This window comes from Phocoena phocoena, chromosome 20, assembly GCF_963924675.1.
Source record: "Phocoena phocoena chromosome 20, mPhoPho1.1, whole genome shotgun sequence".
Classification (NCBI taxonomy): Eukaryota; Metazoa; Chordata; class Mammalia; order Artiodactyla; family Phocoenidae; genus Phocoena; species Phocoena phocoena.
The window spans coordinates 1142631-1263073 of record NC_089238.1 but is presented as its reverse complement, the minus strand read 5'-3'; the positions used below and the strand labels follow the sequence as shown (position 1 = coordinate 1263073).

The 120443-nt window shown below is 43.6% G+C and overlaps 2 protein-coding genes, 1 non-coding gene and 1 pseudogene across 4 annotated transcripts; 2 read left to right on the top strand and 2 right to left on the bottom strand.

Annotated features, from left to right (window-relative positions):
* The first annotated feature begins 8222 nt into the window (after nucleotides 1-8222).
* Nucleotides 8223-61359, top strand: LOC136140868 (zinc finger protein 814-like; annotated as a pseudogene).
* On the bottom strand, nucleotides 25974-26080 carry LOC136141590 (U6 spliceosomal RNA). The gene has a single exon (XR_010657763.1). It is a non-coding gene; the product is annotated as a U6 spliceosomal RNA (small nuclear RNA).
* On the bottom strand, nucleotides 55962-56346 carry LOC136141319 (cytochrome c oxidase subunit NDUFA4-like). The gene is made up of 2 exons (XM_065899511.1): nucleotides 56179-56346; nucleotides 55962-56066 (listed from the first exon to the last, which is right to left on the bottom strand). Exons 1-2 carry the CDS (start codon nucleotides 56344-56346, stop codon nucleotides 55962-55964), a joined length of 273 nt encoding a protein of 90 aa, XP_065755583.1.
* Nucleotides 61360-67293: 5934 nt separating the features above from the next.
* On the top strand, nucleotides 67294-105457 carry LOC136141314 (zinc finger protein 551-like). Of its 2 annotated transcripts, XM_065899506.1 has the most exons (6): nucleotides 67300-67341; nucleotides 70754-70877; nucleotides 72270-72949; nucleotides 73034-74068; nucleotide 75103; nucleotides 104688-105457. In XM_065899506.1, the coding sequence occupies exons 1-6, from the start codon at nucleotides 67300-67302 to the stop codon at nucleotides 105455-105457; spliced, it is 2652 nt and encodes an 883-aa protein (XP_065755578.1). The 2 variants fall into 2 exon arrangements, with proteins under 2 accessions (XP_065755579.1, XP_065755578.1); XM_065899507.1 differs by lacking the exons at nucleotide 75103; nucleotides 104688-105457 and having other exon boundaries at nucleotides 67294-67335; nucleotides 73034-74176.
* Nucleotides 105458-120443: the final 14986 nt, after the last annotated feature.

Below are 120443 nucleotides of genomic sequence, written 5' to 3'. Positions count from 1 at the left end.
CGACTCTACCCACACTTTGTTCCCTGCAGAAGCAACACGGACCCCAGTTTTCCCCAATCCTCCCGGCTCAATCCGACCTCCCAGCCTTTGCACCTGCCGGTGCCTCCACCTGTGACCCTCTGCCACGCGCCATCACACCGTCTGTCAGAAACAGGGCCCCACACACGGCCACCTCACCATCCTGGACACCGGGGCCTGGGCTGCGGGCACGAGAGCAGGCGCCCCGCACTCGGGGCTTTAGTGTCTGGTGGGGTGAGGGCGGTGAGGGCCCGCAGGACAAGCGTTTACCTGAGGCGGGTCCCTCGGCGGCGCCGCCGCCGCCACCTGAGCCACAAGCCGGAGCAGAGAGGGGACAGCCGAGCGTCCCGAACGGACCGGGCACCAACGTCTCCAGACCGGCCCCGCAAGCGGCGATGTGCCCGACTATAAAACCGCCTCTAGTCACTGTGGACAAAGCCTCTTCCCGCGCCTCCTCTGTCTGTCTCCTCAATGCAGACTCCGCGCTCTCCGCCTTCTGACCCCGAGGACTGCCAAAATGACCGCCACAAAATACAGGAAGTCTCGCCTTCGCCCAGTGCGCCCTCCCGGAAATGCCGAAAGTCTGGATGTTCATTGGGTGTTCTTCGCTGCCGCTCAGCGCATAGCTTTCTGGGTAATGGAGTTCCCGCCGGCACACAGGCCCGCAGGAGCGGCGCCTTTGCTGGAATCTCCCAGGGAAAGGGCCAAGCAATGCCACGGGGCTGCTCAGAGCTGAAGGCCTTGTTCTTCTAGGTCGGAGAGAAGCTTCGCTTCCTCTCAAAGGGGCGAAGGCCAATTTCTGGGGAGTCCGAAGTGCATTTAGAAATCCTTCAATGCTATTGATCTCTGAAGTGTTTAGAAATTCGGATTCCATGCGAACATTGTCTGGTAGATGTGAACATTGTCTGGTAGATGCAGGTGATTATACATTATCCTATTGTCCTGTAAATGCACGCAGACTGAGGCATTAAAGTCATTTTTGTGAGCTTTAGTACGTTTTGTCTGGGAATTTAAAGAAAAGAAAAAAATCACCTGGGCCACAGTAGACAAGATAGAGGAGGCATATTGGACAGCTCTGACGAAGCCGGATGTGGTGGGATCCGGGCCTCTCCTTCCTGGTAGTCAATGATTAATGATTATGCCCAACTCAGTGAGAAACACCGTCTTATCCATAAACCATTAAATCATTTTACCTAAAAAACATAAATCTGTTTAACACATGCACATTCCTTTTTGTACTACACAGCTGACAGTTTCTCTTGTATGAAATATAACATTGGCTATTGTTTATTAAGGAGGACTACTCTCTGTACATTTATAAAATAGAAAGTTGTTGATAAACAAAGTTTAACTGACTACATGTTAAAGATCTAAACGGGAGCTTCCCTGTTGGTGCAGTGGTTAAGGATCTGCCTGCCAATTCAGGGGACACGGGTTCGAGCCCTGGTCCGGGACGATCCCACATGCTGCGGAGCAACTAAGTCCCTGCGCCACAACTACTGAGCCTGTGCTCTAGAGCCCATGAGCCACAACTACTGAAGCCCGCACACCTAGAGCCTGTGCTCGGCAACAAGAGAAGCCACCGCAATGTGAAACCTGTGCACTGCAACAAAGAGCAGCCTCTGCTCCTGGCAACTAGAGAAAACCAGCGCGCAGCAACCAGGACCCAACGCAGCCAAAAATAAATAAACTAATTACTTTTTAAAAAGAAAGAAAATAGTTTTCAAAAAAATTAAAAGTATATAATCATGAATGTATCTCTTAAACATGGAATTCATTCGTGAGCAGAACATGTATGTGCATTTCACACCTACAAAAATAACAGTGACATCAAACACATGGTCAGAGTTTACGCATAACAAATTTCCTCCCCCCCAAAAATTTCCTTTTTAGATCATTTGAATCACGATCCAGTCATTTTGTCTTTTAGACCAGTTGTAATTAATATTTCTCTCTCCTTCAAAACTTTTTTTCGTGGAAAAGAAAATGGATCATTTGTACAAAATCATTTCCATCATTCTACTATCTAATTGCAGCTGTTTTATATTGTCTAACACCTTCTTCCAAATGGCCAATAAATGCATAATTTGCTCCAAAGGGTGGTCTAATGTTGGTTCAGATTTTTGTCAAGGATACTTCCCAGGTGGTACAATGTCCTTCTCATTGCCTACAATGGAGAGCCATTATGACAGGCTGTATTTAGCCCTTTCTGTGACATGAGGATTGATCATGAGGATTGATCAGCACAACAATGTGCCCCAATATCAATTTCCCACAGCCTGTCATCGGTTGGTTGCAGCTGTCACTGATGATCATTCTGTAGATCCACTACTATACTAGAGGAAGCAGAATGTTAATATTCTATTACCATTTTTGTATTTTAACTTAGAATCCCTCTACAAAAAACTTTTCTGCATCCTCTATTTGATTACCTTGAAATAGTCTGTACTGGAAAGACAGTAGAAATCATTCATATTTCCCTTTATTTTTATGTTTCCAGAATAAATAGCCAATTCCTTAACTTTCTGAAAGGCTTCTGACTCTGGCTTTGTAGCATTACGAGCATGTGGTTACTTAAAGTACTTGATGCATTTAAAACATGTCCAGGTAATTTTCTTTGAGATTAAATTTGTACCATAACTGTGGAGGGGGATGCTTTTCAAGTTGAATCCTGTGGCATCCTCATTCTCACGTGACCCCAGTTGTGTGGTAGACTGTCCTTGTGTCCTGGATTGAATAGATGTTCCATCTTGAACATTTCCTGCACTAGATCTGGAATTGGCAAATTTTTTAAAGATGCTATTTTCTTTCATGAGAAAGTGCATTTGGAGAACACAGCCTGAGTAATTTGGATGGTAATTACTCAGAACAGGGCTATCATCTGTAGATCCCTTTAATGAGAGGAGATACAATATACATATATGGTTTAAACATGGTTTAAACAAATACAGATCAAGTTTAAGTTCATTCTTCCAAACAAGTTTAAAATGATATAATTTTTCCTTAAATTGTTTCCTTTCAATTTTTCTAACTTTTGATCAAACTGTGATGAATCTCTTGTATAATGTACTTATTAATTTTAAATATAAATATTTTCTTGAAATATAAACATGAGTAAATTTTTTAAATCTCCGTAGGGATTTTCCATAGATATGTTTCAGTACAAATGTACAGTCAAAACTCTTATTAAAAATGTACTTGAGGGCTTCCCTGGTGGCGCAGTGGTTGAGAGTCCGCCTCCGATGCAGAGGGCGCTGGTTCGTGTCCCGGTCCGGAAGGATCCCGCATGCCGCGGAGCGGCTGGGCCCGTGAGCCGTGGCCGCTGAGCCTGCGCGTCCGGAGCCTGTGCTCCGCAGCGGGAGAGGCCACGGCAGTGAGAGGCCCGCGTACCGCCTAGAAAAAAAAAAAAAAAAAAAAAAAATGTACTTGAGGAATTCCCTGGCGGTCCTGTGGTCAGGACTCTGTGCTTCCACTGCCAGGGGCCCAGGTTGGATCCCTGGTCGGGGAACTAAGATCCTGAAAGCAGTGCAGTGCGGCCAAAAATAAAAAAAGTACTTTAAGTATTACTATTTTGTATGGATAGACTACAACTTTATTACACAAAGAGATTTATATATTTGTTTTACTTTTGTCATTAAATTTCATTGATTGTTTTAATTTCATTTTGATATAATATAGTTTAATAAATAAGTAAAATATTTATATTTACCCCAAAGTCAAAATTATAATTGAGGTAAATTAATTCAGATATATCTAGTTTCTATTCGTCCCTCCACATTGTTTAATCTCTGCCCATCTATATCATTACTTATTGAAGGTTATAGTTCATTCTTTAATTGTTTTTAATGTAATTGTATAGATAGATAGGTAGAGAGAAAATGTGTATTTATCTACATTATTTATATTCTTATTCCTTCACAATCATAAGAATAATTGTAGAATACTAAACATCTCTTAACCCACTTGCCTTTTCTCACTTAAGAATATATCCTGAAGGTAATTTCATACATGGAGGAAAATGATCTTCATTCAGTTCATGGCTGTAGGAAAATATGTTCTGTGAATGGTGCATCCTTTATTCAAATACCCCCTCATATGAACACTTGTATGAATTCCACCTCAAGACCTTTGTTAATAACCACTGCACCCATAAGTATGTACTCCTATAATCCAGTTAAATTAAGAAAACGTGTTACCAAAAGAGAGGAAATCATGTGCTATGTTTAGCAGTAGATACAGCTGAGCAGAAGGTGACACATTTATGTTCATTTATCTTTCTAGCATTTATTCATTTATTTCTATCTCAAATTAAAATCAATATCTCCTAGATATGAAAGTGAAGGGTTGGACTTCCCTGGTGGCGCAGTAGTTAAGAATCCACCTGCCAATGCAGGGGACACAAGTTCAAGCCCTAGTCCGGGAAGATCCCACATGCCGTGGAGCAACTAAGCCCGTGTGCCACACTACTGAGCCTGCGTACCACAACTACTGAAGCCCGCACGCCTAGAGCCCATGCTTTGCAACAAGAGAAGTCTCTGCAATGAGAAGCCCGCACGTCACAGCAGAGTAGCTCCCGCTCACTACAACTAGAGAAAGCCCACCGAAGACCCAACGCAGCCAAACATAAATTTAAAAAAAAAAGAAGAAAGTTAAAGGCATGCCAACCTGGAAATGGAAATCATCTTCCTCACTCAGACTGGAGTTGGGATCCTGGGAAACTCCTCCCTCCTTTGTCTTTTAAACTTCACTTTGTTGACTGGATAGAAGTTGAGATCCACAGATCAGATTATCAACCACTGGCCTTAGCCAACAATTTGTCTCTCTTCTCCATAGGGATCCCACAGAAAATGGCAGCTTGATTGAAATATTTCCTGGATGATGCTGGATGTAAACTTGTCTTCTATTTACACAAACTGGCCAGAGGGGTTTCTCTCAGCACTACCAGTCTTCTGAGTGGTTTCCAGGCCATTAAGTTTTGCCCCAGAACCTCTTTATGGGTGGACTTCAGAATTCGATCCACAAAGTGTATTGGTTTCTGTAGTTTTCTTTTCTGGATGCTACAACTCTTGGTAAATGTCTGCAGTCCTATTAGAGTAATTGGCCCCAGAAGTAGCAAAAATATAAGTGTAAAAACAAATTATGGATACTGTTCCCCACTCATGCCTGATAAATTTATCAGCTTATTACGTGTAATTATATTATCTTAAATGGATGTTATATGTTTGGGCTTCATGATCTGGACTAGTGGGTACTTGGTCCTTTTCCTGCACAGGCACAAGCAACAAGTCCAACACATTCACAGCAACAGACTCTCCCCCAGACCTTCCCATGAGGCTACAGACACGCACACCACCCTGATTCTAGTGAGCTCCTTTGTCTACTTTTATTATCTCTCTTCCATTTTAAGTCTTTGCATTACTCTTATTGTGAATCCAAAGCAGTGGCTAATGGACACGTCTGTGCTAATAGCATCACTTTCCCTGCTTTCCTTTGTGTTCATCAGCAGTGACACCCATGTCTCTAAGTTCTTCCGTGATTTCTGAACCAGGAGAAAAAGTTTCCTAATCTAGCTCGAATAGCTATAAGTCTTCTGATTTCTCCAGTTGGATCAATATTAATTTGTATTTTTAATTGTTTAAATTACATGATTCTCGGTCCAAATTATTCTGCTAGAATTGGTGATATAATAGTAAATAAGAACAACCCTTGCTAAATAAGCAAACAACAGATCTATACACAAATTTTGAATTCCCTTTTACTAAACAAACAAAAAAACGGAATATATATATATATAGATAGATAGATAGATATATGAATACACAGGCAAACACAGAGAGATGCATTCATGTGCAGACAGAATTCATAAAAGTTACCATGGGGCTTCCCTGGTGGCGCAGTGGTTGAGAGTCTGCCTGCAGATGCAGGGGACACGGGTTCGTGCCCCGGTCCGGGAAGACCCCACATGCTGCCGAGCGGCTGGGCCCATGAGTAATGGCCGCTGAGCCTGCGCGTCCGGAGCCTGTGCTCCGCAGCAGGAGAGGCCACAACAGTGAGAGGCCCGCATACCGCAAAAAAAAAAAAAAAGTTACCATGGCATAAATATTGCTTTTCTCCACAAGATAGAATTATCAGACTTTTCACTTTGCTAAACCAGAAACAACAGCCTCTAAGTGGAGTCACTCATGCTAACACCAAGACTTAATACTTAACATAGCTGCAGTTATAACCTTCCCCAGAAATGTAATCAGAAGCAGTAAGTGTGGAATTGTGAGGTCGGTACCAGTTGGACCATCTGTCACATGGGCCCTCTCCATTTCTCAAAGGAAGATGAGGTAACCCACCTCAAAAGAACTTTTTTCTCCAAAGGGAGATGACCTTATGTGAAATAATCCTTTTTTGTGTTTATGACTTCCCTGTGTTGCCTTTAAAAATCTTTCTCTTTCCGTGGAGCTTTGAAGTTCCTCTCTACTTGCTACATATGATGCTGCCAGATTCATGAATCATTCAATACACACATTTAGATCTTTAACACGTAGTCAGTTAAACTTTGTTTATCAACAACTTTCTATTTTATAAATGTACAGAGAGTAGTCCTCCTTAATAAACAATAGCCAATGTTATATTTCATACAAGAGAAACTGTCAGCTGTGTAGTACAAAAAGGAATGTGCATGTGTTAAACAGATTTATGTTTTTTAGGTAAAATGATTTAATGGTTTATGGATAAGACGGTGTTTCTCACTGAGTTGGGCATAATCATTAATCATTGACTACCAGGAAGGAGAGGCCCGGATCCCACCACATCCGGCTTCGTCAGAGCTGTCCAATATGCCTCCTCTATCTTGTCTACTGTGGCCCAGGTGATTTTTTTCTTTTCTTTAAATTCCCAGACAAAACGTACTAAAGCTCACAAAAATGACTTTAATGCCTCAGTCTGCGTGCATTTACAGGACAATAGGATAATGTATAATCACCTGCATCTACCAGACAATGTTCACATCTACCAGACAATGTTCGCATGGAATCCGAATTTCTAAACACTTCAGAGATCAATAGCATTGAAGGATTTCTAAATGCACTTCGGACTCCCCAGAAATTGGCCTTCGCCCCTTTGAGAGGAAGCGAAGCTTCTCTCCGACCTAGAAGAACAAGGCCTTCAGCTCTGAGCAGCCCCGTGGCATTGCTTGGCCCTTTCCCTGGGAGATTCCAGCAAAGGCGCCGCTCCTGCGGGCCTGTGTGCCGGCGGGAACTCCATTACCCAGAAAGCTATGCGCTGAGCGGCAGCGAAGAACACCCAATGAACATCCAGACTTTCGGCATTTCCGGGAGGGCGCACTGGGCGAAGGCGAGACTTCCTGTATTTTGTGGCGGTCATTTTGGCAGTCCTCGGGGTCAGAAGGCGGAGAGCGCGGAGTCTGCATTGAGGAGACAGACAGAGGAGGCGCGGGAAGAGGCTTTGTCCACAGTGACTAGAGGCGGTTTTATAGTCGGGCACATCGCCGCTTGCGGGGCCGGTCTGGAGACGTTGGTGCCCGGTCCGTTCGGGACGCTCGGCTGTCCCCTCTCTGCTCCGGCTTGTGGCTCAGGTGGCGGCGGCGGCGCCGCCGAGGGACCCGCCTCAGGTAAACGCTTGTCCTGCGGGCCCTCACCGCCCTCACCCCACCAGACACTAAAGCCCCGAGTGCGGGGCGCCTGCTCTCGTGCCCACAGCCCAGGCCCCGGTGTCCAGGACGGTGAGGTGGCCGTGTGTGGGGCCCTGTTTCTGACAGACGGTGTGATGGCGCGTGGCAGAGGGTCACAGGTGGAGGCACCGGCAGGTGCAAAGGCTGGGAGGTCGGATTGAGCCGGGAGGATTGGGGAAAACTGGGGTCCGTGTTGCTTCTGCAGGGAACAAAGTGTGGGTAGAGTCGCACCTGCAGTGACAGGCTGAGGAGTTGTACCTTCCTTCTTGGGGCTCTTGGAGCCATGGAAATTTTTGCGTAAAAGGGACATGATCTAAGTTAAGTTTGAAAAAATCCCCAGAGTCTGTTCAGTAGAAGCACAAATTGTAGGGCTGCTGAGGACGTTGCGGCAGAGGGTGTTTGGGGTTATTTCCCCAAGGACACAAAACTGCTGAGAGTCAATACAGAGGTTAGATGGTCGGTCCGAGATTACCTGGCTCTGGTGACTCCCAGGGGTGCAGGGAAGGCCTGAGCCCCTGGTAGGATGCCGTGCTCACATCCCCCTAAGACCTGCCTCTTCCCACAGGTTTCCATGGCTGCGGAAGTGCTTTTGGAACCTAATCAGGTAAGTGGCGGTTTCGTCCTCCCTCACTGGTCCCAACCCCTATTTTCTCCAAATTTGTGGTGTCATGAGACTTGTCACCTGCCATTTTCCCAACCTTTGGGTGTGGGGACCTTAGAGAATACTAGCTCAGGGTCCTGAGTTGAGTCCAGGGGTTTGATGGAAGGGTTCCCATTTCAGGCCACCAATGGAAAGAGATGTAGAAGCTTGTCACTAAAACGGGAAGTGCTTGGAGGTGAGGCTAAGCTGGTTTAGGGAATTGCAGGTCTCCTTCCTTTCTGGTGAGAACAAACTGGGTGTGGGGAGTAAGAGTCAGACTTGGAATGACTGCCAGTGAGGTTAGGCATCTGTTCTGCAGGCAGTGGGAGGTCTGGATCAGATGAGGGAGGTGTTCGCATCTAGGTCTTAACAGGCCCCATGTGGTTGCAGAGTGGACAGCAGAGTGAACACAGTGCTGGGAGTATGAGAAGACAGCAGACACCAATGGCACCGGGATCTGGGATCTCCTCTGCGATCTTAGGAGGAGGATGGACATGGGGTAGATGTGTGAGGAGATAGATTGTGGGTCTTCAGGAGTGAGGCTGTTGATGATTTCATCTGTCTCTGTCCTGGCAGGGAAGTGTGACCTTTGAGGATGTGGCCCTGTATTTCTCCTGGGAGGAATGGGCCCTCCTTGATGAGGCTCAGAGATGCCTGTACCACGATGTGATGCTGGAGAATTTTGCACTTACATCTTCATTGGGTAAGCCCTTACACCTGCCCCTATGCCCTGGGCAAGGCTTGGCCTTTCTCTTTTCTCCAGGGTCAAGTATGTCTCCATCTAAACCATGGGTACTGCTTCCTTTCCCAGTTGCCTGGGTATGTGCTGTGGTTCAAGGGGTGAGCTGAGTGCATGTCTACTTCTCATCCTTATCACTCCAGCACCTCCTGCCCCGAAGCTTCACAGGGAAGGATTAGGTATCGCTGTTCTTTAGGTCAGCCTAATGGATCCCACCTGTCATGCCCTCTCTCTCGCTGGGTGACTGTCTAGTTCCATGGCACCCTAGTATTGCTCCCTTCCTGTACCTCATATTTATTTGTTCCTGACTGTGCCTGGAAGTGTAGTCACTTATATAGTCACTGCTTACACAGATGATCTTGAGAGGTCCTTTGCTTAAGTTCGTTTTCCTTTATTTTTTAAAGGTTTATGTTTCTTCCTCTTTTTTTAAATATTTAATTAATTAATTAATTTATCTTGTATTTTCTTTTGGCTACACCTGGTCTTTGCTGTGTCATGCGGGATCTTCATTGCAGTGCACGGGCTCTTTGTTGTGGCACGTGGGCTTCTCTCTAGTTGTGGCTTGCAGATTTTCTCTCACTAGTTGTGGCAACCGGGCTCCAGAGCACGTGGGCTCTGCAGTTGTGGCGGGTGGACTCCAGAGCATGTGGGCTCTGTAGTTGAGATGCACGGGCTTAGTTGCCCCGCAGCATGTGGGATCTTAGTTCCCCAACCAGGGATCCAACCCATGTCCCCTGCATTGTAAGGCAGATTCTTTACCACTGGACCACCAGGGAAGTCTCTTTACTTTATTTTAGTTGTGGCAAAATATACAAAACAAAATATTTACATTTCTAAGTGGCATTTAGTACACTCTCATTGTGCAACGATCAGTCATGCATCCACAGAACTTTTTCATCTTCAGACAAACTCTGTTCCCCATAATCAGTAACTTCTCTCATCTACTGACAACCACCATTCTACTTTCTGTAAATATGAATTTTCCTATTATGAGTATCCCATGTGTGTGGAATCAGACAGTAGTTCTCCTTTGATGGCCGGCCTACTTTACTTAGCATAGTATGTTAAAGGTTCATCTATGTTGTAGTATGTGTCAGAATTTGCTTCCTTTTTATGACTGAATAACATTGTATATACCACGTTTTGTTTACCCATTATTCTATCAGTAGACAGTTGGGTGATTTTGCCTTTGGCTCTTGTGAATTATGATGTTATGAACATGGGTGTGCAGATATCTTTTAGTGTCCCTGGTTCAGTTCTTTTTGAGTATATACCCAGAATCAGAATTGCTGCATTTTATGATAATTCTTTTTTAAATTTTTTGAAGTATCACCATACTGTTTTCCATAGCAGCTTCACAAACGTTCCAATTTCTCCCATGCTTGCCTACACTACTTTTCTGTTTTTTTTTGAGTAATAACCATCCTAACTAATGTGAAGTGGTATCTCATTGTGTTTTGATTTGCATTTCCCTGACAGCCTAGTGATGTTGAGCATCTTTTCATGCACTTATTGCCCATTTGTATATCTTCTTTGGAGAAATGTCTGTTCAAGTCTTTTGCCAATTTTTGAATCAAGTTGCTTGGATTTTTTGTTCTTGAGTTTCAGGAATTCTCTATATATTCTGAATGTTAACCCTTCATCTGATAGGTGATTTGCAGGTATTTTCTCCTATTCTGTGAGTTGCCATTTATTATGTTCATACTATCCTTTGATGTACTAAAGGTTTTCATTTTGATGAAATCCAGTTTGTATTTCTTTCGTTCCTTGTGAATTTGTCGTATCCAAGGAATCATTGCCAAATGTGGTGTCATGAAGCTTTTCCACTATGTTTTCTTAAAGAGTTTTATAGTTGTAGCTCTTAAGATCTTTGATGCATTTTTAGTTAATTTATGTACCCGGTATCCATCCAACCTCCTTCTTATGCATGTGTATATTCAGTTTTCCCAGCATCATGTGTTAAAATGTCTGTCCTTCCCCATTGAATGTTCTTGGCCTCCTTGTTGCAAATCATTTGACTGCATATGCGAGAGTTTATTTCTGAGCTCTTTATTCTATCCCATTGGTCTATATGTCTGCCTTGATTCCAGTATCACACTGTTTTGATTACTGTAGGTTTTCAGTGATATTTGAAATTTAGAATTGTGACTCCTCCAGCTTTGTTGTTCTTTTTCAATATTGTTTTGGCAATTTGGTGTCCCTTGAGATTCCATATGAATTTTAGGATGAATTTTTCTATTACTGCAGAAAACATCATTGGAATTTTGATAGGAATTGCATTGAATATGTAGATGGCTTGGATAGTATTGACATCTTCACAGTGTTAAGTCTTCCAACCTATGAGTATAGAAATCTTTCCATTTATTGTCTGTAATTTTTTTTAGCTGTATTTTGTACTTTTTACTGTACAAATCTTCCGTGGTTAAGTTTATTTCTAATTATTTTATACTTTTGACACGTACTTTTTTTTTTTTTTTGGTTGTGCCAAATCTTAGTTGCGGCTGGTGGGCTCCTTAGATATGGCGTGCGAACTCTTAGTTGCAGCATGCACATGGGATCTAGTTCCCTGACCAGGGATTCAACCCAAGTCCCCTGCATTGGGAGGTGAATTCTGAACCACTGCACCATCAGGGAAGTCCCTTGACAGGTACTTTTATATGTGGAATTGTTTTCTTAGTTCCCCGTTCAGATTTTTCATTGTTAGTGTATCGAAATATAACTGATTTTTTTCATTTTGTATTTATATCTTCTTCCTTTGCAAACTTCAATTATTCTAACAGTTTTATAGTGGAATCTTTAAGATGTCATGAGCTGTAGTGAGTTTTACTTCTTCCTTTCTCTTTTGGATGCCTATTTGTCTTGCCTAATTGCTCTGTCTAGAATTTCTAATACTGTGTTGAATGGTAGTGGTGAAAGCTGGCATTCTTTTCTTGTTAGTGATCTTGGAGGAATAGTTTTCAGTCTTTTACCGTTGAGTTTAATGTTTGCTGTGGGTTTTAATTTTTTTGATTCTATTATGTTAAGCTAGTTTCCTTCTATATATAGTTTGTTTAGTATTTTCATCATAAAAGGGTGATAAATTTTGTCAGATGGTTTTTGTACATTGATTGAGGTGATAATAAGTTTTTTTCTTACTGTTAAAATGACATATTACCCTGATTAATTTTGTATGTTGAACCATCCTGGCATTCTAGAAATAAATCCCAGGTGTTTATGGTGTATAATCTTTTTACTATACTGCTGAATACAGTTTGCTAGTATTTTGTTGATTAATTTTGCACCAATAATCATCAAATATATTGCCCTGTAGGTTTCTTGTAGTGTCTTTGCCTGTTTTTTTTATATCAGGGTAATAGTAACAGCTGCAGTTGACCTAAATTAAAGCAGTTTTGCATTGCAAAGTAGTTACATCAGATTGATACTACCATTGTAGTTTCTGTCCAGGTGGGAAAATACCTGGTTTTACTACTCTGCCACCTTCCCTTTAGCTGTGCCCATGGGTACTTCTTGTAATATTTGAAATATCTTTCCTGTGATCTGTTGTGTCTGAGTTGTCTGGGACAGTATTGGCTACTGACTTCTCCTGTCCTTCCCTTAGGATTTGTATCATCCATCTCTCATGCAGTAGCTCAGCTGGGGTTAGAGGAAGAGTCCTCTGTGCTTCCCAGGATGGATATGATCCCATTCTCCACAATATGGGCCCAGATGGGGCCTGACCCAGATAAATGGCAGTTGGGGGAGGACATGACTTCAGGGCTTGGTTCATATCAATCATATCAAGAACCTGTCCTGTTTTAATTTTGTTTTGGTGATGCCATCACCAGTGGCCACACTTCACCTCCATCTTTCCATCTCCATTCTTAACACTTTGCTAACTTGTCATGTCTAATACTAGTCATTTGTATTCTGACTCCAGCTGAGACTATTCCCCACCTCTCTGGACTGTTTACCTCACTGATTCCTCACACTCTTCCCTCCTCAGTGCTTTACCACTTTGTAGTGTCCTAAAGAGTGCACGTGTCTAATAATCCTTAAACACCTGTTACCTTTTTTCAGTCAGATATTTTTGGGCCTGAACAAGACTTCTGAACAGCATCACATGTCATCAGCAGATATAATCCTGCTAAAAGCCATTGACAGGACTTCCCTGGCAGTGCAGTGGCTAAGACTCCACGCTTCCACTGCAGTGGTCACGGGTTTGATCCCTGGTTGGGGAACTAGCATCCTGCATGCTGCATGGCACGGCCAAAAAAAGAAAAGCTGTTGACAGAAGAATAAGCTGTAGAACATGCCTTTCTCCTGGGCCACACCCTTTACTCATGTCCTGTGCCTAGTGAGGCCTGTACCATCCTGTGACCTTAGGGACCCAGTAGGGCACAGCAGTTGTTTCCTCAAGCTGACCCCAACTTCCTTTTCCTGAAAACAGTTTCATGGACTGATTCTTTGATGTGTCAATTTACATTTGTGATGATTTTGCCCCCTCTCAATAAGGTTAACATGTACTTCATCATCACTTCTTTACTTTCAGGCTGTTGGCATGGAGTAGAAGATAAGGAAGCACCTTCTCAACAGAGCATTTCTGTAGATGGAGTGTCACAGATCAGGACTCTCAAGGCAGGTTCATCTCCCCAGAAGGCCCAGCCCTTTGAGATGTGTGGCCCAATCTTGGGAGATACTTTGCACTTGCCTGATCACCAGGGAACACATCTTGGGCAGAAACCATACACTTGTGGGAATCGATTCTATTTCTTTGCCAACCTTCAACAGTATCAAGGGCAGCACATTGGAGAGATACCCATCAGAAGTTCTGTGGACAGAGCCTTGTTTATAAAGAGCCACACAACCTATGTGTCAGGGAAATCCTTTTCCTGTAGGGAGATAGGGAAAGACTCCTTAGCCAGCACGAGATTTTTCCATCGACCAGTCACTCACACTGAAAAGAATCCAAATAACGATAATGAGTGTGAGGCTGTCTTTCACAGTGGAAAAATGCATCACAACTGGGGAGAAGGCAGGAAAGCCTTTAGCTGCATAGACACACTTGTTGAGGACCAAGGAGTCCACACTAGAGAAGGGCTTTATAATTGCAGCAAATGTGGAAAAGCCTGTACCCGAAGATGGAACCTCATTGAGCACCAGAAAGTCCACACTAGAGAAAGGCCTTATAAATGCCATGAATATGGGAAGTCCTTTACCCAAAGCTACAGCCTCAATAGCCATAGGAAAGCTCACACTGGAGAAAAACTTTATGAATACAGGGAATATGGAAAATCTTTTAGTCAAAGATCCAACCTCATTCAGCATCAGAGAGATCACCCTGGAGAACGGCTTCATCAGTGTGATGAATGTGGAAAATCCTTTAGCCGAAGCTCCACTCTCATTCACCACAGGAGACTTCATACTGGAGAAAGACCTTATGAGTGCAGTAAATGTGGGAAATCCTTTAAGCAAAGCTCCAGCCTCAGTTCACATAGGAAAGTCCACACAGGAGAAAGGCCTTACGAGTGTCAGGAGTGTGGAAAATCATTTAGCTGCAAATCTAACCTCATTATCCACCTGAGAGTTCACACTGGAGAAAAGCCTTATGAGTGTCAGGAATGTGGAAAATCCTTTAGCTGCAAATCTAACCTCATTAACCACCTGAGAGTTCACACTGGAGAAAGGCCTTATGATTGTGGAGAGTGTGGAAAATCCTTTAGTCAAAGATCCATCCTCATTCAACATCAGAGAATTCATACTGGAGAAAGGCCTTATGAATGCCATGAATGTGGGAAATCGTTTAGCCGAAAGTTTAGTCTCATTTACCACCAGAGAGTTCACACTGGAGAACGACCTCATCAGTGAAGAGAATGTGGAAAATCTTTTAGCTGCAAATCTAACCTCGTTGAACATGCCATAAATGGCATTTGAACATGCCCCAACTGCCATTTATCTGAGAATTCACACTGGAGAAAGGCCTTGTGAGTGTGGAGACTGTGGAAAATCCTTTAGCCAAAGTTCCAGCCTCATTCAACATTAGAGAGTTCACAGTGGAAGATGTCTTACGAGTGCAGTGAATGCAGGTAGTCTGTTAGCTGCTAATCTGATCTCATTCAATACCAGAGCCTTCAGACTAGTGAAAAGCTGTAGATATGCTGGGATGTACAGTTCTAGTATAATTACACTGGAGGAGAGAAGTTGGGAGGGAGCCATCTGCCTGAATTAAAGCCCATATATCTGAAAGTCTGCAGTGGGGAGATTTCCCTAAAGTCCCAGGTATGTGATAATCTTTAAGGAACTGTGTTATAATTTCTTGCCTGCCCAGGACCCTTGCCAGCTTTATGTCAGTGCCATCTATGGGAGAATTCATTCATTTCATCTCTATCACCTGGGAGGTCCACAGTGTGCAAAAGTTACCTCTCAACATACTCAGGGAAGCTGACCTCTGTCCCATCCCCATTTGCGGGGGAAGCAATGAGTAGTCTTAGCTCTTATGGGGTCCTCATTCCCTTCTCATTTCCAAAGTAGGGCCTGGACCCGACCTAGTCTGGGCCCAGTGGACCCTGTCTGAGTTCTATTGGTGACTTGTCAGGGAGCACTGCATTTTCAGGGACACGTTAGTTTCTGGTGACACTTCTCTTGGATTTTCCCAGCCTCTGAGTCACAAAGCTGGGAACTGCATGCCTCCTATTGCTCTGCATTTTTTAATAATAAAGGCATTAATGTTTAAGCCACCTTTGGTCTTGGGGTTCTATTCACTGTGTGAGGTGATCTGAAAACAACTGGGCTCTACCAGCATTAAGGACTGCACAGCTCTCATGGAGGTCCCATGCTTTGTGTGCCTCACATGTCAGTATGATTAAGAATATAGCTCTCAGTCTTCCCTGGTGACGCAGTGGTTGGGAGTCCGCTTTCCAATGCAGGGGACGTGGGTTCATGCCCCGGTCCGGGAGGATCCCACATGCTGCAGAGCGGCTGGGCCTGTGAGCCTTGGCCGCTGAGTCTGCGCGTCTGGAGCCTGTGCTCTGCAACGGGAGAGGCCGCAGCAGTGAGAGGCCCACGTACCGCAAAAAAAAAAAAAGAAAGAAAATATAGCTCTCTTTCTGGTTTTGGCCTAATGTACATTGTTACCCAGGGTCTCCTAGGAAAGACTGCAGGGTTTCAGCGTCCTAATTTGTGGACTGGGTATCAGGGTTTTTTGTGGGCTCAGAAAACACCCTGAGGAGCCAGGACGTTATGACAGCCTTCAGTGCTTCTGATAACAACACAAATTGTTTTTCTTATTCACAGTAAATATCACATAATGCTCAGCAGTTATCCTGCAAAAGAACCACATGCCGTGATCCCCAGAGTTCACTAGATAATGCCACTGTAAGACTAGGGCCAGGGGGAACCATCTTGGTAAAGAAACCCTGGAGCGGAGGACAGTGCAGTTGAGTAGATGGAGTGTGCCCCTTCTAAAATTGCATCAACAAATTGACTGTGACTGTGCAATATCAGTGAGCACAGATGCCCAGAAATTCTCAGAACCTCCAGGCAAGTGTATCTTTTTTAGCTGAGGTCATTGTGAAAGAAAATAAGCTATTGGTTTTCTGGATTCCTATAGCCTCTCTTGGATATTCAGCTAAAGGCCATTGCTACACAAAGAAACAAGCATAGAGCGAAATGAGATCCCTTGGTCCAGGGTCCCCAACCCACTGGCCTCGGACCGGCACCGATCCTCGGCCTACTAGGAAGTGGGCTGCACAGCAGGAGCTGAGTGGTGGGTGAGTGAGTGAAGCTTCATCTTCTGCTCCCCATTGCTCACGTTACCTCCTGAACCATCACACACCCCACCTCACCCCCCAAACCCCCTCCCCTGTCTGCTGAAAAATTGTCTTCCAGGAAACCTGTCCCTGGTGCCAAAATGGTTGGGGACTGCTGCCTTAGTCCACAGTGTGGCTCTGTGACCAGCCAGCATTCCTGTTAACTCAGGTGGGAAGGAATCTATTACTCATCAGTATTTGCTACCACTAAGGCAAGGCTGCTCCTCCAAGGTCATTAGAAAGAGAGGCAATATAGGATTGCCAGGCCTGATTTTCTGAAAAGCGTGGGATATCTGTATTTTTCTTTTGAACCATTTTGTAAATTTTTATTCAGGTATAGTCAACATGCAATATACTGTATCTATTTGAAGTATACAATTTAAATTTTACATACATATAAACCCATGAAACCTCATCGTAATCACAATAATGAACATGTCTCTCACCCCCAGTTTACCTCAGGCCCTTCTCCCCAGGTCCTCAAGCCATCATTTATTTACCTTTATTTATAATAGATTATTTTGTATTTTCTAGAATTTTATATGGTTTTATTCATAAAATGTTTACGTTTTTTTTTTCTGGTTTCGTTCATGGTTCATAATTATTTTCAGATTCTTCAATGATCCATAGTAGTTCATTCTTTTTATTGCTGAGTAGTATCTTTTCTATACTTATACCATTTGTTTATTCATTTGTCTGGTTAAGAGAATTTGGGTTACTTCCAGTTTTGGCTATTGTGAGTAAAGGTGCTAGAACATTTGTGTGTAATTCTATGTGTATGTATGTATTTTCACTTGTGTTAGTAACTCAAAGTATAATGCCTGAGTCATAGAATAGGTGAGTGTTTAACTTACAAAACTGCCAAATGGTGACCTAAAATTATGGTTTGCTTTTGTATACCCACCAGGTTAATGTAAAATGCTTCCACATTCTTGCCAATTCTTGGTATTGTCAGTCTTTTGAATTTACACTTTTAGTAAGGAAGCAGTAGTTTTAGTTACATCTCCCTAAGGATTCATGGTGTTGAGCATTTTTTTCATGTGTTTATTTGTCATCTGTTTGCCTTCTTGGTAAAATATCTGTTTATATCTTAAGCTTATTTTACTTTTTTATGTTGTGACTATTTCCCTTTTCATTAACAAGTAATATGCTCACTTTTGTTCCTCAATTTTTGTGCATTCTGTACAATGTAATTACCACATACATCATATACTTACAATTTTAATCTGCATTGTTCCTATATTCTTAAGTCTAGGCTTTCAATAATACAGTTAAGTCCTGGTTTGTAGTGTTTTCCAATTTCCCTGATATAAATACTCCCACCATGGCCAATTTCAAACTGCCAACATGATGTCACTGAACATGGAGTTGGGAAAAGTTGTCAGAGGTCCATCATTCTAACTCCGCCATACTATACCAGTAGCTACAATAACCTGTAGGACACAGATGATAATAAAACATAATAAAATTATTAGGAAGTGACAGGTTTTGAATATTTGTTTCATGAAGGTATAATTGACGGAACATATAAACTGCATGTATTTAAGGTGTACATTTTGATGTTTTGATACATTCTTACACCCTGAAACCAAAATTTTCATTGGAAACAAAAGACAGTCTATTGATATAATAATGGCACTTATTCAGTTAAATTATTCAATTCACTACTTCAATTATGCAAGAAACAAAAGTAGAGCAGGCAAGATATTTCAAGTACAGGTAGTTCTTGAGGGAAAAAACCCCCCCAAACTTTGAAAATGTTTTTCTCACAAAGGATCAGAAGGAATGCATATTAGGGAATTCTCTGGCGGTCCAGTGGTTAGGGCTCCACACTTCCGCTTCAGGGGGTGTGGGTTCTATCCCTGGTCTGGGAACTAAGATCCTGCATGCTACTCAGTATGGCCAAAAAAAAAAACAAAAAAACGTATAAATTAAAAGTTGAGATGCAGTTTTCCAGCATTTTATTTTGGAGTCAAAACCATACTGTTTTCAGTATGAATCCTCTAATATTTTGTGTCTTTGTTCTTGTTGACAGAAAAGCCATAAGTAATCCAACATAATTCATAATAATTGGGGTTCTGTAAAGTGATTGGGGAATTTCAGTACATTTTAGAACAATCAGAGGGAGCACAGTTATAATTTAAAGTGCTATTAGCTCTAGACATTCTCAATATTATCACCCATATTTAACAGAGGAGCAGATTTTAGGTCCTAATTTCTAAAGTTATCCAGTGCATATAAACTAGGATTTGTTGAAAACTCTTTCTATCTTTTTGTCTTTGTCACATACCAATTGTCCATATTTGGTGCATACTGTAATAATAAATATAATTAGCACTAATGTTTTGGGAAGAAAATAGTTGCCTATTGTCCACAGTTTTGGGGCAGGATCTTGAAGGGCATATCTCACGAGCTACAATCGTGCAGCTGTATACAGGCATCTGGCAGGGGCTAAAAGAGCACTATGGGAATGAATCAGTCAGGAGGTCATATCGGGAGAATGAGAACAGATGCTACTGTATGTAAGCAAATCCAAATGTTACGGAAAGGATCCTCAACCATAATTGATTCGTTTTATACGTATACAGGTGGGGAGGAAAGTGTGTGTGTTAAATTTATCCTCGTGTATTTACACGAACTTTTCCAAGTAAATTTAAACACGAAATAAAAAAAGGAATTAATAGACAAAAATAACACATTAAATGAGAAAATAAAATGACCAGAAATCATGTTGAAGACATATCAAAAGAATATCTTTGACATACAGATCAGGTTCATTAACTTAAAGTGAGAAGTAACCAATTTTGTTTAGATCTGAGACACCACCATAGATGTTAATTGTCCTAGGAGGAATGGCATCTCATGGTGAATTACAGCTACATTGATCCCATCCATTGAGGCCCCTATACCTCACATAATTCAAGTGAATGTGCCGTTCAATCTTCACAGGCCAATACTTTGCTCTTACATGTATTCTAGCCAGTGCCTATTTTAACAGCCTCTCCTTCGCTTGCGTAGGAACTCAGTACTATACACCTTTACTTAGTTGCCCATGGGATACCGCAACGGTTCAGCCATCACATACAACCTCAACTGACAAGAAATTAATTGGATCCAGCTGTCCCCACACACCCAAGTATGGCGCTACATTGATGACATCCCCTCGTGAGGGGATTTGCTAGACACTTGTGCAAGGCATACATTCATCGTTGTGCTTACAGAGAACAGATGGGCTACTGCCCCACACGTTTCAGCTTCATGCCACCCCACTGGATTTCTTATCTTCATCCAGTGTGCCTAAAGGCTGCTCTTGCTTATGTAGTTAAAGGGCAAATTTCCCTGGCCTTCCCTTTAAAATACCAACTCAAGGGACTTCCCTGGCGGTCCAGTGGTTTTTTAATTAAAAAAAAAAAATACTCCAGCCATTCAGGATGGTCACTATAAGGTCCTGACCAAAATTCCTGTTGGCAATATATTAATTCTTGGTTACTCATGTCAAATGCTGTTTTCAAGATTTTAGCCCTCAAGGTCTATTGGTTTTATTTCCCTAAATACTTCTCACTTCAGGCATATCCTCCTCCATATCAGACTTCCCTCTCTTTATGTGACTTGTAGTATCTGCATTTGGGGGCCACATATAACCTTTTGGCCTCCTGCCAAAAAAAATTCTGTATCTTGATTGTGGTTGTGCCTACCTGATTCTACACGTGATAAAACTGCATAGGGGCTTCCCTGGTGGCGCAGTGGTTGAGAGTCCACCTGCCGATGCAGGGGACGCAGGTTCGTGCCCTGGTCCGGGAAGATCCCACATGCCGCAGAGCGGCTGGGCCCGTGAGCCATGGCCACTGAGCTGGAGCATCCGCAGCCTCTGCTCTGCAACGGGAGAGAGCACGACAGCGGGAGGCCCACGTACCGCAAAACAAACAAACAAACAAAACAACAAAAAACTGCATAGAACTACACACATGCACACACACACGTAAAAACGGTGAACTGTGAAAAAGATACGAGGATTTAACCAATGTCAAATTCCTTGTTTTGATATTAAGGTTACATACGCTGCTACCACAGAGGAAACTAAGTGAAAGATACTCTGTACTATACCTGCAACTTCCTGTGAATATACAGTTATTTCGGAATAAGACATTGAAAAAAACAAAACAACAGATCATGTGTCTTGTCATGCTAAATCCCCACAACTTCCCAGAGTAGTAAGAATACAATCCAAATTTCTCATCATAGACTCCAACATACATGCAGCAGCCCTTGCCCCGCTCATCTCACTACCTACCAGTCTCCCACTCCAGCCCTGCAGTCTTTCACTCTCTATACCAACAAGCCAAGTTCTCACTAACCTTGGGGTGTTAATACATGCTTTTCTCTTTGCAGGGAATTTTTCTTCACTTTCACACCTGGTTGGGGTCTTCATTGCACTGCGTAGCTGTACAGTTCAATGTCCCATTTTCCCACATTTACAGATATGAATCCTGAGTACTGAGGAGAATGGACATGACCAAGGTCAGCCAGTTGGTAAATGGCACAGCTCAGACGAATTAGAAAAACAGTGTGTCTCTAGAGTCCAAGCACTTAGCTACTAGCCCACACTCCTTGCTTCACATGTGAATTGAGAAAAGAATATACAAGGCCAAGCAATCGAGTTCCAAGCTTCATCTTTTTTATTATGAAGACAATAATATGTTCTCTTTAAAAAAATAACAAAATATATATGGAAATGCAAAAGGCTTATAATAGTCAAAGCACTTTCTATTTTCTTAAATAGAACAAATTTGGACTTTAAAGACCTGATTTCAAAACTTATTATGAAAAAAAAAAAACAACACTATGAAGCTATAGTAATGAGACCATGTGGTATTGGTGAAAGGATAGACAATGGAGCAATGGAAGAGTCCAGAAATAGAGCCACATGCATATAATTAACTTATTTTCAACAAAGTTGCCAAATTAAAAATGAAAGGATAATATTTTCAACAAATTATTCTGAAAAACTGTGATATCCTCATGCATAAAAGTAAAGAACCTCAACCCTTCCCTCAAAATATTCACAAGTGAACTCAAAATGGGCCATAAACCTTAATATGAGATAGAAATATATACCATCTTAAATATAACAGGAAGAGTGCTCTTTGTTCTTGCTTTAGGCCAAGATTTCTTACATAGGAAAAAAACACAAACCATAAAAGAAAAATATGATAAACTAGACTTTAATAAAATTAAAATTTCTTACAGTTCAAAAGGTACTGATAAGGAAATGAAAAATAATCTATCTATGGCCTAAGAAAAAATATTTTAAAAACCTATATCTGACAAAAGGCAGGTATACAGAACATGTAATAAGGTAAACAACACTACTAAAAGAATAGGCAAAACATCTGAACACATTTCACTAAATATGATATATGAATCATAAGTAAGCACATGAAAATATTCAGTATTATTATTTAAGGAAATATGAATGAAAACCAGAGTGAGGTCCCACTGCACACTCATTTTAATGGTAACATTAAAAGACTGACAATATCTAGGTGTTGAAGATGTGAAGAAAAGTGGAACTCTCACACATTGCTGGTAGGAATGCAAAATAGTAAAAATAAATTTGGAAACACTGGCAGTTAATGAAGTTAATCATCCACTTCTTTCTAAGTATAACTATAAGAGAAATGGAAACCTGTGTCCACTGAACTATTTGTACGTATTGGCACTTTCCAGGAAGTTTATTCTTCAAACCCAACAACTAGATAACAAAAACAAACATCCATCCACAGATGAATGGTTAAGAAATTGTTATATTTATAAATGGAATACTCCCCATCAATATTAAGGAATAAACTACTGATACAGGGGGAAAAACCCCCATCAATTTCAAAGCGTTATAGTAAGTATGGATGTGTGCATCATCTATATCAACAACAGCCTTAGAGAGAACAAAAGCCTTTCTACTGAGATTGGACGTTAACATCCAACAGGAAAACGAAAGACTGGGATCTGACCCTCAGCTGCCCAGTTCTGATAGGCCACCGCAGGTGAAATAATGAAAGATTGGCTCCTCACCTTGAGACAGGCTGGGACCTGAGACCTGACACCCTTTACTGCAGTACTTGCACCTGGACAAACGTCTTCTTGAACAACAGAATACAAAGAAACTCTAAGGGGCTAAAAATATATGCATGAGAAGTTGGGGCAAATTATAAACAATAAGATATGAAAAGGCCAAAACCCAACTGCCACCTTTGAGGTGACTGCCTGCCAGGAGCAAAAGCAGTGTACTATGCATGATACCTGCACAGAACACCACTAAGGGGGCAGGCAGACCCACTAATCCGCTCCTGCTCTTCCCCCCATTTAAGAGACCAGCTTGCCTCTTCGTGAGGAGAGAGCGAGTGCATCTATTACTTGTTTTTGCTCCCTCCTGATGCAGCACCAGTCCCAATAAAGCCTTGCCTAAATTTCTCATCTGTCCTCTTATCAATTCCTTTTTATTTTTTAAATTATTTTTTAAATTATTTATTTATTTATTTGGTTGCCCCTGGTCTATTGCAGCATGTGAACTCTTAGTTGCAGCATGCATGTGAGATCTAGTTCCCTGACAAGGGATCGAACCCAGGCCCCCTGCATTGGGAGCTCAGAGTTAACCACGGGACCATCAGGGAAGTCCCTGGCCTCTTAACCAATTTCTATTGATTAAAGAACTCCAAGAGGGATTTCCCTGATGGCGCAGTGGCTAAGAATCCACCTGCCAATACAGGGGACGTTGGTTCCAACCCTGGTCCGGGAAGATCCTACATGCGGTGGAGCAACTAAGTCCGTCACAACTACTGAGCCTGTGCTCTAGAGCCCACGAGCCACAACTACTGAAGCCTACGCGCCTAGAGCCCATGCTCCACAGCAAGAGAAGCCACCACAATAAGCCCACGCACCGCAACTAAAAGTCCACACGCAGCAATGAATACCAACGCAGCCAAAAAAAAAAAGGCAAAAGTCCAAGAACCCAAGTCGGTAACTGTCTCTGAGCTATACTAAATGGCTCAAGATTAAGGGCCACTGGGAGATGGGAGAGACCCTGCCGCACCCCCTCAAGTTAAATGAGCTGCGCCATTTCCTGATTAAGAATCTTGCCTTTTTTTTTTTTTTTTTGGATTTTTGTATGCGTGTGTGTGTGTGTGTGTGATATTAGTTCCCCGACCAGGGATCGAATCCACGCCCTCAGAAGTGAGAGCGCAGAGTCCTAACCACTGGACCTCCAGGGAATTCCCAGGACCCTTGCCTTCTTGCATTCTGGCCTCTTTACCACTCCTGACAGCCTCTATACATATGCCCTCAGGTAACATCTTCATGGTGCCCCCAACAGCAGTCACCTGTGCCTCTGTCTTCTCGTCCCCTGACTCACCCACATGGGTCGTCCTGCCTCATCCCTAAACTTTGGCCACTTCCAACCATGCCCTTCAGAGCCCAGCAACTCAAGGATCTCGTGTCTGGGAATAAAGACGCAGACATAGAGATGGACTTGAGGACATGGGGCGGGGGAAAGGTAAGCTGGGACAAAGTGAGAGAGTAGCACTGACATATATACACTACCAAATGTAAAATAGACAGCTAGTGGGAAGCAGCTGCATAGCACAGGGAGATCAGCTCGGTGCTTTGTGACGACCTAGAGGGGTGGGATAGGGAGGGTGGGAGGGAGACGCAAGAGGGAGGGGATATGGGGATATTTGTATACATATAGCTGATTCACTTTGTTACATAGCAGAAACTAACACAACATTGTAAAGCAATTATACTCCAATAAAGTTTTGGGTTTTTTTTGGTTTTTTTTTTTGCTGTACGCGGGCCTCTCACTGTTGTGGCCTCTCCCGTTGCGGTGCAACAGGCTCCGGACGCGCAGGCTTAGCGGCCATGGCTCACGGGCACAGCAGCTCCGCGGCATGTGGGATCCTCCCGGACCGGGGCACGACCCCGTGTCCCCTGCATCGGCAGGCGGACTCTCAACCACTTCGCCACCAGGGAAGCCCAAAGATGTTTTTTAAAAAGTAAAAAAGGATAATTTAGGAGAAAAAAAAAGGATCTCATGTCTGCACCTGACTTTAGACCGCTGAACCCCATCCTCCCCCACCACCACCCCATGTCTCCTGCCCGGGCATCACATGTTTTCCCCCTCTTTTGGAGACTACTTGGATCCAGATCTTGGTGTTTCTAGTTCCATTTTCTTTATGTATCCCACAACTAGTATTTAATAGCAATAGGTGTTAGCCACTGTTTCAGAGGCATAAAGCAGAGAAAATCCCTTCCCACAGGTTGATCACAACTTTTGTTCTTTTATGCTTTCTATTTCATTCTCCTACCCTTGGCCATTTAGATGTCATCTTCAATCTGATCATCGGACTCACTGATTCATTCTTTAAATATCCCCATCCTCCTATGTATTCTACTCAGTCCTTTCTTTATCAATGTTTTCCATAACCAACATTTTCCCAATTTTTTGAAGCATATCTTCTTGCTCCTGTGGCTTTTTTCTTTCCTCATGTCCTGGATTATTTTATCCTCTTATTTTAATTTCTTTGTACTTCCAATTCTTTATACTATATAACATATTTTGCTTACTATGATTTTTGTGAGGTTGCGATTCTTCTTCCGTATCTAGTTACTTTTTCCTGGATGTATGAGTTGCTCTGTGTGTGTATGGAGGAATGGCCAAGGTCAGGCCAGATGCCCTGGCAGATGTAAGAGTATGAAATGAGGAGATGGGCCAGGGAAGGGAGCCCAGTTTTCACCACACTAGGCGACCAGGATCATCTGTTTTCATCTTAACTTAGCCAGGGTGGAGGCGTCTCCTGAGCTGTCATCCCAAAAGTCTGCGGGATGAGAGGGGATGGCCTGACAGCCCAGGGGCAGCTGATCTGCCTGACCTCTCCTCAGACCCCTCTTGCCAGATATCACGGTCTGTTCCAGCACCACAATCTGAAGCTGGTACAGCTCGTAATGACTGAACTGAGACCTTGTAGGTGGTAACTGAAACCGCTTTTCTGTGTGTGTGTGTGTGTGTGTGTGTGTGTGTGTGTGAATTGGCAAAGGGTTTCAGGATGGTAGGGAAGGGCACAAAATATGGAACACTTCCCTAATTTGTGTGTCATCCTTGTGCAGGGGCCATGCTAATCTTCTCTGTATCGTTCCGATTTTATTACATGTGCTGCCGAAGCGAGTATGAAACCGCTTTTCTTTTTCTTTTTAATAAATTTATTTATTCACTTATGTATTTATTTATTTATTTTTGACTGCGTTGGGTCTTCGTTACTGCACGCAGGCTTTCTTTAGTTGCACCGAGTGGGGGCTGCTCTTCGTTGCAGTGAGCAGTCTTCTCATGGCAGTGGCTCCTCTTGTTGCGAAGCATGGGCTCTAGGCATGCGGGCTTCAGTAGTTGTGGTGCGTGAGCTCAGTAGTTGTGGCTCATGGGCTCTAAAGCGCAGGCTTGGTAGTTGTGACGCACAGGCTTAGTTGCTCCACGGCATGTGGGATCTTGCTGGACCAGGGTTTGAACCCGTGTCCCCTGCACTGTCAGACGAATTCTTAACCACTGCACCACTAAGAAGTCCCTGATAATTTAGCTTTATTGAACTTTGTGAAACTGTGAGGCCACTGGGAGCGGCGAAGTTTTTTTACCAGAGGCAGTCTGAGCCCTGCTGTAAGTAACTCGAAGCCACTGGGGAGCTTCCACAGAGGAGGCATGTGTCCAGGCTCAGTTATAACAGGGTCCCTATGATGGCTGCTTTGGGAATAGAAAGACTTGTGTGGGAATTCCCTGGCAGTCCAGTGGTTAGGACTCCGTGCTTTCACTGCCATGGCCCCGGCTTCAATCCCTGGTCAGGAACTAAGATCCTGCAAGCTTTGTGGCTCAGCCAAAAAAAAAAAGAAAAGAAAGGAAGGAAGACTACTGGGAGGAGGGGAAGCCAGTTAGGAGCTCACCTCATTAATCCAAGGGAAGGATGATGGGGCCTGGGCAGTGCAGGGTAAAACATGACTTGATTCTGGATATAACTTGAAAGCAGATAATGTTAGGACTGCTGCAAAAGTCCCTTCTCTCCAAAAAACATTCCATCTGCTTCCCTATCTCTTCTCTGATCTTCCAGGTGGTCACTCAATCCACAAGAAGTCAGGAAACAGAAGTGCTGAGTTTTCCTAAAATCTCTTCCTCCTGCTTTCCCCCTAGTGAGTGTAAGACCCCACCCCTCCCACCACATTTTCAAACCAGAAGCCTCTCCCCATTTTAACCCCTTCCTCTAACTCAGTCCCCACAAGTCCATCAAACATTATGTGTTTTCTTTATATAAAATAAGAACTGCTCTTTCTCTTCCCACTAACTGACCTTAGTTTCAGCCCCTACAATTTCTTTGTTGGATTAGGAACCCCTCCTTTGGGGTCCTGGGGCACCCTCTGACTCACCAGACCCGATACACAGGAGGAGAGAATCCCCCCACCCCCACCCCCGCATTGTGCCACAGGGCTTGAGGAATCTTAGTTCCCTGTGTCCTGAGCAGTGAAAGTGCAGAGTCCTAACCACTGGACCGTCAGGAAATTCCCAGAAGGAGAGAATGTTAGCCTTGTTTTCTGCACTTGCAATCCACAAGTGTTGGAAAATTGGAAAGTGTTAACTTTGTATAAGACTCACATAGGACAAAATTTGACGTGAGATTAAACATTATATCCCCACTTAAGTGCGAATGTTGTTATATTTCACTGCAGGAATATGTGTGTTTGATTGTGGCCTATTGCCCCAGGCCCAGGGCTGTTATATAATACCATACTGAAAAGCTGGAGCTACAGCTGATGAAGATTCCAACAGAGATCCCATCAACAGTTACACTTTATCCAATCACGTCTTTAAATGCATTATTTTCCCTGATCCTATAAAAGGGAGGAGCCTTGGGAAGGCACGTCAGATGAACCCAGTTCAGAAAGTGAGTCACAGCGAGTCCTCAGCCTTCAGCTCAAGATTACCCAGTCTGAAGTTCAGTCTTCTGGAGGAGGTAAGTTTCCCATTTCGTGTGTGTGTGCAATTGTGTATGCATGTATATTTATGCATAGCTGTGGGGAGAAAATTCCTAGGTACCAAGATATGGATGTCTCTCAAGCATGGGGGATCGTCGATTGTGAAAGCTTCTCTGGCTGTGCAAAATCTGGCTTGGCTGAAGTAGACTTCTCCTAGGAATGTCTGTTAGTCTGACATTGCTTTTTGTTAATTTTATGTTCTAGTAATTCATTTTTATTGCATCTTGTGGCCGTGGAGGTTCACGGCCGATTGAGATGATGGTGGGGCTGAAAATGAAAGAGTGTGTGTCAGTTACCAGTGAATGCTCCACGTGCTTCAAATGTATCAATCCTTTTAGCTCCCATGGTAATTCTGAGCTGGGTGTCATTAGAGATCAGAGCCCCCATGACAAGGATGGAGGCCTGATGCGTAACGTGTCTGGGGCCACACAGCTTGTAAATGCCAGCCTGCAGGTTGAGAACATTGGCAGTCTGGGGGGTTTTTGTTGTGTTCTGTTTTTTATTGAGATATGATTGACATATAACATTGTATTAATTTCAGATGTACTGCATATGATACAGTATTTGCATGTATTGGGAAATGATCACAGTAAGTCTAGTTAACATCCGTCAGCATTCATCATTACATTCCTTTTTCTTGTGATGAAAATTCAAAATATGGCAATTTCGAATTCCAAGGTCCTAGCCATAATAGTGCTCCGTGACTTTGTTTGTGTGAAATTGAGTGCATGTCTGCAAATGTGACCATGTGGTCTGTGTGTGCCTGGGGTAGTCCAGAAAGAGAACCCATGGAACTTCCCTGGCTATCCAGTGGTTAAGACTCCACACTTCCAGTGCAGGGGGCACAGATTCGATCCCTTGTTGGGGAGCTAAACTCCCACATACTATGTGGTGTGGCCAAAAAATAATATATATATATATATAGAGAGAGAGAGAACTCGTGGGGAGTCCCAGATGAAGGAGGAGGTATGGATTATATAGAAAAAAGAAAAGCAATAGAGACCAGTATACCAGGATGTAGATAATCAGCCACAGTACCTAAGGTGGGGTGGGAAGGATGAGGACAGGCCCAGGCAAAGCCTGGTGGAACCACGAAGGACTTAGTGCTTTTCCCTGAGAGCAAGAGGGAGCCAGGGAGGGAATTAAGTGGAGCATGACCTGAGCAGATTAACATTTTAAAAAGGTTGACTAAGGGCTTCCCTGGTGGCGCAGTGGTTGAGAGTCCCCCTGTCGATGCAGGGGGCACAGGTTCGTGCCCCGGTCCAGGAAGATCCCACATGCAGCAGAGCGGCTGGGCCTGTGAGCCATGGCCGCTGAGCCTGCGCGTCCGGAGCCTGTGCTCCGCAACGGGAGAGGCCATGACAGTGAGAGGCCCGCTTACCGCAAAAAAAAAAAAAAAAAAAGTTTGACTAAATAGGTGTGATAAGTGGATTAGGGGAAGGCAAGGATGTGTTCAACTTTCTCCTATAGGGTTTTGCCTAGAATAATCTTTGCGTCATTCATTGATGAGATGAGGGTGGCTAGTTTGATCAGATCAGCAGGTGAGGTTGACATAAAACATGACATCAGTTAACAGAAATTAATTAGGTATTTGGGAGCCCACATATCCCAACAAACACCCACATTTTCTGATTTTGTGGCACAATGTTTGCTTTTAAAAAAAAACAACAACAAATCCAGGGACTTTCCTGGCAGTCCAGTGGTTAAAGCTCCAACTTCCAATGCAGGGGGCGTGGGTTCCATCCCTGGTCGGGGAACTAAGATCCCACATGCTGCATGGCGCAGCCAAAGGAAAAAAACTCTGGGAATTCCCTGGTGGTCCAGACTCTGTGCTTTCACTTCCAAGGGTGCAGGTTCGATCCTTGGTTGGGGGAACTAGGATCCTGCAAGCTGCTTGGTGTGGACAAAAATAATAATAACAATAATACAAGTCTTTGAAATGTTGACTATATATATAAAAAAACACACACACAAAAATAGAGCAGTGATATAGAAAGAGGATTAAATCTTTTATCTGTTTGACATCCCAAGGGGTATGCCTGTGGTTGCCCAGATCATTGATTTGCAGTCACAAATCAATATTGAATAATACAAACTCAGTTTCTCCTCTGAATCCTACACTCCAGTAGAAAAGGATAGGCAATACAAACAGCTCAATAGGGACTGCCCTTGTGGTGCAGTGGTTAAGAACCCTCCTGCCAATGCAGGGAACATGGGTTAGAGCCCTGGTCCGGGAAGATCCTACATGCCGTGGAGCGACTAAGCCCGTGCACTACAACTACTGAGCCTGTGCTCTGAAGCCCGCATACCCATAGCCCGTGCTCCGCAACAAGAGAAGCCACCGCAGTGAGAAACCTGCGCACAGCAACGGAGAGTAGCCCCCGCTCGCCGCAAGTAGAGAAAGCCCATGTGCAGCAACAAAGACACAACGCAGCCAAAAATAAATAAATAAATTTACTTTTAAAAAGAAAGAAACAGATCAATATAAAATTATAACTTTGATAAGATCAGTGAAGCAAAGACAAATGTTTTTCATAAGGAAGGGTAATTGGAGAAAAGAAAGAGGTGAAAGTAAAAGGAAAATTTCCTGAGGAATGTATCATTGGGCTGACACGGGGTGTAGCTGAGGTGGTTTTGCAGATGTTTGTGTCTGATGTACGAGTTTCTAACACAAGATGAAATCATGTATATGGATTCCAGCCTGTCCTATTTCATTCACTTTCTTGTCAATTGTTTGTTATATTTTGTTTTCTTATAATGACTGAAAGAACATCTTTGTACTAGATCGCCTTCGTTCAGTTAAATCATGCCCAATTACAACTTAAGACGCTATTTACTGTTTAAAATTGAACTTTTAAAATTGAAATGTAATGCACATACAGAAAAAAGGAAAAGTGAAAGTATATAACTTGGTGGATTTTTACAGAGAAACACTCATGTGTAACTACCTCCAAGATCAAGAGGTAGACTATCGCCAGCTAAAATTGGAAGTACAGCATCACACGAACTCTCTCTTTAGTCCCAGGCAAACTGGGATGGGGTCATCCTATGGAGCCCTCCATATGTACCTATCCCAGGATCTACTATTGTTTCCAAAATTTTAACCAACATCCTAAATAATATTGATAGTATTTATATGCTTTTCAATGAACATAAACAAGAAGAAATAAAATGTATTGTTTGGTGCCTGGATTATTTCATTTGACATTCTGTTTTGTGGTTATTCTATGTTGTTGCATGAAGAATTTCTTCTTATTGCTATCAAATATGCCTCTGCATCAATTAATTGTAATCTGTCCCATTGAATGTCGGACATTTAGATTATTTACAGCATGGGAATATTATGAATTATGTTGATAGAAACATTATTGTATATGCCTTTGATGCACACGAGTATATTCTTCCGTTGAGTACATGCCGAGGAGTAAAATTGATGAGTCACAGGGAATGCATAAATACAGATTTAGCACATACTAATCAAAGCATTTCCAGCGTGAGTACTCACTAGCAGTGACTGAGAGTGCCAGGTGCTCCAATCCATGCCAATGCTAACTCTATTTTATTTTAGTGATTCTGGTAGGTATTTTGTAGCACGTTCTTGTAGTTTTATTTTGCATTTCTGGGATGGCTGATGAGGTTGCGCTTTTCTCCATTTGTGTATTCACCAAATGTCTAGTAGAATTCATCCGTGAACTCAACTGAACCTGAATTTTGTTTGTTTCTTTTCAATTATACCAGTGTTGTAATTTATTACATATCTCTTCTATTTCTAGCTCGCAGTTCTTAAACATCCACCAGTTGTTGAAAGAGATCCCCCAAGAAACAAGTCAGCAGAGATTGAATCCCTGAAGTTGCGGCTCTCTGAGAATTCTTGTTAAGAATGGCTTTAGACCTCAGAATCTCCTTTCAAGATGAAACATCCAGGAAGGATCCTGGGTCAGATAATCTAGAGCTTAAACCCAGCCAAGGATCTGCCATCCAGGAGAGAGAGGGGATCTCTGAGGTCCAGAGCACTCAGCTCAGCTTATTTCAAACCAATAATAACTCACGTGCAAGGCAGGAGCTGCAAAGACTCTATAAATTATTTCACTCATGGCTGCAGCCAGAAAAACACAGCAAGGATGACATAATTTCTCGTTTGGTCCTGGAACAGTTTATGATCAATGGCCGCTGCGGTGACAGGTCCACTTTACAAGAGAAATGGAATGCAAGCGGCAGAAACCTGGAGAAATTCATGGAAGGTCTGACCGATGATGGCATGAAGCCACCTGGCTTAGTAAGTAGAGGGTTCTGACCCCCAGGGTGAGGGGAAAGGGGGTGTAAGGAATAAGTAGTCTGTTGAAGTTGCCTGGAAGTAGAGAAAGAAGTTATTATAGATAGTAATCAGGCTTTGTTCACAGGTCCACGTCCACATGCAGGGACAGGAAGCCCTCTTTTGTGAGAATACGTCCTTAAGAGAAGTCATTGTTCACTTCACAAAACAGTTGTCGACAGGAACTCCAGCAAGAGAGAAAATGGGGACACCTTTCTGGATTCCTCAAGATACTTCCCTGGAAACAAGACAAAGTGAGTGGGGAAAGCCCAGGTACCAGAGGGATGATCTGTGTGGACTCTTTCTTGGGCATAACTTCACTGAGTCCCTTTTTCCCCCGCTACAGAAAGTGAAGGTAAAGAAAATGGTGGCAACATTTCTTTGAAAACTTGTCAAGTAAATGACCGTATTACTAGTGCAAGCAATCAAATACCTTTCCTGCTTATTATCCAAGAAGAGAACAGTCTGAGGCCTGAAGAAGGAGGTGTTTGTTTGGAGAATCCACTCAGCTCCAGAAGAGCAGGTCCAGCCCCCTCCAGGTCCCAGGGAGGATCCCTGAAAGGACCCTCCTATCAAGATGTCCTTGTGGAGGTGGAACCAGAGTTTCTCTTCAAGCCAGACCAGGTCACCCTTGAGCCTGTTTCTACGCACCAGAGCACTGAGGGGAATTCTGCACGTGGGGAACACCAAGAAAGAGTCCACGGAGCCCCAAAAGTATACAAATGTGAGACGTGTCCCAAGATCTTTAGGTATTTCTCTCGGTTAAAAGTTCACCAGAAAAGACACAATAATGAGAGAACATATATTTGTGCTGAGTGTGGCAAAGGCTTCTTCCAGGCATCAGACCTACATGTGCATCAGAGGATTCATGCAGGAGAGAAGCCTTTCATGTGCAGCGTGTGTGAAATGGCCTTCAGCCACAAAACCAACCTTCGGGCTCACGAGAGAATCCACACGGGAGAGAAGCCCTATGTATGTTCCCTTTGCCAGAGACGCTTCCGCCAGTCCTCCACCTACCACCGCCACCTTAGGTTTCACCAGAAAATTGCCCTCAAAAGTGTTCCCTCCACACTAAAATCTTCCTTGGCTGTGGCCCCAATGTGATGTATATAAATTATGTATGTGCGTATGTTTATTTCCATAGTACTCTATAAAAATAATTTTAAAAAGTAGTACTGCTTTATAAAAATAATTTAAAAAAGAAAAAATGTGGCAATTTCCCTGGCGGTCCAGTGGTTAAGACTCCGCACTTCCACTGCAGGGGGCACAAGTTCCATCCCTGGTCCGTGAACTAAGATCCCACTTGCCTTGCAGCACGGCCAAAAGTAATAATAATTAAATAAGATTAAAAATTTAAAAAGGAAAAAAAAAATTTAAAAAGGAAAGAAAATAAAATTTAAAAGACAGTTAAAAAAAAGAATGTAATTTCCTGATTGTATTTTCCATTTATTGTTTCACTCCTCCCCCCAAAAAAAGTAAGTTTATGAAGAGCAGGGAATTTCTCAGTTTTGTTCACTAAAGTATCTCAGGTGTGTAGAAAAGCATCTGGTACATTTCAAATAACCAATAAATATCTGTTGAATAAATGAATGGATGTGTTATGTTGGTGTTTATTCTTTAAAATTTTGGCGTGTGTCCCACGTGAGAATGAAACGGAGCAGGACCCTATGGTCCTTGCCCCTCCACACACACCATGTCCTCAGCCTGCTTTTGTCTGTGGAAAAACTTTAGCAAAAGAATAAGCTTAATCAGAGAAGTGAGAAAATGCAGAAACAAAGGAAAACAGTCAAAGGAGACCAAATAATAATTGTTTAGTCATTAAGCAAAAATCAAGGATCTTTAGTTCCTCCTTAAGGACTATAGATAATATTCTGAGCCATATCCTGTGAGCTCTCTTGTAGATACTGAAACCCCCACCAGGTGGAAGAAGTTAACAGCATGATGACCAGGTTGTAGCCATGACATAGCTGCCACAATTTCGAGAATTGGCCTCAAAGAAATGGTGAAAGAACAGACCCTGAACCTGAAGACTAATTGTGCTTAAAACAATCAAGATGACGCTGATCAGAGCACAGATGACCAATTTCAAGATGACTGTTAGAGCTGACTGTGCTGTTTCTGCATGTGGTCCCCTCCCTCCGTCTATAAAAGCTCTTGCCCACTGATTGTCGCGGGGGGGGGGGGGGGGGGGTGGGGGTGGGGGTGGAGTCAGCCTTAGGACAGGCGTCCACCCTCTCCATCCCCCCGTTGCCGGCATCCAAAATAAAGCACTTTCCTTTCCACCAACCTGGCCTCTTTATTGGCTTTTGAGTGGCGAGCAGCCGGACCCCACTTTCGGTTACAGTAAGACAGTGAGTTCCAAGCTCAGTGGTCCAACGAGACTTTCCCTGCCTGCTGCCCTGTCCTCTGTCCACACCCTTTATGCCTAGTGCAGCCACAGGCACCTAAAAAGGTGGGGAGCGAAGATGGAAACTTAGAAAGAGGCCTTAACTGAAGAAAGGGACCCTTTGTATTTAAATAATATATAATCATTTAATTTACTGGCAATTTAATAGCTAAACTGGACCTAAAGAAGATGGTGACTGAAAGTTGCAGAATGCAATTTTATTAACAAATACCAGAAAAGTCCAATGTTTTCCATGCATTTCTTCCAGTAGATGGAATGTGTGGGGGTAGGGAAGGCTTATTTGCAAAATCAGTTTGAAAGAGCAGTTTGGAGAAAACAGATTCTGTGTACAGTCGAGGCAAAAGCTCACATGCTAGTTATTGTGAACACATTTGTGATCTGGCTTCCAATAGGAAATTAGGGTTCAGTCTCATTGAGAAGCTAGAAGGTGCCCTGTGGAAATGGCCTGAATGCTGGAACAGGGGCATTCTGCGGGGTAAATTGTGACACTTCTCTGATTCCCTTGCTATCGGGCTGGGATAATGCTCCACTATGTGGAGAAGCCCATTCATCCATCCTCTTTCTTGGGCTGTCTCCAGATATTTTACTATGGTGAATATTCTTGCAAATCTTGGTATGAAAGAAGGCTTTTCTTTGGAAAGACCTCTGGGAGATGGGTTGTGAAATAACAGCAAATATATATATATGACTCTGCCTGGTTCCCCAGCGCTCCCAAAACCCTTGTATTTTCCTAAGAGATAAGAGCACTAGGAGCTTTCTGTTTGTTTTTGTTTTTGGCTGCGACGCGGAGCTTGTCGGATCGTAGTTTCCTGACCAAGGCTCGAACCCGCGCCCACAACAGTGAAAGAGTGGAGCCTTAACCACTGGATCTCCAGGGAATTCCCCTGGGAGCATCTTTTGTTCTAAAATTTGATCTTGGACCCTGGCTTCTGACACAGAGCACCTAAATCCTTTTAAATTTCCTGGATGAAAGGAGTGTCTTTGGCTTTAAATGAAGTGGTGTTTGGTAGGCTCCTGGATGGCTTCAGGATGGGGACTGATCACCAGAAAGACCAAACTATGATTAGAAGCTTGGAACTTTCAGCCCCACCGCATCCCTGCATCCCTGGAAGTTGATAGGAACTGGAGATTGAGTTAATAATGGATCATGCATTCTTAAGTTCAGGACTTGGAGATCTTCCAGGTTGCTGAACACATCCATGTGCCAGGAGGGTGGCATGCCCCTACTTTACAGGGACAGAAGCTCCTATGCTCAGGACCCTTCCTGATCTCTCCCTCTGTAACTCTGTCTGGCTGTTCATCTGTATCCTTTATCATACCCTTTAAAATATAATAAACTATTTAAGTAAGTGAGTATTTCCCTGAATTCTGTGAACGGTTCTAGTGAATAATCCAATTTGAGGAGGGCAGTTAGGGGAACCTCTGATTTGCAGCCAAATCAGACAGAAGTTTTGGGTAACGTGGGTACCCACTATTTGCAATTGGCCTCTGAAGTGGGGGCCAATCATATGGGACTGAGCCCTTAAGCTGAGGGATTTTCACTAACCCGAATTAGTGTCAGAATTCACTGAACTGTAGGACACCCAATTGGTGCCACAATTGGTTGGTGTGATAAAACAGCCACACTTCTTGTGTCAGAAGTGTTGAGTGTGGTTACTTCAAAAAGACACATGCACCCCAATGTTAATAGCAGCACTACTTACAATAGCCAAGTTAGGGAAGCAACCTAAGTCCCATCAACAGATGAATGGATAAAGATGATGTGGTGTATATATATACAATGGAATATTACTCAGTCATAAAAAAGACAGAAATTCTGACATTCACAACAATATGGATGGAACTAGAGAGTATTATGCTTAGTGAAATAAATCAGACAAAGATACATACTCTATGTTATCACTTATATGTGGAATCTAAAAGAAAGAAATAAGTGAATGTATATGATAAAATAGAAACAGACTCACAGATATAGAGAACAAACTAGTGGTTACCCATGGGGAGAAGGAAGGGGAGAGGGACACAATATGTGAAGGAGATTAATAGATACAAACTACTATGTATAAAAGAAATAAGCAACAAGGATCTATTGTACAGCACAGGGAAATATAGCCATTATTTTGTAATAACTTTAAATGGAGTATAATCTATAAAAATATTGAATTACTATTGTATTGAATCATACCTGAAACTAATATAATATGGTAAATCAACTACACTTCAATGAAAAAAATAGTGTTGAGTATGGCAGTAGAGTGAGAGTAAAGGAGAAACAAGTATTTTTCCAATACCCAGCGGCAAACTTTTTCAAAGTGATTTTTACACATTGTAGCACCATTAGAAATACAAAAGATCTTGAATGTCCATGTCTTCTGAAACGCTTGGTTTTGTGACTAGTCTGACTTTAATACCTGGACCCCTCGGGTACAGTTTATTGGAATCAGCAAGTAAGATAAATAAGTTTTTAAAAAAAGCAGCTCTTTCACACCCTCTGCTTAACCAATATGCTTGGATTTTGCAGGTTAAATGCACAGTTGACACGTCTCCCTGACACACCAGCTACTTGTCTGACTCTACTTGGCATCACACACATCACACAGGTACCGAAATCATTAATAGAATGAGTGCCTGGCCTCCACCTAGCTCCAAGCCCAGTGATTATATGCAGAGTTCAACAATACAAAGGTGGATTCCCACTGGTAACCTCCTGTGCATTCGACTGAGGTGGAGAGTTAGCTACGAGTCCAGACTAACACGTTTGGGGAATTTCTCTTCTAAATGAAACGGGAGAGAAGGGGGCAGGGCACAACCTTTAAAATAATGACAAAGCTTGAGGACACGACCCAAACTGATTAGAACCAAATGAGTCCAAGATGGCGGATGAGTTGACTTCCACCAGACCTTGAGCCTCAGTATATACTCATTGTAACACATCAGCACACTAAGTGACACACCCACAGTCACCACGACAGATCCGAGACCAACCAAAAACGGCCAAAAAGTGGGTGGTGGCCTAATTCCTAGAAATCCCTACCCCTTCCCCAAAATAGCTGGAATACTCCTCCCACTCATTAGCCTATGAAATTACCCACCCTTATAAAAACTGACAACCCCATACCCTGGTGCCGCTCTTGCCTTCTGAGATGGTCCACACTCTGTCTGTGGAATGTGTTTCTCTCTAAATAAATCCACTTCTCTTTTAAATATATATATATATATATTTTAAATTAATTTATTTATTTTTGGCTGTGTTGGGTCTTCGTTGCTACGCGTGGGCTTCCTCTAGTTGCGGCGAGTAAGAGCCACTCTTCATTGCGGTGCACGGTCCTCTCATTGCAGTGGCTTCTCTTGTTGTGGAGCATGGGCTCTCGGTGCACAGGCTTCAGTAGTTGTGGCACGTGGGCTTAGTAGTTGTGGCTCACGGGCTTTGTTGCTCCACGGCATGCGGGATCCTCCCGGACCAGGGCTTGAACTCGTGTTCCCTGCATTGGCAGGTGGATTCTTAACCACTGTACCACCAAGGAAGCCCCCCCCCCCAATAAATCAACTTCTTACCCATCACTTTGTCTCTCACTGAATTGTTTCTGTGACAAGACATCAAGAACCTGAGCTTTGTTAAGTCCTGAGACTAGGTATGTGATCTCAGTTAAAAGAACGTGGGTTCAAGACCCAATCTGAGGCCCACAGTTTCATAAACAGAGGGCTCCTGTGCAGAATGGAACCAAGAAGTTCACTGGATTTTTCTCTGCAGGTGGGTTTCCCTCTGTTTATTCCAAGTGGAGCTGGCTTACCTCTTACAGCTGTGAATCCAGTTTCTTCTTTAAGATATTTATTTATAATTGAAAAATGAATTCATTAAAATATCTAATAGTGATTATGTGTAGGAACATTGTATCCCTTCCTATGGAAACCCAAATAAGGCTTAGGGCTACTCTCTAGCTGTGACCCTGTTTATCCTCACCACAGCCCTGATCACTGTAAGATTTGTTCGTTTGTTTTCGGTTTTTTTTGGCCGTACCGCATGGGGTGCAGGATATTAGTTTTCAGACCAGGGATTGAACCCAGGCCCAAGGCAGTAAAAGCTCCAAGTCCTAACCACTGGACTGCCAGGGAACTCCCAGAATTTTCTTTTTATTAATTTGTAATCCACATGGCTCCCTCACTTCATCCCAGACTGACTTGTGTCCTTTCCTGACAGTCCTCTGATTGCCCCCTGGGAAGTCACCCCAGACTCTAAGATCTTCTCAGTCTACTTTGTTGTCCTGAGGACACTGGTCATCTGACTTTGTCTTGGGCATTTACTTAGCACAGGCAAGAGAAAACCCCTCTCTGGGCCTCGGTTTCTTCCTGTGCAAAATGGAGAGGATGGGGGGGCCTGATCACAGGGCTTCCAGAGCAGGTAAGGAGAGGATGCACTGGCCACACCCACACCCCCAACATGCCCCGACGACGCAGTTACTGTGGGGCATGGCCGCCCTAGTGCTAGCTTGCCGGTGGTGTCCGTGGGGGACAGGGAATGACTAGGGGGAGCACCCTGGGCATCTACAGCTCAGGTCTGTCCCGGGAAATGCTCCTCAGGCCCACCACTCCAAGAGCGCTTTCCATCGCTCTGCTCTAATCGCTGCCAGACCTCCTCAACTTGGGGGCATGAGGGGTGAGGGGCACCGTGCCTCATCCCAGAGTCTCCGTGCCTTCTCTGGGCTGCACCTATACGGAGGCCTGGCTGGGCTTGGGGACCTGGAGCCGCCACCTGCTGTTATCCAACGGAGGTCTTGCTGCTCACAGCTTACAAAATCAATTACATACTCACAAATGTCCATAGAAAAGAAAGGTGCCTTTAATCAGAATGCTGACAATCTGTGGAGATGGTGGACTCAGCGTCCCCCAGAAGCCACCTCTGCTTTGGCATTCTGCTCGGCCATGAAAGTTTTAAAGGAAAGGAGGGACGTCATCTCAGTTAATCTTTGAGATTGCAACAGGAGGGAAGGGGGCAGGGCACAACGTTTGAAAGGATGACATAGCCCGAGGACATGACATAAACGGATTAGAACCAAATGGGTCCAAGATGGTGGATAAGTTGACTTCCCCTAGACCATGAGCTTCATTATATGCTCATTGTAACACATCAGTGAGCTAAAGGACACACCCACAGGTGCCATGTCAGTTCTAAGGCGACAATAAGGATCAAAAATTGAGCCGTGGCCCAATTCCTGGAAATTCCTGCCTATTCCCAAAATAGCTGGAATACTCCTCCCACTTATTATCCTATAAGAAATTACCCACCACTATAAAAACTGACAACCCCACACCCTCGTGCCTTTCTCACCTTTTGAGATGGCCCATGCTCTGTCTAGTGGAGTGTGTTTCTCTCTAAATAAATCCACTTCTTACCTATCACTTTGTCTATCACTGAATTCTTTCTGCGATTAGACATCAAGAACCTGAGCTTCATTAAGTCTTGAAGCCAGGTGTGCGATCTCAGTTGGAAGACTGTGGGTTTTGGCCAGGTTCAAGTCCCAGCACTTGGGTTCAAGTCCCAATCTGCGTTTCGGCCAGGTTTGAGTCCCAGCCGCGTGGGTTCAAATCCCAATCAGGGTCCTGGCCAGGTTTGAGTCCCAGCACGTGGGTTCAAGTCCCAATCTGAGGTGCATGGTTTCAAGATGGCGGATCAGAGTCTTTGCCATCCTCCATTGCATGCAGGCTCATGGACTTCTTGTGATCTTCCCCTAGATGTTATCTTGTTCACACAGTTTGTTTGTGAGATCATTGAAGGGGAATCTAAGGAAAAGATCTGGTCATCTATTAATTACCTATTTTTCATTTCTGCTTCTTTGATGTACAGAAAGAAATGACAAGTTAGGCAAGGTATTCTGTGATTAAAAGACTTGAAAGGTGTGCTTGGGCCGGAGATTAGTAGAGCATGGGTGTGCCTGGTTTAAAAATTTGATACAATATAACTTTGCTAAAATGACAAGAAAAGGGTCTTCCTGCTGAGGGCCTTGTTACTGGCAACTGGGCTAGTGGCTAAGATTCAGTGGTCTTACTGCTGCAGCCTAACTGAATTCATTCTCTGGCCAGGGAAGGGAAATCCTGCTTCAAGCCACTGCAGGCCGTGGCCACCAGAGATCAGAAGGATCAATAAAGTTTGCAGAAACACTTACTTAAAAAGCCCAAATTCCTCAATGGTTTTCTGGGAAGAATTTTTTTTTTTTTTTTTTTGCGGTACGCGGGCCTCTCCCTGCTGTGGCCTCTCCCATCGTGGAGCACAGGCTCCGGACGCGCTGGCTCCGGACGCGCAGGCCCAGCATCTATGGCTCACGGGCCCTGGGAAGAATTTTTATAGGCAAAATCCGGGGGTGGGCTGTAGGGTGTGTAACCCTCCTCTGATTGGTTGGTGATGAGATAACAGGGTGGTCTTTCAGGAATCTCAGTCATCAGCCTTCTGGTTCCAGCCAGTCTGGGGTCCATGTGCTTGTGTTCAGCCAGAAGCTACAATCCTCCACATGGGTGGAGGCCTCAGATCCTGCAGAAGAACTCAAAAATATATTGTTATGTATATCCCTTGAGGTGGAACCAGGACCCTGCTTTATCCCCGCACTATTGTTTTCTTGACCCCTCCTCCTTTGTTTCTGCATTCCCTCCCTTCCCTAATTAGTAACTATGGATATGCCGTTTGGAACTCAGAAAAGGTCTAGGAGGCTGAAGCTTTTTTTTTTTTTTAAGCCACTAGGCATGTAGGATTCTAGTTGCCCCGACCAGGGATAGAAGCCTTGCCCCCTCCGGTGGAAGCATGGAGTCTTAACCACTGGACCACCAGGGAATCCAACAAACATAAGGAGGGGTTTTGTACCTCAGAGGGCCCTGCAGGGTCCTGCTCGGTTTCATTATTAGCATTTCTCACAGCAACCTACCTGGAGAATCAGATTTCTGGGGGAAATGCAGGGTCAGAGAAGTGAAGTGTTTTCCTGTATGATCAGGCCCAGCCGGATGGCTGCTCTCTTGCTCTCTGTACATCCCCTGCCTGATCAGTCCCTGCCTCACCTACACCCCACTCACCTGACTGACCTCCCTCTTAATCATAAAGCCAAATCAGTAAATGCCTACATACTCCCCCCACCCCACACCCCATCACCTCAGCTCGCAGGACTTTGGTTCCCCGACCAGGGCCACGATAGTGAAAGCGCGGAGTCTTAACCACTGGACCACAGGGAAGTCCCTGTTCTAATCTTTAGATTAGGACTGTCTCCACTGTGACAGTTTATCAAAGGGACTGTGAGGGGAGTGCTCCTCTGCCAGTTTTCCTGGCAACCTGTGAACCAACCTGACGTCAGTTCTTCCTGGAACAGGCAACCTCCCTCTTCCCTGTGAGAAATGGAATATTTCCTGCCATGTCAATAAAGGATGTCACAGTCATCAGTGATTGCAGCCACAGTCTATGGTGAGCTGGTGAGCCCCGAGGGAACTCAGGAAGGAAACAGAGAATACCTGCCATCTAGCAGCATCAGACTGCAGCCGTTCCCCACGGTGAGCCCTGAGGGAACTCAGGATGAGAAAACACAGGACACTGGCCTTGGGTAGCTAAGGTGCATATCAAAGGAATGATTGCAATGAGCCCAGACTCTTGCATCTTCCCATACACAGAAAAGCGCTAAATTCCTTAACTTGAGATTTCTAATTTTCTTTTCTTTTTTAAATTTTTATTTTAAAATATATTTATTTATGGCTGCATCGGGTCTTCGTCGCTGGCGCGGACTTTCTCTAGTTGCGGCGAGCAGGGGCTACTCTTCCTTGAGATGTGTGGGCTTCTCATTGTGGTGGCTTCTCTTGTTGCAGAGCACGGGCTCTAGGTGCGAAGGCTTCAGTAGTTGCGGCATGTGGGCTCAGTAGTTATGGCGCACGGTCTTTGTTGCTCCGTGGCATGTGGGATCTTCCCGGACCAGGGCTCGAACACGTGTCCCCTGCATTGGCAGGCGAATTCTTAACCACTGTGCCACCAGGGAAGTCCCTAGTTTTCTTAACAGTAATCTTTTGTTCCTACCACCTGCCCTTTGTTGCAAAACTCCTGTATATCCTAGCTCCCCCCTCGCCTCCTCGGAGCAGTTCTTTCAAAGTTACTTGAGATGCTGCCACCCGGGCTTCAAGTTCGAAAAATTTCCACTGCATAAAACATAACTCTCAACTTTTAGGTTGTATGTATTTTTTTAGTCGACACCTGGTAGCGAAGACAGCTGCCCTGTCCTGCCCGCCATCTGCTGCACACAGTGGGGTGTGGCACCAAGAACTTTATGCTTCAGGTGGGTGAGATCCCCCCACATATTAGACATGTCTCTGCTGCTGACCTCAGGCATTCCTCAGTCTTGAGGCTGGGCAAGTACAGGGCTTGCAGGACTGCTGGATGCAGCCCAACACTTCCCCAAGGTCACACAGCAGGAAAGTTTTAGGGTCTAGAGGCTGAATACAAACTCCCAAGACTGACCCCAGAGCTGGGTTTAAACATTTTATCAGGGCACGTGAAGCGCTTCACGCCCCACCAGGGCTGGTGGCAGACAGCAAGGACCCAGGGAGGCCCAGCTGCTGCTGTTGCTGCTGCTTTTTGCGTTGTTTGAATTCTAATCATGACCGTTTTCCCTCATTCCTCTGAATCCCAGAGCACTCACTGTCTGCCTGCACAGTCCTCAAGGGGAGGCCATCGTCTGTCAGCTCCTCGGGCCTCTCCCATGGGAGGCGTTTCTCTCAGCCACAATTTCATTATGTCCAAAGGCTGCGTCAGCTTCCACCTTGAGCCCAGCACGCAGTCGGCTGACCAAGAAACTGGTCTGAAAGAGAACTAAATGAAAAGCAGAGAGCTCTTCACACGCATGTTGACTGAAAAAAAATGCACAACCTAAAAGTTGAGAATTCTGTTTTATTTGGCGGGTTTTCTGAGGACTTCAAGCCCGGGGGGGAAGCCTCTCAGATAGTTGAAAAGGTCAGGGAAGAGCCAGGATCTAGAGGAGTTTTTGCAACAAAGACCGTGTAGTCGGAACATCAAAAGATTTTTGTTAATTAAAGAAAAGCAGGACTTCCTTGGTGGCGCAGTGATTAAGAATCCGCCTGCCAATGCAGGGGACTTGGGTTCGAGCCCTGGTCCGGGAAGATCTCACTTGCCACAGAGCAACTAAGCCCGTGCGCCCCAACTACTGAAGCCTGTGCACCTAGAACTCGTACTTCACCGCAAGAGAAGCCACCACGAGGAACCCGTGCATCTGCAAAGATAGAGCAGCCCCCGCTTGGCACAACTAGAGAAAGTCCTCATGCAGCAGTGAAGACCCAACACAGCCAAAAATAAATTTAAAAAATAAAGAAAAACAGATATCTCAAGTTAAGGAATTTAGCGCTTTTCTATATATGGGAATAAGCAGGAGTCTGGGCCCATTGAAATCATTCCCTTAATCTGCACCTTAACTACCCAGGGCCAGTATCCTGAGTGCCTGAGTGGGGGGCGGGGGCAGGTCTGTTTCCTGCAAAAACAACTTAGGAATGTGTGTCAGGCCTTTATATCTTACGTGGCGGATTTACAGCCCCGCTTTTGTCCTTTGGAAACTATGTACATACATCAGTGGAACAGAGATAGAGCTACTCTTTTAGTCCTATGGGTCTCTGGTTATTGACTCAAAGACCAGAGCCTTGGGGAATTCCCTGGCAGTCCAGTGGTTAAGACTCCGCACTTCCACTTCAGGGGGCCCAGGTTCCGAAGGCGGCGTGGTGAAGCACCCCCCCACCCCGCAAAAAAACAAAAAACCCGAAGTCTTCAGGTGTTGGGCCTGTTTGCTCAAGGTCATCCCCCAGTCATTTTCCAAGATGGCCATGCTCTTGTCTTCCTGTCTCGATTATACATATATGTCTGTGTCTTATTAAGATATTTAATATGTCAAAGTGCTGCATTTGGGGGTAGCATGTATAGGGAGTGTGAGTTATGCATGTCTCACCTGGATGGACTCTGACCTTTTGACCTGATGAAGTCATAGAGAACACCTGTCAGAAACTCAAGCTATTTATCTGACTCTTACCCTAAAATAACTCGGGATTCCTTAAGGACAAATATTTTCTGAGTGAGAGTCAATTACAATTCTCAATCAGGCAACTTTAAAAACCTCAGGGCTTTTTCCTTTATAAGCCCCTGACTCTTTTTCTTCCCTGAACACTCTTTAGGGGTTACCTGTATCTGTGTCTCCTGAATTGCAAGTCTTAAGACTCCAAATAAACTCTTTTTAAAATTTGAAGCCTCTTGCATTGTATGTATATATATATATATATATATATTTTTTAATTTATTAATTAATTTATTTTTGGCTGCATTGGGTCTTTGTTGCTGCACGTGGGCTTTCTCTAGCTGCGGCGAGCAGGGGCTATTCGTCGTTGCAGTGCACAGGCTTCTCATCGTGTTGGCTTCTCGTTGTGATGCACAGGCTCTAGGCGTGGGGCCTTCAGCAGTTGTAACGCATGGGCTTCAGTAGCGCAGGCTCAGTAGTTGTGGCACAAGGGCTTAGTTGCTCCGCTGCGTGTGGGATCTTCCTAGACCACGGCTCAAACCCGTGTCCCCTGCATTGGCAGGCAGATTCTTAACCATAGTGCCCCCAGGGAAGTCCCTTGCATTATATTTTTTGCTACAGGCATGTAACAGGCATTCTACTGGCATGTAAAAAGCAATTAGATAATGTCGATGAAATACTGGTAGTCAGTTTAAGAAAGAAATAGAGGGATTTCCCTGGTGGTTCAGTGGTTAAGACTCTGAGCTCCCAGTGCAGGGAGCCCAGGATCCCTGGTCAGGGAACTAGATCCCGCATGCATGACGCAACTAAGTGTTCGCACGACTCAACTAAATATCCCGCACGCTGCAACAAAGATCCTGCGTGCCACAACTAAGACCCTATGCAGCCAAATAAATAAATATTAAAAAAAAAAAAGAAATAGAATATTGTGGGCAGTCTTGTGGGCATGACTGGCCCATAGACTAGTTGGTTGTCAGGCCCTGACTTGTTTGGAGGCTACCGTCTGCTGGTGGGTGGGACACCTAACCTCTACACAGCTAAGGGCCTGGGCAGAGGAAGGGTTGAGCTTGTGGGCAAAGATGGGCAAGATAAGAATTTTGAGAATGACCACTGCTCTGCTAGATCAGAGAAGGTTGCAGGACAGGCCGGGAACTGAGAACATCACTAGATTTACCTCTGTAGTTGCCATGTGTTTAACAGCAAGAGGAACTGGATTGTAATAATCTATTTTCCTGTTTAAGACAATTACTTATATTTGGAAAGTGAATCAATTAAATTGTTCAATGATGATAGTATTTAGAAATGTCCCTTTGGATGTAAATGCCCAGGAAGCCCTGTGTTTCTCTCATTGTAGCCATATCACTGTCAGGACTTGAATATTTTATTCGTCATCCACATGGCTTCCTTCCTCACTTCACTCTAGACTCATTCTGTATTCCCTCCTCTGAGAGGCCTTCCCAGGCTGCCCCTTCTAAAGTTGCCCCAGGGAATTCCCTGGTGGTCCAGTGGTTAAGACTCCGTACTCTCACTGCCAAGGGCCCAGGTTCAACCCCTAGTCGGGGAACTAAGATCCCGCAAGCCGTGAGGTGTGGGGGCAGGGGAGGGGGAATTGCCCCAAACTCTCTAGTCTCCTCTGTTTTATTTTTGCTTTACTTCAGAATCCTTAGGACCATTTTACATTTTCTTGATTGATTGATTGATTGATTGACGTGGGATCTTAGTTCCTTGACCAGGTATCGAACCCCTTTCCTTCTGCATTGAGAGCACGGAGTCTTAACCACTGCACCACCAGGAAAGTCCATTTATTTATTTATTTTAAATTGAAGTATAGTTGATTTACAGTGTTGTGTTAATTTCTGCTGTTCAGGACAGTGATTCAGTTATACATATATAAACATTCTTTTTCATATTCTTTTCCATTATGGTTTATTACAGGATATTGGATATAGTTTCCTGTGCTATACAGTAGGACCTTGTGATTTATCCACTCTATATATAATTTTTTACATCTGATAATCCCGCACTCACACTCCTTCCTTCCCCCATCCCCCCTCTCCCTTGGCAGTTACAAGTCTGTTCTCTATGTCTGGTAGTCTTTTTCTCTTTCGTAGATAGGTTCAGTTGTGTCATATTTTATTTTATTTTATTTTATTTTTATTTTTTATTTTTTTGCCGTATGTGGGCCTCTCACTGTTGTGGTCTCTCCTGTTGCGGAGCACAGGCTCCGGACGCACAGGCTCAGTGGCCATGGCTCACAGACCAAGCCACTCTGCGGCATGTGGGATCTTCCCGGACCGGGGCATGAACCCGTGTCCCCTGCATCGGCAGGCAGACTCTCAACCACTGCACCACCAGGGAAGCCCAGTTGTGTCATATTTTAGATTCCACATATAAGTGATAGCATATGGTATTTGCCTTTCTCTTTCTGATTTACTTAGTATGATAATCTCTGGGTCCATCCATTTTGCTGCAAATGGCATTATTTCATTCTCTTTTATGGCTGAGTAGTATTCCATTGTATATACATGCCACATCTTCTTTATCCATTCATCTGTTGATGGACATTTAGGTTGTTTCCATGTCTTGACTATTGTGAATAATGCTTCTGTGAACATAGGGGTGCATGTATCTTTTTTTTTTTTGTGTGGTACGCAGGCCTCTCACTGTTGTGGCCTCTCCTGTTGCAGAGCACAGGCTCCGGAGGCGCAAGCTCAGCGGCCATGGCTCACAGGCCTAGCTACTCCTCAGCACGTGGGATCTTCCTGGACCAGGGCACGAACCTGTGTCCCCTGCATTGGCAGGCGGACTCTCAACCACTGTGCCACCAGGGAAGCCCAGGGGTGCGTGTATCGTTTTGAACTATAGTTTTGTCGGGATATATGCCCCAGGAGTGGGATTGCAGGATCATATAGTAGTTCTATATTTAGTTTTTTGAGGAACCACCATACTGTTTTCCATTGTGGCTGCACCAACTTACATTCCCACCAACAGTGTAGGAGGGTTCCCTTTTCTCTACACCCTTTCCAGCATTTATTATTTGTAGACATTTTAATGGTGGTCATTCTGACTGGTGTGAGGTGGTACCTCATCATAGTTTTGATTTGTATTTCTCTCATAACTAAGGATGTTGTGCATCTTTTCATTTGTCTATTGGCCATGTGTATTGGGTTGGCCAAGAATTCCTTTGGTTTTTTAAGTAAAAATAAAGGACATTTTTCATGTTCAAGAACTTTATTTATTTATTTATTTTTTTCAGACAACCTCAATGGTATTTTTATTTTTTTTATTTTTTTTATTTTTTATTTTTTCAAGAACTTTATTGAACAGTGTATTCACCCTTTTGTTCCACTACCTTCTACCATTTTTCAGGCAACTTCATAATTCCACCTTCTCAAAACTTTTTATCTTTTTGAGCAAAGAACTGTTCCAGGTGCCTTTTACAGTCTTCAGGGAACTGAATTTTTTTCCATTAATAGAATTTTGTAAAGACTGAAATAAATGGAAATCCAAAGATTCAATGTCTGTTGAATATGGCGGATGAATCAGAACTTCCCAGCCAGGCTATAACAGTTTCTGCCTGGTCATCAAAGAAACATGTGGTCTTGTGTTATCCTGATGGAAGATTATGTATTTTCTGTTGACTAATTCCGTACGCTTTCGTCGAGTGCTGCTTTCAGTTGGTCTAATTGGGAGCAGTACTTGTTGGAAATAATCATTTGGTTTTCTGAAAAGTGCTCATAATAGAGAACTGCCTTCCAATCCCACCATATACACGTCACCTTCTTTGGTCGAAGACGGTGCTTTGGTGTGGTTCGTGGTGGTTCATTTTGCTCGCCCCATGATCTCTTCCATTCCACATTATTATACAGTATCCACTTTTCATTGACCATCACAATTTGTTTTAAAAACAGAATGTTTTCATTACATTTCAGTAGAGAATCGTGTGAGGAAATATGGTCAAGAAGGTTTTTTTCACTCAACTTATGTGGAACCCAAACATCAAAGCGATTAACATAACCAATCTGGTGCAAATGACTTTCAGCACTTGATTTGGATATTTCGAGTATGTCAGCTATCTCCTGCATGGCATAATGTTGATTGTTCTCGATATCTCAGTTTGATCGCTGTCACGTTTAAGTGTTCTACCTGATCATGGAACATCATCCAGCGAGAAATCTCCAGCACAAAACTTTGCAAACCACTTTTGACACATTTGATCAGTCACAGCACTTTCTCCATACACTGCACACATCTTTCCTTTCTGTGTTTCATTTGCGTTTTTACCTTTCTTGAAATAATAAAGCATAATATGCCGAAAATGATGCTTTTTTCTTCCATCTTCAATATTAAAATGGCTGCAAAACAATTCACCAATTTTGATGTTTTTTTCTTTAAATGCACTCTGATACGACAGCTCTCATTATACAATCTAACAAAATTGTTTCGAATGAAGTTAAAGACAACTAAGCACAATCAGAGCCATCTTACGGAAAATACCGAACGAAGTTTTTGGCCAGCCCAATTTTTTTTTTCCCCCGTTGAGAAATGTTTATTTAGGTCTTTTGCCCATTCCTATTGATCACTTATTTAGTTTCTTTGTGAGAATATGACTCCATCCCTGAAACATGACCTCCTTTTCATTTCATCCAAAAATATGCCTTTTTGACATATTTATTTTGAACTAAAGGAAATTAAGAAGCAGTTAATGCAAGAAAGGCACTGTGTTCTCCTCCTATTTGCCTAAAAGCAGGACGTAAATTTACAAAGGACAAAAATTAATCACGAGAGACAACTTTAGACCCTTATTAGCCTGGAGACAACACAAGAGGATTTACATAACAAACTTTGCTAACTAGTGGCAAAAAACAAAATTCATCTGATTAAATTTGAAGATCTAATTGGCTCTATTGAATGATTCATGTATCAGGGACCATCCCATCTAGCGATTAGAAAGGAGTTCCAAAGGGCTACAGAAAGGGAAAGGTTTTTAAGGGCAGAGAGGGGGGTGAGACAAGGAGGTCATAAAGAACGAATTTGTGAATATTGATAAAGGGAAACCTCACTAATACGTGGTCAAGAGGCCAGAAGGGGAGCTCTCAGGAAGTACCACTGAACATCAACTACAGGAAGAATTGTCAATTATAAACTCCAACAGAAGAATCATCAACAGGAAAGAATCATCAGTTACAGGCTCCAACAGGAAAAGATGTACATCGCATCTCCTACAAGAAACCTAGTACCCCAGCAACTCCACCAATGAGAAACACTCATTACCCTAAACTCTCGCTTTTCTCCAATAGACTTTCTTTCAAAATAATGCCTACTGACTTCCTCCCTTTTTCTGTAAAATAACATCCCTCTCCTTTGTTGGACTTGCCTATGGTTTTTGCCATTGCTTACTTGTTCTGATTTATAATTCTCTGCTATTTCTGAATAAACCCATTTCTGCTGGTAAAATAACTGTTTTATTTTATTATTATTTTTTAAAATTAATTAATTTATTTTTGGCTGCATTGGGTCTTTGTTGCTGTGTGCTGGTTTTCTCTAGTTGCGGTGAGCAGGGGCTACCCTTCACTGTGGTGCACGGGCTTCTCATTGTGGTGGTTTCTCTTGTTGCAGAGCACGGGCTCTAGGAGCCTGGGCTTCAGTAGCTGTGGCACATTGGCTCAGTAGTTGTGGCTCACGGGCTGTAGAGAGCAGGCTCAGTAGTTGTGGTGCACGGGCTTAGTTGCTCCGTGGCATGTGGGGTCTTCCCAGAGCAAGGCTTGAGCCCGTGTCCCCTGCACTGGCAGACAGATTCTTAACAACTGCACCACGAGGGAAGCCCCTAACTATTTTATTTTTAAGGTCAACAGATTATTTCACGAAGGGCACTCTCCTTTGGGAGATAAAAAGCGTCTAGCCGGCAGATTACCTCACTAGTGCTGGCCAGGAAATTCAGACTGACTGGTTAAGATTACATTCTTAGGAGAAGCTAAAACTGCAGTTAGGTTTGATATTAAGTCTTAAGATTACATTCTTAGGAGATTACATTCTTAGGAGAAGCTTACATTAAGATTACATTCTTAGGAGAAGCTAAAACTGCAGTTAGGTTTGATATTAAGTCTTGCTATGCTGACATGCGTTTAGCACAAGTGACTCCATTTGGGGCCTGTTGTCTCTTTTTTTTAACATTAGCTCTTACCCAACGTTACTTTCCCACATTATTTGGCATCCCTAGCGACTCAAGTACTTTTTCCTTTCTTTGTCACACCTCAAATGTATTGTTCTTTGTCGAAGGTAATATATAAGATTGAATTCTAAGCCACTTCTTTTTCTTTTTTTAATGTCCTAAATTATTTATTAGGTAAGAATTTTACAAACATTACTTATATTAGCAGTAACAGTGGAGCCGGAGAGTAACTGCACCTTCTCCAAACTTGCGGCCCTTTCTAAGGCCGCGGTTCTTTCTGCCTGCAGATGTCAGCCCTCACATCTCCCTGTGTCTAACTCAATTCTTTGAGTTACTCAACCCTGTCTCTCTCATGTATGTATAAACATGTCAATAAACACCTGTTTGTTTTTCTCTTGTTATTGCCTTTTGTTACAGAGCTTGAGCTGAAAAGGTAAAAACTGGGTAGAGGAAAGTTTCCCCACCTACATCTCCAAATACTTTACAATGCTGAAGAACTGCAGACAACACTCCCCTGCAGTCCGCCTTCGGCCCCTTTAAGAGGAAAGGAATCCCCTCCCTTCACTCTTGAAGCCTGGACGCCTTTTCCCAGCCTCCCTCGAGGTGCCTAGGGCTTTTGCTCCGCGGGGGCGGATGAGGAGTGCCCCTTCCCGCAGGCCTGTGGAGTTATGGGAACTACATTGCCCAGAACACACTGCACCAGAAGAAGAGCAGTGTTGCTTCAATGAAAGACCAGGACAGGGGCATTTCCGGTCTTAGGAAGCGTGTCAGGGCTGGACTTCCGGCTACTTCCTGGTTGAGGCCACTTTTGTTTCCCTCGGACTTGTTTACCGTGTCACAGACTGTAGATCTCTGAGTAGAGGTAGGGACTGCTGCTCCCGGCCCCGCTCTGCCCACAGAGTCCGATGGCGGCAGCGGCGCTGAGGAACCCGCCTCAGGTAAACGCTCGTCCTGCGGGCCCTCACCGCCCTCCCCCTACCAGACACGGAAGACCCGAGTGCGGGGCGCCTGCTCACGTACCCGCAGCCCAGGCCGCGGTGTCCAGGAAGATGGGGTCCCTATTTCTCACAGAGAGTGTGATGGCGCGTGGGAGAGGGTTACAGGCGGAGGTACCGGCATGTATAAAGGCTTTGAGGTAAGACTGAGCCGGGAGGCTTCTGAAAACTTGGGGTCCAGCCTTTGTTTTTAGGGGACAATGAGTGTGAGGGGGAGTCACGCCTGGATTGGCAAACAGAGGGACCTGGGAGCCATGGAGAGTTGTGAATGGAAGAGGGACACAGTCTGTATTAGGGTTTTATTTATTTATTTATTTTTTGGCCGCACCACTCGGCATGTGGGATCTTAGTTCCACAACTAGGGATAGAAACCAAGTCCCCTGCAGTGGAAGCGCAGAATCTTAACCACGGGACTGCCAGGGAAACCCCTATATTAGGGTTTTAAAAGTTTACCTAAAAGCTGCTCAGAGAGGGAACAGTCGGAAATGTGCGTGATGAGAATAGTGAGGCACAGATAAGTAGAGTCCTTGTCTAGGGTCAGAGATCTGGTAATAGGCAGCTCTGAAGACTGAAACACAGAGGTTAGTAAGTTAATCCGAAGTCACCTGGTTCCAGGGCTGGGTGGGGATACGGGGGAGTCCTGTGCACATGGAACCCAGCCATGGTTCCTTCCTCTTCCCACATATTCTGGAGGTTAAAAAAGAACTTAGGGAATTTACACAAGGAAAGAGAGTATGTCCCAGGCCCTCACTAGTCCTGACATCAGCGGTATAGTGTCTGAAATTTGGTGTCTTGAGGCACTTCCCGTGCTGATTTCCTGTCTCTTGCCTGTGGGGACCCTGGCAGTACCCCAATGCAGGCCAATCGGTAACATAGTGGTGTTCCTATTTCTGGCAACCAGTGTAAACATATGGTGTGGGAGTTATCTCAGGAACATATAGCAGCATGAGCAAATGCTCAGTGTGACTGAGTTGGGAACAGGGTACAGTAGGTCTCCATTCTTTCTGTTAAGAACAAAGAGCAGGGAATCAAGAATCAGGCCTGTAATGTGGCTGCCTGAGAATCTGGGCATCTATTACGGAGATAATGGGAGATTTGTATAAGAGAAAGGAGTTGGTCTTATTTAGGTTTAAAAGGCTCCACCTGGCTACACAGTGGAGACGAGATTATGGGGTTAAGGCAGGTGGCAGGGAATTCAGGAGGAAGTTACTGCTATAATCCAGATGAGTGTTGATGGACCAGAGTTATGACCATGGAGGTGGGAGAAAAGGTTGGATTCCAGGTCCATTTTTAATGAAAGAGCTGAGTAGACTTTGGATGGTGTAGGTGAGGGAGAAAAAGGAGGAGCCAGAGATGATCCTAGAGTTTTTCATCCTATCAGCTGAAAGGATGGAAGCTCCAACAAACTGGGATGGGAAAGTTGGTGGTAGGTTAATTTTCCTTGGGAACATCAGAAGTTTTGTTTTGGTCTTGTTAAGACTCTGAAAAGTTTCAGAGAACAGTTAGTGAAGTGGGCAGTTGGACACACAGGTCTGGAAATCTGGAGAAGGCTTTCAGGAGGGAGACTTCCAAAAGTGGTGGCTATTATGTAGACCAGGGTAGAGCTGTGGGTGTTGTTTAGGAAGGGAATGCAGGTTTTATTGACAACGCTATTGGAGAGTCAGAAGGACTAGGTTGCATACTAAGGAGTAGTTTTCTTCCTTGACACTATTGGGGTTGCTGGACCTCACAAAAAGAGACTAGGGAGAGGGGTGATAGTGGAAATGGTGTGGATTGATCTAGCAAGTAGCCAAGGCTTCCATGGGATGAATGGACTGGAGATAGCTGCTCCTATGTCCAGGAGGCATAGGAGTAATTGAGACAAGATGACACTGAGGCAGGGCTCCTGCTAATTCAGTACTGTGTGAATTCACCAGGATTTGGTGGTGAGCTTTGATGGGTTGTAGGATGTTTCATTCTTGCTAGTGAATAAGATCTGGGGCGAATATGGGCTTGGGAGAGTCACTGTGCTGGGCATGTGGGACTGGGCATTTAATGAAGTTTGGGTGGAGAGCAGAAGGTTGTGGTGGCTGAATGGACAGCAAGTGCAGCATGGAAGTGGAAGAGGGTCATGGATATCTGAAATTCACATGTGGCTCTGGGTGGTTAATACTGAAACAAAGATCACAGGCAACATCAATCATCAAAGCAGCATTGAGAATTTACCTGGCTGTGGGATCCATCAGAGGATTGGGGTTGTACTAAATCATGTTAGTAATTTTCAAGCACTCTTCTGGATGCCGTTTGCCAAGTACATGGGTGAGTCCAGGGAGATGTCTGTGGTGTGGGGCAGGAAGGTGGCAGAGCTGGGGAAGTGCAACTGTGGGGTCTGAAGATGTGAGAGATGTGTCTACACAATGATGTGCACAAGGGGAGAATTGTGAGCTGACGGTCCACAGGCCCTGGAGTTGGGGCCTTAAGGGTGAAACATGAGCCCAAATTTGTGTCTTGGAGGCACAATCTGGGAGGCCCCAAGGGAATTGCTTGGCAGGCCCAGAGCTTAGATGGCATTTATGTGCTGCTGCGGCCCCCCACCCCGCCATCTTTTGTTGCTGAGCACAGTAATCAATGGAACCCTGAGGAGAGCATGGGCATCAGTGGCACCAGGGCCTGGTATCTCCTTTGAGGTGGGGAGCTTTGAAAGAGGATGATCGTGGAGATGTATGAGGAGTTGGATTGTGGGTTCTCAGAGAATATTCGTAGTTTCATTTGTACTAATCATGACAGGGTGGTGTGACCTTTCAGGACATTGCCATGTACTTCTCCTGGGAGGAATGGGGCCTCCTTGATGAGGCTCAGAGATGCCTGTACCTTGAAGTGATGCTGGAGAACTCTGCACTTGTATCCTCGCTGAAGAGTAAGTCCCTTACTCTTTTCCTTTTCCCCCTTACTCTTCCCAGTGACCTGGACTAGGCTCTTTCTTTCCTCCCTTCCTTTTCTTCAGAGGATGTTGTCTTCTTCTCACATGTGGACCATGGGAACTGCTTCCTTGCCTAGCTTTCTGAGTAATTGCTGTCATAGCCAGGGCTGCGTTGTTTACACTGCTTTCTCCTTTCTTTTGTAGCTTAATATCTGCTGTACTGATCTCTAATAGGTAATAATTTGAGGTATATAATCTTGTAGTGAGCCTAATGAAGTCTACCTTATTAGTGAAGAGCATTTTTCATATAACTGTGGGCTGTTCGTATGTATTCTCTTCACGTCCGTTGCCCATTTTTTAACTTTATTTTTTTTGTTATTAAGTCTTGAATACCTTGTATATTTTGGATGGTAACATCTTATCAGATACATGGCTTGCAAATATTTCCTCCCATTCTGTAGATTGCCTTTTTTTGTTGTTGATTGTTACGTTGTTATGCAGAAGTATCTTCATTTGGTGTAGTCCTAGTTGTTTATTTTTGCTTTCATTGCCTGTGCTTTGGTGATATCCAGAAAAATCATCACTAGGACTAATTTCACAGAACTTTTTCCTTAGTTTGTCTTTAAGGGATTTTACGTTTTTAGGTCTTACATTTAAGTCTTTAATCTATTTCAAGTTAGTTTTTATAAGTGGTATAAGACAGGGGTCCAGTTTCATTTTTTTTTTTACCTGTGGATATCCAGTTTTCCTGACACCATTCAGAATTTACTCTCCCTGCCACCACCACATTTTATGTTTTTGATGTCACAGTTCACATGTTCTTATATTGTGTATCCATTAACAAATTATTGTGGCTATAATTATTCTAATCCTTTTCTTTTAATCCTTTTGTTTTTAACTTTTATACTTGAGTGATTTAAACACCACCAACACAGTATTATAGTAATCTGAATTTTACTACATACTCAGTTTTACCAGTGAGTTTTATATTTTCCTATGTTTTCATGTTTCTATTTATTATCCTTTCATTTCTGCCTGAAGAACTCCCTTTGGCTTTTTTTTTTTTCAAGTTTCAGATATTTATTAATCACTGTAAACCCCAACACAAAACAACAAAGTGATTTCATGCATTTAGAGGGGAAATATTTCCTGGTTAAGTGGAAAATTGTGCAGATGGCTTCTGGAAGACCTTCATTCTAAGAAGCATTATAGTGAAACATTTCATTTAGAAATCTGGAACTTCTTTCTTCAGTTTGCTGTAATCGACATTCACTGAGTAGAACTTGTATTGATCATTGGGACCCAGTTTGTTCCAGGGTTCTGGGTTATTCTTTCTTTTTTTCCTCATTGGCCATGCTGGGTGGCTTGTGGGATCTTAGTTCCTAGACCAGGGATTGAACCCCAGCCACAGAAGTGAAAATGCCAAGTCCTAACCACTGGACTGCCAGGGAACTCCCTGGGTTATTCTTTCTGTCCCAGCTAACATCTGGATTGAACAATTCCAGGTGCAAGACATACAATGCTGCGCCAGTACCTCCCACTCTAATAAATACAAAGAGGGGGATCAAGCTAGGATGCTTCTTGGCCTGACCAGTGATCTGGTGGAGCATGGTTGCAACAGAGGCCTTGAGTTCAGATGGAGAGAAAGAAAAATGTGCAAGGCCCAGGACTAAGTAGTCTCTTTTCCCTTTGGCATTTCTTAGAAGTTAGGTTGAGTGTCAGTGAACTCCCTCAGCTTTTGTTTGTCTAAAGTCTTTCTTTAATTGTGCAGGACAGCTTTGTTAGGTAAAGTATTCTTGTTTGGCAGTTTTTTTCTTCAGTGTTTTGAATACGGTATCTACAGGATATTTGTTCCAGGAGCCCATGTGGATACCAAAATCTGTGGATGCTCAAGTCCCTTATATAAAATGGCATAGTACAGTGAACAGAGTGAACCCTCTATATCTGCAGGTTTAGAATTCACAGATTCAAAGAACCAACTGTATATCATCCCACTCTCTCCTAGGCTGCAAGATTTCTGCTGAAAAATCTACTGATAGCCTTATGAGGGTTCCCTGGGTGAAGGAGTTTCTTTTCTCTTCATGCTTTCAAAATTCTGTTTGGGTTTTTTTGCTTGTTTACTGACAGTTTTGTTTATAATGTGTCTTGGTAATATCCTCTTTGGAATGAATCTGTACATGGACCTATGAGCATCATGAATTGGGTGTCCACATCTCTTCCCAGACTTGGGAAGTCAGACATTATTTCTTCAAACTTTCTGACACTTTTTCTTTCTATCTCTCCTTCTCCTGGGACTCCAGTAATGCAAATATTGTTTTGCTTGATGGTATTCCATAGTTTACCTATGCTGACTTCACTTTCTTCCCCCCTCTGGCTGGATGATAAATGACCTGTGTTTGAGTTCACATATTCTTTCCACTGCTTGACCAAGTGTGTTGTTGATACTCTGTTGCATTTTTCTTTTCATTTGTTGTATTCTTCAACTTCAGAATTTCTGTTTGATTCTTTTTTATGATTCCTGTCTCTCTGAACTTCTTGCTTTGTTCCTGTATCATTTTCCTTATCATGTTGAGTTATCTATCTGTGTTCTCTTGTAGCTCACTGAGCTTCCTTTTTTTAAAAGTTATTTTATTTATTTTTGGCTGCATTGGGTCTTCGTTTCTGCACATGGGCTTTCTGTAGTTGCAGCAAGTGGGGGCTACTCTTCATTGCAGTGCGCGGGCTTCTCATTGCAGTGGCTTTTGTTGCAGAGCACGAGCTCTAAGCGTGTAGGCTTCAGTAGTTGTGGCTCATGGGCTCTAGAGCACAGGCACAGTAGTTGTGGTGCACGGGCTTTGTTGCTCCGTGGAGTGTAGGATCTTCTTGGGCCAGGGCTTGAACCCATGTCCCATGCATTGGCAGGTGGATTCTCAACCACTGCAGCACCAGAGAAGCCCCCTCACTGAGATTCCTTAAAACATTTATTTTGAATCCTTTGGTGGTTCATAGATCTCCATTTCTTTGAGGTTGGCTACTGGAAAATTATAATGTCCCTTTGATGGTATCATGTTTCCTTGTTTTTCATGTTTCTTTTATCCTTGTGTCCATGTGTATATGTGTGGTGAATCAGTCATTTCTTTCAACATTTTGGGGTGAATTTTGGTTAGAGAAATAGCTTCACCTTCATGTGAATGCAAGGGTGCTGGCTGGGTGTGGTATTGTGGTGTTGACTCCAGTGAAGACCCCGGGAATATAGTCTCTGTGCAGATCTGTCAGCTGAGATCAGAGTGGTGAAGACTGTAGGGGTCCTCAGTGACCATGGCAGCAGTAGTATGCAGTGGTGGCAATGGCTTTTGGAGTCTTTGGTGACAAAGAGTGCTGAGAATCCACTGATCTCCTTTTCTCCCATTGAGGATGTTATGGCTAAGGGGATTTCCTTTGGAATCCATGCTGATGAACTCTACAGGATCCTCTAATGTGAAAACTGGGGAGTCTGCTGCTTGTTGTCAGTTTGTTGTCAGTGACAAAGCCTGCAAGGGTCCTTCACAGAGCAGGCCACTAGGGACCATGATGGCACAAGCCCAGTGGCTGACACAAGTAGCTCTCACGTACTTTGATCCTAACCATCCAGGCATCTCTGCTAAGCCAGTTTTCCCAGCGATCCTTTCTGTGCAGTTATTCTCCTTCTTTTGCTCCACTGTGTTGCTGTTTGTCTTAATTGGACACTTATGCTGTACCCCGCATCCACCCCAGGGTTATTTTTATTCATTGATAGCTGTCTAATTGTTTTTGGGAGGGGAATGAATGCTAGTATCTCTTATTCTGTCATCTCACTGACATCACTCACATAGATCTCTTTTCTCTGGTCGTTTTTTGTGCTGAGTTGCTCTGGGACAGTGCTGGCTATTCTTTTTTTTTTTTTGCTGTACGCGGGCCTCTCACTGTTGTGGCCTCTCCCGTTGTGGAGAACAGGCTCCAGACGCGCAGGCTCAGTGGCCATGGCTCACGGGCCTAGCCGCTCTGCGGCATGTGGGATCTTCCCGGACCGGGGCACAAACCCGTGTCCCCTGCATCGGCAGGCAGACTCTCAACCACTGCACCACCAGGGAAGCCCCCTGGCCATTCTTTTGTGCTGTTTTTCTCTTAGGACTTGCATCATGTGTCCCAGGTACTTGCTCAGCTAGGAGTTGGGGGGAGAATCCTGTGTGCATCACAGGATAGACATGACTCCAGTCATGGAAGAGTGGGCTCAGAGGGAGCCTGGCCTTGGTGAATGGCAGTTGGTGAGGGTGTGACACCAGGGCTGTGTGTAAGACCATACCAGAGATCTGTCCCATTCAACCGGTGTTTTGTTTCCATTGCCTGTGTCCACATCCCATTGCCATTTGTTCTTCCACATTGTTGATACTTTGCCAACTTGTCAGTTCTAGTAGTTACCATTTCCACTCTGGCTTCTTTCCAGCAGTAATCTCCATCTCTCTAAACCCCCACATCTCAACCATTTCTTTGACAGGTCTCCCTGTAGTGTTCTCCAACATCAGGCCATACATGCTGTGCTTGGAGATGTGCATATCTCCTTATATTGACTTTCAACAGTATCTACTCTGTTACAGTTGATTTTCATGGGATGGGTACATTCACATTCTTCTACACAGCCTCATGTCAACCAACAGGAATGGTTCTGTAGGAAGCCAATGACAGAGGAGTAAGTTGTAAACCCTACCTCTTTTCCTTCTGTTATACACTGTCTTTGTGTCCTTCCCTTGGTGGGGTTTCCACCATTCGGTGACTTTAGGAGCCCAGCAATGCACAGCAGCCATTTCTTCAGAGTTCAACCTGCTTGTCTTCAAAAGTATCCCTGGACCCATGCCTAGATATGATGGATGCACATTTGTGATGGGCTTGCCCCATTCCTATAATGTCAACATATACTTCACCAGTATTTCTTTGGGTTCAGGTTGCTGCTATGGAGCACAGGATGCAGAGGTACCCTTTTAACAAAGCATTTCTGTAGGAATCTCACAGGCCAGAACTCCCAGTCCAGCTCCATTTTCCCAGAAGGCCCACCCCTGTCAGATGTGTGGTCCAGTCTTTTTTTTTTTATTTTAAAAAATATTTATTTATTTATTTTTGGCTGCGTTGTTGTGCACGGTCTGTGCATGTTCTGTGCACGGTCTTTCTCTAGCTGAGGTGCATGGGCTTCTCACCGTGGTGGCCTCTCCCGTTGTGGAGCACAGGTTCTAGGCGTATGGGCTTCAGTAGTTGTGCCTCGTGGGCTCTAGAGTGCAGGCTCAGTAGTTGTGGCACACAGGCCTAGTTGCTCTGTGGCATGTGGGATCCTCCCGGACCAGGGCACGATCCCATGTCCCCTGCATTAGCAGGTGGATTCTTTTTTTTTTTTTTTTTTTTTTTTTTTTTTTTTTTTTAGCAGGTGGATTCTTAACAACTGCGCCACCAGGGAAGCCCTGTGGTCCAGTCTTGAGAGTCATTTTCCAGTTGGCTGAGCAGCAGGGAACACAACACAGGCAGAAACTCGAGGTGTGGGGCATGTAAAAAATGTTTTTATTTCAGGGCAAGCAAACAACACCAGAAGCAGCACGTGGGAGAAAAACCCTTCTTAGGCAGTGTAGACAAGGCTTCACTTGTGAAGAGCTGCAATTTCCAGGAGTCATGGAAGGCTTTTACCTGCAGGGAGCTTGGGAAGGACTTCCTAGTCTTGTCAGGACACCTCCAGCAACAGGCCACTCACTCCCGGGAGAAGCCAAAAAAAATCTCTGAGTGTGGGGTGACTTGTCGAAGAAGAAAAATTCATTATACCCGGGGAGAATGCAAGAAAGCCTTCAACCCCCAAAACACACTTGATCAGGACCAGGGTGTCCACACTGGAAGACAGTGTTTTGTGTGCCAGGACTGTGGGAAAGCATTCAGGTTCAAATCCTTGTATGTTGTGCATCAGAAAGTCCACACTATAGAAGGGCTTTACATGTGTGGTGAATGTGGCAAATCTTTTAAGTGGAGCTCGACCCTCAGTCAACATGAAAGAGTTCATACTGGGGCAAGGCAGTACAAGTACAGCAAATGTGGAAAATCCTTTAGCTGCAAATCTTTGCTTGTTTATCCCAAAAAAAGTCACATTGGAGAAAAATGATACATGTGTAGTGAATGTGCAGTCTTTTAGCTATAGCTCTATCCTTACTCAGCAACAGAGTATTCACCCTGGAAAATGGCCTTATGTGTGCACTGAATGTGGGAAGTCTTTTACTGATAGGTCTGTCCTCCGTTATCATCAGAGAGTTCACACTGGAGAAACGCCTTATGAGTGTAATGAATGCAGGAACTCTTTTACCTATAGCAAAAACCTCCGTTATCGTCAGAGAGTTCACGAAGGAGATAGGCCTTATGAGTGCAGTGCACGTTGGAAATCTTGTACTGCTAGGTCTGGCCTCCATGATCATCAGAGAGTTCACACTGGAGAATGGCCTTATGAGTGCAGTGAATGTGGGAAATCTCTCACCTTCAGCTCCAGACTTCACTGTCATCAGAAAGTTCACACTGGTGAAACACCTTGTAATAGTAATGAATGTGGGAAATCCTTTAGCAAAAAATCTACTTTCTTTCAACATCAAAGAGTTCACACTGTGTAAAGGCCTTAGCTTTTTAGGAAATATGCGATTGTCCTGTTGATTATAATGGCACTAAAGGAGCCATCTATCTCAATTCAGTGTTGTACAAATGTTCACAGTTAGGAGATCCCCTGTAAGTTTGAGTTATATGAAAGCATGTGTGGCTTCTTACACTCTCTGATCTGCTCAGGGCTCTTGCCAAATTTGAGTCACTGCCAATTTCTATGGCCAAAGACGTTTTACCTTTACTACCTAGCAGGTCCCCACAGTTTGCATCAGTCACCATCCCAGTGTGCTCAGGGAAGCTGACCACTGGTCTCCCATGTAAAGGTTTGTGGATTCCTGTAGTCTCTCATTGATATTCTCCTTACGGCCGTTACTGCAGAGGCGGGAACACAAAGGTAGTGAAAATGGAGATCTGTAGTCCTGGGATGTAGCTTTGTGGCCCAGTCTGTATTCCTGTTGACATGGTTGGAAACATCCTTCATTGCTCACCAATGTTGGCTTCCACTGAGGCAAGACTGATTCTCAGAGGGCATGAGGAGAGACATGGTGGTCATTATAGCATTCCCAAATTTATTTTCTTAAAAGGGATGCACAGATTTGTGAAATGTAAAGCCATTTTTTATAGCTTTATTTAAAGGTATAATTTACACTGAATTAAACTTTATACATTTTCTTATATACATAATTTAAAGTATACTATTTGATAAGTTTTGATGTAGGTATGAACCTGTGAAACTACCATCATAGTTATAATGGCCATATCCATTGCTGTATATTTACCTCATGTCCTTTTATAATCTCGCCCTGCCCTTCCCTCCCTCCAAATAATCAATTTACTTTCACTTAAAATTGATACCTTTGCATTTTGTAGAATTTATATGGTGGGAATCATTAAATATTTACCCCTTTTCCAGGTTTACTTTATGTTGTATAACTACTTTGAGATTCATCAATGACATTATGTGAATACTTCACCTTTTTCTTTCGCTGAGTAATCTTATATTTGGATAAATCGCTATTTGTTTATTCATTCATCTGTTTATGGACATTTGGGTTATTTCCAGGTTTTTGACAATTTAAAAATAAACGTGATACAAACATTTGTGTACATTTCTTAAAATGAATATATTTTATCTTTTTTCAATAACTTTGAGTGCAGTGTCTGAGTCATAGGGTAGGTGAATGTTTAACTTTTGAAGAAACTAACAAATTTTGATCTAAAATGACTATCTTTTTGCATTCTTACCAGCAGTGTATGGGGGTTCCATTTCCTCACATCCTAGTGAATCCTAATTTGTTTAATTATTTTAATTTTAGCCCTCCTTTTAAAATTTATTTTTATTTATTTATTTATTATTATTATTTTTTTTTTGCGGTACGCGGGCCTCTCACTGTTCTGGCCTCTCCCGTTGTGGAGCACAGGCTCTGGACGCGCAGGCTCAGCGGCCATGATTCACGGGTCCAGCCGCTCCGCGGCATGTGGGATCCTCCCAGACCAGGGCACGAACCTGCATCCCCTGCATCGGCAGGCAGACTCTCAACCACTGCGCCACCAGGGAAGCCCAGCCCTCCTTTTAAAAAAAATATTTATTTATTTATTTTGTTGTGCCAGGTCTTAGTTGTGCCAGGTAGGCTCCTTCGTTGTGGCATGTGAACTCTTAGTTGTGGCATGCATGTGGGATCTAGTTCCCTGACTAGGGATCGAACCCGGGCCCCCTGCATTGGGAGTGCAGAGTCTTATCCACTCTGCCACCAGAGAAGTCCCCAATTTTAGCCCTTTTAATAAGTTTGTCATGCTATCTCAGTGTTGGTTTAATTGGATTTCCTTAAGGATTCATGATGAGCATTTTTTCGGATGTGCATATGCTATCTGTATGTCTTTGGTAAAGTGTGTGCTCATATCATTTAGGCTATTTTCCTTTATGAGTTAGGGATATTTCCTTTTAACAAATAGGACAGTGAAATAACAAAGATATATTGGAATTTTACCCATTTTACTGCTTGAATAACATAAGTGATTCTTTTACTTTATGGAATAATTGTTTTCAATTCCGGAAAAATATTTTTTAATTTTTGCAAATTTGGTGGTCCAGTGGTTAAGAATTTGCCTTCCAATGCAGGGGACATGGGTTCGATCCCTGGTTGGGGAACTAAGATCCCACATGCAGTGGGGCAATTAAGCCTGCATGCTCTAGAGCTTGCACACCACAACTAGAGAGAAGCCCACGCACTGCAATGAAAGATCCTGCATGCCGTAACTAAAATCCCACGTGCCACAACTAAGACCCGACGCAGCCAAATAAATAAAATAAATTATTAATTTTTGCAAATTTGTATGCTATACACAATGTAATGTTCATATTTATCATACACAATTAATTTGCATTATAGATTTATCTGCATTATTAACACACTTCATCACTTTCCTAAGTTAGACATTTAATAATATAATAAAGCCCTGCTTTGTAGTTTTCACCCATTTTCTTGGTCTATCTTGGGGATTGGTGGGTTGGAGCAGGACTTTAAGGTGGACCAGGTGTGGGACTTCCCTGGTGGCACAGTGGTTAAGAATCCGCCTGCCAATGCAGGGGACATAGGTTCAAGCCCTGGTCCGGGAAGATCTCATATGCCCTGGAGCAACTAAGCCCGCATGCCACAACTACTGAGCTTGAGCTTGTACTCTAGAGCCCGTGCTCTGCAACAAGAGAAGCCACTGCAATGAGAAGCCTGTGCCCACAACGAAGAGTAGCCCCTGCCTGCTGCAACTAGAGAAAGCCTGTGCGCAGCAACAAAGACCCAATGCAGACAAAAAAAAAAAAAAAAAAAGGTGGACCAGGTGGTATTAGGATAGACATTCTGAAGCCCTTCTGGAAGCCAAAGAATAAGTCAGTGATCAGACTCCCCAAACGTGGGCCATACAATGTGGGTTTAAATCTCGTCACCAGCCATCACTGGGACAACAGGCAAAACAATCCACTATCTGGGTTGTCTCCTGTGTAAAATGGGGATAAAGAGCAGCCCTGTGCCCAGGCCTTTGGAGGAGCTGAGGTGCCCGTTCTGTGTGCAGTGGCTTCACCACCAGCCACACCTGCAGGTGATATCCCCAAGCTATATACCTCTGGGCCCTTCTGTCCCCAGGTGCTTCTGAGAAACAAATGGGGCTTCCTAGACCCCTCTGGTCCACTGGAAGACGTGTCTTCAGGCTACTGAGGTCTCATTGTGGAATCCCAGGGAATCTGTGGGCCACTCTAGAGTTCCCCAAGATTTACTTCACTGACTGTGACAGGGAGGTGATGAAGGTGTTCACCGTAGCCTCTGTGACAGTCAGTCAAAGCAACAAAATACAGCCTGTACTGGTACCAGAATTCCAGGATTTGCATTTTGAGAATTTCTTTTTAATTTTCACAGCACTCTGGGTATTGGGAGCTATTACTGTATTGCTGGGGAAATCCAGGATCACAAAGATGAAGTGGGTCCCCCAAGGTCACACTACAGACAAGTATCAGATTCAAGAGGCTGGATTCAAACCTGGGAGTCTAGCTGCCGAACTGGGGACAGTCCCTTTATCATGGCACTTGAAGCCTTCAGCCCGGGGCAGGTGCACAGTGAGGTTCATGGAGACTCAGCTGCTCCTGCTGTTATTGTTGGATTTATTTTCGTGATCGTTTCCCCATTCCTTGCATGTCCCAGAGCAGTTAATGTCTACTGTGGAAAACAGAACGGAGGTTTCTCAAAAAACTGAAAATAGAACTGCCATGTGATCCAGCAATTTCATTCCTGGGTATATATCCAAAGAAAACAAGAATAATAATTTGAAAAGGTACATGCACCCAATGTTCATAGCAGCATTATTTATAATAGCCAAGATATGGAAGCCACCTAAGTGCCCATCAACAGATGAATGGATAAAAAAGATGTGGTACACGCACACACACACATGCACGCATGCCCACACGCAGTGGAATACCACTCTGCCATAAAAAATGATATTCTGCCATTTACAGCAACATGGATGGACCTGGAGGGTATTATGCTCAGTGAAAAAGAGAGACAAATACTGTTTGATATCACTTATATGTGGAATCCAAAAAATACAGCAAACTAGTGAATATAACAAAACAGAAACAGACTCACAGATACAGAGAACAAAGTAGTGGTTTCCAGTGGGGAGAGGGAAGAGGGGAAGGGCAAGATAGGGGTAGGGGACTTAGAGGTACAAACTGCTATGTAGAAAATAAATAAACAACAAGGATATATTGTACATCACAGGGAATTACAGCCATTATTTTGTAATAACTTTAAATGAAGTATAATCTATAAAAATTTTGAATCACTATGTTGTACACCTGAAACTAACATAATATTATAAATCAACTATATGCCAATAAAAATAAATGTTTAAATCAGGGAAAAATATTGAGCTCAGCTTAACTCATCTCTTCTCAGACTTTAGTATCTCCTAATAAAAATTATTGAGGTCTTAACTTTTTTCACCCTTCTCAGATGCTTCCCCAGAGTTATCTCTGCCACTATCTTTGACTAACTACATAATCATTATAAATAGTTCCTTATAATTTGCATTTCACAACTTTTTTTTTCGATATCATTTATTCCTCATGCACAACAGCCCCAACAATCACTGGAGAAATGATAACCCCCTCCCAGCAAGGAGATGAGATGATGGGGTTCAGATGCCACTTTTGCACATGCCCTCTGCCTGAGAACACTATCACTCATTGAGCAGGCACTACACTGTACCAAAACAATTTCATAAGTTGCTCTCCATTTGAGATAGATGTCAGATTCCTAAAGGAACTGAATATATCTTTGGTCATTGAGTAAGAAATATTAAGTGACTAGACAGTTCTGCTTTATGGTTTAGAGACAATCAGTGAGGATACAGGCATGACAGATGTTCTCTGGGAAACAGAGGCAGAGACAACTTCTTGTCCTATTTCAGGGAGGCCTAAACATCGTTACTCATCTTCCAAGTCATGGCCCTAACTAAACATACAGAGTTAAAAAACAACCAACACTTATAACTATGTATTTGAATAGCAATAAAACGTTTATTACATTCCAGCTAAGAGCGGATGCATTTTGAGTCTGAATGAGAATATGTCCGCTCGCATTTGTAGCCTTTGGAAATAATTGGAATAATCTTTTTAGCCACAGGGGGCCATTTTGACTTACAGAGACCGGAATAATGTTTCTAAACAAATGATCCGTGGCAGACAACACTCCCCGGAAACCTGCGAACCGCCCCTTTAAAAAGGGATAATCACATTCCTTTCCCCCCAAGGTTAGTCATTTCCCAGCGCCACTCTCAGTGCCCCAGAACCTTTCTTTTTTTAATTTAAGTATGGCTGATTTACAATGTTATATTGGTTTCACGTATACAACATAGTGATTTAATTTTTTTTTTTTTGGCCCCGTCAAGCGATATGTGGGATCTTACCCTGCAGTGGAAGCGCGGAGTCTTAACTACTGGACCGCCAGGGGTCTCGTGATTCAGTATTTTTATAGCGTGTACTTCATTTAAAGTTATTACAAAATAATGGTTATACTTCTCCTTGCTGAGCAGAACGTTTCTTGGCCAAGGTAGACTCTGGGAATCTCCTCCTGCGCAGCTGTGGAAACTACACTACCCAGAGGGCAATGCGCCCAATGGTGGCGGAGTTGAGCCAATGAAAGCCCAGGGCAGAGGTACTTCCGTGCGTGAGCTTCGCTTCGGGGCGGGATTTCTGGCGTCTTCCTTGTGGCGGTCATTTTGGCCTTTCTCAGGTCGGGTCGCTCACTCAGAGGCTCGGGGCCAGGGGTCCTAAAAGAGAAGGCGTCTGAGGCCTCCACAGAGGCGGATCCAAGGCTTGGCGGTGGCGCACCTCGGGGTGACCCGTAACAGGCTGAAATCGGGACCTCCACGCCTCACAGACTCCGCTTCGTCCGCAGACTCCGATGGCGGCGGCGGCGGCGCTGAGGGACCCGCCTCAGGTAAACGTTCGTCTTCCGGGCTCTCACCGCCCTCACCGCCCCCAGACACTAAAGACCCAAGTGCGGGGCGCCTGCTCACGTGCCTGCAGCTCGGGGCGCGGTGTCCGGGACGGTGAGCCGGTTGTGGGTAGGTCTTTTTCTGACAGTGTGATGGCGCGTGGGAGAGGGTGGCAGGCGGAGGGACCCGAAAGTGCAAAGGCTGGGAGGTCGGACTGAGGCGGGAGGATTCAGGAAACCTGGAGTCCGTCTTATGTCTGCAGGACACAAAGACTGTGAGGCGAAGTTGTGCCTGAGGAGATTTACTTTCATTCTGAAGGGTGTGAGCAAAACAGGACACTGAGATAGGATTCTAAAAGTTTTCCTAAGGCTGCTCAGAGGAAGAAGAGACGAGGAGAGAGATAATAGATACGGGAAAGGTCGAATCCTGTAAAAGATTACACAGCTGGCAAGAGTCTGCTCTCAGGACTGAGGCCCGGAGGTAATTCAGACATCTCGAGCTCACCTGGCTCCTGGGCTGGCCAAGGGTACTTAGCGGTATGAGCCCAAGGATGCTGGCCGTAGTGGTCAAACTCTCAACCAACCTCTCTTTTTCCACAGATTCCTGTAACTACGGAATCGCTTAGTGATACTGGTTTGTGGAGTTTATTTCAGGGTCTCGTTAGTCCTCACCCCATCCTTGTGGTCTCTGGGGTAATAGCGTCCTGGTACTGTTCTGCCACTCTTCCAGGCCTTGAACAAACACCAGGCCTAGAGTTATGTAGGATGGTTCCTATTTTTGACAACGAGTGGAATCAGATGAGGAAAGTACCAGATCTGGCATAGGTACCAGAATGTGCAAAGGCCTGGAGGTGAGGTGAGGGAGGGTTCAGGGACGTGCAGGTATCTTTTCTTTCTCATGGTAGCTGAGAGCAGTGGAGCAGGAGGTAGGTCTGGAACAGCTATTTTTTTTTGGCTGCGTTGGGTCTTCATTGCTGCGCGTGGACTTTCTCTAGTTGCAGTGAGCAGGGGCTACTCTTACTTGTGGTGCGTGAGCTTCTCATTGCAGTTGCTTCTCTTGTTGTGGAGCATGGGCTCTAGGAGAACTGTGCTCTGTGGCTCAGTAGTTGTGGCACACAGGCTTAGTTGCTCCATGACATGTGGGATCTTCCCAGACCAGGGATTGAACCCGTGTCCCCTGCATTAGCAGGTGGATTCTTAACCACTGCACCACCAGGGAATTCCCTGGAACAGCTTTGTGAGAAATTGGGTGTCTCTTCTGGAGGTGATAGGAGCAATGAAAAATTTGGAGCAGTGGAGACAGGTGATCTGACCCAGGTCTCAACAGGCTCCCTGTGGCTGCAGCATGGAGAACAGTATTGGCATAAAGGAGGTGATAGGAAGACCAGGGAGAAGGATACTCCTATAGTCTGGGTGAGTGTGCTGGTAGCTGGACCAGGGTGGTGGCCATGGAGGTGGGAGATGTGGCTGGATTCTGGATTGGTGTTTTAGGTATGGCAAGCTGGATTTTCTAATTTTGAGGTTGAAAGAAGGAGTCAGGGATGAAGTGAAAGTATGGATTTTGCATGTGGAAGGATGGAAGCTCTACCAACTGATATGGGAAAGTCCATAGTAAGAGTAATTTTCACTGGGGATATCAGAAGTTTTATTCTTGATCTCTTAAGGATATGAGGTGTTTCAGAGTGCAGTTTGTGGGCATCCTCCTCTGAGGAGGAGTTTGGGATGGAGACTTATCCAAAAGGTAGTAGACAGTGTGGACCAGGGAGGAGCTGTAGATCATTTTAGTATAGGGAGTCCTGGTCAGGAGGATAATGGTAATAATAGCCTAGGAAGAAGAGAATGGGTCTGCGGACTGGGCTTCCTGTTTGGACCCCTGGTTGTGGGAGGTAGGTGTCACAACATGGGTGAAGGAGTTAGTCACAGAGAGGGTTATAAGGGTAAATGGTTTGGCATGCAACCAAGGCTTCTGAAGGATCAGTGGACATGAGATGGATGCAGAGGCATCATCAGGAGTAATTCAGACAAGCTGGTGTTTATTCACTGCTCTACCAACTCACTAGGGTTTTGTTGTAAGCCTTGGTGGGACCTGGGGTGTTCTAGTCAGGCTGGCAGATTAGCTTGGGGACACAAGCGGTCATCTGGGAAACTCACAGATGATGTAGAGGGCCAGGCGCTGGGCCTTGAATGAGGGTTAGGTGGAGAAAGGAAAGCTATGACTGGTGAGGGTTCATCAAGTGCAGCACAAGTGGAGTAGGGCCATGGGTATCTGAGATCTGATGTGGTTCTTAGTGGGTGAGGTTGAAGCAAGGGACAGTCAAGGAAGGAGGCCTTCATAGCAGGATTCAAGGCTGCCTTTGTCAGTGGGGACCGTCACCGTCTAGGGTCGTACTTGATCATGTTTGAATTTGCCAAGCATTCTGTGGATCACATATACTGAGTAATGAATAGAGAGGCTGAGGAGATGATTTTGGTGTAGGGCAGGAGGGAAGCTGTGGCTGTGGGAGTGAAGTTGTGAGACAGTTGTGGTGGAAAGAGTGATGTGCACATGGAGAGGGAGCATGAACTCATGGTTCCAGAGCCCTGGTGTTGGCATAAGTGTCAAGGGTGAGCCCAAGTTTGGTGGTGTCTGGGAGAAATGATCTGGGGAACCCCAGGGGAATTGCCTGAGAAGAGTGGGGTGTTGTGGCTTTATGTGCTAGGTCCAGAGCTTAGATGACATCTGTCTACCCACCTGCCTGTTATTGAGGGCTGATACAGTGATCAATAGGACCATGATGAGACAATGGGTATCAGTGCCACCTGAGCTTGGAAATCTTCATGAGGTGGGGAAGGGAGAGGGGTAAGCAACTGATAGATTGGGGAGGTGGTGAAATTAGGATCCTAAGGGGAAAGCTGGTCATGAAATGAACTATCCCCATCATGGCAAGGCTGTGTGACCTTTGAAGTTGTCCCTGCGGGAATGCAGCTGTGAGAGCGAAGTGTGGTTCAAAGAAAGATGTGCATGTGAAGAGGTAGTGTGAACTAATGGCCCTAGAACCCTGTTGTTGGGGTCATAAGGGTGAAGGAAAGACCAGTGTCAGATCACTCACACCCTCCCTGTGGTCAGTGTCTCTCACTAACCTATGTTTGTGACACCCACCTTATTGACAAGAGGCAATGTGGCCTACATGCAAGACCCAGAGGTCAGATGTCACCTATCTGCTCATCTGCCTATTGATGTGGGAAGACACAGAATCAGTGGGAATATAAGGAGTGAGTGATTCTAATGGCACCAAGGTCTGGTATCTCCTCTGAGGTGGAGAGTAGAGTGAGCAGAGGATAGATTGGGGCTGGGGGTGGGGGGAGTGGGGAACGTGGCATGATGATCTTGGAATCATAGGAGAGAAGCTGATGGTGGAATGAACTGTCTCCATTATGACAGGGTATGAAATTTGAGGATGTGGCCATTGACTTCTCCCAGGAGGAGTGGGGGCTCCTTGATGAGGCTCAGAGACTCCTGTACTACAATGTGATGCTGGAAAACTTTGCACTTGTAGCATCCCTGGGTAAGACCTTCACACTCTTTCCAGTGTTCTGAGATGATGTCCTGTTTTTCCTTTTTTCCCTGGAGTTAGCATTGTCTTTTCCACAGCTGGATCATGGGCTCTGCTAATTTCCTCTACTTTCTTGTCAGATGTGCTGTGGATGTCAGCACTGAGCTGTGTGTCATGCCCTGAGTAATGGACTCCCCAAGCATCCGTAACACCTGTTGCCTCCAAAAGTGCAGAGATGGGTCTGGGAGTCAGGAATCTTGTAGTTGGCTTAATGAATCCCAACTTGCTTGTCCTCTCCCTGGTGGAGTGACTATGTCCAGATCCATGGCCTCCAGTTCTTCCCCCTTCTTCTAGCTAAAGTTCTTTGTGACTGCCTGTGCCAGATCATGGTCATTACTTACATGATCCATGGGCTGTTTTTGTAAGACTCTCCTTTAGTTGTTTTTTGTAATGTTTTCTTTTTCTTCTCCAGGAATATCTCATTTTAGTAGAGACTTTTTTAAAAAAATGAACTATAGTTGATTTACAATGTTGTGTTAGTTTCTGGTGTACAGCAAAGTGATTCAATTATATGTAATGTTTCCTTTACTGAATACTCTCATATGGCAAGTTGCTCTAGGCCAGTGCTGGCCACTCCCCTATGCTGTTTTTCATAAGACTTGCGTTATTCAGGTTCTGAGTAGTTGTACAATGGAGGGTGCAGAGAGAACCCTGGTTGTTTCACAGAGTAGACATGGTAAGATGGTCTCAGAGGAGAGCCTGCCTGGGCCTGGTGAGTGACAGCTGGGGGAGGATATGACATCATGGCTGTTTTCTTATCAAACCAGGAGCCTGCCCAGTGACCAGTAGTGCCACTGACTGCACCTCATTTCTACCTTTTCCCCATACTTGACACTTTGCTGACTTGTTAGTTCATCTGTGACTTCCAGCTCCTGACTGCCTTCACCTTTGTGGCTTCCATGGGTCACCTGTTCCTCTGTACTGCTCTCTCTGCAGTGTTCTCCCCCACTGACCTGCACATGTATCATGAGGTGTGCACATATCCTTAAATATTCCTTGAATGCCAGCTACTTGATTCCATTTGGATTTTACTGGGGCAGGACACAACCAGCCTGCCCCACATCTGAAGGTTGTTGGGAGAGGAGTGAGTTGGAAGCCTTGCCTCTGCTCTGTGTGGTGCAACCCATCCTTGTGTCCTTTGTCTGGTGAGGTCTCCCCTATTTGTGATCTTCAGAGGCCTGCCCACTGCTGCCAAGCAACCACTTCCTCAGCTTGCCCCCAGCTTCCTTGTTTTTAGAACAAACCCATGGCTCATTCTTTGTTGTGTCTGACACACCTTTGTAATGCGGCTTCACTTTCCCACCAAAGTAAACATGCATTTCCTCAGCATTTCTCTGCTTTCAGGTTGTTGCCATGGAACAGAAGATGAGGAGGCCCCTTCTGAGCAGAGTATATCTGTAGAAGGAGAGTCACAGGTTAGGGCTTCTAAGGCAGGTCCATCCACCCAGAAGACCCACCCCTGTGAGATGTGTGTCCCCATCTTAAAAGATATTTTGCAGCAAGCTGAGCACCAAAGAGTATACCCTTTGCAGAAACCAGACTTGGGTGGCACATATGTGAGATGCTTCTGTTTCATTGCAAACCTTCTCCAGCAACAGAAGCATGACAGTGGAGAGAAGCCCTGGAAGAGAGATGTGGACAGGGCCTCGCTTGTGAGGAGCTGCAACTTCTTTGTGCCAGGGAAGCCTTTCACCTGTGGGGAGGTTGGGGAGGACTTCCCAGCCACCTTGGGCCTTCTCCAGCACCAGGCCACACCCAACAGTGAGGAACTACAGAGTGGCAGCAAGAGTGGACAGGCCTTTCACAGTGAAAAAAGTCATTACAAGTGGGTTGAATGTGAAAAAGTTGCCAGCCACAGCCACACACTTGTTCAAGATAAAAGTGTCCACTCTAAAGAAGGGCTTTATGAGTGTAACAAATGTAGGAAAGCCTTCAACTGCAACTACAGACTTCGTCAGCACCAGCAAATTCACACTGGACAAAGGCCATATGAGTGTGGTGAATGTGGGAAATTCTTTAGCCATATCTCTGGCCTTGTTAAACACCAGAGAATTCACAGTGGCACAAAGCCTTATGGATGCAGAGAACGTGAACAATTATTTACCCACAAGTTTAGTCTTAGAAAACACCAGAAAATTCACACTGGAGAAAGGACTTATGAATGCAGTGAATGTGGAAAAGTCTTCAGTCACAAATCCAAACTCATTCACCACCAGAGACAACACACTGGAGGAATGCATTTTGAGTGTGGTGAGTGTGGGAAATTCTTTAGCTACAAATCCAACCTCATTGAACACCAGAGAGTTCACACTAAAGAAAGACCTTATGAGTGCAGTGAATGTGGGAAGTCCTTTAGACAAAGTTCTAGCCTTTTCCGACACCAGAGAGTTCACACTGGAGAAAGACCTTATGAGTGCAGTGAATGTGGGAAAGCCTTTAGACAAATATTTAATCTCATTCGACATGGTAGAGTTCACACTGGAGAAATGCCTTATGAGTGTAGCGAATGTGGGAAATCTTTTAGCTGCAAGTCTGAACTCGTTCAACACCAGAGAATTCACAGTGGAGAAAGGCCTTATGTGTGCAGTGAATGTGGGAAGTCCTTTAGACAGTTCTCTAACCTTATTCGACACCGGAGTGTTCATACTGGAGAAAGACCATATGAGTGCAGTGTTTGTGGAAAATCCTTTAGTCGCAAATTTATCCTCATTCAACATCAGAGAGTTCACACTGGAGAAAGACCTTACAAGTGCACTGAATGTGGAAAATCTTTTACCCGCAAATCTGACCTCATTCAACACCAGAGAATTCATACTGGCACAAGACCTTATGCGTGCAGTGAATGTGGGAAATCCTTTAGACAACGCTCTGGGCTTATTCAACACCGGAGAATTCATTCTGGAGAAAAGCCTTATGAATGTGGGGAATGTGGGAAATCCTTTAGCCAAAGTGCTAGCCTCATTCAACATCAGAGAGTTCACACTGGGGAAAAACCATATGAGTGTAATGAGTGTGGGAAATCCTTTAGCCAAAGTTCTAGCCTCATTCAACACCAGAGAAGGCACACTGGTGAGAGGCCTTATGAGTGCAGTGAATGTGGGAAACTCTTTACCCACAAATCTGACCTCATTCAACACCAGAAAGTTCACACGGGAGAAAGACCTTATGAATGTAGTGAATGTACGAAATCCTTTAGCCGCAAACCTAACCTCCTCAGACACTGGAGAGTTCATGCTGGAGAAAAGCCTTAAATGTGCAGGGAATGTTTTATTTCCTCACTCAGTATAGCAATACTGGAGGAGACTGTGTGAGAGCCATTTAACTGAATTTAAACCTCATTTATTCAAACATCCACCATGCAAGATTGCTCATAAGTTTCAGTTACATCTAAGGCTTTAAGGAGATGCATTATACCTTGTAACCTGCCCAGAGCTGCTGTTAGATTTATGTCACTGTCACTTTCTGTGGCTGAAGCCATTTCACCCCTGTACATAAGGCACCACTCCAACAGGCTCAGGAAAGCTGAACTCTGTTCTCCCATCTGCTTGAGGAAATTATGAATAGCCCAAACCCTTAGCAGGATCCTCATTCCTTTCTCTCTGATGTTAGGGAATGGACCTTACCCAGGTTGGGTCCAAAGGACCTATCCTCAGTTTGCTAAGAAGGACTACCTTTTTCAGGGACATCATTGTTCTCACATCATACTTGTGATGAATTTTTCCAGGTTCTAATTTACCAACGTGGAAACTGCTTGCTGCATGTTGCTCTGGTTTGTGATCTTTTGTAAAGGCCTCCTCTTGCATCTTTAATTTTGGCAGTTCTTTTCTCTGTTCCATGGGGGTTTGGAAGCAGAATTGTGATCTGTTAGCATGTAGAGGTGAACAGATTAATTTGCATTGCTTCCCAAGGCCTTGAAAGGAAGACTGCAGGTCTCTGTGGTCCTAATTGGTGGACTGGTGCCAGGATTTTCGGAGAGGTCAGAAGCCACCCTGAAGAGGAGGCCTTTGTTGTGAGAACCCCCAGTGCTTCTGTGATCAACGTGAATTTTATTCCCTTGTTCACATAATTCCCAGCACCATTGAGGGGACCTCGTCCCTAGGTCCTATAAAGGAGCCATGTGCCACGATATACAAATTTTCAATGACATTTTCAGTGTCATTTATTGTTAGACTACAAGGGTCAGGTAGAACCATAATTTGTGTTACTGAACCAAACTCAGGTCCACTTGCCCATGTGCAGCACAGCCAATCTACTGACGCAAGGTTGTGATGAAGTGAAGTACAGCATTTAGTGTAGAGCATCAAGCAAGAAGAATGGGCAGCTAATGTTCAAAAGACCTGAACTCCCCAGTGGTTTTCAAGGAAGGGTTTTTTTGTTTGTTTGTTTGTTTTTTTTGCGGTATGCGGGCCTCTCACTGTTGTGGCCTCTCCTGTTGCGGAGCACAGGCTCCGGATGTGCAGGCTCAGCGGCCATGGCTCACAGGCCTAGCCGCTCCACAACATGTGGGATCTTCCCGGACCAGGGCACGAACCCATGTCCCCTGCACCAGCAGGCGGACTCTCAACCACTGCGCCACCAGGGAAGCCCACAAGGAAAGGTTTTTAAAGGCAACATTTGATTTGAGTGTTGCAGCTCATGAACTTTCTTCTGATTTCTTAGTATTGAGGTAACAGGGTGATGTTTTAGTTATCTTATCTGGGGTCTATGTGCTTGTGGACAGCATGTAGTCGCCATCTTCCACCTGGGTGGGGGTCTTGGTTTCTGCTGAACAACACAAAGATATGTGTCAGATTGTTGTTATATGTATCACTTGAGGAGGAAAAAGGACTCTGATTTATTGCTGAACTATTGTTTAAGCTGTCATTACTTTTCTTCCTTGACTGCTTTTCCTTTGTTTCTGTATTCCCTCACTTCCCTAATTAGGAACTGCTTGAGTCTGCTCTTTGGAACTCAGGGAAGACCTTGGAGACTAAAACCTCTTTCTACTAACAAACAAGGGTTACATGGAGGGGCTTTTGTACCCAGGAGGGCCTGCAGGGTCCTGCTTTTATTTGATACCCCTCAATCCTGAGGGGAACAGGGTCAGGACAAGAAAAGGAATACAGTTTTGTGTAGAGATGTTAATCATAAATTTACCAGGGGGACTTGGTTTTTTTTGGGGGGTTGGTTTTGTTGGTGCAGAAACACTGGATTAATAGGGAGTTGAGGAGACTGCAGTAAATTAGATGGAATGTACCTCTTCTAAAAGTTCATCCACAAATGCTCCAGTGACTATTCCTGTGCGATCAGTGTGTACAGAAATTCTCAGGATCTCCATAACTGTATTTCCTGTAGCTGAGGTTTGTGGATTCCTATAGCCTTTCTGGGCTGTTCCCTCAAAGGCATTGCTCTACTGGTGGAAAAACAAGGATAGAGAAAAGGGCAGTCCTGTAGTCCAAGGATGTGTCTTTTGTAACCCAGCGAGCAGTTCTGTTGATTCAAGTGGCAGCAGCCTTCATTGCTCACCAGTATTGGCTGCCACTGAGGCAAGGCTGCACTTCCCAGGGCATAAGGAGAGAGATGGTAGAGACCATATAGGGTTGCCAACCTAATTTTCCAAGAGAAGTGGGATATCTGCGCTTTTATTTGGAACCACATTTTAAGGCTTTCCTAAGATTTAGCAAAGGTTAAGGTAACCCTTGAACAACATGGGTTTGTATAGTTGATGTGCAACAAAGAGCACTTACCTAATGGGTACAATTTGATAAGCTTTGACATACATATAAAGCTGTGAAACCATCACAATAATGAAAGTAAATTTATCTATCACATATTTACCTCATGCCCTTTTGGAATCTCATTCCCTACTCTCCTCAGCCCTACAGACAATCATTGATTCATTGATTCACTTTCCTTTACAATAGGTTAGTTTGTATTTTCTATAATTTTAAATAGGTATCATAAGATGTATACTCTTTTTTAAAACTGATTTACTTAATGCTGCACAATTATTTTTAAATTCAACAATGATGCTTATATTAGTAGTTAATTCTTTTTATTGCTGAGTAGTCTTCTGTTCTATGGATAACGTCTTTGTTTATCCATTCATCTGTTTATGGACATTGGATTATTTCCAGGTTTGGGGTATTATAAATAAAGCTGCTTAAAATATTTGCATTCATTTATTTATATGGATATATGTTTTATTTTCCACGTGTTAATAACTCAGACTGTTGCAGTGTAGGTAGATGTTTAACATTTTAAGATATGCCAAACAGTGATCTAAAGTTGTTCCCTTTTATCTTCCCATCAACAGTGTATGAGAATTGCAGTTCCTCTACAAAGTAGCCAACACTTGATACGGTCAGTGTTTTAAAATTTTAGCCCTTGAAATAAGTGTGTAGTTTTAACTCTCTTTGGTTTTAATTCCATTTTCCTAAGAATTCATGATGCTGAGCATTTTTTCATGCATTTGTTTGCCCTCTGTTTATCTTCTTTGGTAAAAAGACTATAACTTTTGAGTACTTTCTTTTTATGTAATTTATTTATTATTTTAACAAGTAAGACTTATGTTGGAATTTCACTTATTCTTCAGTGATGTGAACTCTTTGCCTTATGGGACAATCATTTTTGAATACTGGAAGGAAATTATATTTCCTCAATTTTTCGCCCTTTGCACAACTGAAAGCCCACATGCACCATATATTTTTTTGTTTAGTCTGCACTATTAACATATTCTCCACTACATTCTTAAGACTCAGTATTCAATAATACATTAAATCACACCTAGGTTTGTAGTCTTTGTGCTGATTTCCCTGGTGTAAATACCCCTGTTATGGTCAATTTCTTTTCTTATTTTTTTTTTCCTTGTCATGGTCAATTTCAAACTGCCAAAATGGTGTCACTGAACATGAAGTTGGTAAGATATTGCAGTAGCACACTATTTTTTTTAATTTAAAAAAATTTTTAAATTTTATTATTTTTGGCCATTTTGGGTCTTCATTGCTGTGCGCAGGCTTTCTGTAATTGCAGTGAGTGGGGACTACTTTTCGTTGCGGTGTGCGGGCTTCTCATTGAGGTGGCTTCTTGTTGCGGAGCATGGGCTCTAGGCACATGGGCTTCAGTAGTTGTGGCATGGGAGCTCAATAGTTGTGGCTCGTGGGCTCTAGAGTGCAGGCTCAGTAGTTGTGTCGCATGGGCTTAGTTGTTCTGTGGCATGTGGGATCTTCCCGGACCAGGGCTTGAACCTGTGTCCCCTACATTGGCAGGTGGATTCTTAACCACTGTGCCACCAGGGAAGCCCCAGTAGCACACTACTAATTATATTTCCAACATACTGATACAGTAGCCACAAATAACCTCAAAAACAGACAATAACAAAAGAGTCAAATGATTAGGAAGTAGCAAGTTTTAAATATTTGTTTTTTTTGTTTTTGTTTTTGCGGTATGCAGGCCTCTCACTGTTGTGGCCTCTCCGTTATGGAGCACAGGCTCCAGACGCACAGGCTCAGTGGCCATGGCTCACAGGCCCAGCCACTCCGCGGCATGTGGGATCCTCCCAGACTGGGACATGAACCCGTGTCCCCTGCATCGGCAGGTGGACTCTCAACCACTGTGCCACCAGGGAAGCCCAATATTTGCTTTTTAAAAGCAGTTTGATTTAAATACAGTTAACTTTGGGAATTCCCTGGTGGTCCAATCGTTACGACTTGGTGCTTTCACTGCCGTAGGCCCAGGTTCAATCCGTAGTCAGGGAACTAAGATCCCACAAGCTGCGTGGTGTGGCCAAAATGTACACACACACACACACACACACACACACACACATACATATGCACGCACGTGATACATATAATTAAACTGTACATATTTAAAATGTACATTTTGATATTTCCATACATGCTTGCATCCCTGAAACCAAGTTTTCTCCTGGCCACTTCAATTTATGTTTCTCAATATATCAAATTATAAGCCCATAGTCTGCCATTTGTAATGGCTATTTTCAAATGTATCCATAAATGGAAAAGACTGTTATGAAATCCCATGAACCCTCTCCCTATCTTCATCATGGTATATATCATTTCATGGTATTCTTTATCTCCAAATACATTAGTGTGTTATATTACTTAATAATCCCAGATATGTCAATGTATAACCTCTTCAGAATGCATTTCTAAAACGTAAGAACTCATAACTGATCATTTGGCACAGTCTTGATACTTTCAGCTCTTTTAACAGTAATTCAGCCTTTTTTGGCTTCAGTTTGAAGGATAGCAGTTGTTTTTTCATAATTCTTTTCAGGATCATCAAAGGAAGTATGGGCAATCCATCTTGATACAGGCTGCTTAAAATATTCCATGCATTTAGGGATATAGCCTTTTGGAATTTCTGCTAACTCAATTTCACCAATGAATACATTCACCAGAGTAATCCCAAATGCTACTGGAATCCCAGTCAACAAAATGTGGGATTTCACTAAATTCACAAAATCCATGTCATACAAATATCTAATCATCCTGTTGTACACCTGAAAGTAATATAATATATGTCAATTATATTTCAAGTTTCTGGTTCTGTTTAGTATGTTTACCGTTCCCCCATATTTCCCCTTTAGTATACTAGATATTGATGAGGTGGGTGCCTGAGGTCTTTTCCAGATGGACAATTTTGTGATGGTGACAGACCTGGAAATACAGTGTGTCTTTTGCTTCCACACTTTGTGCAGCCCATATGTGCCAGGTATGCAGCAGATGGTGACACTGCATCACAGCCCAGAGATCTGCAACACGTATCTGTGGAACACAGTGAGTTAGGTGTGTGGCACAACTTGAGAGTGCCCCACAAACACTCTAGGGACACAAGTGTAACAGGTATGGAATGCTGATGCCCCTCAGCCTGGAGGCAGACTTGCACATACCACATCCACAATAGAAAAGATGTATGGCAAACATGGACCACACACACTGGCGTATGTAAAGCACACCAGGCACTTGTGAGATGCATGGAGGCACTATTACCACCTCAGTCTCCATGGAAATTGGACAGACATGTGATAGGGACGCCCAATGGTCATATGTGGGCCACGCACAATTGCACAGTTCCCATAGACCAAGTGAGATGAGGTCAGCACAGTCTGGCCTGTGGAGGACACACCTGTCCACTACGTACACCCCATCACTGCAAGTTTCATGATGGGCTGATGAGAATCCAGATCAGGAGCCTGATGTACATCCCTGCACAACCCAGAGATCAAAATGTGAGCAGTGGTTTGATCTAAGCAGGAGAGCAGATTTTCATGAGTTTTACAGGAGGGAACATTCAGTCGTTTTCAGGAATGGTTGATCAAGTGTGTTCCCTAGGAGGGCGACAAGGGCATGTTCTTGGGGATTAGCGTCACAGTCAGTCAGTGATTTGCATTTCACCTAGAGGGGTGGGAGGTGCGGTCATTACCAAGATCACCTATTAGGGGGAGTGAGGAAGAAAAGCCACAGGGACCCCAGTATATGAGGGCCACAGTGGAGATTCTCAGTCCTTCAGTGTCTATTCCAACATCCAAAATAGTGATGGAGGTTACCAGGTGACAGCTCTGTCTGCGTGTACTGAGTGGCGGGGGGACCCTAAGGTGGTGTTTAGAAGGAAAACTGACAGGACCTTGGAAATGAATCATGAGTGGGCAGTGAGGGCCAGGGATGTATTTAAGATGACATCAGTGGCAGTGTCAGGGGTGTCCTGCTGGTGGTGGTACCATCCATACTAAACACTCATGAGTGGGAAGGGAGTTGCCAGAAGGCCTTTGTGGGGAGGAACTTGAGGTCTGAGAAGGAGTCTTCTGTTTTGAAGGAGAGTCTGGGGAGCACATGACACCTGGGGATGGATTCCACAATGCAGGCGAATGAAACTGCTGGAAGAAGGGGCCAGAGGGGATGTGTGAGATGGTAAAAGAGTTGTATGAGTTAAACAACTACATAGAAGGGGACAAACATGGCTTTAGAGGGAGAAACATCATCTACAAATCCACAGAGCGCACACCCTGGAGTTCACTGTCACTCTTAAATGTTCTTCCAATTATGTAATATGTTCAGTGACTGTTCTGTCTCAGCCTCTATTTTTAAAAGTTATTTATTTATATATTTGGTTGTGCTGGGTCTTAGTTTTAGCAGGAGGGCTCCTTAGTTGTGGCATGCATTTGGGATCTAGTTCTCTGACCAGAGATCAAACCTTGGGACCCCAGCATTGGGAACTCGGAGTCTTATCCACTGCATCACCAGGGAAGTACCCTCCTGTCCCAGTCTCTGATGTGCTAGTTTTCTTCAACACCTAAGACGTGACCTCTTAGATATCACCTGATTCTCAAATGCATGAACTCCCCCACTCCACCCCATTTATCCATCTGAATCGGGTTCTCCTGTTCTTCTCTGCGTGGTTCTCTTGGTCAATACGTCCAGTAAACTCCTGTCTCAGATCCTAGCCCCATTTTAGTTCCATTTTCCTCACTAGGAGAAACACCAGTTCTCCAGTTCCTCTCTGCCTGCCATGAGGCAGTTTTATGGGGCTGTAAGATATCAGTGACCTGCAGATTGTGAACAGTAAAACTTCATAGTCCTGAACCTCTGTTTTTTAAGCTGCTGACTCAGTTTAAATTGTGCCAAAATCTATAGTATTTTACTAAACCTTGGCAAAACCCTCCCTCACTGCTTCATAGAAAAGCCTCCCAAAGAGGGAGGAGTTTATTCTCACAGCTGAAGAGTAATGCCATGTCCCTACTGGTCTTTCCAGAAATGCCCCTTCAATTTTGCCCTGTCTTATTTCTGCCTAAATTCCCTTCCCTCTTCATCTACAGGTATATCTCATGGATTTTATTGTATTAATATGGTTTATGAGACCCAATTATTACTATAGTTTATTTTTATTTATTTTTAATTGAAGTATACTTGATTTACAATATTAGTTTCAGGTGTATAGCATAGTAATTCAGTATTTTTATAGGTTATTCCATTTAAAGTTGTTAGAAAATATTGACTATATTCTCTGTGTTATCCCACATATCCTTGTAGCTTATTTATTTTGAGCATTGTAGTTTGTTCCTCTTAATCCCCTACCCCTATCTTGCTCCTCCCCCTTCCCTTTCCCCACCGGTATCCACTAGTCTGTTTTCTATATCCGTGAGTCTGTTTCTGTTTTGTTATATACACTCCTTTGTTTTATTTTTTAGGTTCCACATATTAGTGATACATAGAGAGTATTTTTTCACTAAGCATAGTACTCTCTAGGTCCATTCACATTGCTGCAAATGGCAGAATTTCACTCTTTTTATAGCTGAATAATATTCCATTGTATATATGTATCACATCTTTATGCATTCATCTGTTGATGGACACTAGGTTGCTGCCATGTCTTGGCTCTTGTAAATAATGTTGCAATGAATATTAGAGTGTGTATATCTTTTCAAATTACTGTTTTGGAATTTTTTTCTCCTTTTTCTCTTCTCCTCCTCCCTCCTCCCTCTTCCCTCCTTCCTCTTCCTTCCCTCCTTTCTTCCCTCCTTCCTTCCTTTCCTCTTGGTCTTCTTTTGAGAAAATTTTTGAAGAAGAAAAGCTGGTCCTGGGTCCTGGTCGTCCCTCTAAACTGAGACCAGATTTCTAAAGTTTGGTTTTGGTTACAGTCATTGCCCAGTTTGTCATCTCTTATACTCTCAGTACTGTCTCCCAGTACTCTGCTCTCCCATGTGATACAAAGTATCTTGGAAGAAAAGTCCCCAGGCAGGGCTGTGCTTAGCCTGATGTCAAGTGCTGAGTGGGGATGGAAGGAAATGGCAGGATTTTAGTGCATATTTCTTCAGGTGTTCTTCATCCCTGAACCCACCTCAGGGATGCATCAGTCACCTGATCATTGATACTTGTTTGTGTCTGTCTATTCCTCTGTCTTGGAGCCTTCTTCATCCCCATCACTGCTTGATTCAGGCTTCTGTGAGTAGTGCCATTGATGTGGTGACTCAGGAAAATGTACTCTTCACAAGGCAGGTGATATTCTATGCCAGTCATCCTCCAGATCTCATTAAAATGTCTGAATTGTTCGTACATTTAGTTTTCTCTACTGGGGATTCGTACTTGCACCTCATTCATCATAACTAGTTTTCTCTAAGATTGTTTCTTTTTTCTTTAAAGCTTATATTTTATTCAACGTTTATCATAAGTTTTTTGCCTTGTTTTCTAATATATTTATTTTATTTATTTTTGGCTGAGTTGGGTCTTCGTTGCTGTGCGCGGGCTTTCTCTAGTTGCGGCAACAGGGGGCTACTCTTCGTAGCGGTGAGTGGGCTTCACATTGCGGTGGCTTCTCTTGTTGCGGAGCACAGGCTGTAGGCATGTGGGCTTCAATAGTTGTGGCTCGCGGGCTCTAGAGCGCAGGCTCAGTAGTTGTGGTGCACAGGCCTAGTTGCTCTGCAGCATGTGGGATCTTCCCAGACCAGGGCTCGAACCTGTGTCCCCTGCATTGGCAGACAGATTCTTAACCACTCTGCCACCAGGGAAGTCCTCTAATATAGTTTCTTATTATATTCTAGTTTAGGTTTGTGTAAATCTTCACTTTCTACGTGTGTATGATTCTTTTAACTATGAAGCTTTTAGAAAATATTGCTTGAATGAAGGTAGACACATAATATCTATGGATCCCCCTCTTTCAGGCCACTTACTCATGATGTTCCTCTGAGTTATGACATCTCCCAGGGAATTAGGTGTTGGAGAAACCCCTGTGAGTTATCCCAAATCTGAACAGAGCCAAATAAATGGCTTCCACTATCCTAATTGTCAGGCTTCCATGCCTTCTGCTTCCCTCCCTGTGATAACCCTGGGCACTTCAAGGACTCTTGGAAAAGTCGCTCTCCCACGTGCTCCCAATTGCTTCTTTGGATATTGTCACATGAGTTGTACTTGTTTTTAATGATAGTTAATTGGGGCAAAAATTATTTAAAAGTTATTCTCAGTACCCGATCCAGCCACTGTCATACATTTGCAGACTTGAAAATGAGTGGCCTGGTGGGAAAGAGGATTAGGGAATAATAAAACTATAGCTCAAGTCTTGAGTTCCTCATCCAAATCACAAGACAGACTCGACTTGTCACCATGGGCTTTCCCTTGTGGTGTCAGACAGAGATGGGTATCTTTTCCTTTTGTACCAAGATGTGAGTTAAACAGAAACTTAAGGAATAGATAAGATAGGGGAAGGTTACTCTGTTACTGGTATTGGAAGTGAGACCCTAAAAAACTTTATAAAGTGAGGGGTTGTTTCCTGTTAGATGCAGAGTGTGCTGTATCCACCCCATCCCACCCTGTACAAACCCAGTTCCTTCTACGGGCTGCTAGAGATTCTCCTTGATACCATCCTTTTTTTTTTTTCCCATAGAAAGTAGAAAAATAATTTATTCCAAAAGAGGGCAGAAATAAGAAATTCATCCTGAAAATATACTTTGGTATAATTCTGGTGGGACACATTTTCCCTCTGAACATGTTCCCCTACTGATTGCCCCACTGGAGTCTTGCTGTCATGTAACAGTTTTTAAACACTTTGCTGATTCTCATGTTTTGAGCAGGCAGGAGCCATCTTCACATCCACAGGTTCTAAGGAGAGAGTAACGTTATTTCTCAGAAGAACAGCACTTTCTATCCCGTAAGAGTACATTAACATTTTATAGGGACTTCCCTGATGGCACAGTGGTTAAGAATCTGCCTGCCAGTGCAGGGGACATGGGTTCGATCCCTGGCCTGAGAAGATCCCACATGCCGTGGAGCAACTAAGCCCGTGTGCCACAACTGCTGAAGCCCATGTGCCACAACTACTGAAGCCTGCGCACCTAGAGCCCATGCTCCACAAGAGAAGCCACTGCAGTGAGAAGCCTGTGCATCGTAACAAAGCGGAGCCCCTGTTTGCTGCACTAGAAAGAGCCTGTACACAGCAATGAAGACCCAATGCAGCCAAAAAAATGAATAAATTAAAAAAAGTAGGGGCTTCCCTGGTGGCGCAGTGGTTGAGAGTCCGCCTGCCGATGCAGGGGACACAGGTTCGTGCCCCGGTCCGGGAAGATCCCACATGCCGCGGAGCGGCTGGACCCGTGAGCCATGGCCGCTGAGCCTGTGCGTCCGGAGCCTGTGCTCCGCAGCGGGAGAGGCCACAACAGTGAGAGGCCCGCGTACCGAAAAAAAAGTAGGGGCTTCCCTGGTGGTGCAGTGGTCGAGAGTCTGCCTGCCGATGCAGGGGACACGGGTTTGTGCCCCGGTCCGGGAAGATCCCACGTGCCGCGGAGCGGCTGGGCCCCTGAGCCATGGCCGCTGAACCTTCACGTCCGGAGCCTGTGCTCCACAACGGGAGAGGCCACAAGAGTGAGAGGCCCGCGTACAGCAAAAAAAAAAAAAAGGAATGGTAAAATAAAATTTAAAAAAAACATTTTATAGAGGCAACACAGTTTAGATTAAATAAGCACATCATTCATCAAAGTGCAAAAAAAGCTGACAAGAAAAAATGCTGCATTGTAGAATAATATATTCAAATGTGGTGTGAACATTTAAGGCAGCTGATGGCCAAAGTGGGCAAGTCAAGGAGGGTGGTCTGGGTATGGAGGTGATTTTGCATCTAGAGGAGGTCTCTTCGTGACAAGAGATAGCAGCAAACTGAACAGATTACCAACATGGTGATGATAACTCCCTGGTTGGGACCCTTAGGGATGAACCAGGGCACCAGGAAGCCGACCAAGCCCCAGAACATGCTTATCATGATGAGAGGCACGGTGAGGCCGGCATATGCCATGATTGCTGCGAAAGGTACCAGCCCCTGCCCCACCGCCTCACTTTGGTCCCACCCGGAAGTGTCAACCTGATACCATCCATCTTTAAGTTTTTATTCTCTTCCTTTTTCTTCCCTCCTTCCTTCCTTATTCTTTTCTCATGTGCACAAAAATGAATATTTACATACCTACTTCTCAAAATGTTTTAACTAAATGAGATGAAACCTATCAAAAATATGAATTATCACACTTCTTAGGAGCAGATTTTACATAGTCAAATGGGAAAATGTATGCTTAGAAACATGGAAAGCACATAATGAGTGTGAGTGGCTCTTCTTTCATTTTGGACTCTGGCTGAGAATCAATGTGGAAAATAGGTTTATAATGAAAATTTCCTTCAGTTAGTAACTTGAGAAAAGGTTTTAGGCACAATCCATATTCTCCTCCTTTAGATTGTGGGGTATCAGGGGGAAGAGTTCGTTACTTTTTCTTAACTCTTCACAGTAGGTAGAACAATTAAAATAGTTCTAGATTGAAATCCAAATGGAGTAAGCTGTTTGTTGACTAATTATCATCCCTGATGTCCTCTGAATCTAAGAGTTTTAGGATATAAGGTCATGATTCTAGAAGGAAGGTGCAGGAGTGTTCTAGTCACATGCATTCAGATCCCCAGTGCATAGCCCTGCCATCTCTTCCGCACAGTAATAGAACCTCAGATGTCCTGATGGGAGGGGGAATGCCAGGCTTATAGCCCAACATGGACTGAGATTCAGAGAGAACAACACCCCAGCACGGAGCACAGCAGTGCCTGGCTGCCTGGCCGTTCCTGTAACTACTCTTTCTGAAAATATTTTCTTTGTGAATCCACTGCATTCATGCACTGCTCCTGTCAACTCTCTTTATGTCAGGGCTCATAGACCAAGCTTGCCGGCTTAGAAAACTAAACCTTTATAGGAATTCTATTTTGATGATTCTCTTTGGAAGTCCATCTCATTACAATTTTGTTAGAAAATGAACTTACATTCAATTCCTGACCTGCATTTATGTCTGTCCTTAATTGTCATTGTTGAAGACGTATCCTACTGTCCCATCTGTCTCAGAATCTGGATTTTCTTGAATCTAGATTTTAGTTTCTCTTTTTTTTTTTAAGATTTTTTTGATGTGGACCATTTTAAAATTCTTTATTGAATTTGTTAAAATACTGCTTCTGTTTTATGTTTCGCTTTTTTAGCCATGAAGTATGTGGGATCTCAGCTCCCTGACCAGGGATCGAACCCACACTGCCTGAGTTGGAAGGTGAAGTCCTTTTTTTTTTTTTGGCTGTGTTGGGTCTTAGTTGCGGCATGTGGGATCTTCGTTGAGGTGTGCGGGATCTTTCGTTGCTGCACAAGGGGTTCTCTCTAGTTGTGGCATGTGGGTTTTTCTCTTCTCTAGTTGTGGCGCACAGGCTCCAGGGTGCATGGACTCTATAGTTGTGGTGCGTGGGTTCCAGAGCTCGTGGGATTTGTAGTTTGTGGCACACAGTTTCTCTGGTTGAGGCGTGCGAGCTCAGTAGTTGTGGAGCGCAGGCTTAGTTGCCCTGCACCATGTGGGATCTTAGTTCCCTGAGCAGGGATTGAACACACGTCCCCTGAATTGGAAGGTGAGTTCTTTACCACCGGACTTGCCAGGGAAGTCCCAGTTTCTCTCTTTATAGCTCCTCCCTCCCCTCCATTCTTTCTGATGAATTGCTTCTCTTATACATTGAAGAAACTATAATATTTTGTAAGCTTTTTGTAAGCTTTCCATATTCAAAAGTCACATCTGTAACTCTAGCAGTCTCTTATTTTCCAGAATTGTGCCACTTCCTTTTCTTTTTTCTTATCTGCAATTTCTGAAATGATTCTTTCTCTCTCTCCCTCCTCTCCACTCTGTCCATTTAGTGACTCTCTTTTGCTTTGCACTGTATATTTGCTTGCTGTCTCCCTGATCCATGGTCACAGATAATTTTTTCAATGTGTGTATTGGCCCTGTATTAAACTTCCACGAAAGAGAGCATGGGAGGGGCTTCCCTGGTGGCGCAGTGGTTGAGAGTCCGCCTGCCGATGCAGGGGACACGGGTTCGTGCCCTGGTCCGGGAGGATGCCAAATATCGCGGAGCGGCTGGGCCCGTGAGCCATGGCCGCTGAGCCTGCGCGTCCGGAGCCTGTGCTCCGCAACGGGAGAGGCCACAACAGTGAGAGGCCCGCGTACTGCCAAAAAAAAAAAAGAACATGGGAGAATGATATGCCATCTAGATTGTGTTCCAAGACTTGGAATCTTTATGTGGATTTATTCCTGGCAAATGATGAGAAAGTGTTCCTCACTGAGTTCAGGACAACATCCTGAATGCCAGTCATATCATATCTCTTTGTTTCTTTTATTATTCAGTGGACGCCTCAAGGACAAAGTTCAAGTTTTGATACAGTTATGAAACCTAATCTTTATAGTGCAATTACGGACCGTATTTCTGTCTTTCGTCTGCTCTTACAGCTGCCTTCTGGAGACCTCATGTTGCCTCTTCACATTGCAGAGCTATGGGCATTTCTATAGTGCACTCTTGCAGATGATGGTAGATAACACGGTATGTGAGAAATTCCTGATTCATGCAGAGACTCCACATCTCATGACACCATCTTGAATGTGGTTAATGTTTCTCTGAGAGAGCAGGATATACTTAAGAAATCAGGATTGTGCTTCCGTAGGAAACCTACTTCTGGAGGTTCTCTGAGAATCCTCCTTTTGAAGTCCCATATGGGAGTAGCTTGCCAATTGTTTGGAATTCGGAATCTTTTCTTTAGTTGTGAAATGTGAACCCAGTGAGTGACTCCCTGGAGTTTCACTGCTCCACTTGTCAACAGAACCCGAAGGGTCCCTTCCAAAGAGGTTCAAGAGTAGTTATTCTCTGATGTCCCTTCCAATAGATGAAATCTACTAGCTGAATATCACGAAGTAGCTGTTTAAAAGGTATTTTCAGGAAGTGGCCTTAACGAGTTGGTGATTGGGACTGGGTGTAATACATGAGTTCATTGGAATATTTTGCCATGTCTGCATATAGCAGGGCAGAGTCTAGTATTGGAGGTGAAATCCCTAGACACATGGGCCTTCCAGTTAGTAATTCATAGGGGGTAACTGATTTGTCAGTGGACTGCATGAATGTAAGGGCTAGTGGGAGTACCTTTGGTCAGGGAGCTCAAGAATTTCTGAAAGTATTGCTGATTTTAATTTAAGAATGCCACTGATCCTTCTGACTTTTCCAAAAGATTGTTGGTAACACGGACAGTGTAGTTTTTGAGTCAGGGGAAACACCTTACAGGGTTCTTTTACAATGGTTCCCATGTGACACAGTCACTTGATATAAACATTGGGATAACCCAAGTTGGAAACAAAATCAGTCAGCTTTTTTTTCAAGGACTGTAGCTTTTCAGCAGAGAAATGGTTTAATCCAGCCTGAAAACAGACAATAACTAAAACATAGTCAAATTGCATGGAGGGTAGAAGCTGGATACAATCCATCTGAAGGTGTTCAAATTCTTCTTGGTGGTGCCTGGGCAGGCAGGTCATGCATGCATCCCCCCATCACCGCCTGGGGACTGTCCACTGGGGATCAGGGCTTCGGTAAGAGCCAGCTGTAAACCCCATCCACCCCCTCACCCCAACCCCCAGCCCCAGTGGCACTCGGCCCCTCTCTCCAAAGGCACGGCTGCCCCTATGCTCCCCTCCCCTCAGGACGATCAGGACTCTAAGACTAGCTCCTCACTCCAAGCCCCTTCCCTAGGCCTACGAGCTATTAAGCATCCTCCTACAGCCCCTGAGGCAGGTCTGCTCCCTCTCCCCATTTCGTACTGGGGGAAACTGAACCTGGGGTGGGGGTTAGAGGGAGAGTCTCTTGTTGCAACCCCCAGCGAGGGGTGGGGATCCAGGAATCAATCTCAAGCTCACAACCCAGTGTCTCAGGGAGTCTGACCCACTGTGTCCCCCTTCGCTCCTGGCCTGTTTCCACCCCAAGAAAGCCCTTCCTTCTGGTTCCCTCAGGCTCCTCTGAGTGTCCTTCTCAGCCTCCCCCCTCCCTGGGGTGCCCTCAGACCTTCTCCTTCCTGGATGCTGATGGCCCCTGTAATAGTTTGCTAAGGTTGCCATAGCAAAGTACTGCAGACTGCGAAGCTTAAACAACACATTTTCTCACAAACATGGAGGCTAGAAATCTGAGATCAAGGGGTTGACAGCATCATTTTCTCCTGATGCTGCTCTCCTTGGCTTGTATATGGCCATCTTCCTCCTGTGTCTTTACATTGTCTTCTCTCTCTGTGTGTGTATCCTAACTTCCTCTTTTCTTTCTTTGGCTGCATTGGGTCTTAGTTGTGGCATACGGGACCTTTCGCTGTGGCACGCGGGCTCTTGGTTGTGGCGTGCAGGCTTCTCTAGATGCAGTGCGCGGACTTCTCTCTAGTTGAGGCATGTGGGCTCAGTAGTTGCCCTGAGGCATGTGGGATCTTAGTTCCCCAACCAGGGATTGAAACCGAGTCCCTTGCGTTGGAAGGCAGATTCTTAACCACTGGGCAACCAGGGAAGTCCCTAACTTCCTCTTCCTTTAAGGACAACAGTCACGTTGGATTAGGGTCCACCCTAGTGACTTTATTTTACCTTTTTAAAGACCCTATTTCCAAATACAATGACATTCTGGGGTACTGGATATTAAGACTTCAATATATGGATTTGGGGACATACAATTCAGCCCATAACTGCCTGCACCCTTCTTTTCATAGGGAGCTAACATTGAGGAGCTCTCCTGAAGAGTTCCTCATTTACCAGCCCCCAAATTATCCAGCAGAGGAAAAATTTATTACTTCCACTTCTCAAAGGAGGGAGCTGCAGCTGAGAGAGGATGACTTTGACAAGGGCACACATCTGCCAAGTGGCTGAGTTAGGGAAGATTTAGTGAACACTGCTCTGATTCAACTCACCTACTTCCTTTGTTTTTTCGTTTTTTTAAAGATTTTTAAGTTTTTAAAATTTTTTATTTTTGGTTGCGTTGGGTCTTCGTTGCTGCACGCGGGCTTCCTCTAGTTGCGGCAAGCGGGGGCTACTCTTCGTTGCAGTGCACGGGCTTCTCGTTGCGGTGGCTTCTCTTTTTGCAGAGCACGGACCCTAGACACGTGGGCTTCAGTAGTTGTGGCATGCGGGCTCAGTAGCTGTGGCTCACGGGCTCCAGAGCACAGGCTCAGTAGTTGTGGTACACGGGTTTAGTTGCTCCGCGGCATGTGGGATCTTCCTGGACCAGGGCTCAAACCCGTGTCCCTTGCATTGGCAGGCGGATTCTTAACCACTGTGCCACCAGGGAAGCCCTCACCTACTTACCTTGTATCCGCTCCCTGACAGAAACATCTGGGGACTCCAGCCACACCCCCAGATACCTCTCCTGTGAGATCATCTGCTGAGCACTGAACCATCACACCCCGACATTTCAACCTGAGGAACCCGGCCCCTTCCCCATGGGCATGCAGTGCCTTCCCTGTAAACTCACTTCTCTCCTGTGAATAGTATTCTCATGGACAGCAGCACCATCACCCTGGTATCCCTAACAGGGTCATCAATGTCACCCCACACACATCACTGGCCCTCACCTGACACTAATATTGTAAATCAACTATAGTTCAAAAATATATATATGAAAAATTTTCACTTCCTAATCATTTCACATTTCATTATTTTCTATATTCTTGAGGTTATGTGTGGCTACTGAATTAGTATGGTGGAAATAGACTACATTTGTGTGCTACTGACAACTTTTTCCAACTCCATGGTCAGTGAGTTCATATTGACAGTTTTAAATTGGCCACTGATGGGAATATATACACCAGAGAAACTGGCAACACTACAAAGTATGGCTTGATTTATTGGGGTTTTTTGCTTTTTGTTTTTTTTGCTGTGAAGTTTGCAGGATCTCAGTTCCCCTACCAGGGATTGAATCTGGGCCACGATGGTGAAAGTGCGGAGTTCTAACAACTGGACTGCCAGGGAACTCCCCTTTATTTATTGTATTGTTGAATATTTAGACTTAAAGTAATGGAAAATATATTAAAAATGCAGATTAAACTTAAAATTAGCTCTAAGTTATATGTGGTCATTGCAATGTACCAAAGAAAATAAATAAATAAGGTAGGGTAGATATCTTCCAATATTCCAGAATAGTAAATACAATTATTCCTTAGTTAAGAAGTCACATCATTGAAGAATGAAGTTGCAACATGTCTTTATTGTTTCACTATCTTCTAATTGGTTAATGAAAAGAAAAATAGCCAAAATTCATTTTTAAAAAACAGGCAAAGGATATGAACTTTCTTACCAGACATACAGGTGGCAAATTAACAAATGAAAAATGCTCAACATCATGAAACATCAGGGAAGTAGAACTAAAACTACAGTGAAATACTGTTACACACATTTATTAAAAGGGTCAAAATTGAACTTTGGCACAGTGGTTAAGAATCCACCTGCCAATGCAGGGGAAACAGGTTTGAGTCCTGGTCCAGGAAGATCCCACATGCCGCGGAGCAACTAAGCCCGTGTGCCACAACTACTGAACCTGCACTCTAAAGCCCGCAAGCCACAACTACTGAGCCCGTGTGCCACAACTACTGAAGCCCGCACGCCTAGAGCTCCTGCTCTGCAACGAGAAGCCACTGCAATGAGAAGCCCGTGCACTGCAACAAAGAGTAGCTGTAGCTCACTGCAACTAAAGAAAGCCCGTGTGCAGCTACGAAGACCCAATGCAGCCAAAAATAAATTAATTAATTAACTTTTTTTTAAAAAGCTTAAAAAAAAAAGGGTCAAGGGGCTTCCTTGGTGGCACAGTGGTTAAGAATCCACCTATCAATACAGGGGACACAGGTTCGATCCCTGGTCCGGGAAGATCCCACATGCCGTGGAGCAACTAAGGCCGTGCCCCACAACACTAAGCCTGCGCTCTAGAGCCCGCAAGCGACAACTACTGAGCCTGTGTGCCTAGAGCCGGCTCTGCAAGAGAAGCCACGGCAATGAGAAGCCCGCACGATGAAGAGTAGTCCCGCAACTATAGAAAGCTTGTGCACAGCAATGAAGACCCAACGCATACAAAAAAAAAAAAAAAGTCAAAATTTAAAAAGTCCCGCCATACACACCATTGGCAAAGATACGAAATAACTAGAAGTCTCTCACTGTTGGCAGGAATACAAAAGGGAACAATTGTGCTAGGTCACAGTTTGATTCTTCTTGAAAAGTTATACATTTATCTAACCTGTAAACTAACGCGCTCTGAGGTATTAGCACAAGAGAAATGAAATATATCAGTATTGAAGAATTGTACTAAAATGTCTATAGCAATTTTGTTTGATATAGCCAAAAACTGGAAACAATTCAGATATCCAAAAAACAGATGAAGGAATAAACAAATTGTGATATATCCAAGTATATAGTGATATACTCCTCAACAACATAAAAGGAATGAACTACCCACATAAAAACCACTGCTGAATCTCAAAATAAATACACTGCCTGAGGAGGACACCCGGGGGAAAAAAGACTAAATATTTTATAATTCCATTCATATAAAGTTATAGAAAACACAAAATATTTTATTATAGAGTAAATCAATGCTTGCCTGGAAGGCCAGGGAGGGCAGAGAGAAAGAGATTATTAAAGGGCATGAGGTAAATACTGGGTAATGCATAGCTTAATTATCATGATTGTTTGATGGTCTCATGGGTTTATATGAATGTCAAAACTTATCAAATGGTACAGTATAAATATGGACAATTTATTATTTTTTTTTTTGTGGCTATTTTGAGTCTTTGTTGCTGCACATGGGCTTTCTCTAGTTGCCGTGAGTGGGGGCTACTCTTTGTTGCAGTGCACAGGCTTCTCATTGCAGTGGCTTCTCTTGTTGAAGAGCATGGGCTCTAGGTGTGAGGGCTTCAGTAGTTGTGGCACGTGGGCTCAGTAGTTGTGGCTCCCGGGCTCTAGAGTGCAGGCTCAGTAGTTGTGGTGCACGCGCTTAGCTGCTCCGTGGCATGTGGGATGTTCCCAGACCAGGCTCGAACCTGTTTCCCCTGCGTTGGCAGGTGGATTTTTAACCACTGCACCACCAGGTAAGTCCCAATTTATTGTTTATTAACTGTACCTAAAAAGCGTTAAGAAACAAAAAAATTCTTACTGTTTTAGAAAAATAAAGTTTAGCAAACCTATGTTAACACCACCATATCCCTTGTAATGCCCTGGGATTGGTGCCTAGCCTCAGTAGTAGCAAATATTGGTGAGCAATGAAGACCATTTACAACTGAGTCAGTAGGAATGCAGGCTGGGTCACAAAGGCCACATCATCGGACTAAGAGATCTTCCGTCATTCCCTCCCTGTTTCCCTGTCTGTGCAGCAATGGCCTTAAGGTGAACAGCCCAGAGAAGCTGGGCTGTTTATAGGAATCCATAAAACCATTAGATTACTTTCTGAGAAGGCCCTCAGCTATACAAGATACACAGTTCTGAAGGTCCTGAGAATTTCTGCAGTTTCTCATCCTTCAAAACCATGGTGCCTGGAACACTGTGAATACCCTTTTAAAAGAGGCATATTCCAGCCAGTTTGCTGCAGTCTTCTGTGATCTCTACTAATCAGCTGTTCCTGTAACTATTATCATTCCCCCTATAATCTTTCAACCAGGGATACTACCACACATACAGAATTCTGGATGTTAGGGCACATGGCTCCACTGCAGGATCTAGGGAACAGACTTCCCTCACTAGTGCTGAGCAGGATGCAATATCTCCTGTGAATAAGAGAACAATTTCATGTTGTTCCCAGAAGTACTGGAGGTTGTCACAACTGCTCCCTCCTCAGGATAAGCTCTGTCACCACAAAAAATACTAGCATTCAGCCTCCAAATTAGGACCAAGCAAGCAAACCAGGCCCAGACCTTCAGGAGCACTGCCACCATTCCATCCACCCATGAGGCATACGAGGGTCAGGATCCCACAAAATCTGTTTCTTTTATTCTGGCAGAACCCAGTTGTTCTCAAACTACCCCTTAAAGGGAACAGAACCCTTGAGATTAAAAGTGACGGAAACCTTAATGCCTTTGTTATAGCAGAAAACCAGAACAATGTAGGCAGGCTGTTCCTGGGTCAGTGACTTGGAGGCTGGAAATTCCATCACAAGAGTCATGTGAGACCAACAAAATCCCCAGAAAAGGTAGTCCATCTTTACAAGTCACCAGCAGAACTCAGATGGAGTCCTCTTGGTCACAACTGGGTCAAGCCCCTGCTCTAAATAATCAGAGAGAAAGGAGAGTACTCCAGCTTCTCATGAAGTCCCTGAGAGAATGAGAAGACACTGAGGTTTCCTGCCCCAAACACACTGGGTTGGGTACATGATGTACAATCTGGGCACCTGCCAGGTGGTGGAGGTGAATGGCTTCTGCCTTAGATCTGACAGGACAGTAATCTGACAAGAGTTCCAGTAATCTTGAAGGTTAAAACATGAAGTGCGCCTTCCACATATCTGACATTTATGTTGATGTTTGGATGTATGAGGTTCACTTCAGGCAGATGGCACCCTCAAAAGGCACCTCCTTGAGTGTTGTTATACTGAAGGAGGACATATGACGTTTCTGCATGTCTAAGTTGCTTTTCCTGTGTGAATTTTGTGGTAATCAAGAAGGTAAGGCCTTTGGCTTATGGCTTCCTCACATTTAACACACCCATAAGGCCCAATCCTGTATGAACTCTGGTGTTGAGTGAGGTTGGAGCTGTGGCTAAAGACGTTCCCACATTGGTCACACTTATAAGGTCTTTCTCCTGTGTGAACTCTCTGATGGTCACTGAAGTTGGAGTTTCAAATATGTGGGGTTTTTAACACCAAGCAATTCTCTGCACATGCCAACTGGGTGTCCTACAATTTAATTCAGTTCTGAAACTAGGTGCTCAGACTTAGCACAGACCCCACAGCTTAAGGGCTCCATCCTACAAGACTGCCCAATCCAAGGTGGATCCCTAGGTTACCCACACTTCTGTCCAAATTGACTACAAATCAGGGGGTTCCCATGACCACCCTACCTCGGTTTTGATAATCTGCTAGAATAGCTCACGGAGCGCCAAGGAAACACTTTTACTTACTAATCTGTTTATTACAAAGGCTATTTCAAAGCATACAAATGAACAGGTCAGACAATGAAGTACAGAAGACAATGTCTAGGAAGGTCCCAAAGCAGAAGCTTCTGCCCTGAGAAGCTTGGTATGCGCACCCTCCTAGCCCATTGATGCATTCTTGCTTACCAACCAGGAAGTTCTCTTAACAACCCCATCCTTTAGGGGTTTAATGGAGGCTTTGTTATCTAGTCATGATTGATTAAATCACTGACCATTGGAGTTTAACTGAAACTCCAGGTTCTCTTCCAGGAGGTGGGGGGAGAGAGGGCTGACAGTTCCAAACTCTGATCACAAAATTGGTTCCTCTAGCAACCAGTCACCAACCAGAGCTTTCTAGGGGCCTTTGAAGGGGTCTCCTCTTTATCATGCTCCAATATGAGAGGCTTGAAATGTTCTCTTCAAAATATCATCAGGTTATTTTTATCCGCCCAGAGTTTGGGAAACATAACTCCAGGCCACTCAATGTGATGATCTCACACTTAGTTTTGTTTTTTTTTTTTTTTTTTTGTCACACTTAGTTTTGAACCACTGGTCATAAGAAACAAAAACAGCATGAAAAGCTTCTCCAATTACAGGACAAATTCCACTTCACTCTGTTATCAAAGCTACAAAATATAGTAAATCCCACACAGTAGATTGTCCCAGGCCCCTTACATGTTTGTGACTAAATCAGTAATCTGAGGTGGGCAGGAACATTAAGGGCATCATGCCTCACAGCAAGTTCTTACAAAAGGATTGCTCCAAGATACATAGTTTTGTTTTATTTTAATAGTATAAATGCTCTTACATATGGAATCTCATCTCTTTTCCCTGCTCTTTTTTTTTTAAATAAATTTTTAAATTTATTTACTTTTGGCTGCATTGGGTCTTCGTTGCTGCGCTCATGCTTTCTATAGTTGCAGCGAGTGGGGGCTACTCTTCCTTGCAGTGAGCAGGCTTCTCATTGTGGTGGCTTCTCGTTGTGGAGCATGGGCTCTAGGTGCACGGGCTTCAGCAGTTGTGGCATGCGGGTTCATTAGTTGTGGCTCGCAGGCTCTAGAGCACAGCAGGCTCAGTAGTTGTGGCACACAGGCTTAGTTGCTCCGCGACATGTGGGATCATCCCAGACCAGGGCTCGAACCCGTGTCCCCTGCATTGGCAGGTGGATTCTTTTTTTTTTTTTTTTTTTTTTTGCAGTACGCGGGCCATTCACCGTTCTGGCCTCTTGTGTTGCGGAGCACGGGCTCCGGACACACAGGCTCAGCCGCCGTGGCTCACGGGCCCAGCCGCTCCACGGCATGTGGGATCTTCCCAGACCAGGGCACGAACCCATGTCCCCTGTATCGGCAGGCAGACTCTCAACCACTGCGCCACCAGGGAAGCCCACGGCAGGTGGATTCTTAACCACTGCGCCACCAGGTGAGTCCTCCAAGATACACAGTTAAGTGAGAAAAGCAAAGTGCATATCTTTATATGAAATATGACTTTATTTTTACTAAGAAAAGCAGCTTGTATAGGACTATATTTTAACATATAGATAACACACAGATAGCAATCCATGTGCAGAAGCAATCCTAAACTGATCCTATACTGCAAGCTTTGTTTTTCCTCCAAGAGGTTTAATTATCTGACACTTATGACATTCTATTTTATAATTGTATATGGTGTAGGACATCTTCATAAACACTACAAAATATTTTATACTTTTCTTTTTTTAGGAATCAAATACATACCCAGTTTTTTTTCCAACTTCAGCTAAAAAATCCTACATATTTAGACAGAACACCTGTAAATTGCAAGAAATGCAGGTATATGTCTCTGCAGAATACACAGCAGAATGATACATATTTCTTGAGCATGTATCATTATCACTTGGAAGCTTGTTAAAACACAAATTCTTTGGCCTGGCCCACAGAGTGCCTCATTCAGGTCTGGGTTCAGAATTGAGCATGTGCATTTTTTTTCTCTTTTTTTTGTGGTACGCGGGTCTCTCACTGTTGTGGCCTCTCCCGTTGCGGAGCACAGGCTCCGGACGTGCAGGCCCAGTGGCCACGGCTCACGAGTCCAGCTGCTCCGCGATATTTGGCATCCTCCCGGACCAGGGCACAAACCCGTGTCCCCTGCATCGGCAGGCGGACTCTCAACCACTGCGCCACCAGGGAAGCCCCATGTGCATTTTTAATGAGTCCCCTGGTGACACTGATGGTGAAGGTCCTGGGATCAAACTCTGAAAATCAGGGTTCTAGGAAAGGTGAGCATGCCTGGTTTCAGGTCCCAGTTCAACATAGTGGAAATTTTCAAGCTCTGAGAGGCAGAGCCAAGACTTTCTACCCACATGCCCTGAGTGTCTCTGCAGTGAGCAAAGGAGAGGAATGGCCAGCTGGGCTGGTGTCCTGCACTCTGCACTGCTGAGGAGACCTGTGAAGCCTCCACCCACTGAACAACCTGGTCACCTGCTTCTTCTCCCCAAAATTTATTGCAGAAGTACCCAGCGGGCTCATCTCTTACGTCCTTCAAGTGTTTTCTCAAAGGCCCTCTTATTAAAAAGATTTCCCTTTCTGTGCTGTGTAATATTATACTCCATACTGTACTTCTCAGGATACCTTGCCTTCTTCTCCCAATTTGTCTGCCACATTATAACATATTATACAATTAGTCTTTTCTGTTTCTGGTCTTTCTTCCTTGAGTACAATGTAATTCCTATGAATTCAGGGTTTTTTGTCTCTGTTATGACCCAATGTCTCCCATGTACCTACAGTAAATACCTAAAACCAACTGTTTGCTCATTGATCATTAGTGAGACCAGGGACTAAATATGACATCTCAGCTTCCCTGTATATTTTTACAATTCTGGTTATTCTGAATGTCTCCTTTAACTCTCTCCTTCCATGCTGGTATTGCTCAAAAATTTCAAGAATAAAAGAGTCAGGACTTCCCTGGTGGCGCAGTGGTTAAGAATCTACCTGCCAGTGCAGGGGACACAGGTTTGATCCCTGGTCCGGGAACACCCCACATGCCGTGGAGCAACTAAGCCCGTGTGCCACAACTACTGAGCCTGCATGCTGCAACTACTGAAGCCCATGCTCCTAGAGCCTGTGCTCCGAAACAAAGAGAAGCCACTGCAATGACAAGCTCACACACTGCAACGAAGATTAGCCCCCGCTCACCGCAACTAGAGAAAGCCCACGCACAGCAACGAAGACCTAACACAGACAAAAAATTAATTAATTTTTAAAAAAGAATAATGGTAGTATTTAAAAAAAGAATGGAGAAGAGTCACATTTTGGAGATAAAACCTTCAGAGTGACCATTCTAGTCATGTAGTCATAGGCTCAGCTTAATTCTATGTCTTCTCAGACATCACATCTAAAACTCTGAGGCCTGACCTTTTTCCATCATCCACTGATGTTTCACCAAAACTATTTCTGCTACTACTTTGAATCACTACATAGACATTATGAATGGCTATTTGTAATTTGCATTTTACAACTATTTTTCTGAGATAACATCAGTTCTTCATGCAAACAGTCCCTGCATCAAAAAAGAAATGATAATCATTTCCCAGCAATGAAATTGTAAATTTAAGATACTCCCAGTATCTCCAGGGCAAGAGTGACCTTTGTATACATCCTCCAACTGTGAACACTGCAGCCATTGTACAGTAAAAGTAGCATGTTTCTCATTGTCTTCTTTTTGAGATTGATGGTAGATTCCTAAAAGGAACTGAATATATGTCAGCGTATCAAGTAAGAGATATTAAATGGTTAAAAGTGTTGTTCAATGTATTAGACAGAATAATTGACTCTAAAGGCAGGAGAGATGTTTTCTTTGGAAACCACAGACTGATCTGTTAAAGAAAAATTACTCAGACGCTTGTAAAAAAGTTGGGATTTGTAGCCAAGGAGGAAGGGGGGTGGTGTCAGTGGATAAAAAATTACTAAGAGAGCAGGGAAATTCTTCCTAAACTAACCTAAACAATTCTTCCAGAAGGTGTAGGTCAGTGTGATCAGTTATTACCTGTGTGATGGTGAGGGATGAGGAAATTTCATCAGATATCAGTGGCTATCAGACATTTAGGATGGGAAATTCTTGCCAAACCCACTTAGCAGAATTCTTGCTCTTGAGGACAAGGCCCAAAGACTGGGTCTAATAAAATAAAAAATAAAATAAAATAAATAAAGAGAAAAAGCTTAGAGGGGCTTGACTAAAATTTAGTCAAGGAGAGGCTCTGTTAGATCTATTTTTGTACTCCTGATTGAGGGTGGCCCAATATCCTTCCTCTGTCTTCCTTGACAGAACACGATCTGGAGTATTTTCTCTCTTGCCCCTGACCAAATGTACATAGACTGGAAAACTAACTTTATGCTTTGGAGTGCATGAATTTGAATTGAAATAAGATAATGTTTATTAGCTTCCGCTGACAAACACATTTTGTGTCTGATTCTATAAAAATATGTTCGTTTGGTTTTGTAGCCTTTGGGGCATCTGAAATTGTTTGTTGGAATCTCTCTTCCCCACCCTCCCCCACCCCACCCCCGCCCCCGTGCCGTGCCCCGCGGCTTGCGGGATTTTAGTTTCCCCACCAGGGATTGAACCCGTGCCCTCAGCAGTGAAAGCCAGAGTCCTAACACAGGACCTCCAGGGAATTCCCTGAAATAGTATTTTTAGCTTCTGGGGGATGCCAATCTTCACCGAGTACGAAACTATATGTCTCCAAACACTTGGGTGATCAGCTGCAGAGAGCATTTGGCAAACATAGGATCACGATACCTTTAAAGGTGGGGTGAAACTCACCTGGATATATCTTTTCCCAACTCCCCTCCTGGCAAAGCTAGTCCTTTCCAGCAGGAAGCCCAGTCTCCTCAGTGTGTGGATCTGTTGGGACTACATTACCCAGAATGCTCAGTATCGAGCGGCAGGAACGCTACCCAATGAACGCTTAGAGACAGGAGGCCGCATGATGTCAGGGCGGAACTTCTGGCTTCCTTTTCACAGCGGCCATGTTAGCTACTCTTGGTTTTGTTTGACGAGTGTGAGATTTGGGAATTGTGGGTCCATCTCGAGGTGACGGAATTGAGAAGGTCCGAGAGGAGGGGCTGTCTCCGCGGCATAGAGGCGGGTCTGAAGTTCGGCGACGCCGCCCGGGGGCCCCGCGCCAGGCCCAGGAGAGGGTCCGCCGTCCCTGCGTCCCGCCTCTCCCGGCCCCGCTCCGCCCAGAGTCTGATGGCGGCGGCGGCGCTGAGGAACCTGCCTCAGGTAAACGCTCGTCCTCCGGCCCTCACCGCCCTCACCGCGCCAGACTAAAGCCCCGAGTGCGGGGCGCTTGCTCACGTGCCTGCAGCCCAGGCCGCGGTGTCCGGGATGGTGGTGGGGCGTGGGCAAGGGTGACAGGCGGAAGGACACCTGTTAAAAGGAGAACCGATCACTGAGGAACAGAGGTTGAATAGCTACCCTGAGTCCCAGTCTTCAGGGTCAGGCAGGGGTATAGGGAGGTCTGAGCCCATCGAACCCCGCCATAGACTCATTCCTCAAGACTTGGCTTTTTCCACGTTTCCCACGGCTGCAGAGGCGCATTTTGGAAACAACACAGCCAAGTGGAGGGTGCCCCATTCCCTCACTGTCCCTGACCTCCACCCACATGTTCTCTGGATTGTGGTTTCTTGCGACTCGTAAGTGCCGTGCCCCCAGTTTGGGGTCTGGAAGCCCTGGAGAAACCCTAAGGCCAGGGTTATGTGAAGGTGTTTCCGTTTCTGGCAACCATTGTAAACAGGTGTGAAAAGTTATCCTAGAAACTGGTAGCACATGTTTGAGGTAAAACTTAACTGGGAATTTCCAGGAAAGGAAAAGTCCCTTTTCTTTCAGGTGGGAATAAAGATCAGGGGACAGTAATTAGGACTGGAATGACTGCTGAGAAGTTGGTGATTGATGGGAGGTTTCAATCAGAGGGGGGAGGTAGTATTACCAACGTCTTAACTGGCTACATCTGGCTGTTGCATGAAGTATAGACTGTGGGTTAGAGGAAGGAGTAAGGAAGATGGGTATGGAGGCTACTGCCATAATCCAGGTGAGGGTCAGTGGACCAGAGTCATGGTTTAGGAGGTATGATTGGATTCTGGATGTGTGTTTTTAAAAGTGACAACTATATTTTCTGATGTGAACCATAAGGGAGTAAAACAGGACTCAGGGATATTCCTAGGGTTGTTTTTTTGTTTGTTTGTTTTGTATTTTTAGCAGGTGTGGGAATAGAAGCTCTATCAACAGAGATGAGGAAGTTGGTAGTAGGAGTAATATTCCCCAGAGATATCAGGAGCTTCTGAGATGTTTCCTAGAGCATTAAGTGGAGGCATTAAGTGAGCAGCTAAATACACAGGTCTGGAAGTCTGGGGTGTGGGACAGTGAGGTGGTGACCACCATAGTCATGGGCTGTGGGATCCAGTCTCAAGGGTTATGCGTACTTGAAGAGGGCGTATGCTTGATGACCCCACGGCCCTGGTATTGAGACTTTTGTGACGTTGGCCACACCAGTGGAATAGCCTGGCATGAGTGTGTGGATCCATCTATGCCAGGTCCACAGCTTAGATACCTACTTGCCAACGCACCTCTTGTTGATGGCTGGTTCCAGTGATCAATGGGACCGTTTGAAGACAGTGACACCAATGGTTGCCAGGGCCTGGTTTCTCCTCTGAGTTGGAGAGCTTGGGAGGAGAGTGGGCATGGGGCATGGATTGTTGTCCCTGAGAAAGGGGCTGTTTGTGGTTTCATCTGTCTCCATCTTGCCAGGGCAGTGTGACCTTTGAGGATGTGGCCGTGTACTTCTCCTGGGAGGAATGGGATCTCCTTGATGATGCTCAGAGATGCCTGTACCACAACGTGATGCTGGAGAACTTGGCACTTATAACTTCCTTGGGTAAGGCTGTCAAACCTGCCTCTGTGCCTTGAACTAGTCTCTGCCCTTCCTTTTTTCCCCAGGAGCAGTCTGTCCTCACATCAGGACCATGGGCACTGCTTCTTTCCTTAGTTCCCTGGGTTGGTGCTGTGGTTTGTTGGGCTGAGGTTTGTGCACTTCCCTCTCCTTCCTTTAGCATGCCCAACATCATCTTCCCTGTTGACTTAACAGTTCTTTTTTTATTATTATTCTTTTTAAAAAATTCTTTATTTTCCATTATGGTTATCATAGGATATCGAATCCCTTGCTTCTTGTATCATTAAGGTGCCATGTATTTGATCAGTGAGGGAGCGGGATTGGGTTGGAGAGCCCACAGAGGTTCACAGTATGTATATGAATCAAGCAAGATGACTCAGAGGGAGCCTGGTCCTGCATAGTAGCACATAGAGGGCATGATGACAACGCCGTATTCAAATCATGCCAGAAACTTACTGTGTTTGACCAGAATTTTGATGCCAGTGGCCACACTTCATTTCTGTCTTCCTTCCCCTTTCTTGACACTTGGCCAATTCGTCATTTCTATTGTCACTGCTACTATTAATTTCCAACCTGAGGTTAACCTCACATCTCTGGACTCCTCTCTCACCCGTTTTTCTCACTACTCCAACTGCAGTGGCCCCTATGTATTCTTTTTTTTTTTTTTAACTTTAAAATATTTATTTATTTATTTTTGGCTGTGTCAGGTCTTCATTGTGGCGCACAGGCTTCTCTCTAGTTGCGGCGGCACATGGGTTTCTCTCTAGTTGTGACGTGTGGGTTTCCTCTCATTGAGGCGCGCAAGCTCAGTAGTTGTGGCGTGTGAGCTTTGTTGCTCCGTGGCATGTGGTATCTTAGTTCCCCGACCAGGAATAGAACCTGGGTCCCCTGCATTGAAAGGCAATTCTTTACCACTGGACCACCAGGGAAGTCCCCCTATGTATTGTTTCATGAGGTGTGCACACATTCTTAAACAATCCTTAAAGACTAGCTGCCCTACTATAGTCGTATTTTCTTGGGTCTTGGCACAACCCTTTTATACAGTGTTCATGTGTCCCCAGCAGACAGGTTCCTTTTCAAAGTTCTTTGTAGAAGAAGGAATTGCATACCCTGTCTCTTCTTTTTGTGTCCACCACAAGGTTGTGTCCTTCACCTCATGAGACCTCTCCCATTCTGTGATCTTTATAGTTCAGTAGTGCTAAGCAGCCCCATCCTCAACTGGAACCAACTCCTTGCTCCTGCAAACAATCCCATGGACAGGTTCCTAGGTTTGTTATACACACTTTTGTAGTAGCTGTCCCCTCCGACCAAAGTCAATGTGCACTTCACCAGCATTACTTGCTTTCAGGTTGCTGGCATGGAGCAGAGGATGAAGAGGCACCTCCTGAACACAGCATTTCTGTAAATAGAATGTCACAGGTCAGTACTCCCAAGGCAGATGTGTCCACCCAAAAGGCCCATTTTTGTGAGATATGCGGCCCGGACTTGGGAGACATTTTGCACTTGACTGAGCACCAGAGGCAGAAACTGTATGATATTGGGGCATGGGAGCAGCAGTTGTATTTCAGTGCAAAACTTCAGCACCAAAAGCAGAACATTGGCGAGAAATGCTTCAGAAGCAACATGGACAGAGCCTCATTTATGAAAGACTGCAAATGTTTTGTGTCAGGGAAGTCCCTTTCCCATGGGGAGTCCACATACACCAGGGAGAAGTCAAACAGGGGAACTGAGTGTGGAGCTGCCTTTCACAGGGGGAAAACTCATTATAACTCTGGAGAATGTACTGAAGACTTTAGTTGCAAACACATGCTTTTTCAGCACCAAAGAGTCCCCACTAGAGAAAAATGCTACATGTGCAGCGAATGTGGGAAATCTTTTAGCAAAAGCTACAGCCTCAATGACCATTGGAGAGTTCATACTGGGGAAAAGCCTTATGAGTGTGGGGAATGTGGGAAAACCTTTAGGCAAAGCTCTAGCCTCATTCAACACCGGAGAGTTCACACTGGAGCGAGGCCTCATGAGTGTGACGAATGTGGAAAATTATTTAGCAACAAATCCAACCTCATTAAACATCGGAGAATTCATACTGGGGAAAGGCCATATGAGTGTAGTGAATGTGGGAAATCCTTTAGTGAAAGCTCTGCACTCCTTCAACACCGGAGTGTTCACACTGGAGAAAGGCCTTATGAGTGCAGTGAGTGTGGGAAATTCTTTACCTACCACTCCAGTCTTATAAAACACCAGAGAGTTCACTCTGGATCAAGGCCCTATGAGTGCAGTGAATGCGGAAAATCCTTTACTCAAAACTCTAGCCTCATTGAACACCGTAGAGTTCATAGTGGAGAAAGGCCTTATAAGTGCAGCGAATGTGGGAAATCTTTTAGCCAAAGCTCTGCACTTCTGCAACATCGGAGAGTTCACACTGGAGAAAGGCCTTATGAGTGCAGCGAATGTGGGAAATTCTTTACTTACAGCTCCAGTCTCTTGAAACACCAGAGAGTTCACACTGGATCAAGGCCTTATGAGTGTAGTGAATGTGGGAAATCCTTTACTCAAAACTCCAGCCTCATTAAACACAGGAGAATTCACACTGGAGAAAAGCCTTATGAGTGCAGTGAATGTGGGAAATCTTTTAGCCATAGCTCCAGCCTCATTAAACACCGAAGAGTTCACACTGGTTAAAGGCCTGATGAGTGCAGTGAATGTGGGAAATCTTTTACCCATAGGTCCAACTTCAGTGACTACTAGAGTGTTCATATTGGAGAAAGGCTTTATGTGCATTTGAATGTGGCAAATTCATCTCCAGACTCCTAAAACACCATAGTGTCACATTGGAGCAAAGCCTTATGAGTATGGCAGATGGGGAAAATCCTTTGGCCAAAGTCTAGCCTCAGTACACTCCAGCGAATTCACAGTGGAGAAAGGCCTTATAACTTATAAATTCAGTGAGTGTGAGAAAGCCTTCCGCTGAAGAACATACCTCATGGGATACCACAGATTTCAAATGGGAGAACTACCTTCAATGTGCAGGTATATATGATTTCTTTGTTCAGTGCAACAACACAGGAGGAGATCCCTTATGAAGATGCCATTTGCCTGTATTGAACCAGATACATCCAAACATCCACTTAAATTCCAGGTATGTGGAAGCTGCATTGCACTTTTTAACCTGTCCAGGGCCCTTTCCAGATTTATGTCACTGCCAGTTCTGTACTAGAAGTCATTTCACCTCTAACTACCTGGCAGATGCCCATAGTGTGCAACATTCACCCAACCTAGTGTGTTCAGGGAAGGAAACCCCAGTGCTCTCCCACTTGTGGGATGATTCATGAGTAGCTTGAACACTTAGTCTTTCCCAGTTTTTTTTCCTCCCTTATGAGTTAAATCATGGGCCTTACCCAGTTTTGGCCTAGAGGACTCCGTTGGTGATTAAAAGATGGACTACATTTTTCAGTAATATTATTGATCTCATGAGACTCTAGTGATGGGATTTTCCACCCTCCAAGTCACTAGCCTGGGGAACAGTCTGCCTCCCATTGCTCTTGTTTGTATAATAATAAAGGTCTTATTGTTTAAGACACCATTAATCTTAGGGGTTCTGTTCACTGTATGGGGTGGTTTGTTGTAAACTGGGTTTGTTGGATTGAGATGAACTGCTCTGGTCAGGATCCCAAACTGTGTGCCTCGGCAGGGACAGTATGACGACAGAATATGCCTCTCCAGTTTTGGCCTAGGTTGCATTGCTGCTCAAAACCTTCAAGGAAAGACTGCAGGGCTTTGTGGTGTTAATCTTCAGACGGCATACCATGATGTTTTGTAGGTTCAGAGTTCAAACTGAGGAGGGGGCTGTTTCTGGTTGCTGTGACAACCTTTAGTGCTTTTGAGAGCAACATAAACTTATTCTCTTGTTCACAGGCGACATTTCATCGTGCTCAGCACTGTTGAGGGAAATCTGTTCCCCAGGTCCAGCAGCAGAGCTATGTGCCCTGATGTCCTGAATTCTGTAGGGTAACATCAATGATTTTAAGATTAAAGGGGCCAGGGAAGTGATAATTGTTACAGAAACACTGGATTAATAGAGAGTGGAGGAGACTACAACATAATAGTTAGAATGTGCCTCTTTTAAAAGGTCACTCATGACGTTTAGTCACTATGGTTGTGAAGGATGAGCAGGTACAGAAATTCTCAGGACGTCCAGAACTGTATATCCTGTGTAGCTGAAGGCCTTGTCAGAGAAAATAATCAAAACGTTTTGTGGGGCTTCCCTGGTGGCGCAGTGGTTGGGAGTCCGCCTGCTGATGCAGGGGACGCAGGTTCGTGTCCCGGTCCAGGAGGATCCCACATGCTGCGGAGTGGCTGGGCCCGTGAGCCATGGCCGCTGGGCCTGTGTGTCCAGAGCCTGTGCTCCGCAACAGGAGAGGCCACAGCGGTGAGAGGCCCGTGTACCAAAAAAAAAAAAAAACGTTTTGTGGATTCCTGTGGCTTCTCTGGGCTGTTCATCTAAGGCCATTGCTGTGCAAACAGGAAAACAAGGATAGAGAGAAGAAAGATTCTTAGTCTAGTGATACGGTATTTTTGACCCATCCAGTATCCCTGTTGAATGAAGTGGAAATAGTCTTTGTTTCCACTTCAAAAATTTCCCACTTATTTTTGCTGCCCCTGAGGCAAGTGCTGAACCTGCGCATTGAGTCAGTATGGTTGCCAAAACTGATTTTCTAGAGTAGGAAATCCAGAATTTTAAGTTGAATCATATTTTTAAAGTTTTAATAAGGTATAAATTATATGCAGTAAATATCTATATTTAAACTATAAAAGTTGATAAATTTTGATATCTATATAAATCCATGAAACCATCAATCATTATAATAAACGTTTCTGTCACCTCCATACTTACCTTTAATAATCCTTTAATAACCTCTTTGTCCTCCAAGCAGCCATTGATTTGCTTTTCGTTATAACAAATTAGTTTGCATTTTCTAGAATTTTATATGATTGAAGTCATAAAGTCTTTTCTTTTTTTTCCTTGGGTCCCCTCATGTGGCATATTTATTTTGCAGTTCATGGTGCTTACATGAGTAGTTCATCCTTTTTATGTTATTGAAAAGTGTGTTGTATTGCTATTGCACTATTTATTTATTTATTCATCTGTTTATAGATGTTCTAATTGTTTCCAGTTTTGGCTATTGCAAATAAAAGTGGTACAGAAATTGGATACAGTTCTTCGTATTGACATATTTCCTTTCTCTTGTGTTAACACATCAAAATGCAATACCTGAATCACAGTGTAGGTAATATATAACTTTAAAAATTTATTTTATTTTCTTTGGCTTCATTTGGCTTTCGTTGCTGCGCAGGCTTTCTCTAGTTGCAGCGAGTAGGGGCTACTCTTCCTTGCGGTGAGCGGACTTCTCATTGCGGTGGCTTCCCTTTGTTGCAGAGCACAGGCTCTAGGGCACGTGGGCTTCAGTAGCTGCGGCACATGGGCTCAGTAGTTGTGGCTCACTGGCTTTAGAGCGCAGGCCCAGTAGTTGTGGCACATGGGCTTAGTTGCTCTGTGGCATGTGGGATCTTCCCGGACCAGAGCTCAAACCTGTGTCCCCTGCATTGGCAGGTGAATTCTTAACCACTGTACCACCAGGGAAGGCCCTATGAAACTTTTTAAGAAACACCAAATTGTCCTCTAAAATGATTGTTTCCTTTTGTATGCCTATTAGCAGTGTATGAGAGTTCCAGTTCTCCCATATTCTTGCTAAAGTGGATATGGTTAGCTTTTAAATTTTTGACTTTTTTAGTAAATATATAGCATTATGTCACTGTGGTTTTAGTTGCATTTCCCTGATATTTCATGATGTTGAGCGTAGCTTGTATACAGGAAATATGGAAGAAGAGTGAGCATGTTAAACATTTTGAAAGACTCAATAAACCAAATTTAGATTGTGGCAAATTCTAATGAACAAATGGCTTAGCAGCTTCATCAAGTGAATAATATGAATTTAAAAATGGTAAGTGGTACATAGAGGTTAAAAAACATGCAAGACACACCTAATTATTGCCTAAGATAAATTTTGTATCCAGATTGCAATCAATCTGCATCAAATAATACAGTTGACAAAATTCAGCACTTACAACAGTTTATCATAATTTTAAGTATTTTGATTTTTTGCAACAAAGTTATTGGAGTTATATAAGGGCCTTTACATTTTAGAAACACATCCTGAAGGGGTTATATGTGAATTGACATGATGTCTGCGATTATAAATAAACCACTAAGTGCATTGGGATATAGAGAATAAGAACAACCATGAAATAATAAATAATGACAGAATCATTACTTCTTACTAGTCTTTTCCATTCTGGAATATATTTGAAAATAGCCATTACAAAGGGTAGAGTATGTGCAGGTAGGGTAATTTTATATGGTGAGAAGGATAAATTTAAAAGGCCAGGAGGAAACTTTTAGTTTTGATACTCTATGTGGATATTTTAAATATGAGCAGTTTAAGTCAATCATGTCTGAACTAAACTGTTTAAAAAACAAATCTTCAATACTTGTCACTCCCTAATCTTTTTGTTTTCATTTTCATAGATATTTTTGTATGTGTGTCTGTGTGGCCATATTCCACTTTACTTGATCTGATATAGAACATCCTACATAGGTTTTTTTTGTTTGTTTTGTTTTTTTATGGTACGCGGGCCTCTAACTGTTGTGGCCTCTCCCGTTGCAGAGCACAGGCTCCAGACGCACAGGCTCAGTGGCCATGGCTCACGGGCCCAGCCGCTCCGCGGCATGTGGGATCTTTCTGGACTGGCGCACGACCCTGTGTCCCCTGCATCAGCAGGCAGACTCAACCACTGCGCCACCAGGGAAGCCCCTACATAGGTTTTGAGGGTGTTTGTAACTTTAAAATAGAAACAATTAGCATTATCCATAGAAAGTTAGAACAGGAAAAAACCTTAGATATCATGAGACCCATTTTTCTTCTTTCGCAGATAAGTAAATTAGGGCCCAGGAAGGGGAAGTGAGTGACTTGCACAGCTAGTTAGTAGCAGGATTGGAAGTAAACCCAGGTTTAGTAACCCTTTGGTCCAATGTTTTGTTTTGTTTCATATTTACATTTTTAAATTATTACTTAAAGACTTTATTTTTTAAGAGCAGTTTTAGGTTCATAACAAAATTAAGAGGAAGGTGCCCTGCCCCTACACATTCATCACCTCCTTCATTATCACCATCCCCTACCAGAGTGGTACTTTTGTTATAATCTTATAATCGATGAACCTACATTGATACATTTTTATCACCCAGAGTCTATATAGTTCATATTAGGATTTACTGCTGGTGGTGTATGTTCTGAGTTTGAACAAATTTATAATGATATGTTGCATCACTATAGTGTCAGAGTAGATTCACTGACCTAAAATTCCTCTATTCTCTGTATTGATCCCTGCTTTGTCCCCACATTACCTGGGAACCACTGATCTTTTTTACTATCTCCATAGTTTTGCCTTTTCCAGAATGCCATGTAGTTGGAATCATACGGTATATAGCTTTTTCAGATTGGCTGTTTTCACTTAGTAACATGCACTTAAGGTTCCTCCATGTCTTCTTATGGCCTGGTAGTACATTTCTTTTTTAAAACTGAATGATATTCCATTGTCTGGATATGCCACCATTTATACATTCACCTACTGAAGGAGACATCTTGGTTGTTTCCAAGTTTTGGCAATATGAATAAAGCTACTATAAACAATTATGTACAGGTTTTTGTGTGAACATAAGTTTTCGACTCCTTTGGGTACATACCAAGGAGCAAAATTGCTGATAAAAGTATGTTTGTTTTCTAGGAAACTGCCAATGTCTCTTCCAAAGTGTCTGCACTATTCTCACCAGCAATGAATGAGAGTTTCTGTTGTTACACATCCTCACCAGCATTTGGTGTTTTCAGTGTTCTAGATTTTGGATTCTAATAGATGTGTAGTGGTAGTTCATTGTTGAGGATTTTTGCATCAATGTTCATGAGCAATATTGGTCTGAAATTTTCTTGTAATGTCTTTTGTTTTGGTATTAGGGTAATGCTAGTCTCTGAAAATGAGTTAGGAATTATTCCCTCTGCTTCTAGCCCCTGAAACAGGTAGTAGAGAATTGGTATAATTTCTTCCTTAAATGTTCACTAGAATACACCAGTGAACCCATTTCAGTATGGTGTACTCTGTCAGGGGAGGTTGTTAATTACTGATTCAATTTCTTCTGTTGCTTTATCTTTATCTTTTCCCGTTATTCCTGTTACTCATAATTTATAGCTTTTGTAGTTGTCTAACAGTTCTTGAGTATTCTGTTTTGTTTTTCAATCCTCACCCCTCCCCGTTTTGGGGGTTTCTATTGAGATATCCTCAGGTCAGATTCTTTTCTTAGCTGCGTCCAGTCTACGAATTAAGCTCATCAAAAGCATTCCTCATTTTTTTTACAGAATTTTACTCACTAGCATTTCTCTTTGGTTCTGTTTTAGAATTTCCATCTCAGTTTACATTGCATGTCTGTTCTTGCATGCTGTCTACTTTATCCAATAGAGCACTAAGCATATTAATCATAATTGTTTTGAATTCCTGGTCTCATAAGTCCACATCTCTGACTTGTCTGAGTTTGGTTCTGATACTTGCTCTGTCTCTTCAAACTTTCTTTTTCTTTTTTCTCTTCAAACTTTTAAAAACATTTTTATTATGCCTTACAGTTTTTTCTTGATAGCTAAGTATGATGTGCTCAGTAAAAGGAACTGCTGTAAATAGGTCTTTTAAGTGATTTTAAGGTGTGGGGAGAGGAGAAGTGTTCTATAGTCCTATGATTAGGACTCAATATTTCTTTTTCTTTTTGCATTATAACTTCCTCTTTAACCTATTAGGTCTTTAGAAATGTTTTCTTAAAAATTTCCAAACTTTGAAAAAAAAAAATTTCCAAACTTTGGACGTTTTGTTTGTGGTTTTAAGTTTTCTGTAAAAAAAATATTTAAACTTGACACATAATGTAATGTAGGTCCCAGTGTTTTAGTGAGGTTCTCCTACTGGACTGTGAACTTCACATGTGCCTTTTCAGTCTCTCCTCTATCTTAGGTGGAAACAGGATGGCTAGAGTGGGCTCGAGTTGGGTATTTTCCTTCCCCCCAGTCATTTAGGCTCTGATAAAACCTAAGGCTCTGCTTTAAAATTTTCTCCTGGAGCAGACTTTGCATAAAGAACAGAATGCTTTGGCATATTTGAAAATGGTTCCTTTTCCTTTCTCCCTGCTGGGAGTATGACAGGATTTTTCTCGGATATTCACTGCGAGAAACAGGTAGAACTCTAGGAGATAAAACTCAACAGAAGTGTGGGTTTTCTTCCCCATGACTGGGCTCCCCTGGAGTTCTTCTCTCTCAGATTTGTCCCCACTGAGAGGAATTTGTCAATTACAGTTCAGGTTTCCCTGTCCTGGCATTGGTTACCACAGTGATTTCAGCTTGTGGGTTTCTGCTTCAGTAACTTGTGATTCTCTGTGTTACCCTTTCAATCTCTCCAATTTGGGGACAGTGGTTTGCCCTGTGACCACACTTCATTTAGGAATCTAAGAAGAGTTGTTTTTTTTTCAGTCTGTTTAGGTTTTTGCTTGTTAGGATAGAGTGGCAAATGCCAGCTTTTTATATCCTTGACCGGAAACCAGAGGTACCTTCCTACCCTTTTTATTTCATCCTTCTGAACGGATTAAATTTCTGATGCACTGGCACTGCTATGATCTGAATGTTTGTGTTCCCTTCAAATTCATATGTTGAAATCCTAAGCCACATAGGTGATGGTATTGGGAGGCTGGGCTTTTTGGAGGTGCTTAAATCATGAGAGTGGACCCCTCATGAATGGATTAGTGGCTCATAATAGAGGCCCCAGGGAGATCCCTAACCCCTTACACCTTGTGAGGACAGAGCAAAAAATCAGCAACGTTGAAGAGGACCCTCACCTGACCATGCTAAGCACCTTGATCTCTGACTTCCAGTCTCAGTACTATGAGAAATAATTATCTATTGTTTACAAAACATCCAGGCAGTGATATTTTGTTATAACAGCCAGAACTAAGACACATTCTATCTTTTGTTACAGCTATTTTCAAATATATACAGAAATGGGAAAAACTATATCATGACACCAAATGAAGGCTTCCTCAATCTTCCACCATTATTTATCATTTAATGGCCATTCTTGTTTTGTCCATCTTCACATACACTAGTGGATTGTTTAATTTATGATCTCAGACATTACATCATTTAATGCATAACTTCTTGAGAATGCATTTTTTTAATGTGAGGGCTATTTCATAACCCCAATAGCTACCACACAAAAAATATTTTAAAATATGATAAATATGTTATCACTGCTCAATTATCTCAAAAGTTTTGTGTTTCCTAAGTCAGATTAATCACAGTTAGGATCCAAAATGTATTATGGCTTTCAGAAGCTGTCTCATAAGTCTCTTCACCTATAAGTTCCATCTACCTTTTTTATTCTTATTATTTATTTGTTGAAGTTGCTGAGTTATTTGTCATTTTCTAGGTGTAGTTTGTTGAATCTCTGATACTGTTTAATGATCACCCTTTCCTCGTATTTCCTGTACACAAGATATTGATGAGATGAGTAATTGAGATTTCATCCCAGCAGATAGATTGTGATGGTGAATGTTGGGGAAATAAAAAAAAAATCTCCCAACCCACAGATCCTGTCCAAAAAGGTGGTAGAGACAGAAAACACTTTCATTGTTTGCAGTGTGTGTTTTCTAACCTCACCAAGCAATCAATTCTGACATTATCTCCCTGGAGGTAGCATGAGATCCCACAGGTGAAGGACTCAGTCCCACAAGTCTTCCTCCACTTCAGATATCTTTCAAAAGTCCAGGTTGTTACCTCTGCTTCTGAGAGACTGGCTATAAATCAGAGGTTCCCATGACCCCCTCCTGGAGTTTGATTATTTTGCTAGAGCAGCTCACAGAACTCAGGGAAACATGTACTTAAATTTAATAGGCAGATGAAGAATTATATAGGGCGAGTTCTGGAAGGATCTGGAGCACAAGAGTGTCCTCATGGAACTGAAGTCTGTCATCCTCCCAGTACGTTTAGAGACTTGGAAGCTCCTTAAATCTTGTTCAAGAGTTTGTATAGAGCTTTAAACTCCAGCTCTCTCCTCACACCCCCTTCCTGGAGGTCAGTGGGTGGGGCTATTTAGGACCCCCAACCTAAATCACTTCTTGAAGCATAAATTCAGTTGTGCTCAAAAGGGACCTCTTGGGACTTCCCTGGTGGTCCAGTAGTTAAGAATCCGCCTTCTGGGCTTCTCTGGTGGTGCAGTGGTTACGAATCCGCCTGCCAATGCAGGGGACACAGGTTCGAGCACTGGTCCAGGAAGATCCCACATGCCGCGGAGCAACTAAGCCTGTGCACCGCAACTACTGAGCCTGGGCTCTAGAGCCCGCAAGCCACAACTACTGAGCCTGCGTGCCTAGAGCCCTTGCTCTGCAGCAAGAGAAGCCACTGTAATGAGAAGCCCGTGCACAGCAATGAAGAGTAGCCCACACTCGCCGCAACTAGAGAAAGCCTGCATGCAGCAACAAAGACCCAACACAGCCAAAAATAAATAAATTAAAAAAGAATCTGCCTTCCAATGCAGGGCACACGGGTTTAATTCCTGGTCAGGGAACTAAGATTCCCACATGCCGTGGGGCAACTAAGCCCACATGCCACAACTACTTGAGCATGCAAGCCACGCCTAGAGAGCCCACGTGCTGCAACTACAACAACAGAAGGGACCTGTTATGAGTGACAAAAGATATTCCTGTCACTCAGGAAATTCCAAGGGTTTTAGAAGCTCTGCCAGGATCTGGGAACAAAGGCCAATTAAATTTCTCATTATACCACATTATTGGGTTAGTATTAAAGCAGGATGTGATGTGCATCCAAAACCATCTGCTAAGAAATTGCAAAGACAGAAAAATAACCAAAAAAGCCTCCCTTATATAGACAAGCACATAGAACCCATTATTTACATGTTTTCAAGATAAATATAACTAGTCTTCAAGTAACAGGACTTGACAGCATTGTGAAAGATGAAATAAAATCGAGTCGCTTATGTCAAGGGGTTTTTAAACGGAGCTGAGAGGCCATTAAAGAAGTGGGTCTTACGCACATCCTCACCAGGTGAAACGTGACCTGGAATGGGCCGAACCACAAGTGTTTCAAGAACTCTGCAAAAGTACCTTGCTCCAGTAACATTTTTGCTTACTGACGCCTTTAGCAACCAAACATGCTTAGCCAAGACTAGCTTTCTGCCGCCAGCAGCAATCAAAATACTTTGAATTATGTAGACATTCCGCTTTTTGTCTTTAAAAACCCGACTTTCACTCCCTAGTAGGACACTATTTGGGTTGCTACCCGAATCTGTGTATCCTGAGTTGCAATTCTCTGACCCAAATAAACGCTTCTGCTTGATTTTGCCTCAACATTTTCTGGTTGACAGCATCATTTGTCACAGATTGTTTAGCCTAACTATACCTGGTAATTGGGGTGACCATCTGTGTTAGCAAATTGGCTTTATCTAGAGGAAAGACAAACTACTTTGGGAAGTTTTTTCAAATTGGAACAAGGAACCCACCGAGGTTAGGCTCCTACCCTCCCTCAGGTACCGTACCGGGAGATAGGTGAGCTAGCTCCCTTGCTGTTTGCATTTCAAGAAGCTGGGTCTAAAGATGTTTCCATTTTAAAGAAATGGCTCCTAGGTTCTTAAGAAAGACTATTCTGGGTCATGAATCTGAAAAACAAAACAGCCCAACTGACAAAAGTCCTATCTAGTATTCAAATGGATGCATTTTAAAGAGATAAGGAAGTGCTTAGAAGTTCTCTAAGCTAAATGCTCTGACAAAAGACAAGGGAGAATCTCCCCATTTTCAACAGGAAGAATTAAGCCTCATAATTAATTTGTATTTCACACATGGGGAAACACAGTGTAATTGACATTACAGTGTAATAGATGTGGATTGAAACACAGTGTAATAGACATGGATCTGCCTAACAAAATACCCTTCGCTAAAAATTCAGGGAGGCAGTCAGAGTCCAAATGGCATTTGGAATCCTCTTCATACGAAGTATATATAGAGAGAGGGCCATTGGTTAATCAGATTTTTATCTCTTTTTTGTCTTGAAAATTTAAGGTATTACAGTGCCCACTTAGGGAACTATGGCTTTATAAGCTTAAAACTTCCTCACTAGGGAATCCGCCTAAAACCTGTCCCCCTTTGTCCTGTTTGTAGCCCTCTCTTCCATTCTTTTGCTTCCCTCTACAGTATTCTTAGTTGGCTGAAATACCTCAGTGTCCCTTGAGTTTGCAACTTCCTTGTGAAGGAGACACATTCCTGGATAATGGATGTTCAGCCTGGTTGTGTTCAAATTTCTGACATTGTCAGACTTCTCAGATTCCAGATGGGAAAAGAAAAGTCTGTTAAATCATTCATTTTTCTCCTGTGCATACACAGTTCCATGGATTAGTCACTCCATCTTTTGATTGAACCAAGAGTTGCAAAACATGGTTTGAAAAAGTCTGCTAGACCTGAATGAAATAGATTTGGAGGTTAACAAAACTCATTTAAAAAGGAAACAATGGGACTTCCCTCGTGGCACAGTGGTTAAGAATCTGCCTGCCAATGCAGGAGACATGGGTTCGAGCCCTGGTCTGGGAAGATACCACATGCCACAGAGCAACTAAGCCCATGTGCCACAACTACTGAGCCTGTGCTCTAGAGCCCACGAACCACAACTACTGAGCCCACCACAACTACTGAAGTCTGTGCGCCTAGAGCCCGTGCTCTGCAACAAGAGAAGCCACCACAATGAGAAGCCCGCACACCACAAGGAAGAGTAGCCCCTGCTCGCTGCAACTAGAGGAGCCCTGTGCACAACGAAGACCCAATGCAGCCAAAAAATGATAAATAAATAAATTTTTAAAACTTGTGAAAAGTACTTATTGATAATATCTGGAAAAAAATTGTCCTAACGTAGGATGAAAGAAAGATAACCATTAATCTTCTAATGCTTTACAGAGGTTTGGCTCTTTTTATTTATTTATTTATCCTTTATTGAAGTACAGTTAGTTTACAGTGTTGTGTGGTTCTGCTCTTTATATTGCTACATAAAATCTTGGTGAAAGGTGTTTTTGAAGGAAAAATTGTTGAACTGTGATTTTGAATAATGGCCTTGACTTTTAGGTTACTAGATAAGAAGAAGGAGAGCCTCAGAGATTTGCTTTCAAGAGACTTTAGACATTTGATTTGTGTATGTAGATGTTTACAAATTATATGTTTTTAAAATTTGTATAATGTCCTTATCAATTTGGCTTTTTGAACAAATTAAATTGATTGAATAATTTTATTTGTGAAATGGAATTACATCTTCTTGCTGATTTTATCACCATGTAAAAAAATGTCATCACAGTATTGTAGTTTAATAAGACCTAGGATTTAATTTCTAATGATTTCGAACTTATAAATTGAGTACATTGGATTTATGGGTCAGCTAAGTTATTATTTCCACAAATTATTTCTTTTTGCTTGTTTGTTTTTTGGTCGTGCCGCACAGCATGCGGGACCTTAGTTCCCCAACCAGGGATCGAACCCGTGCCCCCTGCACTGGAAGTGCAGAGTCCTAACCACTGTACCATCAGGGAAGTCCCTCTACAAATTATTCTGTCTCCTTAGTTCAGAGTCTGGACATGAAGTATCCTTTATTGTGTCTCAGCCCCTTCTGTCTTTCCTGAGGGTTCACACAGCTTCCCAGCACCAACCCTTCACAGGCACTTCTCTCTCTCACTGGAATATTCTTCCCAGAACTCAACATATAGTAAATTACTGCAGAATATTTTTTTCATACACAGAAATACATTCTCAAGGTATCTTTTCTTGAGCCTTCAGACTAGGTCAAGTCCAGTAGTTGTATTTGGTCATAATCTCCTAAACTTGATCTCCCAGCATTTACAGTAATTTAAGTTGTGTAATAATTTGTATAGCTGTATGCTTAAAGACTGTGTCCTGGCTGAACTATCTTTTTTTTTTTTTTTAAACCAAAGCTAAGATACCACCAAGTGTAAAACAGACCATTATTTTATAGGCATTTCAGAAAGAAAAGTGCTGTGATAAGGTGCCTTAATGATAGTTTTATATGATACAGAAGTCAGTCATAGAGTCCTTTGTTACTTTCAAATTGCTTACATTCTGAAGGATTTGGCAACTTCTGCTGTGATTTGCCACACTCAGTTGAAGCACTAGGACTAGGATGAAGCCTATGAACTCGATATCACAACTGCTCAGCCACAAGTATAAGATGCTATTCAGTATATGATACCTCCCAATTTTAGAGCTGTTAGAAGGAAGAAAAATGTGTGTCCTAAGATCATTGAAATATATCGCAATCCCTGTGAGGGCTGGAGCTACTGGTCTAATTTAGGTAATTGAATTACCTAATAGTACTTGGCCCATAGTAGAGGCTTAGCCTTACCTAATGGATGAATGGACATATGAATATTTTGTAAAGAACAGAAACCGTCTGGTCTTGTGACAAATCTAGAGAAAATTACCTTTTGCCCCAGCAGAGGAAATAGAGCCTGGAGACAGAGTTGTTGTTATTGAGCACAAAGGGAAAACATTGGGGAAACATGACTCCACAAATGTAACAGTATTTATCAGACATACCCTTGGATTATCAAATAGCACCATGCAAAGAACCAAGATGAAGGAAAGCAAGTAGAAAATGACAAAGGTGCACATCAGGATCAGGATGGTTTGGGTGGCTCTGGTCTCGGGAGAATCTGGGGCAGTGCTGGGTGCTGTGAATATATCATACTTGCCTCTTGCGCCTGTAGAAGATGCTCACTGTGGAGCCGTTAGACCAGGCCGTAAGGCCCAGACACACATCAGTGAACACATGTTATATTTTTATATCGTGAGGAGAGAACAGTTATCCCTGAGAAGGGGGTGAACCAAAATATGTCACCTCAATTTGGCACATTGATTTTTTTCTTTTTTAATATATTTCTGGCCATGCAGCACGGCATGTGGAATCTTAATTCCCTGACCAGAGATCGAACCCGCACCCCCTGCAGTGGAAGCGAGGAGTCTTAACAACTGGACCGCCAGGGAAGTCCTTACATTGATTATTTTGAGTTCAAGGCACTTAAGTAACAGCAGGCGCAAGGACACTCTGACTCTTTTTCTTCCTTAAAGCAGGATATAGAACTCCCACGTGGATGTTATCTTCCCTAGAGAAGAAGGAAAGAAGACATTCTTATCAACCCAGACATGGCACCAGAGGAATCTGCAAACAATACCTTATTCCATTAGTTTCCCTCCATATATTTCCCTTCCCACAGTTTGCCCCCTGTGGAAGCCTAAAACTGCTTTCCTCTCTCTTGTCATTTCTCTATGACTTTATTGTTCTTTGTTGAAGTTGCTATAAAAGCTGGAGTTCTGAGCCTCCATTTTGAGTTACTTCTAGTTTAGGTTTCTCCCACAGGGTGTGCACTGCACTCATTCATAAATTGCTTGTTTTTCTCTTATTTTTTATAAATTTATTTATTTAGTTAGTTAGTTATGGCTGTGTTGGGTCTTCGTTGCTGTGCAAGGGCTTTCTGTAGTTGCGGTGAGCGGGGACTACTCTTCATTGCGGTGTGCAGGCTTCTCATTGTTGTGGCTTCTCTTGTTGCGTAGCACAAGCTCTGGGCACGCAATTTTCAGTAGTTGTGGCTTGCGGGCTCTACAGCTCAGCTTCAGTAGGTGTGGCGCACGGGCTTAGTTGCTCCACGGCATGTGGGAATCTTCCCGGGCCAGGGCTCAAACCCGTGTCCCCTGCATTGCCAGGCGGATTCTTAACCACTGCGCCACCAGGGAAGCCCCTGTTTTTCTCTTCTTGATCCGTCTTTTTGTTACAGCCAAAAACTCAGAAGGTTCTAGAGGGAACATCATTTTCCTCTCTTACACATACTAAATATGGACATAAACTCCAAAATTCTTCTCCCACCCACCCCAATCTTAACCTCATTTGGGTCACACACAGTCTGCAGACATGGACACCAACAAAAGATTTGGCAACAGGCTCAGTTACTCTGCAAGTTTCCAAGCACTGCTTGGAAATTACACATAATTTGTAGTGTAAATACTTTGAAAGGTGGACAGTGTATGCTTTTAAATGCTAAAATTAACCCCTACCTTTCCTTTTTGAATTATAGCATGTACAACTACTGTCTTTTACAATTTTTATTCACCTCAAGAGGAAGAAAATATTTCTATTTGCTGACCCCTGGTTTTCCACACTGCCAATGACTCTGATAGACCCAGGAACTCCCTTAGTCTGAGTCAGGGAGAGGGTGTTCTGTTTTGAATTGTAGTTAAAAATATGTATCACATAAAATGTATCATTTTGTTATTTATAAGTGGCATTAAGTACATTCGCATCCTCCTTGTGTAAACTCATATTAGTTTAATCTTTAAAACAACCCTGGGTGGGGGGGGGAATTCCCTGGCGGTCCAGTGGTTATGACTTGGTGCTTTCACTGCAGAGGGCCTAGGTTCAATCCCTGGTTGGGGAACTAAGATCCCACAAGCTGGGCGGCCCAAAAACAAAAC

Coding starts and splice junctions, on each gene's coding strand:
- LOC136141319 (XM_065899511.1), bottom strand. CDS start 56,346: ATGCTCCACCAGATCACTGGTCAGGCCAAGAAGCATCCTAGCTTGATC. Junction 56,067..56,178: donor ACCCAGGGAGTTCCCTGGCA/GTCCAGTGGTTA, acceptor AAAAAAAGAAAG/AATAACCCAGAACCCTGGAA.
- LOC136141314 (XM_065899506.1), top strand. CDS start 67,300: ATGGCGGCGGCGGCGGCGCTGAGGGACCCGCCTCAGGTAAAC. Junction 67,342..70,753: donor GGGACCCGCCTCAGGTAAAC/GTTCGTCTTCCG, acceptor CCATTATGACAG/GGTATGAAATTTGAGGATGT. Junction 72,950..73,033: donor GTGGGAAATTCTTTAGCCAT/ATCTCTGGCCTT, acceptor TTATTTACCCAC/AAGTTTAGTCTTAGAAAACA.